General features: G+C 42.2%; 1 protein-coding gene across 1 annotated transcript; it reads left to right on the forward strand.

The window, feature by feature from the left end:
- Positions 1–24,717: 24,717 nt before the first annotated feature.
- On the forward strand, positions 24,718–102,951 carry LOC145391153 (lachesin-like). The gene is made up of 8 exons (XM_080265831.1): positions 24,718–24,853; positions 31,040–31,158; positions 32,417–32,494; positions 35,532–35,633; positions 45,769–45,877; positions 60,416–60,576; positions 66,218–66,341; positions 102,797–102,951. The coding sequence occupies exons 1-8, from the start codon at positions 24,718–24,720 to the stop codon at positions 102,949–102,951; spliced, it is 984 nt and encodes a 327-aa protein (XP_080121957.1).
- Positions 102,952–144,179: the final 41,228 nt, after the last annotated feature.

Consider the following 144,179-nt stretch of genomic DNA (forward strand, 5'->3'; position numbering starts at 1 on the left):
CATAGAGACATTATGAAAAGTAGTTTGCCAGTTTGTATGAAACGAAAAGTATAAAACGAATGTATAATTCCAGCTATGACGTATGGTTGTGAGACCTGGAAACTGACAAAATCGATGGAAAATAAATTAATTCTTTCTCAGAGAGCAATGGAAAGGTCAATATTGGGAATATCTTTAAGAGACAGGAAAAGATCAACTCGGGTGAGAGCAGACTAAAGTCAAAGATATTAAAGAAGTTATAAAAGAACAGAAATGGAGGTGGGCAGGCCATGTAGCAAGAATAAGGGATAATCGACGGATCAAGAGCTTGACTGACTGGACACAAGAGATTGTAAGCGTAGCAGAAAAAAGCCAGACAGGAGGTGGAGAGATGAGATAGAGAAATTTGCAGGGAAAACGTGGCAAATATTGGCTCAGTCAAGGAGAAGGTTGGGGGAGGCCTTTGTTCAGCAGTGGACATGTTATGGCTGATGATATATATATATATATATATATATATATATATATATATATATATATATATATATATTTTTTTTTTTTTTTTTTTCGTGCAATGAGTAAGGGAAAGTTTGGAAAATGAGTATTAATTTTGATAATGAAGAGGCTAGGAATAAAGCTGGCTAGACAGTCTCTTGATAATATGTAAGCAATGAATGTCGTGGTATACGTCGTAAAGGGAAATTCTCTACTACCACAAGTCTTCAGATCACCAGTTAGCTCTGCCTGTATTTTTTATCACATATAGCACTGGATCTAAACAGGAGGTCCATGGACCCCTAGGGGAGGAAGTAAGTGGGTAGGAAGAGCGAAAGTGGGCGGAGAGAGGTAAGGAAGGAGGAGGAAAGAGGTAGGAAGTTGACAGGATGGGTGAGAATGAGTGAAACGGAAATCGAGATGTAAGAGCAAGGGATGGAGGTACAAGGGAATACAACAATCTAACCAGAGCTACTTACTTTGATCGGTGTTAGCAGTAGTCTAGGATATTTATAAAATCTGCTTAATTTCATCACTTTGTGCTGTCCGTTTCCCCGACCACTGGACTGCAGAGGCTGAAAATCACTACGAGATTACCAAGGCTGACATTCACGTTTTCTCACAGTCTCATGGAATACTTGACCGTGCACATATTATTGTAAGTCTTCAGTATCACAGCCCAACCTTTCAGTGAATCATATTGAAATCATGACAATACTGGTTACTTATGATCCCATGAAGGACAGTGAATCCCTCCCTTTGGCCCCGTCTCCTGCCACCTCGGCACCTCGCATCCCCATCCTCCCGAAGCACCGTTGTTCGAACCTCAGTTGGTAGAGATTCATGTTGTGCCTGGGATTAGGACAGAACTTTTGACCGCCAGTGCACATATATACATAATTTCATATATAACTGTTTATACATTATATCTATCTATCTGTTATATATATATATATATATATATATATATATATATATATATATATATATATATATATATATATATATATAACTGTTTATACATTATATCTATCTATCTGTTATATATATATATATATATATATATATATATATATATATATATATATATATATATATATATATATATATATATATATATATATATATATATATATACATATATATATATATACGGTTTGTCTGTCTCACTCGATGCAGTGCTTATCTTGGGTGCCTGCCCTTTCTCCTCTTCCTTTCTTCTTTCCTTACTTCCTGTTCTGTCTATCTTTTTTTCATTTTTTCTTCTTTCTACGGTGACTGTACACTGAGTGACAAGCCAAATGGTTTCCTGTACACCAGGAAACCATCTACTTCTCTGGGTGGCAACCATATAACCAAATTTTGGCGCCTGATGGTTCTGCGGGTAATTAAGACGCTCCTTTCGGACTGAACTGGCGTAGGATTATATCGTAGGGGCGATTGGGGTTTATTGCTCACTTAATGCCAATCAGGGATGAGTTAGACTGGTCACTCTCATCTTATATGTCAGGACCAACTTGCCTAGCCCCTGGCTCCTACGCTTCTCATGGGGCAACATTGGGTTAGATTATGAATGAATTAATGAATGAACACACACACACACACACACACACACACACACACACATATATATATATATATGTGTGTGTGTGTGTGTGTGTGTGTGTGTGTGTTCTGAGCACTGGGCTTGTGTGAAATGGTTGATATAAACTGACAGGAACTAAATGGAAAGTTATTGAAATGGTTAATTGACATGTCAGGCCAAACATTCAGTGCACGGCTTTCAATACGGGAAACGCATTTACCGATATGAAAATGGTCATGCCAATGTGTAAATCTGTCTCTCTCTTTCTCTCTCTCTCTCTCTCTCTCTCTCTCTCTCTCTCTCTCTCTCTCAGGATTCATATTTCATAATAAGGATTGCTGTTCTGGATTATCAACACTCCTAGGCCACTTTCTTAAGCATTATGTAATCGGTGAACCATTTCAATGCAGATGATTAATGTACATTCAGCTCATCATAGCAAGTAGGGTAATTGACTTGTTGTTGGATCAAAATAGTTAATGGTTATATAACATCTTACTTTTGCTCGGATAACAAGAGCAACATATTTTTCGTCCTTAATGGATGTTGTGAACAATCGTTTCAAGTATCATGTGGCTTTTCACCTGCTTCACTAAACACTGTCATTCCTAAAATAAATAATAAATTAATGAATAAATAAATAAATAATCAAAATGCAATAAATGAATGAAATAACTTTAATGAATCGACGTAAAGTCTGGTATAATGAAGACATTTCTATCCTCATCAAAACTTTGTTTCACCTGTAAAAATCGTATCACGAGAGATTCCCATACTTTTCCAGATAAGTATTTTCATTTGCCAGAAAATCTTTATTAATTCTCCCTTACCCCCTCCCTCATAAAAAAACTTCTCTCCTCTTTGAGAGCTATTATAAATTTCCCCGGCTCCTAGAGCTTTTCTCTTCGATTTGGACTTTTTTTTTTTAATTGGCAAGAGCGGGAAATTTTGCGGTATTATGGAGGGTTTTACAAAGTTTTGGGAATATAATAGTGCTTTTGCACTTTTGTGTAGCACTATACTTATATGTGGGCCAAAATTTTCACATTTTTTAAAGCAAGCAAGACGGAACCAAAGGCCAGGAGCTCGCAAGACTGTTCTCTCCAAGAAGAAGAAAAAAAAGTTAACAGAGAACCAAATCCAAGATCCGTTCATTTAGAGATGCATGGACACACTACGTTTCAAAGACTGCAGGTCATAGGCAGTTGGAAATACAGACAGACTAAGACAGCTGCAAAACTGACCTGTTGCATACATGAAAGACTGAGAGAAAGAGTTAACTCTTGCATTAGAGAGTTGGACAGAAAAGGGAAGAGAGTTCGTTGTTAGACGGTGCTATGCGCCCGTCGTTGTGGTGGAAGGGTGCAAGCAAACAGTTCAAGGGAGCAGTGACCATTGAAGTAGCGACAGAAAAGAGATAAAGATGCAACAGTGCGGTGAAGTGACAGTGGTTCAAGGGAGTCAGAATGAGGAGGACAGTTATTTTGACGAAAAGCCTTTGACTTCACTTTGTTCGGAAAAGCAGTATGTGGGGAGTCACCCAGCATGTGAGAGTTGTATTTCACACAGGGGGGAATAAAACACGTGGATAAAGTCAACAAGTGTGAATGGGTAAAGAAGGCACTGAGTTGGCTTAGCACATGTAATCTCTTGGAAACAAATTTTTACAAGAGAAGATGATCTTTTCTAGATAAATCCTGAAAGAACGAACCCCCAAGCATAGTTAAAGATATGCATGATTCAGCCAGTTATTGCTAAAAATTAGAGGATACCCCTGTGGAAGATTTAGACGGGTTGAAAGATGTAAGAACTGAGTTTTTGAAGCTTTAAAAACAGCAAGATTATTTTATCCCAATCAGAGATACAAGTCAGACATTCGGCATGCCATAGTCCCATCCCTTGTTTGTTGAAGTAATTGCCCAAATGGACGCTGCGGGAAGCGAATGGAAAGGCGAAGGGCGGAGTCATCAGTGCATATGTGGATAGGGTTAGATGTGGCACTTAGTTCATTGATGAATACAAGGAAGAGTGTTGGTGATAGGACAGAGCCCTGAGGAACATCATTATTGATAGCTCTAGGGGAAGAACTGTGGCCGTCTACAAGAGCAGCCATAGAATGACCAGAAAGGAAACTAGAGCTGACGGCACAGACAGAAGGTTAGAAACCATAAGTGGGCAGATTGGAAATTAAACATTAATGCCAAACTTGATCAAAAGCCTCTGACATGTCAAGTGTAATGACAAAGCTTTCACCAATGTTCCGAAAAGAGGATGACAAGAAGCCTGGAAGGTAGGTGAGATCACCAGCGGTAGGCCCCTGGTGGAACCCATATTGGCAATCGGAAAAAAGGTTTTCATAGGAAAGTTGCTTCAAAAACTTCAGAAATACAAGATGGTAAAGCAGTTAGGCAGGTGTTAGGGGGCTGGGAATGTTCCCCGTTCTTTGAGACAGGCTAAGTGAGAGCAAACTTCCAGTGAGAATAAAAAGTACAAGTAGACAGACGAAATCAAAAAAGCTTATCTAGTCAGGGTGTATGCGGAGAAGTACAGTTCTTGAGGACAACAGGAGGGACCCCATCAGGTACATATGCTTTTTCAGCATTGAAGCCAGTGACGGCAGAAAATACATCAGATGAAGAAATTTTAATGTCCGCCATGAGGAAGTTAGAGACGGGTGGTGATGGTTGAGCTGCAACGACCTCGTCTGAGGTGGAATTGGAGGAGAAAGTCTGAGTGAATAGTTCTGCTTTATCAGCAGAAGAAACAGCTACAGAGCCATCAAAGTGGAAAAAAAGAAGGAAGGATATGGGGTAGAGTTGTTAGAAAGCTTTTTTGACAAGGTGCTAGAAGGGGAAGGAAGAATTTGAGATGGAGAATTCAGAGCATTTATTAAGAATAAAATTATTTTTAGCAGATAGAGGAACAGACTTAGCATGATTCCGGCAGAAACATAGATGAGATCCAGGAACGGGTTAGCTCTTGTAGCTTTTGTAGGCCCTCTGTTGTGGACAGCATATAATAAGTGTGATTAAATCATGGTATTTTGCAAAACTCACAGGATAAGAGAAAGGAGTGTACGCTTCGATATCCGAGAGAATAACTTCTATAGTGAGCAAGGCACACTCAGATGGTTCTCGACCATGAAAGCATTAATCATCCCAGGGAAAAATCAAAGAAGTACTGCCTTAGGACCTCCCTATCAGCAGCTCCAAAGTGCAACAGCCACTGCTTTTTTGGGAGGGTCCAAGGATCTTACTGGAGTGACAGGACTGGTTTAGGTGATAAGGTTGTGATCTATAGAACCGAATGTAGAGAAACGATTAACATTTTCCCGGGCCAGCCTTGTGTAACTTTTCTACCCTGATTCTGGGCCAGGGGATGAGTTTCCAAAGAAATGAAGCTGTGTTGCCTGTGTTCACCAAATTGTTGTGCCACGTATTTGAGCCATGACAAATTGCTCCAACAAATGATACACCGCTGCATCATCAGCCACGACAAATTGCTCCAACAAATGATACACTGCTGCATCATCAGCCTGGAATCGGTTGGCCAATAAATGATGCGTCGGTGTGCCATCGGTCCAGAACAGTGTTAACAGGTTAAGTAGAAGGATTAGGTATAAGGAATAGGCTAAGAATGTTGGAACTCTCTCCAAGGCAGTCAGGATATGGGTAGGGTGCTGCACAGGCTGCAATAGGTCATTAAGGATAGAAAAGACGCAGGCTTATTCACCAGATGGATCAGTGAAAAGAGAGGGGAGCCAAAGGTGGTTATGAATATAGAAATAACCTAGAATGGAAATCTCAGAGAAAGGAGAAATTGATAGGATGTTCCATCTTAGAAGTCAGATAGTCAGGGAATATTTCATAATCAGCAGAATTAGGGGATAAGTAAACAGCACAGACATATTTAGTCACAGAATGACAGGATAGCCAATGACAGAAGGTAGACACTTCAGAAGTTTCAAGTTCAGGAACACGAGAGCAACATATGTTGTTGTGTATATATGAACAACATCCAACCCTGGCTTTGAAATGAATATAGACAAAGTTAGAGAATACGAGCAGGGTTTGCCATCAGTAGTTGCCCCAGACAATTGAGTCTCTGTGAGGAAGAGAAGGTGAGGTCTGGAGGAGAGGTAGTGTTCAACAGATAGAAAGGTAGAGGAAAGGCCGTAAATAACGCAGAAATTAAGAACTGAGCCAGACAGTGGTTGAAGTCACTTCGCTAGGTCGCCACCAGGAGATGGGCGGATGGTGTCTGTTTCTATGGTCCCCCTCCTATCCCAGGACTTCGAGGCTTGCTGTGGGGATGCCATTTTTGACAACTTTCCAATAGGAAGTGTAGTGCATAATCTGCATGTAGTTTGGCACTGACAGTTAGAGGAACTTGTACTGGACTGGGCTACACTCTGTTTCTGAAACACTGAATAAGTTCTGTAAATTGGAATGGTCAGAAGCTAGTCCCGAGTTCTTATAAAATAGGAACTCCAGGTCTCCCTGAAATCAGCATTCCATCCACCTTAGGAGTACCGCCCTTTTCAACTGGTGCTACATTCTACTTCCTACCCAAAGGCACAAATTATAAGCAAAAAAACATGTTGCCATAAAATATATTAGATCTATAGCCAACAACCATCAGAAAGTTTACATTTGCCATTTCTGCCTAATCTGTTTTCCCCCCTCCCCCAAGTGAACCAAACCTAGTGCATATTTGTCATGGGAAAGTAATGCAACAGTTGACAAGAAAATGATGATTGTTAAGTCATTATGAAATGGGTAACCGGAAGAGAAACAGCGACCTTAGACTTTACAGGATGGGGTAGTAAAGTGATAAACAATTTCTTGCAGTATAAGGAACTAAGTAAACGGACTTTGAAATAACCGAAGAGTGAAACAGATACTGAAATACTCCCATCCTTTTTTGGCAAAGCACATGAAGCACAGTATAACAAATAATTTTACCGCACATAATGGTGGAAAATTGGGTAATACAAGCTCATACCAGAAAGATGGACAATATGATCCAAGCTAATAACCAAACCTTCTCACTGTGGGATGAAAGACAGCAGTTTAGTGGGTGGTACTGCTCCACTTAGTGCTGCTTCAGGTGTCTGCCCCTTCCTTTCTTCCTTCCTTTTCTGTCTTTCTTTCCTTCATTCTTTCCTCTTCCCTCTGTCTACGGAAAATTTTACACTCCCTCTTTTGTCTTTCTTCGTTTATTCTTTCCTCTTCCTGAGTGACAAGCCAAATGGTTTGCTATACACCAGAAAACTAGTTATTATGCTGGATGGTAACCATATAACCAAATTATGGCACCTGGTGGTTTAGTGAGTAATTAAGGTGCTCCAATAGGATTGAGCCGGTGAAGGTTTATATCCAAGGGAGGGGGGGGGGGCCTATTGCTCACGTAATGCCATTCACGGATGAGTGGGGCTGGTCACTCTCATCTTAAATGTTAGGACCAACTTGCCTAGCCCCGGGCTCCTACGCTTCTCATGGGGCAAAATAGGACTGAATGATGGATGGATTCTTGTAGCTATTGCAAGGCAAAACAGAGCATTAATCAATGATAACTTCACGCCAATAGCGAATTTACCAGTGCTAGAAGCCAGAAAAAATAAAAATACGAGACATAGGCCTATTTAGACAATTATAAAAGAACTTCTAACTAAAATCTGGAGCTTGACTGCAAGGGAATGAAGAGATGACATAGATCCAGCATAAACAAAGTAGATTACACATATATATATATATATATATATATATATATATATATATATATATATATATATATATATATATATATATATATATATAAGAAAATTTGACAAAATTAAGAAACTTATAGGAATAGAGAAAGCATACAAGCCACTAAACAAAGGCTTGAACATCATCATCATCATCATCAACCACCGCAATTCCAATTCTGAACCCCAGTCTTTTCCATGATTTTGTTTAACTACGGAAATCTCTGTCAAGTTTTGCCTGCAAACTTCTCTATCTCATCTCTCCACTTCCTCTCAGGCCTTTTTCTGCAACGCTTACAATCTTTTGAGTCCAGTCAGCCAGCCTCTTGCTCCATTGGTTATCCTTTATTCCTGCTACATGACCTGCCCACCTCCATTTCTGTTCGTTTACAACTTCCGTAATGCCTTTGACTTAAGTATGCTCTCTTACCCAAGTTGATCATTTCCTGTTTCTTAAAGATATTCCCAACATTTGCTTTTCCATTGCACTTGGAGCATGAATTAGCTGATTTTCCATCGTTTTGTCAGTTTCCAGGTCTCACAGTCGTACGTCATAGCTGTGATTAAACATTTGTTACATACGTTTCGTTTCATACATATTAGCAAGCTACTTTAAATGATTTTTTGTTTGTTTGCCGAAAGCTTTCCATCCAGTTTTAATGCGTCTTTTTGTTTCTCTATCATGGTCTTTCGTTAGTTTTAGTATTTGCCCCGAGTAATTACACTCCTCAACTTCTTAAAGAATTTATTTGCTTATTCTGTGTATTTGGATTAAACATTAGTTCTACTCAGGTTCATTTCCACCCCTACTTTAAGGCTTTCTCTGTTTAGATCATTTAACATTTCACGCAATGTCTCTGCTGTTTCTGAGATTAGGGCACTGTCATCTGCAGATCTTAAATGATTCATGTTTTCTCCATCTATGTTTTCTCCTTTGTTTTCTCAGTCTAGCTCTGAAGATGCTTTCTCAGCGTGTTGTAATGTTGGTGAAATAGTATCTCGCCCTTCTAAATCTAAATTTTTTCCGAGTCTTTATGTAATTTAACTGTAGCAATCCCCTTTTTATATAACTATGTTTTCGATCATTTACTCGTTCCCACAGTGAATTTATATTTGCTAAGTGATGTGAGTCATTGAGTTGAAAGCCTTTTCGTAATCAACAAAACCTTAGCATGGTAGTTAATACCTCGTCCGGGACTAAGTTCGGCTAAATATTGTTCTAGGTTGAGTTTGTTTGTTTGCTAACAAAATACAGAAAAAACGGCTAAATGAAATCATCCCTTCCTCTTAGCAAAGGGGAAGGGATGACTTGATCAAACAGTTCTCTGTGCAAAATCCATCTGCACCATATATGTATGGCTTGATTAAAACTCACAAACCAAACAACCCCATCAGGCCAATTGTAAGCTCTGTAGGCTCTACGACATACAAGCTCTCCAAGTGGCTTGTAACACTGTTGTCCCCTGTTGTAGGCACTATATCTGATTCATTTGTACAAAACAATGAGGATTTGGTATGATAGTTAAAATCTCTAAATGTCATTGTACCCCTACAAATTAGTCAGCTTTGATGTTAAATCATTATTCACAAATGTCCCTGTTGATGATGTTTTAACTTTCCTGCCAAGCATTCTGGGTAGTAACACTGATGGTATTCCCTCTGAAAACATTATCAAGCTAATTAAATTGTGCATTGTGAACTCTTCTTTTACCTTTGAAGGTAAATTTTACACACAAAAATTTGGTATGGCCATGGGTAATCCCCTCTCCCCAGTTCTGGCAAATATTTACATGGAATACTTTGAGAAACATTTACTGACCTCCATAAAGGAGCAAAACATAGTTTGGCTCCGATACGTTGATGGTATCCTGTGCTTCTGGCCTAACAGTCTTCCCATTGATTAATTTCTCCTGCAATTACATTCGTTACTTCCATCGATTAAGTTTACTCATGAGATGGAAATGGATAATGAATTGCCATTATTGGATGTAAAAGTTATCAGAGACCAAAATGTTTTGAAGACTAAGGTATACAGAAAACCTACAAATATTATGTCATATGTTCATTACTATTCAAACCATCATATTAATGTAAAAAGATCTGTGTTCATATCCATGTACCTAAGAGCATATAGAATTTCAGAACCAGAATTTTTAGATGATGAACTAAAAATGATTCAGAGTATTGGAAAGAAGCTAAAATATCCACAAAGCATACTAATTCAGTGCCACAATACAGCCAAGAAACGATTCCTTGAAGGGAAAACTAATAAGCCAGATCGCCAGAACATTCAAAGAACCCTTGTCCTCCCCTTCCATGAAAATTTTCTTGATGTTGTTCACATACTGAGGAAACTCAATGTACAAGTAGTATTCAAATATGAGAACACCATCAAAAAAAAAAAAAAAAAAAAAAAAAAAAAATCATCAAGAACAGCCCTTTCAGTAATTCAGGCGTTGTTTACAAAATCCCGTGTAAAAGCTGTAACAAAGTTTACATAGGACAATCTGGAAAAGATTTGGAAACTACAGTAGAATCTCGCAACATAAATACAGTGTAAGGACAGCCCAACAGAGTAGTGGTTTATTTCAGCACAAAGCATCCAGTGATCACCATATTGACTGGACAGGCTCCAAGATTCTAGCAAGATCAAAAAGCTTAGATGAAAGAAATGTAATAGAATCTTGTCTAATTTCTGGCACATATGAAAAGAATGTAAACATGAGCTATGGTCATTTTAAGTGTGATAAATTGTTAACTGAATTAATTTTAAAGCAGTATCCCCCAGACTAACACGTGATTGTTCCCTGTCATCTCCTGGTGGTGTAGTCACACCTGTGTGGGACATACCAAGCATTAATCCTCAAGGTCTTAAGTTAAGCAGCAGTATTTATCCCCTCCTCCCTCCCCCCTCTCCCCTTCCCCCTTCCCCTCCTCCCCTCCCCTTCCCCCTCCCTCCCACTCCCCTTTCCTCCCCCCCTACTCTCTCCACCTTTGTCACGTGCATTTTTAGATTCAGGTCATCCTTTGTTGTGTTCCACTCCCTGCTGCAGGTGACCATAAGTTAAGCCGCAGGTAAAAATTCAGGTCATCCATTGTTCTGTGTGCCACTCCCTGCTGCGGGTGTGCATAAAAGACCTCTACCCTTTACGTTTCTGTCTCACTCTGTCTGAAGATGTAATATACGATAGTACTCACTGTCGCTCCTTTCATTTCTCCTGTGGTTAGTTTGCATACATATCTTCACGGTGAAGTGAAGTCTCTGCATATATATATATATATATATATATATATATATATATATATATATATATATATATATATATATATATATATATATATATATATATATATATAAATGCTGTTGTATTCGCCGCGGCCTGCAAGGGAACAAAATTAAGTCAATCATATTAATTTTTCAACCATGAGTACATTTTAACTGAGGATTCAGTGCCAGATTCATATCCAATTGACTTTTAAACGTTACTGCATTACAGCCTGGCACACCTTTGGGCGATTTGTTTCATATGTTTATAACATGAGTGAAGGAAAAAAAATCCTTTGCTACATTAGCGTTGAAGCATTTGCCGATGATTTAAAACCATTACCTCTAATGTAAAATTACTGGTTTACCATCGCATCTTTCATGGTTGAGGAAACTCTAGCACTCTGTACTCATTAACTCTCCTCCTCTTACTGACTCCCTTCAACCTCTGTCTCTTCGCCGCACTGTTGCATCTTTATCTCTTTTCTATCGCTACTTTAATGGTCACTGCTCCTCTGAACTGTCTGCTTGCATTCCTCCACCTCTACGACGGGCGCGTAGCACCCGTCTGGCAGCAGACTCTCATCCTTTTTCTGTCCAACTCTCTAATGCAAGAATTAACCGTTACTCCTAGTCTTTCATTTATGCAACAGGTCAACTCTGGAACTGTCTCCCTCTGTCTGTATTTCCTGCTGCCTATGATCCCCAGTCTTTCAAACGCAGTGTGTCCAGGCATCTCAAAATGATCGGATCTTGAATTTGGCTCTATATTGTATTATGTTTTTCTCTTGGAGGGAACTGTTACTGCGGGCTCATGGCCTTTGGTTCCTTCTTCCTCGCATTAAAAAAAAAAAAAAAAAAAAGTATGGTCTCAGGTTTGATTCAGGTTAGTGCAGTGGTTTCCAACCTGTGGGGCGCGCCCCCCCTAAGGGGGGCACGAAGGGCTGCCTAGCGGGGCGCGAAGGCTTGATAAAGAGGGTAATTATATGTGAAAACTATGAATTATGATGGAATTCAGTAATTTCTAAACATGGAGATAATATTTCAGATATGAATAAGAAATCAAGTTATCTGAATATATAAACAGTTTCAAAGATTAAAAATCTATGATATTTATTGACATGTGCCGACTATGCCAGTAAAATACAGTATTTGAGGAAGGGGGTCGCAGGGAACGTGTCATTCAGTGAGGGGGGTGGGGGCAGAATTAGAAAAATTTAGAAACCACTGGGTCAGTGAGTCACAGGAGCACGATATTATGTTACTCATCTCCCAGTAACACACACACACTTCGCTGATACCTGATTGCTTGGGTGGCGGTGCACGAGTGTGCATAATTTAGTACACATATCCTGCGAGAGAGAGAGAGAGAGAGAGAAAGTTACACAGTTACTTACATACACAGGCCACACAGACCTTACAGTCCCTGCGAGGTGATCCGGCTTTAATGCTAAAACACAAGTATAGTCACAGTAGGAGACAAGGATAGTACAGCAGAGAGGTCTCTTCCCCACCATCCAAATCCTCTGGCATTTGCCGAACTGGTGAAATAAGTGATAAGATTAGCACTTTGCAGGACAGATAAAAACAAATGAAATTTCACAATAACTGTTGAAACTAGGATCAGAACGGAGATGCAAATGAATAAAATGAGTAGGTAGTCAGACTATAATTAATGAGCTACTGCATTTTTTTTTTTTTTTACTACGTCATAAGTTTTGAACGTGACGTTCAAATCACATTTCCAGCTTGACTACGTTAGATAAGTAATGTACATTCCAATACACATCCATATGCTTCAAGATTACGCATACAGATGCTATACATACACACGCATAAATAGTGCTATATTATGGCAAACTTTAAAAGCTGCTGGGAGGCCGATGTTATAATTAGTGTAGCTATATTGGTGGGATCAGCTGCACACACCTGGCAGATTATAAGTAAGGTCAGGTCAGGTCAGATATGGACAAGAGTCAAGACCTATCGCTATACCCCTGTACATCCCTACACAGACCTCGTGGTTCTAACGTTAACGGGATGGGTAACGCTTAACCCAAGTCACTCACAAGAGTACATGAACAACATATTATTATTAATATGAAACTGCTAAAAATACAACCTTGTTCTATGGATTCTTTTTTCTCTGTATATACTTTTGTAGGATACAGAAAACATGAACCCTCGTGGTTTCGTGCTCTTAGGGTATACTAAGTACTATGAATACTATGCACGGGGTGTTGACAATCAATTCTCCAGCTTTAGTTGGTAGCCCAGGATGGGATTCCTGTTTGATCCTCGAATTTTCCTCTGACAGATATGATCTAGCCTGTTCCTGAACGTACTTATGCTTGTGCTTCCCACAACACATTCTGGGAGCCTGTCCCATTTACTGACAACATCGCCAGTGAAGAAATATTTGGTAACGTCTAGGTTACCTATGTTTCCTGATGGTTCAATATTATACCCATGTAGGCCTATCCAGGCAAATCTGAAAAAAAAAAAATCTGTGCATTATCGAAGGCCTTAACTATCTTGAAGCACTGTATTAGATTCCCCGCCAATCGACGTTTGGATAAGAGTAAACATCAAGTTGCGTCAGTCTGTCCTCATAGGATTTAGTATGGACTGAAGGAATCAGTCAGTTGCCCTACACTGTAAAGATTCTAATTTAGCTATGTCTCTGGTTAGATGCAGGGCCGGATTACCAGATACAGGCAAAATGGGCAGCTCCCTACCAAGGCACGGCCGGTCACAGGCCATCCAGACTTTCTGAGCGGAATAAATATACGCTTTGGCCGTCCAAATAAGGGCCATCACCCATCAGGCCATCAAAAAAGGCCATTACAGGTCATGCCAAAGTTTCACTGGAAATAACGGAAAAAAGAGGTCTATATGTTGCAGGCCAACTGTCTGCGTTGCCTACCAGGCCACAGCAGGGTTATCTGGCCCTGGTTAGATGTGGGGCTTAAAACTTGAACTGTATATTTCATGTGAGGGCATACCGAACTTGGGTATAGTAGGATATCGGTGTCTCTGGTTTTGAGTGAAAATTATTTTTATGAATCCCAGCATTCTACTGGTCTTCTTGGCTGCTTCATTACATTCCTGGGAGAGTTTATATCTCTTGACACTGTCTCGCCAACATCATTAACGCTGTTTGATCTTCCCCCTTCCTCCTCTTTTTTGTCCTGTCATGTCATACTCATATTTTTTTATTGCGACTCCCGACATGTAATGTCTACAATTTATTTATATTAAAGGCCATCTGCCGGTCTGATGACCACTCAGCCATTTTGTTCAAAATTTGCTGCAGTAATGTTCTATCATTTTCTGCTAATGTAGTGTTACCTATTCTGGTGTCGTCCATAAGAGAGAGAGAGAGAGAGAGAGAGAGAGAGAGAGAGAGAGAGACGCGCCTTTGTCACTGGGTAATGGAAAACCAACTTGAATGTATACCAGCCAGGCTTCATCTTCGAACTCCAGGATTCACTGGCTCTCATGTGAATGTACTGTAATTCCTTTTAAAATAAGCCCTTTACAGACTTTCCAGAGATTCAGATATGTATCATTATAGTCTACACACACACACACACACACACACACACACACACACACACACACACACACACACACACACACACACACACACACACACACACACACACACACACACACACACACACATAGACAGATAGATAGATAGATAGGTAGATAGATAGATAAAGTTGGATAAACTAATACGATTAATGTCCGTGAAAGATAACTAAATCACTCTGCGACTCTTGCAACTTAACCACTAGCGACAGACTCAGGTCTGGCTCAGGCAGAGCCCTCAGCAGCGCCGCAGCGGCCACGGAGTCAATGGGCGAATGACGGTGATGATGGGTGGTTGTGTACCGCTTCTCGTCTTTCCTAGCTCTTCCCGCATCGCCTCATTATATGTGACATGTATGACAACTATATTTCTGTGTAGTTCACTCGTGTTTTACTGGGGGGCTGGCAGGAAATAGCGTCAGTGTTCTAGTTTTCTTTTTCTTTCATACTAACGAATTTTTCAGGCTTAAAAACAAGCATTTCATAGCGACCATCTTGTTTCAGGCCCTTTCCTGCTTCAGCGTTAGACAACTCGAAAAAGAAAGCCCACCACTCAAGCTAAAAAAGTGGCAGCCGGGTTGAAAAGTAACACTCGAGATGAAAAGTGGCACTAGAGATAAAGAAGTAGCACTCGGTGAAATGAAAGGCCAAGAGAGAGAGAGAGAGAGAGAGAGAGAGAGAGAGAGAGAGAGAGAGTCAAAAGAATTTATCGTATAAATCATAAACCTTTCTAGTCCTTTTTCTTTCTTTCTTTCTTTCTTTCTTTCTCTCTCTCTCTCTCTCTCTCTCTCTCTCTCTAAGAATCTGACGACCAGAGTGAACGATGCTGAACACTCGATAAGCCAAACAGTAAAGCGGGGTGTGGGTGACACGGTAGGAGTCAGGCGCTGAAGAATGAAAATAATGGAGGTGGAAGGGATTCAGGTAAAGAAGTAGATGAATGAAAGAAGCAGCAGATACTGAGCTGATGTGAATGTGCTAGAATGTAAGAAACTGGGAGTACCCTGATGTGTGTTTTTTTTTTTTTTTCCCAAATGGGATGCATGGAGAGTCAGATACGAAACTGGGAGTACCCTGATATATATATATTTTTTTTTACCAAATGGGATGCATGGAGAGTCAGATAATAAGCAAAATAGTGAGGTGAAGGGAGAAAGAGCGGGAGAGGAGAGCTATGATGAGGTGCAAAGATAGAGCGCAGAGATGTATTATACCCTATTTGACTGACCTGTTCACCTGAGATCTATGGGGCAAGTAGTGTGTGATTCGCTGCTGCTAATTGGCGGCTGATGTCGACGTAACAGACGCCAGATGATCGATAATGTATTTTAAAATACTTTCCCTTGTGCTCCTGGGAATAAAACACTCAGTTGTTCATCTAAAACACGAAGAATATATTTAATTTGTTCTTCTTTTAAAGATGATAACGGTCCGTACACTTTAATTACTTTAAATAAGCAAAAGAGTGCTTGCCGTGACTAATTAATGCTCACATTTTTAATGCTCACGTATATGTCGATGGCAACACTCGCCGAGGAGCCCTCAAAATGATGCTGTTTATCTACCATTATCACGAAATTTTCTTTTTAAGTTAGTTTTCTTTATTGAAGAATTATTAGTGAAAATTAAAATGCCGGGTATTGTCACCGAGGGCATCACGACACCCCCAGGAGGAGCCTACGGAGTGGCAGACAGAGCGCGGCCCAACTCCGGACGACAGGGACGTAAGTCCGTCCGGGCCACGCGCCCCTATAACCCGGAACCCACCCACCTTGACCATAGCAGGAAACGGAGACTACTTTGCGGGCAAGCTGACCCTTAACAGGATTGGGGTGGAGGTACTTCCTTAGCTCCTAGCAGCACCCCAGCAATGGCCAGCAGCCGCGCCTTTTGTGAGGTGGCCAGTAGCCCCTCAGACCTTCAAGAGACGGCCAGTAGCTGGTCGGCAGGCATCCCAGAGATGGCATGCAGCCACTCTGCCCTGCAGGAGAAGGCCAGTAGCCGTTCCCCCCTAATAGCCACGGCCTGTAGCCGGGCTCAGGTGACAGCCGGTAGCCGCACCCTTTGTGAGACAGCCAATAGCTGCTCAGACCTTCAGGAGATGGCCGGTAGCCGCTCAGAAGGCTTCCCAGAGATAGCCTGCAGCCACTCTGCCCTGCAGGAAACGGCAGGTAGCCGCTCCCACTTAAGAGCCACGACCTGTAGTCGGGCTCAGGCGACGGCCAGTAGCCGCACCCTTAAAAGGCCAAGGCCTGTAGCCAGGCCACATGGCAGGAGACAGCTGGTAGATGCTCCGCATCAGGTGCTGCTATACCCCCCTTCAGGAACCAGCTACGGCCGCTAGCCATGCTGGGGAGAGAAGGGTACATTCCCTATCCTCCTGTAGTTGCCTCAGAGGACAAGACACAGGCGACAGCCGGTAGTCATGCCCGTCGGCAGAAGACGGCCTGTAGCCACTCCTAGTCGGCACATCGTCCTCCACACGGGACTCAGGCGACGGCCAGTAGCCGCACCGACAGGCAAGTGACGGCCGGTAGCTGCATTTCGCCTGCATCCCCATCAGGGAGTCGGGCCCAGGCGATGGCCAGTAGCCGTACCTACGACGAAGGGACGGCCTGCAGCTGGCCTCATTTCATTGCCCACGGGAACCCAGCGACGGCCAGCAGCGGCGCCCGGGAGGAGCACCAAAGCCCCTCGCCCCCTGTGACTCCACTACGAAAGGGCACTCTGCCATCAGATCTGCCGACCAGTGGGAACGCAGACAACCCTGCTGTCCATCACCAGTGAGGCAACCTTCAGAAGGAAGGCCTCACCCTCGAGGATCCGTGGAGAGGCCCTATACTGTCCCCAGGGCTATTCTCTGCCCAGCCGGCTCCTGATAGACCCAACCTGACGGACTCATATGGAGGCTGACACCGCAGCCCACTCATGACGGCATCGCTGACTGCAGGAGACCACAGCCGATGGGCCCCTGAGGCCACCCCCAGGACCCCTGGGCGAGACTTCTCCCCACCCCATTGCAGACGACACTTGTCCTCCATCAGGCGCCTAAGTGAGCGCTTCAGGAAACTCTTTGGCCCCAGTTCCGAGGGCCGGAGCCCAGTTCCCAGCCCCGACAGTGTGAGGCCCTTTGCTGCATGCAGCCCCGGACAAGAAAGGATGCCCCTGTGAATGATCCCGTGGCCACAGGACACAGAGACCCCAGGAGCCGGGCTGTGAGCTCTCCCGCCGCCCTCTGCCAATGCCGCCACCCTACCCAGCCCCAACATAGTGAGTGACAGTGGAAGTGTAGTGACTGTAACAGCAACCTAGGCATTGGGGAGTGTGTTAAGATATTAGAGGGAAACTAAGCCCAGGTTCTATCAGTGCTATAGTGCTGGAAATATAGACCAACAGTGAAACAGTGACAGGACGAGAGTGGCCGAACAGTGATTACAGTAACCTGACCGGATCTGTTTTTCGGCTCTAGTAGTATAATTCTTCTGCGACGTAAGACCTAGAGACAAGCTGCCTATTCTAACCACAGTGTACATTTCCCTCAAAGTGATAGTGACCGATTCCCCCACCCAACACCTTAAGTGCTGTTCATTGTACTATCCTCTTTTACCCTGAAATATTGTCTACATAGTATCCTGCACGATACTACCACCCATGATCTCAGTACATGTCATATAATTGCCAAGATTCCTGTTTTGTGACGTCTTCCTGTTCCACATCCAGAATTTGTCAGTATATGTGTAAGGTTGTTGCCCTGAGTTTTTGTGCCCTGCCTCTCTTATTTGCCTAAGCTCTGGTCTAGAAAAGGAACCCAGCTGCACACTGGGCGTTCAAAGGACGGGAAGCTGACCCTTAACCCTTTAATCGCGGGCTTGTTTTACTTTTTCTTGCGGCACCTGCAGGGATATTCACCTCCGACAGACTCTCTAAAAATATTTGCCAAAAATCAGTTATTAGTCCTAGAATATTAAAATCAAATATGCTTATGGCACATACCTTCAGCTTTCTCCTGGGGTGTTTGTTGACCCTTCGTCGAGTACCGTAGGACTTGTGGAGACCTCTGAAGTTGGGTAACGAAGTCTCCACTTTACACTTCCCGACAACCCGTAATATGATTACCACAGCCTGATATTATCACTAGAAACACTATTCTATGATTCTCAAATAGTTTGAAATCCATACTCCAAAAAAAAAAAAAAACTGTGAAAGCAATGAAAATTACGAGGGCGTATGACCTTCCCACTTGCGCTAGTTCGCCGCTGGTGTTGTCATTTATTATTCATAAAAACACTCACAGTTTATATTTCTATTACTATATAACACTTATATATATCTACAGTCTTTTTCCATAAGTTTCCTTCAGTAACAGTAGTTTATTGTCACTGTAGGCATTCAATTTCTTTTAGTAAACTACGTAGCATTCACTTTCTCGTCCTGTATACTACCATTGAGAGTGAATGTCACTTTCACCTTCACTCTCATAACTCATAGTATTATACATGCTAGAGTATAACTTTCACTTTCATTACTCCTAGTATATATAATCGTATTCTTATATTACTACTCATTTACATTTCTATTTACGTTCTCTATTTTATATACATTATTTACATTTCTATCTTATTTACACTGTGTTATGCACTGTCACTTGAAGTAACTAATAAAACTATTTTCCATTGTTCACGTATATTTACATTCATTGCTTTCACTTGCTGTTTACACATTATTTACAATTCCACTTGCACTGTTTACTCAACAGAAAAATCATAGTCACTCTCTTTCAATTCTCAGCCCTTTACCTCTTTCCATACGAGGTTTAGTAGGGGGTAAAGGTCACAGGGCCCTTTGCATGGGGCTAAAAAGCGGCGGAAGTTAGCAGGAGCGAACAGACATACTTTCACTTTGGAAGATGACAGTGAACTGATGGGGGTGGGCCGGGGTGGCCTACCTAGGGAAATGCATTACTGCCAACGTCAGCCTCTTGACAGCTGCTAATATATAGCAGTTAAATGATTGGCAGGAAATCTAGACAATACATTATAAATTAGGTAGTTCCAGGTGAATGTAAATATCACTTAGGCTTCTCCCTTCCCTCCTTATATATATTTTTAGTATGAGAATAGATTATACGGCATATTTCAAGGGGAAATAAACAGCAAAAACTAGCGAACGAGTGCACGTGAGGTGTTGTCAGGTGATAATTAACCAATTCCAGGTGTATGACACTCTCACTTACCTTATTTCTTTTTGGCATATATTATTTGGTATAAGAATAGGGCATAGGGCTTATTTCAATGGATGAAATCAGTGGAAAATTCCAGGGAAGATTTACTTAGCGTAGCTCGGCCAGGCAGGCGAGAGGAGAGGGTAATGGAGGGAAGGTAGGGAGGGGAGTCAAGAACAGGGAGAAATGGCTAAATTGTCAACAATGGATGGGAGTACAGATGAGATTAGGAGTGCTGACTAGTGTTGGACATTGGCATTACTGATAGATGATACAAGCTACCACTTGAAAGCCCGGGTGAATTCAAAATAACACAGAATCGCAAAAGTGATGCCCCGTGGTATGATCTCTTGCTCTCAAGCGTCACGAAAGTGACGCCCCGCGGTTAAGGGGTTAAACACCTAGCTTAACACTGATGGACAGCAGTGGTTCTTGACCCGGGCATACGAGAGAGGCACTAAGGGAATACCGGCAAAATGGCAATCAAACCTCGCGTACACTTTGCTAAACTCGACCCAGAACAATACGATGTCCACATGTATCTAGCATTTATTAAACCATTACTAGATATCGGGTTCAAGGATGACAAACAGAAAGTAACAGTTACACTTCCACTACTGGGTAAAGCGACAGCAAATATCATGCCAAAAATTGTCCCGGGGCTCACATGGCAAAACTTCACGAAACTCTTAAGCCAGGCCATTACTCCCTCACTAGGAAAAGTAGTGGCACTATCTCAGTTCGATAGTTTGACCCACGATGGCAACCTGGACAACACCGTGACCCAGGCCAGGCGACTTGTCACCGCCGCATACCCTTAGGCAAATGATGAAACCTGGGAACAGCTTATATTTAACACACTCATCAGGATCCTCCCCAGTTTCATCAAAGAACATTTTATAATCCATGACCCGATGGGAGACCTGGATAAAGATATCTAACTGATGAGGCGTCTTCTAGCCATCCACTCCACCCCTCAACACATTGGTGAAATCAATCAGTTTCCCATGGACATCACTGATATTAACCCATGGGAATTTTCTACTTGCAGCCACGAATGCCCTATTCACGACATCTGCGAGCAGTTAAAAGCTGCCTGGGGCAGCAGAATGACCCAAAGGCGCCTTCAAGCCGCCCCACCATATGCTGATTGCCCCGAGGCTAAGGGAAACAAAACCCTATGATAAAGGCACAGAAGGCGCCCCCCACCGCCCCCGCACCCCCCTATACTAGCGGGGGCTACCTAACATCCCCCCCCAGTCTACGACAGGGGGAAACATCACATTTCATTTCGCTCTTCTCCCACTATCTCTTCTCTTTTACTCACCCCTTTTCTTAACATACTTCCTAAAACCATCTCCTCCTACTTACTACCTTCCACCCACCACACTTCACCACCACTTGCTTTCCCCACCAACACGACTAACCCTTACACCTGCTCCATCACACTCTCCTCCCCCTCACCCTCACCCACCTCCTTTTCCTCAGTCACCTCCCCTACCCCACCCTCAACCTCACCATCCCCACAGACCCCCAACTTATCCCCAGTGACCTCACCAGATGCCTCGCGCCCGCCACACCCATCACCTCAGCTCCCGCCACTCCACCACGAGCTCAGCCCCCTGCTGCCACCTACACCACTCCTTCACCAAACATCCAGACAACGCCACAAGGCCGCACTTCCCTACCACCACCGGCTCCTTCACTGTCCACACCTCAAGCTGCCTTACCTCGCCTCAGATGCCACACACCATCCTCCACATCCAGCACCTCAGCTCCTGCCACCTCACCACCACCGCTAGTATAACCACCCCCAACCAAGACACCATGGTTGCAGCACCGCACACCACCTGCCACTATCCCCACATCCACACAATCCTCTCGCTTAGCACCCACCGCCCACCCCACACCACGAGCACAGAACCCTGCCACCACCCAAACACCGGGATGGCACCACAAGCCCGCACTCCCTACTCAACACCCACACCTCATGTCACCACACCCGCCCCCTCATCTCCGCCACAAATTCTTTTCCACAGCCAGCCTCCCACCTCTTCACCTCCAGCCCCTTCACCCTCCACACCTAATGCCACCTCATCTGCCACTTCACCACCACTACCCATCTCCAGTACCAGACCACCCTCACACCCCCACACACCACCCACCTCAAGCCCCACCGCCTCGCTCACTCCCACCATTGGAGCACCGGCCGAAACTGCCCCACCCCGGTGCACCACCTCCACCTCCACGCCACATGCAGCCAAAGCACCAAAGTGCCACACACCCACCTCACCACCCACTCTCACCCTAAAACCTGCCATCACCCACTCTGGCTGCCTTTCACGCCCACCAGCAAAATACATCACCATCACCGCAACCCCAACCCAAAGTTCCCCACCACCAACCATCGCCGCCAACCCTCCCCCTGATTCCTATGACTGCTACATCTCACTCTCGCCTTCTCTACCTGCCTCCCCCTCCCTGTCTCCTCCCACCCACCCATTCGTCATGCCTTATCACACCTCACCTGAAGACTCACCAATGACGCAAATGCCAAACCCCTCCCCCACCCCTTCCCTGCCGCTCCCCCCATCCCCCACGCGCAGCACCACGTGTTCTACCCATGCACCAACCTCTCCTCCGCCCGCCCAATCTTCACCCCACCCAATGCCTATAACTACCCCTGGCCCCGTCGCCACCCCTCCACCCCCACACACCCTTCCAACCTTCCCACCACATCCAACTCGAACAGACCGACACTCCATGCCCAACTCACTGCCCACACCCTCCCTAGAAACCACCATCACATGCGCTGGCTGCCTTTCACACCCACCTGCAAGATGATGCCACCACCCCTACACCACCCACCTCACCGCAAAACCACACTCCTTCTCCTAACACAAGCCCCATCACACTCATGCTACACCAGGCACAAATCCCATCCACCACTACTACTCAGAGACACAACGCTGCAGTGCCCCATCATAAAACCCCACACTCCCCAGCAGTCTCCAGCATTCAGCACAGCTCTCTGCAGGAGACAAGACCTACCAGTATGAGAATACAACGAGCTACACGGGCGCCGCCCTTCGGACACAAACACTGCATCCGTGGCCCCCTCCACCTCCTGCGACTCCACACCACCACAGACCCATCCACCCTCTTCATCACCTGCGACACCCAAATGGATGGAACACCCTCCTCCAACACCTCCAGCCAGTGCACCACACCAACACCATCAAAGTCCATCATCTCCAATCACGGGGACATGACTTTTTCCCCGACGATGGTGGTAAAATGCTGGGTATAGTCACCGAGGTCATCACAACACCCACAGGAGGAGCCTACGGAGGGGCAGACAAAGCGTGGCCAGACTCAGGGCGACAGGGACGTAAGTCCGTCCAGGCCGCACTCCCCTATGACCCGGAACTCGCCCGCCACCACCATAGCAGCAAACGGAGACTACCTTGCGGGTGAGCTGACCCTCAACAGGATCGGGGCAGAGCTACTTCCTTGGCTCCAAGCAGCACCCCAGCGATGGTCAGCAGCCACGCACTTTGTGAGACAGCCAGTAGCTGCTCGGAAGGCTTCCCAGAGACAGCCTGCAGCTGCCCTGCCCTGAAGGAGATGGCTGGTAGCTGCTCTCCCCCAACAGCCACTGCATGTAGCCTGGCTCAGGCGACAGCCGGTAGCCGCGCCCTTTGTGAGACGGCCAGTAGCCGCTCAGACCTTCAGGAGATGGCCGGTAGCCACTCAGAAGGCTTCCCAGAGACAGCCTGCAGCCGCTCTGCCCTGCAGGAGACGGCCGGTAGCCGCTCCCACCTAAGAGCCACAGCCTGTATTCAGGCTCAGGTGACGGCCGGTAGCCGTGCCTTTAAAAGGCCACGGCCTGTAGTTGGGCTCAGGTGACGGCGGGTAGCTGTGCCCTTAAAAGGCCAAGGCCTGTAGCTGAGCCACATGGCAGGAGACGGCCAGTAGCCGCTCCCCTGTTAGGTGCTGCTATACCGCCCTACAGGAACCATCAACAGCCGGTAGCCGCACTGTGGAGAGAAGGGTATGTCCCCTCTCCTCCTGTAGTTGCCTCAGAGGACAAGACACTGGCGATGGCTGGTAGCTGCGCCCGTCAGCAGGAGACGGCCTGTAGCCGCTCCTCTTCGGCACGTCGTCCTCCACACGGGGCTTAAGCGACGGCTGCTAGATGCGCCGACAGGTAAGTGACGGCTGGTAGCTGCAATTCGCCTGCATCTCCATCAGTGAGTCGGGCCAGGCGATGGCTGGTAGCTGCGCCTACGACGATGGGACGGCCTGCAATCACCCTTGTTTCATTGCCCATGGGAACCCAGTGACGGCCAGCAGCCGCGCCAGGGAGGAGCACCAAAGCCCCCGCCCCCTGTGACTCCACTACAAGAGGGCACTCTGCCATCAGACCTGCCAGCCAACAGGGGCGCAGACAACCCTGCTGTCCACCACCAGCGAGGCAACCTTCAGGAGGAAGGCCTCAGCCTCGAGGATCCATGGAGAAGCCCTGTACTGTCCCCAGGGTTATTCTCCACCCAGCTGGATCCAGGGGGACCCTACCTGATGGACTCCTACGGAGGCTGACACCGTAGACCACTCCTGACGGCGTCCCCGATGGCCAGAGACCGCAGCTGATGGGCCCCTGAGGCCACCCCCAGGACCCCTGGGCGAGACCTTTCCCCACCCTAATGCAGACGACACTTGTCCTCCATCAGGTGCCTAAGTGAGCCCTTCAGGAAACTCTTAGGCCCCAGTCCCGAGGGCCAGAACCCAGTTCCCAGCCCTGACAGTGTGGGGCCCTTTTCCGCATGCAGCCCCGGACGAAAGAGGACTCCCCTATGAGTGATCCTGTGGCCGCAGGACTTGGAAGCCCCTGGTGGAACTTAGCCCCCATCAGGAGCTGGGCTGTGGGCTCTCCCGCCACCACCCTACCCAGCCCCGACAGTGAGTGACAGTGGAAGTGCAGTGACAGTGTAACAGCAACCTAGGCATCGGGCAGTGTGTTAAGATATTAGAGGGAAACTAAGCCCAAGTTCTTTCAGTGCTATAGTGCCGGAAGTATAGAACAACAGTGAAATAATGACAGGACGAGAGTAGCCAAGCAGTGATTACAGGAACCTGAGTGGATGTGTATCTTCGCTCTAGTAATATATTCTTCCGCGACATAAGACCTAGAGGCAAGCCGCCTATTCTTACCACAGTGTAAATTTCGCTCAAAGTGATAGTGACTGATTCCCCCGACCAACACTTTAAGTGCTGTTCATTGTACTATCCTCTTTTACCCTGAACTATTGTCCGCATAATATCCTGTGCGATACTACCACCCATGATCTCTGTACATGTCATGTAATTTCCTAGATTCCTGTTTTGTGACGTCTTCCTGTTCCACATCTGGAATTTGTCAGTATACATGTAAGATTGTTGCCCTGAGTTTTTGTGTCCTGCCTCTCTCTTATTTGTCTAAGCTCTGGTCTAGAAAGGGAACCCAGCTGCACACTGGGCGTTCAAGGGACGGGAAGCTGACCCTTAAACACCTAGCATAATAAAAATAAATAGCAGTGATGAAATAATGGTTCTGATAACTTCAACAGTGGGAAGACTGATAAAACCCTCTTGTATGTAGCCTACTCTTGTGATGCTTTCTGACAAGTTAAATAAAAATTTTCTTTTGTTATTTGACCTGCTCTCCTTTATACCTACTTGACTTTCCCTCGCTATAGTGATAATCTCATTCCATTTGTCTCCCACACCCTGGGGATATTCCTTTTTTATTATTTCCTTAACTCCTCCATGGCCGACCGTGTGTAGTACGTCGGGACCCACTGGCCGACCCCTGGACCAATTTTTGAAGTTTTGAAAACGATTTTTTCCCTTGCCAAACTGAAGAGGAACATTAGATGCACCCTGCAGTGCAATTGCTTCCTAGACCCTGAGCTATGCAATCGAACGCGGAAGCTGCGCAAATTTAGGCAGCTGATACCGGTTACAAGTTGGTATTGCAGATGCATCTTTCTTTTTTTTTTTTTAACCAAAACACATTGTCAATGTGCTGAAATGGTGTGAAATGGCTAGATACGTGTATTTTGAAGTTTTTCAGTACATAATACACGAGGTTTGAAATTTAAAAATATGTAAATTATTAACTGATTTTGCATTTTAAGATTTATTGTTTATGGTAAGAACGACTTTTTTTTTTTTTTTTTTTTTTTTACTCTGGATGGTGGAGTTTGTTGGAAAAGGGAGACGAGAGTTTTTATTTTCAGATTTATACAAGATAAACGTCATCCCTTCAGTGTACAGGCTGGACGGTGAGGGTTGACATGCAAAACGATCTTGCACCTCGCACTAACTTATTAATGGGAAGGGAAGAAAGGCCTTTCCAGTTTCCACCCACAAAAACATCACGTGAACACGGAAAACTTCCCTGTTATGCTTGTGAAAGGCAAAGAATATGTATAATGATCCAAAACAGTCCAACAAACCTGAGCAAATAGGTAGATATTCCAAACAAACGTATTCTTCTCTTATTTTCATTTCTTTTTTGTTTATGCCTGTATTTATTTATAATCGCATAAAGGGTGGTTGTGTGTTTCGCAAGGGAGGAGGAAGATGATATTTTCTGTCTGGGTCGAGATAATGGGTGTAACTGTTTTATAGGCATGACCGGGAGCGAAAAATGGAACACCCACTGGTCACGGCAGCAGGTGGTGAAGCGACAAATTTAATGAGTTGTGAGCCATGAAGTGAAGGTCAGTCTCATGTCCGAGATGTTCGTTCACTTCCCAAACGTTTTCACAGTTTTCTACAATTCGCACTGCATCGAATGATCCAAGCCAGTACAACAAACCTGAGCAAATAGGTAAAGATACCAAGACAAAATTGTATCTTTTTAATTTCATGTCCTTTTTGTTTATCCCTGTATTTATTCATCATCGTAAACAGGGTGGTTGTGTGTTACTGAAGGGAAGAGAAGATATTTTCATCTAGGTCGGGGTACTTAGTGTAATGTGTGTGTTTAGGCATGGCCGCGAGCGAAAAAATCGAAAATCTACTCATCACGGCACCAGGATCTGAACTGATTGTTGGGGTGTGTAGCAGTGTAGTGCACGTCAGTCTCAAGATATTCAAAACATATTTGTGGATGTGATAGGAAGCGTTAGGAGAAACACATTGAGGTGGTTTGGCCATGTGGAGAGGATGTACAGCAAGAGACTGGCGAGGAGAGTGTATGTGAGAGGTGGAGGAGGGAGGAGGCAAGGGAAGGCCAAGATGAGATGGAGGGATGGACTGGAGAGATACCGGTATATGAGAGAGGGGTGTGTGAGCTGGAAGCAGGGCAGGGAAATAGCGGGGGACAGGGCGACATGGAGGCGATTTGTTTGTGGCCACCCCTTACGGGATTAAGGCTTCAGGCAATAGATGGATAGACAGATAGAGAACACCTCATATATTGCTGAAATGCATGTGCAAAACTAGAAATATGTAAAATAAAAAAATTCAGTAAATAATATAAGTACTTATAAAAAATATATTTACCAATGTTTTCCCTCTTTTATGTTGATAATGTTTATTCCTGTATGGATTTTTCTTTTTTTTTTTTTACTATGGGTGTCTAATCCGTGTGGAAAGATGGTATTTTTAGTGTTTCAAGATAATGGGTGCTGATGCGTGTGTGTAGGCTGAACCAAGTCCTTGGACCTAGGGCTGACCCGTCTCGGCCGAGATTCGATACGACCCGATATTAGCACCTGGAATGAGGGAATTGGTGTGAAGGGAAGGGAAGGTTTTTTATCCACATATTCACCACGAGAACGCCTCATATGTTGCTGAAATGTTTGTGCAAACCAAGATGTGTGAAAATTAACCCGCGGCGTCCCATCGACGTTCTTTAACGTCCACACGTTTTGTCACTGCCAATCCCGTCGATGTACATAAACGTGAAAAAATTGCAAGGTCCCCAATTTGCACAATTTTCAATTTTCGCGAGTCATTTTTGGTACGTATACACGTGACACCTTCCTCAACAAGATGCCAGGCAGGGACAATGCCTTACCCAGCATGACCCCCTCCCCCCCCTGCATGCCACTGTCTCAGCAATTCACCTGTTATCAGTGACCTGGCCAGTATAGCCATGTCATGCCACGGTATGAAATTCAGGGCCAGAGTGATTCCCCAATCAATGACAATGTGGAGGTCAAACTTTACATAGCATTAGAGGAAGAAACAGTTAGAAATGATGATCAGGTAATGTGGCAAAAAAAGGTCAGGTATTAGTGAGTGAAACAATGCTCATAATGCTTATATTACTGCTTGAAAACCAATATACTCTCGTACTACATATAAATTCGTACCAAGTAAATAAATAAATACCGTTTATGAGTGGTGTGAAATAGTTATCCTCCCATAGAACTCGTTTTCTTTGGTGCCAGCCTGATAGAAAACCCAGTAAGGTAAGGAGGTACTCCTACCTGTAATGAGTATTTTAAACCTCAGGTGAGCGATTTCTCTATGAATTTTCGATGCTTCTCACCAAAAGCGAAGGTTTGAGCCAAAAAAAAAAAAAAAAATCCTAAAATGGTCGGGATTGGGGGGAGTCAGTTGTGGAAAAGTGGTCGGGATGGGGTGGGTTAACAGATTTAGCACGTAATATAATATGTACTTACGAACAGAAATATCAAAATTAATGAATGTTTTCCTCCCTCTTTTTATAATGTTTATTCGTTATTTTTTTTTCTCGGTGGTTCAGGAAAGAGTGGAGGAAAGGGAGGAGAAATAATGAGTGCAGCTGTGTAGCGTCAACTCTTGTGGTTAAAAAACAAAAAAATGATAAGGCCAGAGCACGGTGGGCTGGGAGGGGAGGGTTAAGAGGTTGGTGAGGCTGTAGGTGTAGCTGTAATAATAATAATATGAATAATTTACCTACACACACACACACACACACACACACACACACACACACACACACACACACACACATACACACACACACACACAAAATAGGAAAACAGTATTACAGAAAAAATAATTGCACAAGTGAATTAAAGAAAAATAATACAACTTACCTTTTACACTGTAGCGTTGGAGGTTGTAGAGTGGGGAGAGCGAGGGAGCGAGGGAGCCAGAGGGATGCATATCTCTCTCTCCCCTACCTTGCCAGGTCAAACGCAAACACTGATAAGTAGTCACTCTCTGGGAAACACACTTTCTTTCCTTTCTAGACTTTCTTGCTTTCATGTACTTACTTACACTAACACTTCAGGGGAGCAAAAGACTGACATCCATTCGTGAGTGATTCATGAAATGTACTGACTGACCGTTTGAGTGGTTTAGACTTTAGAGGCTAGAGTAGACCTGTGTCAATATCTCGCAGATCTTCATTCCCTTCCCAAAATCGTTCGCAGTTTTTTACAGGTCACGCTGCATCAACGCTGCCGTCCATGCTCTGATATAACATCGTTCGACACAGGCTGCCACGGGATCGTAAAAGGATGTAGGCGGAACACAAGGGACTGAAATAGAAGTTATCATTCGTGGTTGAACTCATATTTTTCACCTTCACCTTTTTTTGTCTGGAAGAAAGATAAACATACTGTTTAGTAGGAGTCTGACTATTAGCAAAGAAAAAAAAAAAAAAAAAAAAATACACAATAGCATCTCTAATTTACTTTTTTCATTGGCTTGCAGTCCGATCAGCCATATCAGCTGGGCCGTGCGGAGGACTAGCTCAGTGCAGGTGCTCAAAGTAATAAGAGGGCATTAGTTACTGTCATCATTGGTTAATGGCTGGCACAACAGGCACTTAAAACACATGGTCCGGCACTTCCAACACCCTCCTCTGCACATGTCTGTGTATCACCGGGCCAAGTTTCGTTAAATTCCACCCATTCACTAAGCGAGGAGTTCCATGAAAGACAGATGGCAAATGAAAGATATTATCCCAAATATAGCTCACAAACAACACTCGACTGGGGAACTGCATCAACTAGCAAAGCTTTTACTGCATCTTGTTATTGATAAGGACTTGAGAAGGACTGAAAAGAAAATGTCAGACCTGTCGTTTCAAAATTATTTTAGTGTTCCCCTTTTACCACTGGAAACAGAATCCAATGATGTTACGTGGGATCGAATATAAAAGTTGCATGACCACGAGAGAGTTAATGGTGACAGTATTTTCAGTCTCATGTTCCTATGAATCAGTCAGCTGAATAAAACTGTACCCTGAGAAGCTAAATGGGGACAGTAGAAACAGACTCAGGTTGCTCTTGAATTTGGCCCTCTTTTTTTTCTCTCTCTCTTGGAGGGAACAGTTATATTATGGGCTTCCTTTGGTTCCTTCATCTTTTCATTAAAAAATCTCTGCCTCATTATTATACCCTATTCACTCTAACTAAGAGTATAAATGTCATCTCTCCATCAGGAATACTAAACTGTAGCAAAACTTTAATAAGAGAATACAGCGCAAGTCACGAAGAAGTGCCATAGAAAAGCTGTAGAGCCATAGCAGTGTCTTATTCAGAAAAAAAAAAAAAAAAAAAAAAAGTCCTCGCTTAGTTTAAGTAATTGAACTTTAGTTAAGTAAAAATTTCTGATAATTGCTGGAATAATATGCTAAACAAGACCTGACTGCCAGCGTCTCCCTTCATCTTGGCCATGGTATTTATGGAAAAGACCTGCTATTTACCTACGAAATTTTGAGAATGTATATAACTGCACAGGAGATTCTGTCTCTCTATAAGGTCTTTTGTCAGACACCTTAATCCCGTGAGAGGTAGCTACAAACAAATCGCCTCCACGTCGTCCAGCCCTCCTCCATTTCACTGCCCTTCCCGCAGCCCACACACCCCTCTCGCATATACCTCTCCACTCCATCCCTCCATCTCATCCTCAAGACAGGAGATTGTCTTGTAAAATTAGCATTGTTTGCAATGAGTATTCTGGCCACGTTTAACTGAACCTGGATATCATAATTTAGTGTCACTTTATTCTCCACAGTATGTCGGGGCACTGTATGTATGGTGTATAGTTTTTGTCTACCAGCAGTCATAGAGTTATGCAGTAATGCACTAGGTACTGCATAATTTGTAACAAAAATAATACGATCATTAATAAATATTCTTGTATTCTTGACAGACCACATTCTCACCACTGTCAAAAGTGAGGACACATCTCTGTCTTCACCACCATGGTCGTCTTCCCCGTTGGTGTTTGGTGTCAAGAGTGAGGGACAACGGCACCATCTTCTGCCTGCGGTGGGAGAGGAGGACAACAGGAGGGACGCAGAGGAGAAGAATGAGAAGGAGCAGAAGGGGAAGAAGCAGGAGGATGTGTGGGCGGCAGCCATGACAGTCAAGAGGGCAGAGAGACAGGTTTCGAAATATCTTTCTTGAACTGCAGTTGTGGAAAAGGACATGGGCGCAGCCAGGGGGATGGTCCGTGTGTCTCAGCCCCCCTCCCCACATTCTGTAAGAACAAGCAGAAGGGGAAGGCAGTCATTGTGACATTTACAGTATTTATATATATATATATATATATATATATATATATATATATATATATATATATATATATTTACTCATTCCTTATTAGTGATTAATTCAAGTGCTTTTCCCCTTCCTGATTACCGCTAGAAACATTTATAATTACACTTTATACCATTATAATGCATCTCAAGCAGCTGTGTCTCAGGAATAATGACAATCAAAATTCAGGCTCTGCCCATGGCAAAATCCTGGCTGCGCCCCTGTATGAGGATGCTTGTCAATATTTCTGTCTTATATCATGCAGTTGCTCTACATTTCACCAATAAATTAGATTAAATATTATGTGGACTGTAACTGAAAATATACACGACATTTTCTGATACTAGCTTACAGTTCAAATTCAAAAAACAGTATGAGAAGGAGGTGGAAGAAAATACGTGTGAAGCAGAGCTGAACTTTATTCCCAACTAATTCGAATTCACCTGAAGAACCCGTAGTCGGGAGTAGTCGGCAGTTCAGCTTTACTCAAATTCTCCTGTGTCTTCTTCCACCTCCTTCCAATACTCGTCAAAACATTTCTATAAAAAATCCTCTCGTGTGATAATGGGAGTAAAACAGAAAAAAAAATCTATTATAATAATAATAATAAGAGTAAACAATTGTGAAGAGTTCTATCTAGAAAACTTGGTAACATTTTCAATGGAGAGAGAGAGAGAGAGAGAGAATCATAGAATTTGGTCACTCAGGCTTCCAGCTTATATTCAGTTACACTTATCTAACATATATATATATATATATATATATATATATATATATATATATATATATATATATATATATATATATATATATATATATATATATATATATATATAGGGATGTGGAGGACTTAAAGTATTTGTCTCATTCCTTCAGTCCGAAAAGTCCTTATTAAGGTGGGTGGGTAAAATCGTTCATAGGTAGGAAAAATAAAGGAAAAATTCGTCATTGTAGGTACCTGCTAAGAGCTTTTAATAATCTTCTGCAGAACAACACGGAAATTGTGGCGCAGGTCGGGGGCAAGGCCAGCTTCACCTGCTTCACACACCACCTCGCTGACCAGATGGTGAGACGCGGGCACTTGTATGCATAGGGTACACACGACTGGATAGACAGATGGATAGAGAGATAGATAGATACAGTAGATAGGTAAACAAATAACGACAGAGAGATAGATAGCTAAATACATAACGAGATGGAGAGAGAGGATTTGTGTGTGTGTGTGTGTGTGTGTGTGTGTGTGTGTGTGTGTGTGTGTGTGTGTGTGTGTGTGTGTACTTTCTAGCCTCCCAGATTATCTTATGCTTTTGTTTTTCAATAAAACAGAAATTATTCCTAATCTTGCTAGCTATTTTCGACATTTCCCTGCCTGATAAACATTATCTACTACATTACACACAACACACACACACACACACACACACACACACACACACACACACACACACACACACACCTGTCTATCTATCTATATCTATATCTATCTATCTATCTATCTATCTATATCTGTCTATCTATATCTGTCTATCTATATCTATCTATCTATCTATCTATATATATATATACCAGTACACTATATATATATATATATATATATATATATATATATAATGGTGTTTGAGAATGTTTGAAACCCATATCGGGCCTCGCCTGGAGGAATGGGTTTCAGTCATTCTGAAACACCCTGTATACCGTATATACTGCATATATATATATATCTATCTATCTATATATATATATACCAGTACATATATATATATATATATATATATATATATATATATATCCACCACTAGGTAGCGGGGGCAAAGTTTTCTGGCCGCATGCCCTTGCTGGCGCCAACCCCTGTAACGTAGTGGGATACGTTGTGTGAAATCTAAAGTGCATGTGGTGTAGTGCATAGATAGTTAGAGGAAATGTTTGGCAGAGTATGCTGGTCTACTCTCCATGTTACTGTCACACTGAAAAGGTCAGCAAAGGGGGATGGTTAGATAGCTAGTGAAACAGGAGCTCCAGCTCTCCCTATCACCAGCATTCCCATTCCCCTCGGGAGTACTACCCTGTTCGGCCCGTGCTACGGCCTCCTCCTCCTAACCAGCGCTTGCAACTGCGTGAGTACAGCAGCTTACCAAGTGAGCCATATATATATATATATATAGATAGATAGATAGATATAGATTATCTATCTATCTATCTATATATATATATATATAGATAGATAGATAGATATAGATTATCTATCTATCTATCTATCTATATATATATATATCTGTTTAATCTGTTTACATATTCTGTAAATAGATAGATAGGTAGATACAGAATTACAGAAAGAGATATCTAGTTCAATCAGTCAATCTGTTTATCTGCCTGTCTGTCTATCAGTCTATCTATCTATCTAGATAGACACATAGATATAATGTTCATAATTATTTTTCCGCAGTCCCAGTATTCTTCTTGCATATTCGCAGATTTTAAAATGTACACAATAACCATGTTCTCTTTTTTCTGATACTGTGTAAATGAATTATTATGGTGCCTAGGTAAAGCACTTATATCAGTTCAGGTAGTTCAGTTACGATGGTATAATTAGATATAATGATATTAAGTATAATAATACCCTGGTCAACAGTTGAGAAAAAAATAGACCTCCCTTTGTCATACTTAAACGACATGGAAGCCTTGTATGTTTTTTTTTTTTTTTTCATTTAATGCAAATTTTATGTTAAGATCATCCCTGGCATTGAAGTTGTACAACAAGCCTGAATATTAAAGCATCTAACAAACATCCCCAGACTATGACACTCAGCAGTCACTTTACGACTATTGGTCCCTGACCCAGTTGTATGGACAATTGGCTCCATTCCCGCCTGACCCAACCTGCACTGTAAATGTTGTCTCAGCAAGTGTACAGTAAGCCTTTACCTCATTATCCCTTGTCTCTTGCTCGACAGTAAGTTACCTATTGCCCACCTGTCATGGTTATGGGCTGGCACTCGGCATCGTTTTTGCGGTGCTAGGTGGGTCACGTGGGAGTGGAGCCAGATGTACAAATATACCAGTGTTACGAGATTTTTACCATGATGTTTCTTGGTCAGCGTGAGAATGAAACCCGTGACCTCACTATTCGGGTCACGTGTTCTGTTGATTACACTACTACCATTAGCTTTTAGTTTAGCATCAGAGAGAATTTCGTAGCATTGTTGTATGGCAATGCGGATGAGGATCGGAAGGCTGCCCTCATTCATTTGGAGGGAAAGAGAAATATGAAAGGCTGGGCACAATGATAGCAGAGGATTGCCGGCAAACTTTTGCTTATGGTTGTACCAACACTTGTCTTAATATTATTGGAAATGGTAATGAAACAGCTGTGTAAGAAATGTGCACACTATATTATTATTCTGTGAAAGAATCTTTGCAGAATAAGCGAGCTAATTAAAACCTTTCCACTTGACAGGTAAGTATGATTTAGTGGACAGGGATGTATAATATATTTTTGCTCCACGATTCTAAAGATAATTTATCATCCTTTTTCTGCAGATGTGTTGCTACAGTGGACATTAATCATGTCACTAACATGAATATTGGATAAGAGAGATGTGAACCAGTACTTGTAACCAGAACTGTCTGAAATATAGCCAAATACTTCCTGCTCAAGCAGTAGACAGGTACACATTTCATCCTTGGATACTAAATACATTATGGATCCTGGTTTAAACATCACTAAACATGGGTTATCTCGCCCCTGAGAACTTAATTAATACTACAGTACAACATCTCAAATTCTAAATGATTAGATTCAAAGGTTTTATGGAAAACGGAATATTTTGATACATAGAATAATCATGGTATTTAATGAGAAAAGTTGCATCTCTTTTTGCACATGGCTACATAATATTGTTCTTCATGTAAACAATTCTTTTGAAAGGACAGGGGGTATCATGACCACTTCAAGGCATGGAAAGATATTTTGGAAAATGGAGGTTTTTAGATTCTGGATGTTTGGATTTGGGAATTTCTACTGTATTAATTTTTGCCAAGTTTTCGCTGTGATAATTGATTTCCTTGTCATGTAAGTACTGTGTGTGAGTCTCTTGGTGGTGTAGGTGACGTGGCTGAGGCGGGAGGATGATCAGCTGCTGACGGTGGGGCAGCAGGTGTACGCCGCAGAGGACCGCTTCACTGCAACACACTCCACCCACAACAAGGTCAGTCCCTAACCTTACCTAACCTAGGCTAATTTAATTCATTGTAACTTGTAACATACTCTAACCTAATCTAATGCAGTTTGATCTGGGGAATCTAATCTAACCTTTCCTAAGCTGACATTCTGATGTAATCCATAATCAGACCCAACTAAACCTAATCTAACTTAAACAAATTTTACGCACAACCACTTCCTAAGCTAACCTAAATTAGTGCTGCTTAGCATAGCCCAATCTAATCTAATTTAGCTCGACCCAAAACACTCCACTGACAAGGTCAGATCCTAACCTCACCAAAGCTAATCTGACCTAATGCATCCTTTGCATATTTAATCAAATCAGGTCCAGCTTGACCTTCTTGAATCAAATCTAACCTACTCAAGTCTAAAAGAAGTTAATCAAAACAAAAATCAAACTAATCCTAATGTAACATAAACAGATGAGGTAGTATCCAAAAGTTCCCGAAATCTGACTAAACAAGGGAAAACATAAGCAATGCTATGCTGTTGTAACCCTCCATCTGACCAAGCACATACCTCACTTCCCTGCACACATAACCACACACATAACTGCCCTCCCCCCCCCCTCGTATAACAGAGACATCAAAACAAAAAAATCAGCAATTTATCCGTGGTAATAATGAAGTTACGAGCAGAATTGATAAAATTATGACTCATGCTTTTATTTCATTGGGGCCGTCATTTTTTATGATCATATAATAGGCACAGTCATGAAATTTCACACATAATCAGATATTCGTTAAATTATTTATCATATACAATTTCTCCCTCCTAGGTGTAATAATTGCAGAGTTTTATAGAAAACTATATTAAAATAATCAGTTTTTTGTATCTTGCAATTTCAAAACATATAACATCATGGCATTCTAACTACCAAAAGGCACCAGGAGGCATATTAACACATATTCCTGGATATTTTGGAGCCTGTACCGGTATTAGTTTCTGAGCCACAGCCCGGAAACGAAAAATTATTTAAATTAGTTTTTCATTAAAAAAAAAAAAAAACTACTTAAGACACAGCATTCTACCTATCAAAGGGCATCAGTTCACCATAAGACACATAACTATGTTAAAGTTCATGACTCTATAGTGGATACTTTCTGAGTTCTGGCCCAGAAAAGAAATCTCTAGGCCCGGCCAGCCGCCATGCCACCCATCTGCCATGCCGCTCAGCTGCCCTGCCACCCAACTCTTTCAACGGACACACACTGATCCCAGTGACAACAACACCCTCCTCTGACTCTGTCAGGTGGAGGGTAAAAATTTACATCAAGTCCTAATCACCACCATTCCCTTCATAGTAGTCTCAATGGACGCAAAGACATCGATCCCAGCGCCTCTTCCACGATCGGAATGTGTTCTGAAAGTCCTTCAGCATCAGTTCGTTCAGGATCTTATACGATCCCCCCTGAATCTCCTTACTGGTGTCAAATCTTAGTCCTTTCAGCTGAATTTTCATTATTGGAAAGAGGGAAAAAAACCACCGGGGACCAAATCTGGTGAATATGGGGGTGGGGGACAACTGACATTTTTTTTTTTAATGCAAAAAACTGATGAACAACAAGGACTGTGTGTGCAGGTGCATTGTTACGGTGAAGCACCCTTGTGTTTGTGTGCAACTTGTCTGGACAATTTAGCTTCACACCCTCCCAGAGTCATCTCAAACCCTCACAGTAGAACTTGCATTAACAGTCTGTTCTTGAGGAATGATTTCCTCACGAACAGTGCCCTCCTTGTTGAAGACAGCAATGAGCACTGACTTGACATTGTGCTTGACCTGAGGTGCCTTCTTTGGTCGGGGCAAAGCTGGGCTCTTCCTCTGCAATGATTGTTTGGTTTCCGGGTTGTACCCGTAAACCCAGCTTTCATCACCAATAATGACACTTGAAAGGATTTTAGGGTCATTTCTGGCTATTTCCTTGGGCTCCATGCAGACCTCCACGCAATGCTGCTTCTGCTTAACAGCCAGGTGCCTCAGGACAAACTTGGCAGCGATTCGTTTCATGCCAGGTCGCCAGACAAAATGCATTGTCGAGTTCCATGCAAGAGACTAACAATATCACAAACATCAATCTTCAAGGATGGTTGCACGAACTTTGGCCACATTGTCGGAAGGTGAACTGGTGGAAGAGCGACCAGAACGTGCATTGTCATGTGTTGACGTTAGTCCATTTATGAAATGCTTAAACCAGCCATAGATTTGTGTGATTCCCAAAGCATTTTCGCTATATGATTGTTTTAACATTTTATGAATTTCTGCCGCTTCTTCCCGAGTTTCATACAAAACGTTATGCACACATGTTGCTCTTCCACATCCTCCATTATTGAGATCACAAAATTTGCAAACTAACCCAAACACAACGGTAAAAAAACACACATGCAGCGAACGCATCCACCCTGCACAACGCCACTTGATGCACTAACAAAGTGTGCATGCGTTGCCGCCTAGCATCCACACACAGTATGACAAGCGGTTTCTGCCCTGCTTTCAAATTTCGGGAACTATTGGGTAACACCTCGGAATTTATCTAATGTAATTTTATCTACCTTTACCGAATCAAACTTAGCTTAACTTAGTCCAAGCTAAACCAACCTGTCCTCCTGTCATGAAATGTAATCTAATCAACTTAACCTAATCTCATCATATCTAATCTAATTATCCTAAACTGTTCTTATCATATGTAATCTAATCTAATCTAAGCGAACTGAACAACAGTCTAACTTCATCCATCCTAATCTAATGAGACGTAACCTAACCTAACTGAACATAGCATAACTTGACTTAATCTAACCTAACCTACCCTCTGCGCTCTTTTTGTAGTAACATGCTGATTTTCCACCTTCGATAGTTTACACAAATTCTTTTCCTTTGAGTTAGTAGCAAAGTCACTTCTCGTTCTCACTGTATTTCCCATCAGAATTTTCCATACATCCGATCTAATCCTTTTCATTTTTATCCAAGAACAGCCTTTAATATACAGGTATTGATGGTTACCCATTTCTCAAAAAAAAAAAAAAAAAAAAAAAAAAAAAACCTGCTACAGCTGCTCACTTCCCCTTTTCCCAGCAAGTTATTTCTTTATAACATCAGATACGCAAAATTCTACAACAAGCCCTTTTCTCAAAACAAGTGATTTTGCCGTAATGTTATTTATACCTGACACCGCAATGGACTTTACTTCAGAGCTTACAACACTAGATTTGGTGGAGGTGGCCTGCAGTCCCACTGGACCCAGGTTCGAATCCTGGCTGGGGAAGGAAACAGCTTAAGGATTTCAGTATCTTTAAAGCAGACTTTACTGATCTACCACAAGTCTCGCCAACATGTCGTAAAACACACACACACACACACACACACACACGCACGCACGCACGCATGCACGCACACACCGCTCGCTGGTGCAGTGGTAACTTTCCCGCTTGCCATCTGGTGGACGGGAGTTCGCGCCTCGTTCAGGTTGCGAAAAGTTTCACTGACGAAGTGGGTGGTTACTGTCCCCCTTGAGCAAGGGGACGGGTGTGTGGGTGTGTGAAGGTCACAGCCTTGCCCTTAGATCGGACTATATGAGCTCTCAGCTCCCTTCCGGGAGGGTAAAAGCTGACGATCACGACCATCAGGTGATCCTGACCGACCCGGTGAATTACACACACACACACACACACACACACACACACACACACACACACACACACGCGCGCGCGCAATATACCAGTGCTCCTATCCTGTACGAGACAGTTCTGGCGTGCATTCAATATGGGCAGTGCATGCCAGGGCCAAGGTAGTGGCACTTAGTAGGACTGCTGGGCCTCAGGGAACGGGATGTGAAATTTGTGCCCAGAGCTGGACACATAAATAAAAAAGCAATCATCCCTCGAGATAAGACTGCTGCAGCTCACTGAATAAACTAACCTACAGAAAAAAAAAAAAAAAAAAAAAACTCACTATCAGTCCACCCTCTGACCATCACCAACCATTTTCAGTCTGGTCAGCTCATCTGGCCTTTCATTCCAGGGTGGCCGGCTCAGCAAAAAAGCAATTGGGCAGGGACCCCTTATCCTTAACACAGACAGTTCCTTCCTGACATTCTCTCCTGGTCTGTAAAAGAAGAATCTTTAGGGTCGGTCTTTTTGTCACCATTTTGAGAGTTCAATTGCAAAGAGGACAGAAGTGTGGTTAATTCTTATATACTTTTTTCACCTTAACCTGGCCCAAATTTTCATCCTTTTGCAGCTAATTTAAAGTAGCACAGTGACAGGAAAATACAGCTCTGCATCCTGTCCATAGCACTTCTTAGTGATTAACATCACATTCCATTGTTAATATGTTGTTACAACCCAGCACTGAAGATGAAGTGATGGCAACTTTAGGCCAAGTTCGAGTAAAATGAGCATAATACCTCCCCTGGTAATTTCTTAAAACCTTGAGGTCGAGGACGTCCAACATATGTTTTCTTCTTCCTACAAATAGATCATATTATTCAGTTTGCAGGAAACCCCTCATAGTGAAGGGAAGTATGAATGTATTAAACTCTACTGATCCACCAAATCACACGTGTGCATTAGCAAGAATGTAAGGGATAAGTCTTTGAGCAAGCGAACCAAGCGAGAAGACTGCTTCAGCTGAATTTTGTTTTGTTCGATTCATGAGCTATATAGCTTGTAAAATGTTCCTGCTTGAAAAGCACCAAATTCTTCCTCACTCGGACACACCCCACACCTGCGTTGTGGACGCCTGTTTCTTGATATACAGGATGGTCCGTAAATAGTGCTCCACTACAGACTCATCTGATGGTATCTTACGTGTCGCGGGGACAGCTCAGTCTGTTGGTGTACGTGTAGGTGAAGCAGTGGGAGTAGGAAATGAATGCCAATTGCAGGACAAACATTGTTAATGATGAATCAGCCGTCTGCAAAACACACACACAATTGCCTGGCGCGGTGGGTGGGAGTTATATACTGGGTGTCCCTGGAGGAATAGGGAAAAACTTTGAGAATCAAGAAGTAAGAAAATTCTAAGCAAGAATTGTTATATCAGCATGTGTTTAAATCTCAACCATTTTCCGAGCTACAATAAATCACTAATGATCTTATGGACGAAAATGGTCTCCCTTACAATTCGCCCATAAGCTCATTAGTAACTGCAGATCCGTAATTGCTGATATTTGGCCATATGTATATATAATACTTATTTTGCTTAGAATTCCCACATCTATCATTTCCTGAAGTTATGTCCTTTCCTTCAGCGACACCCTCAGCATGGGCTACTCTATACTTGTGATGACTGTGACACCCTGCATGCTCTGGTGGATGCAACATGGAACCCGTGGCGTTATGGGTGACCTGCTGACATATAAGGTGGCAAGTAAATAGAGCCTCACTAGAAACTCACGTGGCTGTATCTTAAGTGTTGCTGGAACGGCCCAGTCTGCTGGTGTGGGCGTGGTTGTGGTATTAGGAATGGGAAGTAATTGAATGAAGAGTAAATACTGATAACATTGAGCATCCTCACAACACACGAGAAATCGCCAAGCGGAGTGGGAGTGGAGCATAATGTATGGGTCACACTGTATAATGCATTCCTGTATGATTCTTGATATAGATTAACCAACCTTTTTTTGTAAGGCCAAACTGTTGTGCTACATGACATAACTTCACATTTTATTATATTAGCGCTAAAACCCTCCAGTCATAATGACTATAAGCAAAGGCGTCTAAGACTGGTGTCTTGTTATTAGCAGGAGTATTTTTTATGATGGAGAATAAGAGCCTGACAACAAAAGTATATATAAGATAAGTGGAGGAGGAGGAGGAGGAGGAGGAGGAGGAGGAAACCAAGGATGAGATGGAGGGATGTAGTGGAGAGATATAGGCGAGAGGATGGTGTGCGTTGGACCGGGGGGCACCCAAATGGGAGAGGACAGGGCGACCTGGAGACGATTTGTTCTTGGTCTTCCCTGACTGGATTAAGGCGTCTGGCAAGAGACATACAAAAAAAATAGATAGATAAATAAACAGAATTTTTTTTTTATATATTGGAATGATTATTAAAGATCAGTAGTTTGTTTTAACGAAATTCAACTCGTCACACTGTTCCATGCCCCAGCCTGGGAACGAACTTATATCCACCCAGTCAGCAGGGAGTTTCTCTATCCACTGGGCCACCACTTGGATGCATGAGTAACCCAGAACACCCCTTCAGCCCGATGACGTGATTCTCATTTGATTCATGGTACCTTCAGACTGTTTTTTCATAGCTTTGAGGAAACACTTCAAACTGGAGGGACAACACTGCATTTACTCCAACTTGACCCAGATCGTCGTCCTTTTGTAGCTTATGTCACATAGCTCAGTGCCAGAAACAAGTCACTTCCACAGGCCTACTGTAGTGCCACACATTTGATATTCATGTATGTGTTTAGAGGTACTGTAATTTTTAAGTTAGATAGGGTGTAACCTGAATATTAGTTTATAAGTTCCTATCCTAAGTAGTAATTCATATGTTAATGATTAATGTAGGGCTAACTATTTTTATATGTATGTATCTCTGTATCTATGCATTGGGTGATGTAATTGTGGATGTTGAGCTATGGGAATTCCCCGTCTGGTCGAGTAATGAATAACAGATGCGCGCAGCTTTTCCTCTTCCTTTGTGCGTCGCTATTGGGCGCCGAGTTTAAACCTTAAACAGAATAATGATGAATATACAATTCTTTTCGTAACCTAGTTGTGAAATGTTTACTAATGAAGCTGCTAGAACCCAAATATGTAAGATTAACAGTCCAAAAGGCCTAAATAATGTCATTTGTGAGGATTTAAAGGTCCCGTTTGTCTTGGCCGTCACTAGATGGCATAAGCTGCCTTAAAATTCAAAGTGAGATAGTGATAGAATCAGTATCTAAATTAAGTAAGGAATAAATCCCAAATTTTCCCCAATTCAATCAAAAGTCCTGGCGTCATGGGTACACTGCTAAATAAATTGTAAGAAGAATTGAAACCCACCATATTTAAAAAACACCACCTCATTTGACTTAGCAGTGGCATCGCTAGCGAGCTCACTTGAGGCCCAGACGTCGTATATAATGGACGTTCGTTCTGGTGAGCCGTCCACGTTTCTCCTTCCCCCTCCTCTTTTTTTTTGTTTAATCCTTACTTGTCATGGACTATATGAAGTTATATTGTTGAAAGTTTAACGTAGACTCTCGAGGCCCAGACGTCGTATATAATGGACGTTCGTTCAGTCCCCAGACACCGGCGACGTCAGTGTGAGCATGACGCCTTCCCATAGTATTGTCCAAAGACTTGAGCATACACACATTACTCTATCCATGAATTATTATATAAACCAAATGTAATTGTAATAGTATTATTGATCTATCAAGTGAATTTTATTTTGTAAATAAGAAATGGAAATTTGGAAGTGATGTAATCTGGTAACGGAAGAGCGAAATTCAAAACCATTAACCGTTTTCTTTCTTGTAACTAAGGTTAGGAAGTTAGGAGCGTGGAAGGGAACTTAGTGACTGTGAGCAATGATGTAATTTTGAAATGAACCTCGAGGCTAGACAAGCCCGAGTGATTATGTATTCTTAGTGATTATACAATGTTTGAATAGTACCTCGAGGCTAAACAAGCCCGAGTGATTATGAATTCTTAGGGATTATGTTTTTTTGCTGAATTATTCCTCGAGGCTAAACAAGCCCGAGTGATTATGTTTTTTTAGTAATTATATAGCAATGATGATTATGAACTGTAAATAGTACTGAATTGATATTGGATTCTAGAGAATTACATGATGAGAGTATATTATATGGATGAAAATGAACACGAGTAATCATTCTTATTGGTTCGAGGCTATGCCAGCCCGAAAAGATAACCCATGCTCGTAAAAAGGTCCCTGTCTGGAGGCTATTGTCGAGCCCAAGAGTAACTGACAAAAAGAAAATATGGTACAATGACTTCATACATCGCTTGTATGTATCAAATTGTTTTCGCCTGGTAATAATGTTGGAGGAATGATCATCCAAACCATGGTCTTAATGTACAATCTCTCATACTACAAAGGGTCATGTAATTAAAAATGTTTTGTGGAAATTAGCATAAAATTATTAAAGTAAAGTATATATCTTTTTTATTTTCTTAGTGTACCTAATCAAGGGAATTAAGTCCTCAAGCCTAATTCACTCCCCTTCCAATTCAAGATTCCTTCGCTGAGGGAACGACGACCACCTGTGGTACTGACTAAATCTAAGCTCGGCCAAAAATTACAAACGCTACCACAATTCTTTTTTTTCTTAAATAATTATCATCTACTATACTAAGTCGAGTACCACCTGTATTATCCACGGGTGAGTTAACCAGTACCAACAACCGGTAAGATTATAAATATCCGTCCTTAAACTGATTGAAGAATACCGGTGGGATAAAATCACTAGCATTACACTGGATGAACAATAACGGTGGGGATAGTAAAAATTCTTACCATTACACTACATCCTTTCCACAACACTTTTGGGCTAACATCATATTCTAATGTTTATCAAGTTACATCTCTTCTTTCAAATTACAGAGACGGCAAATTTTAGGTCAGGTAAGAGTAAAAAAAGGGGACTGGATGCAGCCTTCCAAGACCCCATCATTATGAGAGCATATTTTTAAACTGAATATACTCGTTTGGTGGCAGTATGGATAAAAGGTACTTATGAATTATCGTAATGAAGGAGATAATGTACCATGTGACAAGAAGAATTAGGTAACAGCTCCAATAGTTGAGTTGGATTAACACACACACACACACACACACACACCATAACACGGCTATACCATGTTAAATACTGCTGATGTTCATTACTGTTCAATGCTGTTGACTCGGCATAACGGAGGCGCTCACTACCCACCCATTCGATGCAGTGGTGTCTTCTGGTGATTCTGCACTGAGTGAAAAGCCAAATGGTTCCTTGTAAACCTGGAAATCATTTACTACTCTGGGTGATAATCATATAACTAAGTGACGCCGGGTGAATTAGTGGGCTAAGATGCTGGAACAGGATTGTGCCTGTAGAGGTTCACATCTGATGGGTGGCTGTGGTTTATTGTTTATATAACGCAACATAGCGATGAGAGAGGCCGCACACCCTCACCTTAAATGTCTAGACTAATTAGCCTAGCCCTGGGCTCCTACGTTCCTGACAGGGAGAAATGAAATGGAATGATAGATGGATGTATGGAAATGTAGAAAAGTGGTTCAAACAGTCTTATTTTTAGTACAGTCTCTCTAAGGATGAGTTGTTTGTGGTCAGAATAGCTAGTGGTATAATGAAGCTAAGTCTGTATGTTTAAATTATAATCTGGCAAACGGGGATGGAAAGCCATTGCTGTTTACCGGACACTTACTAAACACCAGTGGTTATCAGATGAAACCAGCCTGCATCCCACATAACAACACAGAGCAACCAGACACGATCTTCCTTCGTTAAATGCTTTAAAAATAATTGTCAGGAATTAAGAACTTGGTTTCCCCTGTCCGATTTATGTTTTCGGCAGAATACGTAAGTAACATTTTGTTTTTGCTGTTTCTTAACCATATTACTTAGATGGGATAGATATGGTAGATTAAACAAACAAACAAACAAAAAAACTAGCTAGATATAAACTCTGATTGACCTCCTTCACTGTGATAGGTTTTCCTTAACTGGGATCAGATCGGTAGGTGGGAATATCATTAAGATGAATAATACAGCAAGTCTTGAGGTTGGAGGTCTTTAAGTGGCTAAGGTTTCATATAACCTTTTCCTTAGCGTTTTATCATGCACATTATATCTCAGTCGTGTTTTTAATTCAAATTATGTCGTTATTAATGAGATATAAATATCATACAAGACACAGTTCATGCAAAATGGAAAATAAATCGCTTTAAATGCGATGCATCTCATATGGATCTGAGTCAAAAACTTGGTCCATGTTTTCCCTCCCTCCTATTTTACCCCTGCATATGACGAGTATTGGAGAACTGAGATGAATACACAATAGACGTGACCTTCTCGGATTTAGAGGTTAATGGTCCAAGTGTCTTCGATATAGGAGAGATCTAAACATTCTTTTTCTTCTGGTAATGTGTTCAGGCGTGGCAACTGTGGATCAAGGACGTGCAGCTGAGCGATGCAGGCCAGTACGAGTGTCAGCTGACCACACACCCACCCCTCACCTTCCTCTTCACCCTCACAGTCACACGTAAGTACCTTCACCACACTCTCACCCCTCACCTTCCTCTTCACCCTCACAGTCACACGTAAGTACCTTCACCACACTCTCACCCCTCACCTTCCTCTTCACCCTCACAGTCACATGTAAGTACCCTCACCACATACCCACCTCTCAACTTCCTCTTCACCCTCGCAGTCTCACGTAAGTACCTTTACCACACACTCACCCCTCACTTTCCTCTCCACCCTCACAGTCACGCGTGTGTTTTTCATCCGTGTTCCAATAAAGGTAAAGTAATCGCGAAGGTGCAGGAAAGTCCCCAGCTACTGACAGTCATTTGTAAATCCCTTGAGGAATATTGAGCGTATTCGACTTTACCTCCTTATTGCATTTTATCATGCTTTAAAGTGGCTTGATACCGTGTTCCAATTATGACTTTCGGAAACTGATGTTTTCCATGAGTCTTCGTTGCTCCAGTTAAAAAAAAAAAAAAAAAAAGTTTCTCCATTTTCTTGAGCCTTGTTGACGATTTTTTCTTTCTAATGCCAAAAAGGCCTTGACTCTGCACAACCAGTCCTTTTAAAATATAATGGAATGAAAACCTAAGTTTTAGTTTCGCTAATTTCGAGATGCCTGGATATATTGTATTTAAACGTGAGGTATGGAGCCGTGGGTAAGATTACAGTTAATCAGTGGCATTAATGAAAGACTGAGAATACGGGTTGACTCTTGAATTATAAAGAATAAAGTCAGTGAAAGTAGGAGAGATTAGATTTTTTTTTTTTTTTTTGTAACTCCATCAGATTTATAAACACTTCACATGTGATGAACCTCCCACAAATGAGAAGAATCAGTTCATTATAGTTAACCATCAGTTCATTATGGGTAACCTCTGAGAAAATGTTTTTGCAAGAAAACCTATGTGATATTTAAAATACAGATCAGGGGAAAAAAAGAACACCAAGAATGATGAGAAATAATGGAAAGATTGTTATGTTCCTCAAGGTATGGGGATAGTCATGAGGAAGACTGAATTCAGATGAATGAATGAGGAATTAATTTTGTGCTTTTAAGGCTTGATTAAGTGGCTATTGAGTTTTGTGAAAAGCAGGTGAAGAAGTGACAGGTGCAGCCAGTAGCTTATGAGTGGACAGTTATAAAAGAACAACTCAGAAGCAACGTAAGAGAAGAAGGAAGCAAGCTTCCATAAGGATGAAATGTTGAGGATCTTCACTGATAACAGTTTAAGAAAAAAGAACAGTGACTATCCACAACCACAGGTACAGAACGATCGGACTGAATATTGAACAGAAGGCACAGCAAATGCAAATAGAAACTATCTGAGGGTCGTTTGGAAGTTAAAGATTAATCTCAGATATTTTCAAAACCTTCTGCAATGTCTAGTACAATATCAACGTTTCATCTTCAAAACGAATATTAGAATGATTTTTTTTTTCATTTTAGGCTACTTAGCTTTGTTTGAGCAGAAAGGATAATGTAAGGGGAATCTACAGTTTTCCTATCTTTTGTTTCTCCTGCTAACTCAATGCTGACTAGGAAGAGGAAACTAATCTAAAGTGTTTTTTGTGAATCTGGGTGCTGAGAACAGTCAATCATTGTTTTAAGTCAGAGATTTGTTCTAACTACTAAAACTTTATCCAAATATCTGGTACCTTAGGATGAGTTTTTCTAACTGGAAGAGCTAATTGCCTTTAGCAATTTCTTCAATACGAGAGCTCTTTTCAAAAATGAATAAAATCGTCATAATAGTAATTATCAAAGAATTTTCGGTAATTTACTAAGGATATAATACAAAAAGTGGCAACAATGGTGACGTAGTAGTAGTAGTAACAGTAGTAGTAGTAGTAATAGTAGTAGTAGCAATAGTAGTAGTTGTTGCTGCTGTTGTTGTTATTGTTTTAGCCTCAGGTTCATCTGACACGTAAACGTTTCCAGGCTTACGTTGCTGTTCTCCCGCAGTTCACCCTCGTCCTTTTAGGAAATATGGAAGTGCCTCGGTACATTATAATCAGACTGTTAAGCTGCGTACTTATATCGGTGCCAGCACACGCAGGCGTCCCACTCCAACACGACAAAGATGTCATAACGAGGATATATAGTATTCGCACCAGTAAGGTAAAGTCGTGTGCCTTATGTCACGCTGACCTTCTACCTTTGCCCTTAAGAAAAAGTACAGTAAGTCCTAGCAGGGATCGTGATATACTAGCACGCTTACGATCCATACACCTTGTCGTAACTCAGGTTTTGATTTGCAGGAAGGACATGGAGGCTGTCAAATCTTCCTCTGTCTCCTGTTCTAACTTCATTCATTCATTCATTGCCAGACGCCATGTATCCCAAACGGGGTGGACAAGGGCTTAGAGTTAATTGTTTTACAGGAAGGGGCACTAATCCTCCACCAACCCCACTTGACACGTAGGGATGCCAACAGCATCTGGTGTTCCCAGGCGGTCACCCATCCAGGTACTAACCAGACCCAATGTTCTAACTTCATATATATATATATATATATATATATATATATATATATATATATATATATAACTTAGTTATATGGCTGGGGAATGGCTGGGAGAAGGAGGGAGGTGAGAAGACAGGTAGAAATCAGTAGGATAGAAGTTGTGGAAGCAATGAAGAAAGTTAAATCGGGGAAAGCCCCAGGAATTGATGGAGTGTGTGGTGAAATGCTGAAGCATGGGGGAGAGATAGTAGTAGAATGGATGTGGAAGATGTGCAGATTGGCCTGGGAGGAAGGTAGAGTCCCGGAGGATTGGAAGTCAGGTATAATTATTCCCTTGTACAATGGAAAAAAGGGAAAAGGAAGTGTGTGGTAATCATAGGGGCATTTATCTTCTTAGTATAATAGGAAAAGTGTATGGTACGATACTTACTGACAGAGTTAGAGAGAGAACAGAGAAATTAGTTGGAGAAGAACAGGGAGGCTTTAGGAAGGGAAGAGGTTGTGTAGATCAGATATTCATTCTTAGATCTTTAGTGGAAAAGTTTCTAGAGAAGGGAAAGAAGTTGTATGCGGCTTTCATGGATTTGGAGAAAGCATATGACAGGGTGGATAGACAAGGATTGTGGAAAGTGATAAGAATATATGGAGTAGATGGGAAGTTGTTGAATGCTGTGAAGAGTATGTACGATGGTGCGAAGGCTGCAGTGCGTGTGGATGGTGAACTAAGTGAATTTTTCTCTTTGAAAGTTGGTTTGAAACAGGGATGTGTCATGTCTCCATGGTTGTTCAATCTGTACATGGATGGGGTAATAAAAGAGGTACAAGGTAGGGTAGTGGATGTTGGAGTGGCCCTGGTGAGAGAGGATAGTGTTTGGAAACTCTCTGTACTGTTGTTTGCAGATGATACTGTGTTGTTGAGTGAAGACGAAGGGAAGCTGCAAGGCTTGGTGGATGAGTTTGGGAGAGTGTGTAAGAAACGGAATGTAAAGGTGAATGTAGGGAAGAGTAAAGTGATGGTCTTTGAGAGAGGTGAAGTCAGTGAATGTACAGCGAGGTTGGATGGTGAGGAATTGGAAAATGTGAGTACGTTTAAGTACTTGGGTAGTGTGATGAGTAAGGATGGAGATTTGGAGGGTGAAGTGCTTGAAAGGGTACAGCAGGGAAGAAAGGTTGCTGGTTCTTTGAAAGCAGTGATAAGAAACAGGGAAGTGAGCATGGAAGTGAAAAAGTTACTACATGACAGTATTGTGATACCAACTCTAACGTACTGAAGTGAAGCTTGGACGTTGTTGGAAGGACACAAGTCAAGAGTGAGAGCAGTGGAAATGTGTTATTTAAGAGAAGCCTGTGGAGTCACATGGAGAGACAGGCTGACGAATGAGGATATAAAGGAGCGTTGTGGTGTTGATGTGGATGTGATAGGAAGCGTTATGAGGAACACACTGAGGTGGTTTGGCCATGTGGAGAGGATGGAGGGTGAAAGACTGACGAAGAGAGTGTATATGAGTGAGGTGGAGGGGGGAAGAGGGAGGGGGAGGCCGAGGATGAGATGGAGGGATGGGGTGGAGAGGTATATGAGAGAGGGGGGTGTGAGTTGGGAGCAGGGCAGTGAAATGGTGGGTGACAGGGCGACTTGGAGGCGATTTGTTTGTGGCCACCCCAAACAGGATTGAGGCGTCTGGCAATAGATAGATAGATAGATAGTTACGAGATGAAAATTACTGCAGGCTTATAACTGCTTTTTGCAGGAACATTGAGAAAAGGAGTGCAATATCATCTCCTGCTTAGTTCTTCCTGTAAAAACATATTTAAGTTGCGACAGGGAATTGATCGTAAATATGACTGAGAATCCCACCCCATGGTCTCACACGGAACAAAGACCTGTTGTTATAGTTTTTTCATCTTCACCTGTCCCAGATTCTCCTATTTTGCAGCTTGTTTTAAGCAGCTCAGTGTCAGAAACAAGCATAATACACAGCTCAACATCCTTTCCTTAGCACTTCTTGTCGAGTAGCATAGTATTCTAGTGTTAATTTATTGATAAAACTCATCATTCATAGTGTAGAGAGTAAAAGGTGTATAGTAGTTCAACGCTTTTCTAGACTGCACGAATAACAGTGTCAGTGTAAGTTGTTCTCTGTGTTTTCAGGTAATGCTTCGAATTAGCACCATAAGGGTGCAGCCACACTTGCTCGAAAAATGTGATCGACAGATGTACCGGGTTACAGCTGTAGCAATATCCGTGTCTGAACGTTGATAGGACCCTTGCACTTCTTATCAATCACATGTTTGGTGCAAGAACCCTAACAATGAAGAACAGGTTTTAGTTCTGTTAAATCTGTTGAAAGATGTAGCCGAGGTGTTAATTAGATAGAGACTGTAGATGTATCGTAGCTGTATTGTAGATCGCAGCAGCCACTAGTGTTGCTAGTGCTGCCCTTGTAGATAATCGTAGCTCAGGAAGTGGAGATTAACGTGGGCAGCTATTGATAAAATCGTGAGACGTTGGAAAGCCCTTTTTAGGGTAGGTACCACTCTGTCTCACTGGCCTCAGTGTCTATCTTGTACCGTCGGTGACGTGAGTTATAGGCATTATTGGGTTACGGAGTTGATTGTACACAGTTATATCGAAATCTGATGGACACCTGACGTAGCGTGACGGCAAACCTAGCTACGCTATCTCCTAGCTTCTGTCTTCGATCGTTCTCTTGAGCTCTCTGACTATGCCCTCCGAAATCTGAGAATATATGCGGTTCGGTGGGGATTTAGTGTCTGGTAGATTTCCATGGGTAGTTTCCATGACGTCAGATAACTGCCTCAAGTTGGTTAAACTGCTCGTATCATGAAATTCTTGTATCGTCTGAACTAAAAAGAGATTATTTGGGATACATTATGTGTCCTGACATTCTTGATGGTCCGGGGCAACGAGAATGCTGATATATATCATGTGAATTGACATTCCTAGTAAGAAGCTGTGTATGTCTCCAGCAAACACTACATACTGCACATCGTGATAATGAGAAACATACTGGTGCCTATAATCAATATATATCTCCAACCATTACATATGACATAGGAATGCCTATAAACCCTGGCTACACCTCACCGGCCAGGACAGACATGGGTATAGAGTATACAGCTGGGGTGAAAATTTGTGTCAGAGAGCCTGAGTTAAAGGATGTTCAGTACAACTGCAAAAAAATGAAAGTACTACACTTCCATTCTCAGGCTGATGTTATTGGACACTCCTGATGTAGAAAGATATTAGATTTATGAATGACCTGCTTATGAGGTGATGGCTCTGACCAGGTAATATATAAAAATATGTTAGAATTCAAGCCCAGATGCAAGATATGAACACAACCAGCCCAACAAAAGGGATATAGTACTGTACTGTACATTGAGCCGTCTGCGGTTAAACAGTGTGAGTCAGAAACTGTGTTGGAGAGTCAGTGTTGGCAGAAGATACATTCCTTCGTTACCACTGACTCTTGCGACACAACTTTTGACCCTGATTATTCCTTCATCTGACAGGGTTTTTCACCACGGCAGTACCTACTCGTACATGTGACACAGCCATTAACGCCGAGGGACCTAATCTTCGGTTGGCAAATGTACCTAACCCAAATATCCAAACATCCTTTCCCTCAACATTGGTTTCAATACAAACTTCGATTTCGGGGGTATTCAATAACAACTACAGCAACAACAACAACAACAACAACTACTACTACTACTGCTGCTACTACTACTACTACTACTACGACGTCATTTTTATCTCATTGTTGCCACCTTCGGGTTAGTCTATTCAGTTTAGGAGAATTTTCTTGCAATGACAGGGTATGTGAGTGAGGTGGAGGGGGGTAGAGGGAGGGGGAGGCCAAGGATGAGATGGAGGGATGGAGTGGAGAGGTATATGAGAGAGGGGTGTGTAAGCTGGAAGCAGGGCAATGAAATGGCGGGGGAGAGGGCGACATGGAGGCTATTTGTTTGTGGCCACCCCTTACGGGATTAAGGCGTCTAGCAAGAGAGAGAGAGAGAGAGAGAGATGGGGTATAACAAACTCTCTCTAGTCCTTACAGTTCTTTTAGTTGGAAGTCCTCCCCAGCAGAGTATTAATGTCTGAAAATGTGTGTGTGTGTGTGTGTGTGTGTGTGTGTGTGTGTGTGTGTGTGTGTGTGTGTGCAAGTATAACAGCGCTACGTGGGAAAGGAACACCAGGCAAGAGGCAAGGTGCGTAAAGATAAAAATAAAGATGATAATGGTAGCTGACACCTTTCCTACATGATGTTTTTATCTAGTAATAGTAGTAGTAGTAGTAGTAGTAGTAGTAGTAGTAGTAAGAGAATGGAGATTTGGTTTCTGAATAGACGCCCCATTTGCATATCTCCACCCAGTTAACAGAGGCACCATAATGGGCTCAACATTGCCTCGTTATATAATTGTATGTTATCATCCAGGTTTGTAATTGATTTTTTGAAGTGCTTCTCACTGAGTACAGAATCACCCAAGGAAAAGATAGGCAGCACTATAACAAGTGAGTGGATGATGGTCGTCACCAACCACCACCAGCAGTACAAATAACAATAAAACAGTTCTGGAAGAAACTGTGTTCCGGTGATGTCTTGCTCGTGACAGTACACACCAATACCTGTTTCATGATATATTCTGCGCTCTTTTATCCCTTAGGTCAAAATCAGTATTAAATTTCTAGGTAGCCTACATGGAAATAAACAGGCACGAAGCGATGATAGCCGGCAGACTGTCAGTTTGATTAACTATCACGAGAATAAGAACTGAAATGACCTGTTATCATGCGTGGATTATGTAAGGGAACAAGAGTAACAATTCAGGTCACATCAGAAACTGTTACCTTCATTATTATTGGACATACGTGCAATGTTCAGTCCCTGACAGAGAAGTCACCGTCCATTATTTTCCTTTCATGTTTAGTTAGGCCAAATTTTATCCACAAAGGTCAGTTCAAGGTCATTTAGAACCAGTTTGGTTTATTCATGTTTATTGATGGTGTATTAACTCTGTTCAGGTCCATCATGTGCATTTTGGACCATTCATGTTTGTTCAAGTTTGTTCCGGGTTGTTTGGGTCCATCTACAGTAGGTCCATACAGGGACCCTCACACTCACTCAGGCCTAGTCAAAAAAAAAAAAAAAAAAAAAAAAAAAAAAAATCGGGGCCAGTCTTATCCATTAAGGTCAGCTTTGCTCCATTACATTACCAGGTTCACTTGCACTGCATTCACACCGAGGCAGAACAGCTTTGGATTGCGAAGCACATACTTTGCATCAAAACAACTTCGGTGATCGGTATGTCCATTTCAAAATAATTACAATCAGTGATAGTCCTACGCTAAAACATTTTCAGTCAGCGATACACCCACACCAATACTTCAGTCAACGAAAAACCCACACCAATGCTTCAGCCAACGAAACACCCCACCAATACGTCAGTCAAGGATAAACGCATACGAAAATTTCAGTGATACATCTGCGTCCAAACAACGTCAGTCAGTGGTACACCTACTTTCATGTACGATCAAGAAATGATTCTCCCACACCAAAATAACCATAACAACTTTGGTCAACGTCACATCCACACAAAAATACCAACACAGTTTTTCATTCAAAGGAAGCTACATGCACAACGAAACACCCAAAAGAACTCCGGTCAGCGTTACAGTCACACCAAAACAATTCAGTTTATTCTGCACCAGCACCAAAACAACTTCAGGTGAAGACAAACTTAGGTAGTGTTTTGACCTACCAGCGTCCACCATCCATTGATTCTTAATCATCTACATCAGCAGGAACCACTTAACACAGAGGGGCCATTGTACCAGAGCCAACAGTGCTACTCCAACACACCCAGGCTAAAGCGGCGGCGATGTCAGGCTTGTCGATATCACATTGATTAAGGGCTGGTATAATGGTCTCCTCTTTCCTGTGCCAACACACACACACACACACACACACACACACACACACACACACACACACACACACACAATTTGTATGGGGCGGTAGTGCGAGTAAGGGCCAGTAGGTTAAAAAAAATAGAATACTTGTACATAACGAGACAGGACAACACAAACCTCACTCAAACCCTTCACTGTATACTACACACGAGGTTAATACAACTAATGAAGTACGCACAGTCACCTAATATTACAAAATGCCGAGACTGACGGAAAGACAGACACGTGCAGGGACCCATTTCATACACAGAGAAGTTTGAAGAGTCATAATGACATCGTAAACACAGGTTGATCGATATCGTCTGAACAACGTAGAAATGAATTATACCTAAGTGTAAGCTATTATTATTGTTGTTTTTATTATTATTATTATTATTATTATTATTATTATTATTACTTTGGTTGTTCAAAGCCCCCACCATCCACCCCCACTCAGTGTAGTGGTACTTTATTCCAGGGTACCTCTGCATTAAGTGGCAAGCCTAATGATTTCCTGTAAACCAGGAAATCAATTAATACGTGTTCCCTACGTGCCAACAAGTGCCACAGGTATACGTAGCGAGTGATGAGAAGGGTGGGTGGTGAACTGAATGAACAGAAGGCAATGATTGATTATGTGTGTGTATGGATGAGAGAATGAGAAGGTATGTGATGGATGCAAGAGCATACAGAGGTTGGGGGAGTGGACTTTCTGATCACCTTGTGATGGTGGTGAAAGTCCAGGTACAAATGCAATGGAGGAATAGAAGAAGGGAAGGACAGGAGGAAGTAGTCCATACAACAAAGGTAGAAAGGTTGGAAGAAGAAGAAAAAAAGGCAGAATATATATGAGAGGAGGAGGAGGGACTGGTTAAATATGATTTGGAGCAGATGGGTGAGGTGGAAGGTGTGTGCAAAATATTCACAGAATAAATCGTTGGAGCATGTGAGTTGGTGTGTGGGGTGATGAGAAGACGTAAGGGGGTGCAAGGAACAAAATGGTGGAATGGATAGGTGAGACAAGCTGTGGTGCAGGAGAAGAAAGCATACAGTCAGTGGATGGGAAACAGAGGCATGGAGGAAGTTGAGAGACAGAGGAGAGAGTTATATGCAGAGAAAAAGAGAGAGGTGAAAAGATTCGTGAGTGAGAGAAGAGAGTGGATGAGGAATTTGGACGAAATTTCAGTGTAAAGTGGAGGGAATGTAAGAGAATGATCTGTAAGGAGGTATGTATGTATGCATGTACAGTATGTATGTATGTAGAGAGAGAGAGAGAGGGAGGTTTCTACTGCATTCTTGATCTGCATACAAACTGCACTGAAACTACTGCAAAACATGACTGTCGGCCTTATTACCCTCATGTTGTCAATGAGCATTAGGACTCTATTATCACTGGCATAAGAGACCTTCTAATGCGCCTTCTTTTGCAATATATTTTCCAGTTTTTGTATGTTATGAAGTATCAGGCTAGTAGTTATTTTTGTAGTCCCAGGTCCATTCGAAATGTGAACCCGGTGGACTGCAGGCTTAAGCTGCTCCTTTCCCAAGGTCTACCGTCCGCATCTCTTGGGATAAGAGAGACGCTGATGGACGTTTGTATAACAGGCAGTTGCGTCTCCCACTTATATTGGTGCCACCAAAAGAAGGCGTCCCTTTATGACAGTATACTATCAGCACAGTTTGCATCAATCACATACAAAACGGCTCTTGAGGCTGAATATGCATAATAAATTGATAACGATCAGGCGCTGCGAATTCACTGAAGCCACAAAAATACTGCGTTTAACCAGTGACAAACAGTGTCCCCCAAAAGTACCCAAACACCTGGCACGGTAGATGGGAAATTGTGCAGAATTTGGTGTGTTATATCGGAATGGTTGACGTGACTGATTTTGGAGTGACGCGCTATGAAGCCATTACACAGGTGTATGGTGCAATGGTGGGTGATGCTGTGGTGTATGGTGCGCTGGTGTATGGTGTGATGGTGTACCCTATGGTGTGATGATATATGGCGTGATAGTGTATGGTGCGGTGGTGTATGGTGCGGTGGTGTATGGTGCGGTGGTGTAAGGTGTGGTGGTGTAAGGTGTGATGGTATATGGTGTGATGGTGTATGATGTGATGTTGTATGTTGCGGTGGTGAACGATGTGATGGTGTATGGTACGATGTGTATGGTGCAATGTTGAATGGTATCATGGTGTATGGTACGATGGTTTATGGTGCAATGATGTATGGTGCAATGGTGTATGATGCGATGGTGTATGATGCAAAGGTATGTGGTGCCATGGTGTATTGTGCAATGGTATACGGTGCAAAGGTATATGATGCAATGGTGTATGGTGTGATGGTATATTGTCCATTGGTGTATGGTGCAAAGTTATGTGGTGCAATGGTGTATAGTGTGATGGTGTATGGTTCGATGGTGTATGGGGCAGTAACCATTATTAATAGTGATAAACAAGAGGACAGCTTTCTCAGATTATTCAATCATAAATTACCAAATGCATGGTGCTTTCGGCGGTCAAATACCTTTTTTTTTTTTTTTTTTTGTCTTCGTTTGATATTCCTTAGTCTATCTATCTATCTATTGCCAGAAGCCTCAATCCCGTTTGGGGTGGCCACAAACAAATCGCCTCCAAGTCGCCCTGTCACCCGCCATTTCACTGCCCTGTTCCCAACTCACACCCCCCTCTCTCATATACCTCTCCACCCCATCCCTCCATATCATCCTCGGCCTCCCCTCCCTCTTCCCCCCTCCACCTCACTCACATACACTCTCTTCGTCAGTCTTTCACCCTCCATCCTCTCCACATGGCCAAACCACCTCAGTGTGTTCCTCATAACGCTTCCTATCACATCCACATCAACACAACAACGCTCCTTTATATCCTCATTCGTCAGCCTGTCTCTCCATGTGACTCCACAGGCTCCTCTTAAATACGTAACTCATTTCCACTGCTCTCACTCTTGACTTGTGTCCTTCCAACAACGTCCAAGCTTCACTTCCACACGTTAGAGTTGGTATCACAATACTGTCATGTAGTAACTTTTTCACTTCCATGCTCACTTCCCTGTTTCTTATCACTGCTTTCAAAGAACCAGCAACCTTTCTTCCCTGCTGTACCCTTTCAAGCACTTCACCCTCTAAACCTCCATCCTTACTCATCACACTACCCAAGTACTTAAACGTACTCATATTTTAATTCCTCACCATCCAACCTCGCTGTACATTCACTGACTTCACCTCTCTCAAAGACCATCACTTTACTCTTCCCTACATTCACCTTTACATTCCGTTTCTTACACACTCTCCCAAACTCATCCACCAAGTCTTGCAGCTCCCCTTCGTCTTCACTCAACAACACAGTATCATCTGCAAACAACAGTACAGGGAGTTTCCAAACACTATCCTCTCTCACCAGGGCCACTCGAACATCCATTACCCTACCTTGTACCTCTTTTATTACCCCATCCATGTACAGATTGAACAACCATGGAGACATGACACATCCCTGTTTCAATCCAACTTTCAAAGAGAAAAATTCACTTAGTTCACCATCCACACGCACTGCAGCCTTCGCACCATCGTACATACTTTTCACAGCATTCAACAACTTCCCATCTACTTCATATATTCTTAACACTTCCACAATCCTTCTCTATCCACCCTGTCATATGCTTTCTCCAAATCCATGAAAGCCGCATACAACTTCTTTCCCTTCTCTAGAAACTTTTCCACTAAAGATCTAAGAATGAATATCTGATCTACACAACCTCTTCTCTTCCTAAAGCCTCCCTGTTCTTCTCCAACTAATTTCTCTGTTCTTTCTCTAACTCTGTTAATAAGTATCCTACCATACACCTTTCCTATTATACTAAGAAGACAAATGCCCCTATGATTACCACACACTTCTTTTTCCCCTTTTCCTTTGTACAAGGGAATAATTATACCTGACTTCCAATCTTCCGGGACTCTACTTTCCTCCTAGGCCAATCTGCACATCTTCCACATCCATTCTACTACTATCTCTCCCCCATGCTTCAACATTTCACCACACACTCCATCAATTCCTGGGGCTTTCCCCGATTTAACTTTCTTCATTGCTTCCACAACTTCTATCCTGCTGATTTCTTCCTGTCTTCTCACCTCCCTCCTTCTCCCAGCCATTCCCCAGCCACTTATACTCTCATTACTTCCATCCTCTACGTTCAACAATTCCTTAAAGTGTTCTCTCCATCTGCTCACTTTTTCTCCCTTCTCCACTAGTAATCTACCATTTTTATCTTTCACTCCCCTGCTAACTTCACTTCCACTCTGTCTTACTCTTTTCACCTCTTTCCAGAACATTTTCTTACAGTCCCTCCACTTTACACTCAAATTCCTTCCAAATTCCTCATCCACTCTCTTCTTACTTTCTCTTACTAATCTTTTCACCTCTCTCTTTCTTTCTACATATAACTCTCTCTTCCGCCTCTCAACTTCTTCCACGCCCCTATTTCTCATCCATTCATTGTATGCTTTCTTCTTTTGTGCCACAGCCTGTTTCACCTCTTCAGTCCACCACGCTGTTCCTTGCACCCCCCTCCGTCTTCTCTTCCTTCCACACACCACATCACATGCTGCACATATTTCTTCTGTAAATATCCTACACACACCTTCCACGTCTCCCATCTGCTTCAATTCATATTTGCCCAATCGTTCCTCCACTTCTCTCTTATACTCTGCCTTTTTCTCATCCTCTTGTAACCTTTCCACTCTCCTTGCAACTACTCCTTCCTCTCGTCTTTCCTTTCTTCTATTCCTCCATCTTACTTGAATTCTAATTCTGGCCACCACCAAGCAATGGTCAGAAAGTCCACTCCCCCAACCTCTATAAACTCTTGCATCCATTACACATCTTCGCATCCTTTCATCCACACACACATAATCAATCATTGCCTTCCTTTCATTCAGTTCACCACCCACCCTTCTCATCACTCGCCATGTATACCTGTGGATCATTTTATGCCTGAAGAGGGTATTGGCTATCATCAACCCCCTCCCAGCACAAATGTCCACTAACGCACTCCCATTCTCATCTATCTCAGCAGGCACACCCCACTCACCAACTATTCCATCCACCTTCACATTCCCAACTTTACCATTCATATCACCAATCAAAAACACTCTCTCATTCCTTCCAAACTTTTCCATGCACACTTCTACATTTGTCCAGAACTCTTCTCTCACTCTTCTAGCACGATCTTGCGTTGGCGCATACTCACACACAATCGCCCACATTTGTATTCCAACTTTCAACTTTACCCACACAATCCTTGACCCAACTGATCCATACTGTCTTATGCTCCTCTTCCATCTTTTACTCACAACTATACATACTCCTTCCTTTGCCCTCTCATTCTCACCTACTCCTGCACATATACCTCATCCATACTCCCATTCTCTCACACTTTCTCCTCTCCATTTTGTTTCAGTTATTCCACATACTTCTAGATAATTTAGTACTTCTAGATAATTTTTATCGATATACTGTATTATTTTGCTCTGGTACCGAGTAGGTTGGTTAAGGCTGTAGGCAACGTCTGTCTCAATGTTTAGTCTAAGTAACATACCATCATCTGGGGAAGGTAATAAAGAAACAGGAAATGTCACTGGATTCAAGGAGTTACATTCTTCAGATCGATGGAGCATTATACCCTCTATTAGTGCGATCACCGGGCGCTGCATTTCAGTTTAGGAATACTTTACGACTGAAGGAATAGATAGAGCCTTCATTAACCACTTCACTTGTGTGCTTGTACCTTAACTTGACCTTGATTTATGTCCATTTACATCTAATTTCCAATACCTCCGTGACAAAAGACAGTACGATGACTTTACATGGCTTCTATGGCGCTTCTTCGTGACCAGCATCGTATTCTTGTATTAATCTCTTTTTACAGCTCATTAATTCAGTTAAGGAAATGTAAAATTTTAGCCAAGTTAGAGTAAAAAGTGCATAATACAAATCTCTTTGAAAGTTTAATCTGTCCAAAAAAACAAATATAGAATAGTATATCACTGGATTCAAAGAGATAATCCCAAGTCATCTTTCTTTCCCTTCCCAGAGGCAAAGGCAGTGTTGAGCGGGCCCAGTGAGGTGCACATAGAGGAAGGGTCAAGGCTGGCTCTGGAGTGTGAGGTTCGTCAGGCCCCCTCGCCCCCCGTCTACATCTTCTGGTACCACAATTCCACAATGGTCAACTACGGCCGCCAGAATTCACTGCAGGTGAGTTGCCGTTGTTTTTATTGTTGCTTTATCCCGGTCAGTCCGGCAGAGCAGACCCATTGACCACAAGTAAGCTGCCACCTTCCTATGACGGACAGAACCATGCCAGGACAGATATATTCATCAGAGTCCTTCCAGATGGCAAGGTGCAAAGAAAATGGAGACATATCCCTCAAGAGTATTAGCTGTGTATAAATGTGTATGAGTTGTAGTCTCAGGCCAAACTTTGACTACTTGGTTAATGTACTGTAGTTGATTGAATGGGAAGTAATGACTGGCTACATACAAGGCAACAATATCTTTGCCTCTGGAAATATTGCAACACCTCAGGTATTTCCTTTCTGTATTGCACTCCCATCAGCCAGAGGACGTCTTTTTAATTTTATTGGGGCTCATACCAGATATTTTTTTCTTAAGTTAAAAGAACACTAGTAGTAAATGGATTAATTATGGCTTATTTAACCTCTCGAATTTGAAAAAGAAGAACATAATAAACAGTATGTCAGCGAAATAGCCTACACTGATTTGACCTTGGAATGCGATGAGTAAGAAGAGCCGCAATGTTCAACGATAAATGCTGACGCACATAACAAAACAGAGCGTATCTAACCTCTACCTACTGTAGTCTTCTATGTGGGGTGCGGACTCATCAGTTGTGATTCATAAGCATAAGACAAAAATTTTGACCCTCCATTCCTCCTAGCAATTAGTTTCTACATATGGCCACTAACGAGCAGAGCTGTAGGCAAGCGTCTATTTTCCAACAGTGGCATTGTCAAACACACGTTATAATTAGAAATATAAGATTTAAACCCCTAACTGAAGTAACACAGTTAGGATAAGGTCCGAGTCATGTTACTCCCACGCCTTCAATGTAAAGCTGATGGCAACTGCGATTTTTGTAACACCTCACTCCCTCCATCTTGCCCTCTCCCTCACCCTCAGTGACATTGGTTGTCAGGGTCAGGACAAGTATAATAGCTCTGTTTTGATACAGCATCATCTACATCATATTAAACTCACTATTGTCGCTAACATAATATATGAAATTAGTTTGCTTTCATATAGAATCACTTTTAGGTTTTTGAGTGCCTTGTGACAACACTGAGGCCGTAGGATATTGGGGGAGGAAGGGGTTGTGGGGAGGAGTCAGGTTTTCCAGTGGAGGTTGCCAGACATAAGAAGATAAATCTACGTTATATCCGGTACACCTATTTTCAGCCAAGTTTAAAGACAAGAAGCTTTACTTATTTATAAAAGTTGATAAATTCACAGTCTACGATGAAAATATATTTTATGAAGAAAACACTTGAGTATATCTGTAATTGTTTTGAAGTGCATTTATAGTGCCTCCTTCAATGTGAAAACCTACCATGATGAACATCGGTCACTGAGTATAGATGTTGCCTGCTGCTGGGCCAGGTCATTAATCAAAGACCCTGGATGTTAAAGTGATGGTATATTTCCGTGAACTAAGGCTGCAGAATTTCATCTTTTATCATTTATCACTAGGTTCATTCTATTATAACTTATTCATTCATTCCTTCTTTACTCGATTGTTTTGTTTGTCCTCATCATCGTAACTATTTTTGTTTACCTGATGATGGGATGAGACAGGATCCATGAGAGAGAGAGAGAGAGAGAGAGAGAGAGAGAGAGAGAGAGAGAGAGAGAGAGAGAGAGAGAATGTCAAAACGTATGGGCAGTGAAATAAATCACTAAATTACTCACACAACATTCAAACCCTGGGAATCCTGGTTCTGCCTTACTGATGTATCCATCTGCACATTTTTTTTTTACTTTTTTGTATATGAGTTTACATACACATTTATGGTGATAGGTGGTAGCTACCACCATCCACTCACTTTAGGTAGTGCTTCCTACTTCCTTCCCCTTTCTCATTTTATTTCTGTGTCTGCCCTCCTCTCCTACTTCTTCCATTACTTCCTGTCATTTTTTATTATTTAACTTTCCACTTTAAGTGGCACTACACTGAGTGATAAGCCTAACGTTGTCCAGTAGCACAGGAAACCATATACAGCACTGAATGGTAATCACATACCGTAAGCAAATAACTGGGTGAAGTGAAGCCTGCTATGGTGCCCTTGTTAACTGTGTGGAGAGACGCAAACGAGACGTCCACCTCTACCTTTTTCCTCGTTTCTCGCTTTAGTAATGCGTTGTCAGCCTCAAGGGGACATCAGTTCACTGCACGGGACGGCCCTGCAGGGGCTGCTGTTTACATGCAGTTGCTGGGTCCCTTGGCCAGACATATTGGAGTTGATCAAGAACAACAACAATACACATAGTTTGTTATTCCACCTAGTGAGCAAAACGAGCGAGTGGGAGTATTATCAGACAAGGTGTGGGGTGTTAGAACACAGAACTATATTAGCTTGAGAACTGTTACAGCTATATTTGATTTATGTTCACTGTTGGAAATATTAAATTAAAGTTATTAAGTTTTAACCAACAACCTGACAAAGTCAGAGGAGGGTATAGTTATTTACCCTCCACCTGGCAGTCAGAGGAGGATATTGTTATCATGGCTGTCCATCTGTAGCTTTGGGCAGCTGGGCATAGAGATTTTCGTCGGAGCAAATCTCAGAAAGTATGAACCACAGAGTCATGAAATTTCATATAGCTATGTGTCTTATAGTGAACTGGTGCCTATTGATAGCATGCTGTGTCATAAGTACAGTAATCCCTTCACCATCTGATATAATAGAGCCAAAGGCATGTCCGGGAAGTGGTCTCGTCTGGAAAGTGGGCCCCTGCCTGCAGGACTGGTACTTACGGACCTTTACCCAGCCTAACTTTGAAAGCCACCTAAATAACTCCCTACCGGACATGCATAGCACCTATTTAAACCTATTTAACATCTTATTCACACCAATAATGGACATAAAGCATGAAATAAATGAAAAGGAACCAGAGAATGAGGAATTAGATGTGGTTATGGAAAATATTTAGCAGTGTACAGGGTACTTACCACACATCTGTGGCCACCTCCTCTAAGGCTCTGTTAGTGGTAAAAATGCTCTTGAAGCACATAAAATAATCCAGTGTTGTACTACACTTAATTCTTTGCACTGTGAGTTATAATTGTTTAACACTGCGCATTCTGTTCTTAATTGCGCCATGCCTGCCATGTCAGTTTCAACCGCCAGATTGCAACCGCCTCACTTAATCCTTTGCACTCTAAATTCTGATTTCTTAACACTGCACTACATTGTAAATTCCCATGTGGTCTAGTGGCGAGGTACTGCAGTTTATTCACTGTTTATTCACAAAAACAAGCACGTGAGGCATCCATTGTGATGAACATCTACCCTCGACTGTGGTTAGGTGGTAACTGGGGAGAAGGGGAGGAAGGAAGGGGTGAATGGGCCGTGCATAAACAACAGCTGTTCGGCGCTGCACAGCACTGCACGGCAATTTCAAGTTACAGGTGGGAGAAAATTCGGATTTTGGGGGGAGTTTTTCTTTTTTTTGGCCAGTTTTGGGTTCTGAAGGTCCAGGCCCACAATGTCCGGTAAGTGGGGAGTCTGGAAAGTGGCGTCCGGATAGTACAGGGATTACTGTAGTTTTGTTGAAAAAAATATCTGAGATTTCAATGTGACCTGAGCAAGTAATCTCAAGCCACAAATCAAAATTATTTGCTATAGAGTCATGAAATGTCACATAGTTATGTGCCTTATATTGGACCGGTGCCATATCATATGTAGAATTCTGTGTCTTAAGTTTTTTTTTTTTTTTCTTGATACTGAAAATGAAAAAAAGAAATTTTCTGAGATTGCAATGAAACCTATTATCTGTGTGTTATACACAGTGAGGGGTAAGGGTAAGGGACGTTATGCACTTGGTTAGATGTGTAGGGAGGTGGGAGGTATGTGCCTGGTCAGATGACACCCCCTATTTATTTGCATCGTACCACCAATGCTTACTAAAGCTACATCTGGGGAAATGCATGATAATCCATTAAGCCATACTGCATTAGTGACATAGATATACGTCCCCTCTAAAACGCCTGTGATGTAGATCTAGGTCATTCAGCATTGAGAAGTCATTGCAAGTTACCAAAGTAAAATGGAAGCTAATAAAATATCTTGCCAATTTCAGATATTTTTCCACTATGCTTCCAACACTGATTTAGGATCACTGGAGGTGAGCTTTGGTGGTTACTTTTATTAGTGCCGGGGATCTTATATTGACGTATAAAGCCCTTTTAGCCAGAAAAAAAATCCAAAATCGGCTGGTGCAGAGGGACATCATTTTTTTTTTTTTTTTGCCCAGTCCAATACAGGTTAAAAAAAAAGGAAAAAAGAAAAATGTCCGCTCATGGTTGTTGGTGTTACCTGGACAGTCGCGGTCAGTAGAAATTACTCATCATCCTCTCCTCCCCACAGTTCTGTTCGTCCCTTGTTGCCAACCATGTCACAGTGTGGTGCCCAACTAACAACAATACCTACCACTCCCCCAGGGACCCCACTATGTGAAAAGCTATAAGGAAATAAATTGGGGGCATGAATATAATTACCTTCAGTTGAACACTACAGTCAATCACTTCTATCTTCATTCTTTCAAGTTTCAAATTGGTGACAAACATCACTGAGGTTTCTGTTTCAAGGTGCCAAACTGTTGGTTTGACAAGTCACTCCATGCTATCAACTTTTACCTAATGCTGTATTAGCAACCAGGCTCTAATACAGTTCCTTTGCCATGAGAGGAAAAAATGGTTGAAGATTTTTGTTATTCCCTAGTAATATTGCTCCCCCACCCCCACCATACTCCATTCTACCTTCAATCCTAACCCTGTTGGCTGTCTTCCCCTTAATGTTATTCTTTCTCCCATACTCCATTACATTGTCTCCTTCAAGTAGATATAAACAGAGCAGAGTATGAAAGGAAGATGATGTTGGATGCTTAGTACTGACTGTTTTGCTGTAGATGCCTACTGAGCATAACTTTTGTGAAATGAAGTGGAATGGTTTTGAGATCAACTGCATGCAAGAGACTCATGGTCAAGACGTGGTCTGATATAAACATAATTAACATTCAATTTCCAAAGTTTATAAATAAATGAGTCAGGGTCATAATTATGTTCCTGAAGCCTCCAAATGTTGTTTTATACTATATTAAGAATAAAGACCTTAGCCATTAGTAAAGGTCAATATTAAATTCAGTTCATCAACAATCCTTCAGTTATTTTTGTCTCACTGTTATGACCCATTAGACTAGTATTTTAAAAATGTTTATGTCTCATGCCTTTTCAGGGAATAAGCAGAACCTGTGGTCACTTATGACCTTATGATGCTCATAAAAATGACTAGGGCTAAATATAACGATAATGTTGACACCAAGGCCAGTCATCCTGGCCTCAAGCTATTTATTTTATTGTAGTTTTTTAATCAGACATTAATACTCCATCTGACTTCGACCTAATATATTTTGCCATTTAAATGAATAACAAAGTTTCACTTCCATAATGTATTTTCTTTCAGTTTACAGCATTTTCTCGTTTAAAAGCTACAGTAAAATTCAAAACTTCCCAAGACCTTTCCTGCCCTCACAGGCTGGGTAAAAGAACAATTTTTTCAAGCAACTAATAAATGAAATGCCCTCTACTGCTGTCCGTCAGGTGCATCACAAGACATACAGCAGCAGTCTGGTGGTGGCGAGGGTGACACCATCTGATGCCGGCACCTACACCTGCGAGCCTCACCTGGCCACACCTGCCAATGCTACCGTGCACGTGGTTACAGGTGAGAGAGAAAGAGAGAGAGAGAGAGAGAGAGTGGGGGGCTGAGTGTCACAGGACACGGTATCATAAATAAAAATGAACACAAAAACAGTATAGGGTGTATTGTGCTTACCCAGCCCTCCCGCCTCACATTATACAGACCTATCTTCCTCATTACTATTCTTCCAGGCCATATATACTCAACTGCCTAAACTGATCTACAGGATAAATCTGTGGTAGTTCTTCCCAACGATTTCGCTGCTTCACAGACAGCACTTCTTCATGTGTATAATACTACTTCCACCCTCCTCCATCACAAACCACCATTTAACTTTTCTTTTAACTCCTCTCTACTAGCGCCACTTTATTTATCAAATGGATGGCATCATTTTCGCACTTTACCGTACAGTGTCGTTGCGCGAGATACATCATGTATGTACGAGTATATATATATATATATATATATATATATATATATATATATATATATACGGTAGAATAGGGGTTAGAATTTTTATTACGAATTTCTCTGCTTCATGGGTCTTATTTGAGACCTTTACTTGAGAAAGTTTTGTGAGTGAAATTTCAGCCAGATCAAAGAATATTTAGAGGTGGCTCAAGGAGTCTGAAGTTCCGACACTGATGGCCTCTGGGTCCCCCCCAAGACAAGAAGAACCCCTCTGGGTATTAGCCGCTCAAAGGTGGGGGTCTCGTGTTTGCCAGGCACTCATTCACTCCCAGTTGTCAGGGCGACTTTTGAGGAGGTAGGGAACTGCTTTCGGTGCTCCGCCACCACCCCCAGGAGGTACTTGAGCTGGTCCTTCTTGGTGGTGTGCCTTCTATTGTACTCCTGTATCAGAGCCACACCCCACTCAGTGTGGTCGTTCACCACCGTGATGTTGTGATGCGCTGCTTGGCAGTGCCATAGCCCTCGCAGTTGCTCCAGGCATGCTGATCCTCATCCACGAAGTCCATCTCAATTCCCAGCTTCTGGAACAGCCTCCTGGAGTGATGCATTGTCAGGGACTCCAGCGTCAGAAGATTCCCCTTCCCGGCATTGATCCACTTCGGGATGTCGTCATCATCATTGTCCTCCTTTTCCCTCATTGCTTGAACCATTGCCCTCTTTGTCTCAGGTAGAACCTCCTCATCGAAGAAGGCTCCTCCGATAGGTACCACAGGTGGTTCTTCAGCTTGCCCGAAGACACCTTCGTGACCTGGGAGTCGGGGTAGGTCTGCAGCTTCTGCAGAAGATCCAGGTCAGTTCTAGGAGCAGCAGCAGCGAGTGGAGCGGTGAACCATGGCTTCATGTACACCGTGACGGCGAAAATGGCAACATCCTTGATGCATTTCTCCTCCCGCTTCGTCAAGTCGTGGAGTTGGCCCTGAAACATCCATATCTTCAAGCTGTACAGGATCTTGGCCATCCATCGGGCCTGGTGGACTTGGTGGACAGTTAGGAAGAGACAAAGTCCAGGAGAGCCTCCCTTTCCTCCTTGATGAATGGGCAAGTCTCTTCTGAGTCCCATCCTGTTTGGAACTGCTTCTTGTCGAGGAGGTTCCACTGCCTTCGAAAGTGGTGGAACACTTGAATGTCTTGTTCAGAGGAGGGCCCCGCAAATGCTCCGAAGACGGCTCCCATGATCACCTCCAGAATGTGGTGCCGGCAGGTTAAGTAAAGCATCACCCTACCCAGCTTCTGCTCCAGGAGGACACAGGCCCTGGAATGGCACCCAGTGTTTGCAGCCATTGTGTCGAATGCCATTCCCATGACCTTGTCCTTTAGATCCCATTCCTGAAGGAGGGTGTAGATGGCATTCGCCTGCTGGTCCCTCATGCCAGAATGCAGCTTGGGAACTCCGAGGAGCTGTGTTTCACTGCTGGTAATGGACGTGACTAGCACGGAGAGTCTGTCCACACTCTCTCCGGAATCCCCAATCTCCTTGAATCCTTCCTTGAGGTCGGCCCACTTCTCAGCACGATACCACTCACGGTAATGCTTCACAGAGGATCGGCTGATGTTCAACTCCGTTGGATCATGATCAAAGCTCTTGGCCACCTTTGTCAGGATGTAGGGAGCCATCCTGTTGCTCCTCTTGGTGCGGTCTAGGGCTGCTATAAGTCCAGGACTCCATACGTTCTGCACCTGAGTCTGTTTCCTCTTCGGGGGACTCACATCACCCCTGACTGCTCCCTCCTCCTCCGCCATGGACCCCTCAGAGTCGGAAGAGACAGAAGATGACGCCAACTCCATCTGGCTGCATGAAGCTTCCTGCTCTATCTGCGTCCTCTCAATTCTCCTTGCTTCTGCCTCCTTCTTCTTCTGGGCCACATCCTCCTTCTGCGCCAGCACAAGGTCCACCGACCCCATTGACCCTAATGCCCCAGCTCCTGCTGGGTGAGGAGGAAGTCTCGGTTCTCTGGGTCCTGAGGCATTTCAAGGCGTCTGCGTGAGCCACATCGAACAGGTTGCCCATGTCCGTTTTGAACCTCTCCTCCTTGGTCCTCTGCATCTCTGTCTGCCATCCCTGATTCTTCTTCAGGCCTTTCCAGCTGTCATGAATGGCCAGGACCTTAGCCAGTATCTTGTCCTATTTTTGTGTGGGAATCCTCGCCTTGTCTCAGAACACAAGGACCTTCCCCACCACCACTTTGGTGCTCTCAGCCTTCTCCTTCTTGAGGTTGAGGTGGTGGTTGAGGAAAGTGCTGAGCACTTGGCTAGAGGAGGGAGTTTGTTCCCCCAGATGGTGTCCTCCGAGCGAAATAAATAAAAGCCACAGTTTTTCAACATCTGTGGAAGAGAATGAGAATGCTCGACAACAGGACTCTGCTCTCCTCAACATCCCAGAACCAAGGCATATAGTATGACACTCAGAAACAGGCTAGCAGAAACTTCAGACACATTGAGCCACCACTAAATATTGCACAATCATGCTGAAAAAAGTATCCAAATTTTTTCTCAGGAGGAGGAAAAGAAAGAAAGGCGGGGAGCAAATGAATTCAAAAGTTCATCTTTTTGGACCACCCTAATATATATATATATATATATATATATATATATATATATATATATATATATATATATAGTATACTTCCTCTAAAATAACCTATTAAGATAACTAAGTCGGACAAAAATCTGTGGGCATCTTTCGAAGACTTTTGAGAAGCATTCCATGCTGATGCTCCAATGTGCCTCTCAGAAGTTACCTTTCAGTCAAATTTGATGTCAAGAATTTGGATGTCACTACATTGCACCATGGCAACACTACACGGATAAGGAGTATCGTACAAAAAAGAACTGGTGCGCAAGTGAATGATGATCATATTTTTGGTCTGTGTTGTATTAAGCTGCAAGCAGGTATCTTAAATTCCCTGCTCAAGGAGTCACAGACAGAAAGTCGTAAATGACACGAGGCAAAATCTGAGAGTAGAGTTGCATCATCTTCATATGAGTAGCTGTTATTTTTCACTACATCGAAGAGACCGCATGTATACACAGTGAACAACAATGGACACAGTACAGTGCCTTGTGAGATGTCAGAGTGAATGCCATACCAGCTACAATAACTTCTATCTACGCAGTATGTAGATGTGTTACACTCTATCTATCTATCTATTGCCAGACGCCTCAATCCCGTTTGGGGTGGCCACAAACAAATCGCCTCCAAGTCGCCCTGTCACCCGCCATTTCACTGCCCTGCTCCCAACTCACACACCCCTCTCTCATATACCTCTCCACCCCATCCCTCCACCTCATCCTCGGCCTCCCCCTCCCTCTTCCCCCCTCCATCTCACTCACATACACTCTCTTCGTCAGTCTTTCACCCTCCATCGTCTCCACATGGCCAAACCACCTCAGTGTGTTCCTCATAACGCTTCCTATCACATCCACATCAACACCACAACGCTCCTTTATATCCTCATTCGTCAGCCTGTCTCTCCATGTGACTCCACAGGCTCCTCTTAAATAACTCATTTCCACTGCTCTCACTCTTGACTTGTGTCCTTCCAACAACGTCCAAGCTTCACTTCCATACGTTAGAGTTGGTATCACAATACTGTCATGTAGTAACTTTTTCACTTCCATGTTCACTTCCCTGTTTCTTATCACTGCTTTCAAAGAACCAGCAACCTTTCTTCCCTGCTGTACCCTTTCAAGCACTTCACCCTCCAAACCTCCACCCTTACTCATCACACTACCCAAGTACTTAAACGTACTCACATTTTCCAATTCCTCACCATCCAACCTCGCTGTACATTCACTGACTTCACCTCTCTCAAAGACCATCACTTTACTCTTCCCTACATTCACCTTTACATTCCGTTTCTTACACACTCTCCCAAACTCATCCACCAAGCCTTGCAGCTCCCCTTCGTCTTCACTCAACAACACAGTATCATCTAGTTTCCAAACACTATCCTCTCTCACCAGGGCCACTCCAACATCCACTACCCTACCTTGTACCTCTTTTATTATCCCATCCATGTACAGATTGAACAACCATGGAGACATGACACATCCCTGTTTCAAACCAACTTTCAAAGAGAAAAATTCACTTAGTTCACCATCCACACGCACTGCAGCCTTCGCACCATTGTACATACTCTTCAAAGCATTCAACAACTTCCCATCTACTCCATATATTCTTAACACTTTCCACAATCCTTGTCTATCCACCCTGTCATATGCTTTCTCCAAATCCATGAAAGCCGCATACAACTTCTTTCCCTTCTCTAGAAACTTTTCCACTAAAGATCTAAGAATGAATATCTGATCTACACAACCTCTTCTCTTCCTAAAGCCTCCCTGTTCTTCTCCAACTAATTTCTCTGTTCTCTCTCTAACTCTGTCAATAAGTATCGTACCATACACTTTTCCTATTATACTAAGAAGATAAATGCCCCTATGATTACCACACACTTCCTTTTCCCTTTTTTCCTTTGTACAAGGGAATAATTATACCTGACTTCCAATCCTCCGGGACTCTACCTTCCTCCCAGGCCAATCTGCACATCTTCCACATCCATTCTACTACTATCTCTCCCCCATGCTTCGGCATTTCACCACACACTCCATCAATTCCTGGGGTTTTCCCCGATTTAACTTTCTTCATTGCTTCCACAACTTCTATCCTACTGATTTCTACCTGTCTTCTCACCTCCCTCCTTCTCTCAGCCATTCCCCAGCCACTTATACTCGCATTACTTCCATCCTCTATGTTCAACAATTCCTTAAAGTGTTCTCTCCATCTGCTCACTTTTTCTCCCTTCTCCACTAGGAATTTACCATTTTTATCTTTCACTCCCCTGCTAACTTCATTTCCACCCTGTCTTACTCTTTTCACCTCTTTCCAGAACATTTTCTTACAGTCCCTCCACTTTACACTCAAATTCCTTCCAAATTCCTCATCCACTCTCTTCCTACTCTCTCTTACTAATCTTTTCACCTCTCTCTTTCTTTCTACATATAACTCTCTTTTCCGCCTCTCAACTTCTTCCACGCCCCTATTTCTCATCCATTCATTGTATGCTTTCTTCTTTTGTGCCACAGCCTGTTTCACCTCTTCAGTCCACCACGCTGTTCCTTGCACCCCCCCCTCCGTCTTCTCTTCCTTCCACACACCACATCACATGCTGCACATATTTCTTCTGTAAATATCCTAAATACACCTTCCACGTCTCCCATCTGCTCCAATTCATATTTGCCCAATCGTTCCTCCACTTCTCTCTTATACTCTGTCTTTTTCTCATCCTCTTGTAACCTTTCCACTCTCCTTGCAACTACTCCTTCCTCTCGTCTTTCCCTTCTTCTATTCCTCCATCTTACTTGAATTCTAATTCTGGCCACCACCAAGTAGTGGTCAGAAACTCCACTCCCCCAACCTCTATAAACTCTTGCATCCATTACACATCTTCGCATCCTTTCATCCACACACACATAATCAGTCATTGCCTTCCTTTCATTCAGTTCACCACCCATCCTTCTCATCACTCGCCATGTATACCTGTGGATCATTTTATGCCTGAAGAGGGTATTGGCTATCACCAACCCCCTCCCAGCACAAATGTCCACTAACGCACTCCCATTCTCATCTATCTCAGCAGGCACACTCGATGTACGAAATCTCTGAGGGACTGAACTATGACAAAATTAATCAATCCACATACACCACTGAATCAATTTCATTGTGTGTGTCTCATATAGTTTCTTCAGCTTTCTAGACCTGCTGTTTTGAAAGACATGGATTCAGAAAACCCCTGGTATGAACGGATAACTTGTATTTGTTGTGTTTTCAGACAGAGTAGGGTTTCAAACATTCAGCCTTCTCCTTGGAATTACAGCTAAGGGAACCTACCTATCTGTCTATTTATAGCCAGACTCCATGAACTCGTAATGGGTGGCCGTTTGTCTAAGTTGGTTGTTTTATGGGGAGAGGCACTAACTCTCCACCAGCCCACTTGTTGACACGTAGAGAACGAGTATAGGTTGGTTACTTGGTTACCATCCACCGTTGTTGATGGTTTCCTGGCTTACAGGAAACCATTAGGCACGTCACTCGATGTAAAGCCACGTGAAAAGGAAAGAAGAGTAATAAAAAGTGACAGGTAAGATGGGAGAAAACGCAAGAGAGCAGGGTAGACACAGCAAAAGAATGATAAAGGTGAAGGATGAAATAGGAAGCACTACATCAAGTGAGTGAATGATGATCACCTCCACCTACCTATTAATAAGAGAACCACAAGGAGACATCAAGGGAGACAGCGAAGGATAACTGCAAAAATAGGCTGGTATTAAAGTCAACCAAGTGTGTGACTAAGAGGCATTGCAAACTGAATTATGAGCAAAGCCAAAGATTTCGCTTTCAGCAGTATTATATTTCTGCTGTGCAGTGGAATGCACTTAAACATAGTCATTTCAATACTCTTGGAGTGTTAGCGAGACCATTGGTGATAAACCTCTTGCTTACTCCTATGAGCAGCACGACATTCATTTGTGAACTAGGCCTTGTCACTTGTGTGGAATGTGGGAGTTATTAAAGGTACTCTGGGAAGAATAATGGCATTCATAGCACCGCTGAATAAACCAACGAAGTTGACGGAAGCAGGGCTCGTACTGACTGTTTCCAAGATTATTGCCAATATCAGGACTCGCTAAGTCCCAGCTGACGCTGCCATTCAAAGAACACACGTTTTATATTAGTTGTGTTTGGCAAGGACTTATGAGGGTGACAGTAAAGCAAACAGTAGTGTTCAGATGCATCAACTGGAACTTTGATAGAAGAGTGAGTGAAGTAAGTAGTATCAGTTAACCCGAAACGTCCCGTTGACATATGGGTATGTTGCAACATTTTGCATTTGCCAGTCCCGTCGATGTACTGGTAAGTTGCGCAATTGCAAGGTCTTAATTTGCACAATTTTCAATTTTCGTGCGTGATTTTTCGTACGTATATACGGGACACCTTCCTCTATTCCTCTACAAGATGCCAAGCAGGGACAATGCCTTACACTGCATAACCTCCCCCCCCCCTGCACGCCATTGTCTCGGCAATTCACCTGTTACCAGTGACCTGGCCAATAAAGACATTCAGGGCCAGAGTGATTCCCCAATCGATGACAATGTGGAGGACAAAGTTTACATAGCATTAGAGGAAGAAACAGTCAGAAATGATGATCAGGTAATGTGGCAAAAGAAGGTCAGGAATGGTGATGAGTTTGTGAGTGAAACAATGCTTATAATGCCTATATTACTGTTTGAAAACCAATATACTCTCATACTACATATAAATTTGTACCAAATAAATAAATAAATACCATTTAGGAGTGGTGTGGAATAGTTATCCTCCCATAGAACTCGTTTTCTTTGCAGCCAGCCTGATAGAAAACCCTGTAAGGTAAGGAGGTACTCCTACCTGTATCGAGTATTTTAAACCTCAGGTGAGCGATTTCTCTATGAATTTTCGATGTTTCTCACCAAAAGTGGAGGTTTTAGCCAAAAAAAAAAAAAAAAAAAAAAAAAAAAGGTCGGGACTGGGGGGTGTCGGAGGTGCGAAAGTGGTCGGGACGAGATGGGTTAAGAAAAGATCTAACCAATTTCCACTGCAGTCGAATGGTATTAGGATGCCCAAGAACTTTCGTCGGTGGGATATGGAAAAGTAACCTCTGTAGTGTACAGTCAGGTATGTTCAATGCGAAGCGAACGTTAGCTGGGCAATGTGGGCGGGTCCTTGCTGTTCGCCCCTCCCCTATCTAGTGTTGCCATATCACAATCCCATTACAAGAGTTGGAATGATGAGCAAGAATGAGCCATATGGCAGGGAAATATAGAGGAAGTGCTTGCGTTACCCTGAGCGCCTGCCGGGGATTAATAATGAAACTCGGCACATTTATTATTTTCCTATTATTCAACACTTTTTATCTGTAGAATACAACAAATAAATTATTTTGAAGCGTATTAGATCTATAGGCATCGACTGTTATATATATATATATATATATATATATATATATATATATATATATATATATATATATATATATATATACTGTAGCAGGGGTACACGAGTTCATTTGTCTGCTTTAGATGGGTGGTTAAATGCTTCAGATCGATGCTTCAGTTAGTGATATCCATGCGTCGACGTCTAGTGGCTGTTTTGGAAGCAGGGGGTGGGTATACAAAATATTAAAGCAATGAGACTGAACACGTATTATTTTCCTTCTACTCAACGTTTATTATATGTAGAAAGCAATACATATCATTATTACATTGAAATTTACTAACTTGGCTTGTATCGGTTGAATTACTCTCATACGTCTGGCATGGGTGCACGTACTCATTGCCCGTCTGCAAGTGTGGTGCCGACTCTACGCCATTGTTATATTTTTATTTAATGAATTCGGTGCTGGATAATAAAACGTATTGTCTCTATGCACAAAGGCCAAACGATCTATTATTACATCTAGCACAAATTCTAATATCTGTGTCTCACATAACCGACATTGACGGGTTTGCGGTACAAACTTTCCTGTCCCATCATTCCACAACACTTCGTCATTTTATCATACTGGATAACTCTGAAGGGTAACGATAGTTTTTCTTATGACTGTACGTAAGTACGAAGAAGGGAAGCAAACATGCAAGCATTACGGTAACTAATTCTCAAGTCCTGTTGTTTGAGATTAAGAAAATAATAGTCTGTATTTAAATGATGGGGTTTGGTTGTGTATGTCAGTGATGCACCATTTTTGAAAAAATGCGGACGAACGCACTAGAAAATACACGAGTATCACAAGGATTGGCTGGAGACAGAAAAACAGACGGCGCAAAAAAGAAGGGGAGTTGTAAAAGAGCTGATGGAAGGAAAACATTTCTCTGATAGGGGAAAGCACAAAAAGTCTGAACGGGGTAACTTCTGTACGCGAAATGTTTCATTTTGTTGTTGTTGTTGTTGAATTACCTATTTATTTCACGGTTTTACTATGAGGTAACTATCATGTTTAATAAAATCCCATGGAGGCAATAAGTTTTTTTTTTTTTTTTTTACGTTATCGAGATGATGAGGTTGCTGTAGACTGTTTTATACTTCACCTTAGAATGCCTCCCCTCAAAATGACAAATCGTTTAGAATTGACAAGAAGGCCATTGTACTGAAAGGGTTAAGGAAGACTGCTTCCAATTTCTTCACAACTACAAATATCCCTAAATTGAAACAGGTTGTCTGAGGGCAGAAAATCAAAACAGCCATTTCAATGCAGTGGTTATAAATAAATATCGCAGCCTATACCACATCGCAAACTGCATTAAAATTTTTTCCTCAGCACCGAAAAGAATCAGTATCTAATTATAGTACGCAGGGAATTAGGGCAGGATACATCCAGGAACGTTTAATTACTTGCCTCACAGCCGCAGGTTAATTAAACGCAACTCTGATTTTAGTTTTTGTAATCAAAACGAACGCTGTATTTCTCTCTCTCTCTCTCTCTCTCTCTCTCTCTCTCTTTCCACCGAAACTGCCGGTTGCACTTTGCCTTTTCTGTTTACAGTATTTCGGACACAGTTTCTGTTGTGTTTATTTTTCTGTAGAACTCGTTTGTTGTATTCTGTAGTACGAGCAAATTCTTGCACGTTTTATACCACTGGCAGGAGAGAGAGAGAGAGAGAGAGAGAGAGAGCGACTTTGGGCTCAGCTAAAAACAGGCTCCCAACCAATAACAAATGTATCGTTGGTGGAACATTTGTGGCTTGCCAATAGTAAAGGGTTATTTGAAACGGGTATCTATTTCTCAGTGTCAGGAGTTTAAACAGTCATATGAATTTGTTGACCACATTACATGCGTCGAGCCATGAAACTATCAATCAAAGGGTACAGAAATGAGCCAAGGAATGAGTGGCATGGTTTGGAATGTTGGTGGGCGGTGGGGCTGGGGCCAGAAAGTATACCCTGTGTATATGTAAACCAGAAGGTGTTAATACTGGAAATATTAATCTTCTCAGCGTCAGTACACCTCATGTATTATGTTCCAGATAACGCCAGATAAATTTATTTCTTTACCCGACAGTGAGGCATAGAGGCCTGTATGTTAGTGGCGTTAGGCTTGATCAGTATGTTTCTGTTCCAAAACTTCTTCACTGAGTTCTATATACTTAATGCACACACACACACACACACACACACACACACACACACACACACATTCTTATTACCTCCGCCAAGGAGGTATGATTTTGCCGGGGTTCGTTTGTTTGTCTGTTAGCAGGATTACTCAAAAATTTATGAACGGATTTTGCTAAGTTTATTAGAGAAGTAAGGAATGGTCCAAGGAACAATCCAATCGATTCTGATGGACCATCATCTAGATCCAGGAATTTTTAAAATTATTCTTTTCCATTGTGGGATAGTGTCAATTTCAAAATTTTTGCTTCTAACTCCATAAATAATGCCTTGGCGGAGGTTTGCAATCTCGGATTGCTCTTGTTATATTTATTAAACACACACACACACACACACACACACACACACACACACACACAACTCCACATTTTTTCCAAAGTAAATGAAGAAATCGTGCAATATTAACAGTTCATTATCCTCAGCAAAAAAATCCTTTTGTCGACAAACACAAACATTCCAGCACACAATTCTTCTCTTCCGAAATATATCCATGTATTTTTCGCAGCCACAGACTCAAGACATACTTCCTTGTTAATGACATATATCTTATACCTTCTGCAACATGTATAATTTTCAGTAAAACCTTATAGCCATGACAAAGGTTATCCTACTATTCCACTGTGTCTACTGCACACTGAGGGTATGACTGTCCCATTCTTCCTAGTTGCATCATGTTAGACAGTCATGCAGAGGACCAAACCAAGCTTCTTTCAGCTAGAGAATAATAGTCAGTAGAGGGAAATAAGTGTAAGAGGTGAAAAAGTATAGAACTTTGTCCCTGAATGGTAGTTGCTAATCACCTTTATACTCTTCTAACAACATACGCTATGCCAGTCAAAATGGCATTGTTTCCAAGCACACTCACTAGTGCAGTTTTATGCATGCTTTCAAATAAAAATTTCGATGCACGCAAAACAAAAATCTGCTGCATCGTAGACGATAATACCAACCTATTCAGCACACGGCCCAAGAACACAATCCTGTACCTAACATCTGTCTTATCAGTCTATTCCCAAACGCCTTAATCCCGTAAGGGGTGGCCATAAACAAATCTCCTCCATGTCGCTCTGTGCCCCACCATTTCACTGCACTGCTCCCAGCTCACACACCCCTCCCTCTCATATACCTCTCCACTCCATCCCTCCATCTCATCCTTGGCCTCCCTCTCCCTCTCCCCCCCTCCACCTCACTCACAAACACTTTCCTTTCAGTCTCTCACTCTCCAATTTCTCTACATGGTCAAACCACCTTAATGTGTTTCTCCTAACACTTTCTATCACATCCACACCACAACACTCCTTCGCTTCCTCATTTGTCAGTCTGTCTCTCCATGTGTCTCCACATGCTCCTCTCAAATAACTCATTTCCACTGTTCTCACTCTTGACTTGTGTCCCTCCAACAAGGTCCAAGCTTCATTTCCATACGTTAGAGTTGGTATCACAATACTGTCTTGCAGTAGCTTTTTCATTTTCATGCTCACTTCCCCGTTTCCCGTTTCTTATCACTGCTTTCAAGGAACCAGCAAGCTTTCTTCCCTGCTGCACCCTTTCAAGCACTTCACCCTCTAAACTTCCATCCTTGCTCATCACACTACCCAAGTACTTAACCCGTACCCTCCCGGTTTTTTTGTGCCCCCCCCACCCCCTAAAAACCCGGTTAATTTTCGATTTTTTTTTTTTTTTTTTTTTGCTCAAACTTTCCCCTTTGGTGAGAAACTAACGAAAATTCACCAAGAAAGTTGCTCCAGTCATCCCTAACTGCTCCTAAGGTGAGTCCCCCCCCCCTCACCTCAGCCAGGTGTTCTGTGGCCGGGCCGGTGCGGCTGCTCCGTTTTCTACAGTGGGAAGGAGGAGGGTAACTAATCAAAACCAACCTAAATACATTTATTTACATTTCTTTGCTATAAAAGTACATATACCGCAACAATATTGTGGTATATATATATATATATATATATATATATATATATATGGGTGAAAATAATGTAGGTTCATAATGGTACCACCCATAAATCGCCAATTTCTGCCACACTTGACTAGCTGACTGTTGTTTCGTTGACTGGCGAATCACTGTGTAGTGCTAGTATGTTAGGTTAAGATGTAATATAAGTGTAAGTTAGATGTAAGATAGTTGTAATTAGTTATTTAGAACAATTTAATGTAAGTGTGAATGATTATAATCTTGTATAAGTGTGCTATACGTATCATATAAGAGTGAGTTTTGCATCGTAGAGATAAGTTAGAAGTGAACATCTATGTATTAGGTAGTTCGTATTATTACATCAGCCGACCTCACTCCCTCTTCCCCTCCATACACACTCTTTCCTCCCCTCCATAAAACACGCGGATAGCGAAGTTTGACGAACATTTAAATTGGCTTAATTTTGAGTAAATTCAAAGATATCTTTCGGTCTCAATTCATTTTAGTGTTAGAAAAGCTAATTGAGAAAGTGTCAGAAGGGGTTAACATTCCATAATATTCTATATATTTAGTTACTTCGAAATATCGATCGTTGTACGTTCCCACGCTTGGTTAACTGATGAAATAGCATCGGAACATCATTACAAAGGCTTGATATTAAGTGATGTGATCATACTCGATACTAATCAAATTTTCTCCATCAATGTGTAATCTTTGTGAGATACGATAAGCTCTAAAGAAGTTAGTTCCCAAATGAGTGTTGGGGGACATACTTGTAAACGTGAAAGATGTAACCGGAAGATAACATTCTTGAATGCAATTGGACTGAGGTATTCGAGGTTATATCAGGCGTGGGCGACCATATGACTGCGTGACTCATTCCACCGCCTTTTTCTGATTCGTGGGTTAGTATTAAGCCTCATAATCTCCCCCTTCCGTTGTTTTCACATTGAGAGTTATAGAGAATAGAGGAATTAATAGTGTGTTCAATAGCAAAGTTCTTGTGTGACTCATTCCACCACCTTTGATTCGCATATGTTAACACCAAATCAAGTCGTAATCTGCCAAACGCGTCACCGCAGTTACATACCATACACTTCCCCCTCCCCCATTCATTGCGTTAGGTAAAGATCTAAATCACTGTACCTTAACCCTGGAATAGTAGCGTTGTCAGCATCACGTGCCTACTAGCTATGTCCAGAATCCCGGACAAACTTGGGGGCAGAAATATACATATAGGAATGGTACAGTTTATTTCAAAAAAATTTCACCTAAATTAGATGCTAATCTTAACTCTAGGAACTATGAACTAAATGTATTTAACTAAACATTATAAAAAATTATAACAAAAAATGTGTAAAAATGACAAACAATGCTACTTCCTTGTAATCTTTTCACCACTGCCAGCCAGTGTTGCCTGATGACTTGTGCCACACATGAAGTCCAGACGTTCCCCGATATGCTCCAGCCTCCCTAGACAAAATTCGACATTTTACAGTATATGTTTCGTAGGCACACTCACAAGGTCCTATTTTAATAGCGTTGTACGGAATACCGGACAACTGGCTACAGCAGATGAGAAAAAAACGGGAGCAACACGGACACACCTCACGCACACAGGACAGAGTACAAACTGAAATGTCATGGCAGCTGAGCGCCGTAGGCCTTGGAGCGTCGCCTCCCGACGCAAAGTAGGCCTAAATTCGGAATCCCGGACGACGCTACTGAACTAGGGTTAAACTAAGTCGGGGACTTCTCTGTATTATAAGTCACAAAGGAAATAATGAAATTGAAGTGTATTTCATTAGTCAGAAATGATAAACTAATTCTCGGAAGTTGTGTAAGTATTAAGTTAGGCCATTTTGGGTCTTACCATTAATTGTACAGAGTGTTATGGTTAAATCTCACCACTGAAGGGAAAGTGTTATTGTTGGAGAGGGGTGCAAGATGTATTATTGTCAGTGGTCTTTATATCGTTTTAGTATCGTCCCTCCTCAAGTCCTTCAGTGACCAAGGAGAACAACATCCACTCATAACTCGTATGGTCTGTCTGTTCCAAGTCTTATTAGAACAATGGCAACAAGGGAAGTGAGTTATGGATTTAAGCATTTATCTAATTTTGTGTATGATTAAAATCAATGTTATACTCTTTAAATTCGGGTTTCCAACTACCCTTCTTTGATGGCTATGAACGTGGTGGCCAGCAAGGTGTACTAGGGGGAATAACAACTCGAGAACCTAAGCCTACCTAAATTCATGCTGACCCATCCAGTATGAAATCTTATCCTACAGTTGGACATAAGTCGGGTAAGTCATTGGTATCTATTTCAGAGTGAAAAGGGGCATAAAACATCCAGCTGGTTTGGGTTACACTAAACAGGCTCGGTAACTTAATGGCAGCCACGTTGGTAAGTCAAAAGTGTTATGCTCAAGGTCAGTATAGTGACAGCTAGCTATAAAAAATGTCACGCTACCACACCTACCATCCTCCATAAATTCTAATACAATCTTGAATTGAACTAAGACAACTAGAACCGGCATAGAAACTTCACCGGTTACTAAATTCCCATTACCAACTGACACCATTATAATCCCAACTTTAAATGCAGTGCGCATCCTGGTGATTTACACTCCAACGCTAAGCGGTGATATAAGAAATTGTTGTAAGAGGAGAGATTGTAGTGACATCAAAGTTTTTGTGGGATCAGAATCATCGTAACAATACTCTGGTGTCATAACAGTGAGATATACATAAAAATTCTTACCAATACACTGGTGGTCAGCAGTGGCATACATAAAAATCCTCGGCTTTACAACTGTTGCCATTGAAATCATCTGGGTAGGTGTCCAGGATGGCTTGTATTTCGTCCTCCAAGAGACCGTGGTGTGCCATGTCTGGTCTGAGTGACTGCAGTCAGGTAAGTGGACGAGTCACAGGTGAGCGCGGGTCACGTGAGGTCAGGGAGTGTCCCCACCTGGCGGCAGCTAGAGGAAGGTCTCACCCATCTGCCTGCCATGAATCTCCAGCGAATTTTTAAAAATGTGCACGCAGTGTGCCTTGCAGTTGCAAATCATACGGCGTATGACGGTGGGTCCATTGCAGCAACCATCTACTGTCGTACGACGTACGATGTTGGGAGGGTACGGGTTAAACGCATTCACATTCCCCATTTCCTCCCCATCTAATCTCACTGTACATTCATTGACTTCACTTCTCTCAAAGGCCATCACTTTACTCTTCCCTACACTCGCCTTCAGAGTCCGTTTCTTACACACACTCTCAAACTCATCCACCAAACCTTGCAGCTCCCCTTCTTCTTCACTTAACAACACGGTATCATCAACAAACAACAGTACAGGGAATTTCCACACCCTGCCCTCTCTCACTAGCGCCACTCCAACATCCACTGCCCTACCTTGTATCTCCTTTATAACTCTAACCATATACACATTGAACAACCATGGAGACATGACAAATCTCTGTTTCAATCCAACCTTCAAATAGAAAAATTCACTCAGTTCACTATCCATACACACTGCAGCCTTAGCAACCTCATACATACTTTTCATGGCCTTCAACAACTTCCCATCAATTCCATAATATATTCTTGATGCTTTCCACAGTCCTTGTCTATCAACCCTGTCATATGCTTGCTCCAAATTAGTGAAGGCTGCATACTTCTTTTCCTTCTCTAGAAACTTTTCCACTAAAAATCTAAGAATGAATATCTGATTTACACAACCTCTTCCCTCCCTAAAACCTCCATGTTCTTCTCCAACTAATTCCCCTGTTATTTCCCTAACTCTGTCAGTAAGTATCCTGCCATATACATTTCCCATTACACTAAGAAGGCAAATGCCCCTGTGATTACCAAATGCTTCTTTTTCCCCTTTACCTTTGTACAGGGGAATAATTTTACGTGACTTCCAATCCTCCGGGACTCTACCTTCCTCCCAGGCCAATCTGCACATCTTCCATATCCGTTCTGTTACTATCTTTCCCCCATGCTTTGGCATCTCACCACACACTCCATTAATTCCTGGGGTTTTCTCCATTTTACCTTTCTTCGTTGCTTCCACAACTTCCATCCTACTGATTTCTTCCTCTTTTCTCATATCCCTCTTTCTCCCAGCCATTCCCCAGCCACTTATATTTGCATTATTTTCATGCTCTATGTTGAACAACTTATTAAAGTGCTCTCTCCATCTGCTCACTTGTTCTCCTTTCTCTCCTAGTAATCTACCATTTTTATCTTTCACTCCCCAGCTAACTTCTTTGGCACCCTGTCTAACTCTCTTTACCTCTTTCCAGAATATTTTCTTACATTTCCTGGGGGTAGGGGGGGTTTCAAGAATACTCCCCCAGTATCCCTGCTTGTCGTACGAGGCGACTAAAAGGGTTGGTGGTGGGTTAGTGCCCCACCCAGTAAAAAGAACTAACTAAAAAAGCAAATAAAGCGCCTCGGACCCGGACGGACCATACGTTGACGACTAAGGAACGGACAAAGGACATTCTGAGGGTAGGAACGTAGGTGAGGTGGAGGGAGGGAGAGGGAGGGGTAGACCGAGGATGAGGTGGAGGGATGGAGTTGAGAGGTATATGAGGGAGGGGGGGGTGAGTTGGGGGGAGGGGAGTCAAATGGTGGGTGACAGAGTGACTTGGAGGCGTTTTGTCTGCGGCCACCCTTTGCGGGATTAGGGCGTCGGGCTATAGATAGATAGATAGATCCTCCACTTTTCACTCAAATTCCTTCCAAATTCCTCATCCACACTCTTCTTTCTCTTACTAATCTCTCTCTTCCTCTCTACATATAAGTCTCTCTTCTGTCTCTCAACTTCTTTGACGCTCTTGTTTCTCATCCACTCACCATATGCTTTCTTCTTTTGTGCCACAGCCTCTCTCACCTCTTCCGTCCACCATGCTGTTCCCTGCATCCCCTTATGTATTCTCTTCACCCCACACACCACCTCACATGCTGCACAGATTTCTTCTGTGAATATCTTACACACACTTTCCACATCCCCCTTCTTCAATCTATATTTACCCAATCGCTCATCCATGTCCCTCTCATATTCTGCCTTTTTTCCATCCTCTTGTAACTTTTCTACCCTCCTTGTAAGAACTACTCCTCCTGTCCTTCCCTTCTCCTATTTCTCCATTTTGTTTGGACTTTGATTCTGACCACCACCAAGTGGTGGTCCAAAAGTCCACTCCCCCAACCTCTATATACTCTTGCATCCATTACACACCTTCTCATCATTTCATTCACACACACACATAATCAATCTTGCCTTCTGTTCATTCAGTTCACCATCCACCCTTCTCATCACTTGCCTCATATACCCATGGATCAGTTTATGCCAGAAGAGAGTATTAGCGCCATGTATATCTATGGATCAATTTGCGACAGCAGAGGGTATTAGCTATCACCAACCCCATCCTGGCATAAATGTCCACTAAAGCCCTGCCATTCTCATCCATTTCTGCAGGCACATCCCACTCACCAACTGTTCCATCCACCTTCACATTCCCTTCTTTTCCATTCATATTTCCAATCAAAAACACTCTCTCAAACTTTTCCAAGCATGCATTCACATATGTCCAGAACTCTTCTCTCACTCTGCTTGCACGATCTTGTATTGGTGCATACATGCACACAGTTGTCCACATTTGTAGTCCAACTTTCACTCTTACCCACACAATCCTTGAGCCAACTGATCCATACTGTCTTATATTCTCCTTCCATCTGTTACTCACAACAATACACATTCCTTCTTTTGCCCTATCATTCTCACCTACTCCCATGCATATACCCCATCCATACTCCCATTCTCTCACACTCTCACCTCACCATTTAGTTTCAGTTAATCCACATACATCCACTTTCGCACCCTCAAGCACCTGGACAATCTCTCTTTCACCTCATCATTTGCACCCCTTACATTCCACGTAGCTATCCGTACCACGTCCTTAGTTCGGTCCTTTGTCGTCGCCTTTTGGTCAATCCTGGTCCGAGGCTTCTTGTTCGTAATTTTAGTTAGTTGTTTTCAGGGGAGGGGCACTAACCCTCCGGCAACCCACTAGTTGTCAAGTAGGCAACACTTGTTGGTTGGTTATAAGGTTACCACCCAGCGTTGTAAATGTTTTCCTGCTTTACACGAAATCATTTTGCTTGCCACTCCATGTAGAGGTACCCCCCAAACAGGGTATCACTACACCTAACTTATATAAATATATATTAGGTGTATGTTGCCTAACAGGAGTACAGAAAACGAGGTATTGTATGATCCTTGTTGTCTGCAGCGGATTCTTTGTTATATGCTACTCTCGAGTGTTGCAACCACTCTGTTAGACTATGTGATTCTTCATAGGGAGGGGATAAGGTTCTCGCTAATCCTAACCAACCTCTCGCCTACACCAACACGCAAACCCTTTCCCTCACACTCACACCCACACACTCCCACAGCTCGACCCACGTCCACACCCTCACTCAAAAACAAGCACTTATCCATACATACGAGTATACCCACACCCCTTCACTCTCCAACTCCCTCACCAACGCTCTAACCGTCACCCACGCTCTAATACTCACACACGCTCTCACCCATCCTCACCCTCACCCATGCTCTGGCCCACACCCTCGCTCTGACGCTGTCACCCTCACCCACGCTGTCACCCTCACCCATTCTGTAACACTCACCCATGCTCTGGCCCACACCCACGTTCTCACCCTTACCCTTTCTGTGACCCATATCCAAGCTCTTACCCTTACCCACCACTAACACTCACCTACGCTCACACCCTCACCCATGCTCTGGCTCACACCCACTCTCATGCTCTCACCCTCACCCATGCTCTCACCCTCACCCACGCTGTCATTCACGGTCACAACCTCACCCATCGTTTTTCCACACCACCTGATGAGGTAACGACACTGACATGTTTTATTTTTTTTCTATTTCCTTTTTAGGTTTATCAGCTTCTAGTGATTTGTATCAAAATCGTGATGAGAGCATAAATTATTGCAATGATACCAATTTTGTGCTTACACATGTGGAGGTGTATGGTATGTAGGAGGACTACAGGGCCTTGGAAGCTGGCTGTGAAGCTTATCCCCAGAGTTGGACACATAGAAATAAATAAAAAAAAAAAAAAGACATGATCTGTGGCCTTGACTTATTATTGGGGGATGGGGCTCCTGCGACCTTGAAGGTTGACCTGAGTGTGCAACCACTATGACAAGAGCAAACATTGGTTTGAGAGAACTTTTTTGATACCTCAGTTGTCAAAATCGGTCCACAACTGCGGCATTTATAGCACGAACCGACGGACAGACGAAAAACTCATTCTCGTCCTGTTGCCCAAGGCCCTCAGCTTCGTCTCCTGGAATTACATTTTTTTTTTTCTTAAGTTTATGGCGTGGCCATTGCTTACATAACAATAGACATTTTATTGTATCTGTTTCGTCCTCGCGAGCAGAAAATTCCGTTTCACCTTATCTCTCTTCCTTCTCGCTCTCTACTCCTGTCGTAGGCTGGTTGTGTGTGTGTGTGTGTGTGTGTGTGTGTGTGTGTGTGTGTGTGTGTGTGTGTGTGTGTGTGTGTGTCTGTGTGTGTGTGTGTGTGTGTGTGTTTTATTCATTTATCTTAAATTTTATGTGTCCAACTTTGGGCACAGGATTTACCATCTCTTTCGCTGAGGCCCAGCATTCATCCTGTGTACCGTACACTTCCACATGTCACCATTTCGGGGCTAACACCCACCACGCGTATCAAATACATGCAGGGGCTGCCTCATACGGGACTGTTGTATTCGTACTAGTGAGTGCGTTTTTACAAGATGAACCAAATACATGCTAGGGCTGCCTCATACAGGACTGTTGTATTCGTATTAGTGGGTGCGTTTTACAAGTCGGCGGGTTACTCACGTATGGTAGGTCAGCAAAGTCTGTTATAACGAAATTCACATCTTTTACCCCAGCCGGGATACGAACCAGTGTTCATTGGGACAGCTGACCACCTCTCTACCAACTCGGATGACGATACAAGTAGACACTTGAGGTAGAGACAGTGTAAGAAGAAATTATAGAAAGAAAATGCAACCGTACTGGTATGCACTTGCTCGGGTGTAAGTGGTAGGACAAAAACTCAGAAAGGGCCTCTAGTTACAATTTCTCCAGAGAATAGGATGTGAAATTTTATGTCTAGCCCCAAAACTAATAAATATTATCAGTATCTCTCTGCCCACAGTGGCAGGGACAAGTCTGGAGTTGCAACTGTTTTTATCTCGTGTTTATCAAGGAAATGCTGTATAGAGTTCATGGATGATGAGTACAAAAAAATATTATGTGCATATACGAGGCTAACTTACGCTGTGGGTGGCATGTTTAAAAATAAAGGATGTGTGTGAGTGTGTGTGTGAGAGAGAGATAGAGAGTGAGAGAGAGTTCAGGGTATAAATATAGAACAGCAGTGGATAAACCTTAGCTTATAACTGTACTGTAGTGATGAAAGGTGTGTGTCATTATCTGTCTGATCGTGATTAGGGTATTCGACCTTAGAAACTGGCGGCCTAACTAATATCCACCGTCAGATGTTGAAGGTTATGAAGGCAAACAATATTATTTCCTAAGCGCGATCTTTTGATAGAATACAATTTGCGTAAGTCGGTTTACAGACAGGCACCCAGTCCTACTTCTGGGAGGACAGGTACAGGGGGGAAACGAAAAGAGGATGAAGAATTAAAGAAGGAGACATAATAATGAAAAGCAAAATTAGCTCGAGACACTTCCGTTGACTGCAACGATGTAGGCAATAATCGTTGACTGAACGTTAATGTGTGTTGGCGGTGGGTGTGGGGGTGAGGGTTAGTAGGGGGCCAGAGGTGAGGGTCGGGGATTATGAGATTGTAGGAGGCAAGGCAGTTGGTGGAGTTAGGGGTTGGTGGGAGGGTGAGGGTGGGGGCAAGGCTGGGAGGTGGCGGTGGGAGCCAGGGATGAGAGGGCGATGGCTGTGTCAGGCGGTAATACGTTAAAGCATTAATCACACAACTTACCCCTGGCATCGGATATTATAGTGCTCAGTGTTAATATCACAGCGGCGAGGTAATCGGATTATTGCACACAACTCTTACCTAATGAGTGGACTGCTTCATTATTAAACGAATTAAAATGATCATTTACAGTCAGGGAACAAATTTTAATTAACTCACCTCTTTCTGCAGCCCACTTTTGTCAGATGGCTAATAATTATTAACTAAGCGAGGCTTGTATTTATCTGAGCTCATACATTATGCTATTAAAATATGATACTCTAGGGAGCAAAGTGGCGGACATGCCCTAAGTGTGAAATGGGCATTGTAGAAAAGTTGGAGAATTTTTGTATCCGACAGTAATATTGAGCCAGGTAGACGAAGTCGATGGTCATTATTTTTGTATGAAATGTATCTGTGTGTATCTGTGCCGAAAACGCAAATATCGGAAAGTACTGATTGTAGAAGGAAAAGTTATTAATAAAAGTTGATTAGAGTCACAACTTGAGTTCACATGTCACTCAACCAACACTGGGAGTCATCCGGGATGGATACATAATAGTCAGGTTTTCATCTAAGGTATTATTACAGTCTACCTGGCTCACAGATGACGGGTAGTCTTGTTAGTATTTACATTTGCACAAGAAAAGCCATCTGGAGAAACCGGACAAAAGAAAACCAAAACACAGAACCGTTCAATAAATGCCTGGACACACTGCTTTAAGAGACTGGCGGTCATACCCGGAGAGATATAAAGATTCAAGAAGGCAGTTTCATAGTTGACCAATTGCATACATGAAATATCGACAACATCAGTTAACAGTTGCATTATACAGCTTTTTCTTTATGCTAAGAAGAAGGAACCAAAGGCCACGGGCCCGATAAGGGATGACATTGCGTTACTAGACGGGTGCAGTGCGACCTTTTTATGAGGAAGAGATCAACTGGTCAGCTTAGAATATGAGAGAACACTGAAAAAAAAAAAAACCGAGGCAGAAATAAAAAGATGCAACATTGCGGCGAATGAAGAGAATATGCAGGGAGTCAGTAAGCGGAGGGGAGATGAGACGCAAAGCCTGTGCCTCCATATTAGCCCCACCGGGTATGGGAACAGCATTCCACACAGGAACGAATAAGGTCCCTGTATTGTACACTTGCACAGGGGTAAAGAAAATACCGGTACAGGTTTTATTTAAAACACAAATATCTGAAAGGGATTTTGCAAAGGAAGTACTTTGAAGAATACTGTTTGATGATGGAGAACTGGACTGTGTATTGTTTATTGTAGAGGGATATTCTTGTGGATGATTTTTAAATGGTTGAAAGTGGAGGACGTGTATTTCTGAACTTATGACGCATAAATAATGAGACAGATTCATTTCCCTCAGTCAAAATTAATAGCTAAGTTAGAAGCAGGTGCGTCATAGCTTCCTTTTGTTTATGTTGTAGTAACTGTCATGATGGACGTTGTGAGAATCGAGGTGAAATGTTTAGGGTAAAGTCACGAACATATGAGTGGATAAGGCTAGATGTGTCCTGTATGCGGATTGTGGGTAATGACAGCAACGAGAAAGTACAAGTCATCAGGGTTGGTTATCCCTATGTGTACTAAAAAAACACGTTCTCAGCAGAACCCGATTTATTCCAGGTGATGCCGGTCGATTTAAGTCACTTGCAAGTGGGTCATAGGAACCTGTAAGTGTTAATGTTGTCACCATTAATTGTCATGGTAGGTACAACTCTAATATTCTATTCTAGCTAACAGCAGACGATTTTAATCAGTTGACGATGAAAATGGTGAAGGAACAAGTTGGCAGCTCCACACCATGTGAGTGGATGATGATCACCACCGCCTACCACCAGAAGCCTGAGTGTTAAGGCGGAACCCCTAACCGCTTCAACTGGCAATATCTTTGTCGTTTTATTTTTTTATATTTTCTGACCATTTTCTTCAGCTCTTGGAAATCTTCTAAAGAAAGGTGTTTCATACAGCCATATTTAGTACTTCCAGCACCAGAAGGCGAGTGTAAATTAAATAAAATCATCTGGAACCAACAAGAATAAACTGGAAAGGAAGATACCTGGAATGAAGGCATTAACCAGTAATACACGATAACTCAATATAATTCAATGATGATGTAGGTGTCTCCACTTGAACGTTGGCTTAGCAGACGTACTAAGGGCAATATTTACTAAACTAAGAGAGCGAAGTTGTAGTCCAGGCATCCGTTACTGACGATGATTTCTTGCTTAAGAAAAGGTAAATGTCAAAAGGATCGATAGGCCGTGCTTTAGCAGTCCGTATTCGTACTGAAAATCAAAATTAAGCCAGCTTTTGCACTTTTACTCTACGAGAAGTTTCTGTGCACGCTGAGCTGGCCTTAGAACAGATGTACCGCCCTGTCAAACTCCCCACCTGATTCTGTCCTCGGAGCGGATCGCAGAGGGCCTTCGTGTATCATCTTTGACTGCACTCTATAAAGCGTGATGGAAACTGATTACATTTACTACTTACAGATATGTCATAGCCGACCGTCAGTTATTTGGGGCTTATTTATATCTTCCCTCACCAGTGTTCTACATACGACCGAAAGAGGCAGAACTGACTTGTTACCATATCTCCAACATGGATGCTCAAACATTCTCTCTCTCTCTCTCTCTCTCTCTCTCTCTCTCTCTCTCATAACTGTAAAAGATGCACGAGGGGATGCGACCAACAGCAAAAGTATCGATCAGGCGTGTGTCAACAGGGGAGAGAGAGAGAGAGAGAGAGAGAGAGAGAGAGACTGTTTTATTTAACCCTGTATCAGGCTATTTCGTCTTTTCGCCCAGTAACCTGCGTGTCACGTAATTAACCTAAAAACAAATTCGTCGTGTCCTAATTCTGACTGTCATTAGGGCCGGATAAGCACGGGTTCTGACGGTCAGCTTAGGGTCGGGCGGGGCTATTATGGGTTGTTTGTGGCCGCAGTTATAAGGGATAAGGCCAATTAACTCAGCTGGTTTGCAATTACCATCGGCACGCCAGGGAGAATGGTGTCAGTAGGTCAAGGGTATACGATATACTATAGTCGATTGGTTTTAACATGAGGGAACTGGGCAGCTCTCAGAAGATAAATATTGACTCCTGGGTGTATGGCATTCAGTGAGCCAAGTTTTATCTATCTAGCTGTCTATCTATCTATCTATATACCGTATATATCTATCTGTCTGTCTGTCTGTCTGTCTGTCTGTCTCTCTCTCTCTCTCTCTCTCTCTCTCTCTCTCTCTATATATATATATATATATATATATATATATATATATATATAAATATATATCATCATCATCATCATCATCATCATCATCATCATCATCAGCCATTACAAGTCCACTGCTGAACAAAGGCCTCCCCCAACCTTCTCCACGAATTCCTTGACTGAGCCAATCTTTGCCACGTTTTCCCTGCAAATTTCTCTATCTCATCTCTCCACCTCCTGTCTGGCCTTTTTCTGCTACTCTTACCATCTCTTGGTGTCCAGTCAGTCAACCTCTTGCTCCATCGATTATCCCTTGTTCTTGTTACATGGCCTGCCCACCTCCATTTCTGTTCCTTTATAACTTCTATAATATCTTTGACTTTAGTCTGCTGTCTCACCCAAGTTAATCTTTTCCTGTCTCTTAAAGATATTCCCAACATTGACCTTTCCATTGCTCTCTGAGAACGAATTAATTTATTTTCCGTCGATTTTGTCAGTTTCCAAGTCTCACAACCATACGTCATAGCTGGAATTATACATTCGTTATATACTTTTCGTTTCATACAAACTGATAAGCTATTTTTCATAATGTCTCTATGTTTACCGAAAGCTTTCCATCCAATTGGAATGCGTCTTTTTATTTCGCTATCATTATCTTTCGTTAATTTTAGTATTTGTCCCAGGTAATTGTACTCCTCAACTTCTTCAAGAATTTCTCCACTTATTCTTATGATACTCTTTGGTGTTTGAGGATTAAACATTACTTTAGTTTTACTCCGGTTCATCTTTAGCCCTACTTTGAGACTTTCTCTGCTCAGGTCATTTAACATTTCTTGCAATGTCTCTGCTGTTTCTGAGATTAGGACAATGTCATCTGTAAATCTTAAATGGTTTAGCTTTTCTCCATCAATGTTTACTCTTTTGTTTTCCCAGTCTAGCTTTCTGAATATACTTTCTAGGCATGCTGTAAATAACTTTGGTGAAATTGTATCTCCCTGACGCACGCCCTTCTCAATCTTAATTTTCTCTTAGTCCTTATGTAATTTAACTGTAGCAGTTCCCTCTTTATATATGTTTTCGAGCAGTTTTACAATATTCTCATTCACTCCTTGTTCTCGCAATGAATTTATAATTGCTATGTGCTCCACTGAGTCGAAAGCCTTTTCGTAATCAACAAAACCTAAGCACAGTGGTTTATTATATTCTGTAGTTCTCTCAATTAGCTGATTCAGTGTGTGCAGATGATCAGTAGTCGAGTACCCGCTTCGGAATCCTGCCTGTTCACGAGGTTGGTTTTCCTCCAAAAAATGTGGCTATTCTGTTTGTAAGGACTTTAGTGAAAAGTTTGTAAATGACTGATAGCAAGCTAATGGGTCGATAGTTACTAAGGTCTTTTGAGTCGCCTTTTTTATAAAGTAGAATAACAGTTCCATTACACCATGGGTTGGGAATTTTCTTCTGTTTTATACATTGGGTAAATAAATGAGCAAGCCTATTTTGTACTTCTGCTCCTGCATCCAACAGTAAATCTGCTACTATTCCATCTTCTCCCGGAGCCTTCCCTCTTTTCATATATTTAAGAGAAATATTTACTTCGTCTGGTGTTATCTCAAGCATTTCACTTGTATCAACAGAAAAGTTAGCTATTGGTACTACTGTCTTTGATGCATACAGTTCTTTGTAAAATTCTTCAACTCGCTTCAGCATCATATCTCTGCATTTAATGGCTTCACCGTTTTTGTCTTTTAGTGATGTAATTTGTTGCTTTCCAAGTGCCATTTTATTTTGGACCTGTTTCAGACTTTTTCCTTTTTTGATGGTTTCTTTGATTTGATCCATGTTTCTCTTTCTTTTTTCTTTTCTTTCTCTTTTATTGATAAGCTTGTTTAATTCCGCTCGTTCTATTTCATCTTTCTTTGTTTTTACTTTCATTACCTTTCTTTTTTTCATAAGATCAAGTGTCTTCTCTGAATACTTCCCGGCTTTGGTTGTATTAGGTTTTCCTACTACCTCCGCTGATTCTTTTAGCACTTTTGTTAGTTTGTCATTCAGCTCATCAATGTCACATTCAGCATTACTGAGAGCCTGAAATCTGTTCCTTATTTCCAACTGAAAAGCTGCTTTGTTTTCGTTGACTTTTATTGGGCATATCTTTTTGTGTTTAATCATCTTCTTTCATTCACTTTTGAAATTGAATCTTGCTGTGCAACTCACCATTCTATGGTCACTTCCGATATTTACTTTGTTGATAACTGTGACATTTGTGATTGTGTTATTCTTATGTGCTATAATGAAGTCGATTTCATTCTTTGTTTCTCCATCTGGGCTTCTCCAGGTCCACTTTCTCCCTGTTCTTTTGTGAAAGACTGTGTTCATTATTCTCATGTTAAACATTTCTGCAAAGTTTACCAACATTTCTCCTCTTTCGTTCCTTTCTACCACTCCAAATTTTCCCATACATGCTTCTCCATTTTTTGATTTTCCAACTTTTGCATTGAAGTCTCCCATGAGTATAGTATAGGTGGTCTTTTCTTCTTCCATAATCTGGGAGATGTCATCATAGAATGTTTCAAAATCTTCATCTGAGCTCTGAGAATTTGGTGCATATACTTGTATCACTTTCAGGGTATATTTTTTGCACAGTCTAATTACAACCACTGCTGCTCTGTCAGATGCACTGCTGAATTTAACAATGTTGTCTGCAAGATTTCTGTTAATTAGAAATCGTACACCACTAGCTCTTTCATTTTCCCTTCCTCTGTGGTAAAATAGGTGGCCACTGTCATTTAGCTGAATTACTTTTTCTTCTTTTCTGTGGGTCTCACTCAAAGGTACAATATCCCAACTAATGTTTTCCAGTTCTGCCATTAAGTTATCAAGTTTGTAATCTTCAGCGAGGCTTGTTACATTGTATGCATAGATCTTCACGGATTTAAGAGTGTTTAATATCCCAGTCTCTATCTTGTCATATATATACATACACACACACACACACACACACACACACACACACACATATATATATATATATATATATATATATATATATATATATATATATATATATATATATATATATCTGTGTGTCTGTCTCTATACAGTATCTTTTTTTTTTCTTTATGCGAGGAAGAAGAAACCAAAGGCCATGGCCCGCAGTAACAGTTCCCTCCAAGAGAAAAACAAAATACAATAGAAAACCAAATTCAAGATCCGATCATTTTGAGATGCCTGGACACACTGCGTTTGAAAGACTGGAGATCATAGGCAGCAGGAAATACAGACAGAGGGAGACAGTTCCAGAGCTGACCTGTTGCATAAATGAAGGACTGGGAGTAACTGTTAACTCTTGCATTAGAGAGTTGGACAGAAAAGGGATGAGAGTTTGCTGCCAGACGGGTGCTACGCGCCCGTCGTAGAGGTGGAGGAATGCAAGCAGACAGTTCAGAGGAGCAGTGACCATTAAAGTAGTATCTATTTATATATACATATATATTTTTCTGTCTATCTATCTATCTATCTATATAAATTCCTTCCTTACAGATTTTCACACATGACCTGTCAGATAGTATTAATCATCTACTATGAAGTTAAGAAAGGGATGCGAAACCTTGTTAAGTGTCCCTCTCTTGATTCATCCAATCATTTTTTTTTTTATTATTTTTACGTGTCTGACTCCGTTCATAGGCTTCATAACTCGTTATCAAGGTCTAGTTGTCCTACTACGTCCATGTACCTCCGCTTGTCACCACTTCGGTGCTAACACCCACCGTGTTTTTTTAATACTGTACATGCTAGGGCTGTCTCGTACAGGACGGGTGTATTGATCTTAGCTGGGGTATGTTTACTATATGTCAGCGGGTCGTCTGGTAGGTCATTAAAGTCTGCTTTGATAAGTTAAATCGTTAAATTGTTCCCTGCCCCAGAGGGAATTCGAACCTGGGTCCATTAGTACTGTAGGCCACCTCTTTACTGATTCGGCCACCGGCTTTCTCTGCCAGTTATCTTTCTTCACCCACTTGCATACATTGCTCTCTTATACACACATTTTCAATACTGATACCCCTTCCTGGTTTACCATGCCCACTACTTTCACACTATACTCACATAAACCCTTTTCACCACTTTACCTTCGCTTGTTCTTATTATATCTTCATTCCATACAGGAATATTGTCTTCAACCGTAATTTCAACAACATATCCTGTTGCATATTTTTCACTAATTAAATAATTTCTTGTTTAGCCGTTATATAATAGCCATTATAGCATACCGATATACAGATAGAGGATAATATAATGTACAAATAGGTAACTAGAGCAGATGGAAGGGGTGGAAGACGTATGTAAGATATTCACGGAAGAGATAGGCGCAGCGTGTGAGGCGGTTTGTGGAGTGAGGAGGAGATGCAAGGGTGTGCAAGGGACAGCATGGTGGAATGATGAGGTGAAACGAGCTGTGGAACAAAAGAAGAAGGCATATAGTGAATGGTTAGCGAGTAGAGGTAGGGGAGAAGATGAGAGAGAGAAGAGAGAGGTATATGTGAGCAGGAGAAGGGAGGTGAAGAGACTGGTGAAGGAGAGTAAGAAGAAAGTGGATGAAGAGTTTGGGAGGAATCTGAGTGTGAAATGGAGGGAGAGTAAGAAATTGTTTTGGAAGGAGGTAAAGAAAGTAAGTCAGTGTGAAAGGGGAAATAGTAGGGGAATGAAAAATAGGAATAATAGATTGTTGGTGGAGAAGAGAGAGAAATTGAGGAGATGGAAGGAGCACTTTGAGGATTTGTTGAATGTAGAGAGTGAGAGCAGTGCGAGTATAAGTGGTTGGGGAATGGCTGAGAGAAGAAGAGATGAGAGGAGGGAGGAAGAGATCAGTAGGGCGGAAGTAGTGGAAGCGATGAAGAAGATTAAATTGGGAAAGGCCCCAGGAATTGATGGAGTGTGTGGTGAAATGCTTAGGTATGGGGGTGAGGTTGTTGTGGAGTGGATATGGAAGTTGTATAGATTGGCTTGGGAAGAGAGAAAGGTTCCAGAGGACTGGAAATCAGGCATAATTGTTCCTTTATACAAAGGAAAAGGAGAGAGAGAAATATGTGGTTACCATAGGGGTATTTGCCTTCTTAGTGTGACTGGTAAAATATATAGCAGAATACTCATTGATAGGGTTAGGCATATGCCAGAGGAGCTAGTTGGAGTAGAACAAGGGGGATTTAGGAAGGGAAAAGGGTGTGTTGATCAGATATTTGTCCTAAGATGTTTAGTGGAGAAGTATCTAAAGAAGGGAAGGAAAGTCTGTGCTGCCTTTATGGACTTGGAGAAAGCTTATGACAGAATAGATAGGCAAGGTATGTGGAAGGTATTAAGAATATATGGAGTGAAGGGGAAATTGTTGAGTGCTGTGAAGTGTATGCACGAGGGATCTAGGGCTACGGTGCGAGTGGATGGTGAGCTGAGTGAGTTCTTTGATCTCAATGTGGGACTGAAACAGGGTTGTGTGATGTCTCCATGGCTGTTTAATATATACATGGTGGGGTTGTAAAGGAGGTGCAAGGTAAGGCAGTGGATGTGGGGGTGGCTCTAATGAATGAGGGTGAGATTTGGAAGCTTCCGGTGTTGCTGTTTGCTGATGATACAGTATTGTTGAGTGAAGATGAATGGGAGTTGCAAGGTTTGGTGAATGAATTTGGGACAGTGTGTAGGAGGAGGAATCTGAAAGTTAATGTAAACAAAAGTAAAGTTATGGTGTTTGAGAGGAATGAAGTCACAGAGTGTGCAGTGAGGTTGGATGGTGAGGATATGGAGAATGTGAGTGCATTCAAGTACTTGGGTAGTGTGATGAGTAAGGATGGAACTTTGGGGGATGAAGTGCGTGAAAGGGTACAGCAGGGAAGGAAAGTTGTTGGTACACTGAAAGCAGTGATGAGAAATAGGGAGGTGAGTATGGAAGTTAAGAAGTCACTGCATGATAGTATTGTGATCCCTACCCTGACGTATGGAAGCGAGGCGTGGACCTTGCAAGAGGGGAACAAGTCTAGAGTGAGAGCAGTGGAAATGAGTTACTTGAGAGGAGCATGTGGAGTGACGTGGAGGGACAGGTTGACGAATGAAGAAGTGAAGGAACGTTGTGGGGTGGATGTGGTTGAGAAGATTAGGAGAATACACTGAGGTGGTTTGGACATGTGAAGAGAATGGAGAATGAAAGACTGACTAAGAGGGTGTATGTAGGTGAGGTTGAGGGAGGGAGAGGGAGGGGTAGACCGAGGATGAGGTGAAGGGATGGAGTTGAGAGGTATATGATGGAGGGGGGGGTGAGTTGGGGGGAGGATAGTCAAATGGTGGGTGACAGAGCGACTTGGAGGCGTTTTGACTGCGGCCACCCTTTGCGGGATTAGGGCGTTGGGCTATAGATAGATAGATAGATAGACAAATAGGTAATGTAATAATGGTGTTGCCACTTATGGAAGGCAGGATGCAGAGCAGACACTAGAATAAATGCTTGCTAGAGACTCAGTATTTTGTTCACTCAGTCTGAGCTGCTATTTTAGTTTGCATGGTGTATCAAACTAGTGACTAGGAAATATGAGACAAACTTGCAGTGCCAAAGGTAGTATGAGTGCCAATGCCGCAGTGAAAAGGCACTTCAACTTTACAGTCAGTAAAGGCTTTATAACCCCTCTTTTGTCATTAATCCAAAAAGACTGAGTTCAAAGCAATTCGCAAGAGCTGAAGATGAAAAAGAATGAGGAAAGATGGAAGCGAGAAGCGGAAGGCAGGAGAAGCAAAAGCAGAATAATTGGCTGACTCACAAATGGGGGATTTTGCCACAAAATCGACACTAAAAAAGTCACGGTAGATCCATTACATTCATTATCTACGCACTTCACACACGTTCCTCTGCAATCCCATTTCATCTTATGTTACTCATGCTTTATCACTCTCATGCTGTATCAAAGTTTTGCAATTATGATTTTTTTTTTAAATAACAGAACAGAGGAATATATATATATATATATATATATATATATATATATATATATATATATATATATATATATATATATATATACACCAGATTACTGGCGTCCTCCATTCATAAAAAATCTGTAACAGTTGGACTTGAACGGCCGTAGGATGAAGTTTGAGGGAACCAACTCTGGGGAGTGAGTTCCAGAGAAATGCAGTTTGGGGAATAAAAGAATTCTGATAGGCAGAAGTTCTGCAATATGGCTGTGTGACATTCCAGTCATGAGCGCTACCAGATGTCCGCGTAGCACGAAGGAAGGTATGGAGAGGTGGCACAATGGACACAACATTGTCTGGGCATTTGCCATAAAAGTAACTGCAGAACAATGCAAGGGAGGCAACATTCCCTCCTACTTGTAGAGGAGGTAGCTTATTTGTAATAGCAGGGTTTTTAATAATTCCAACAGCTTTGTTTTGAATTTTATCTAGTTGGTTTAGTGCAAACTCTCCACATCCATTCCATAAGGGGGTGCAATATTCTAGCTGAGAGCGCACGTGACTCTTAAATTATAGCTAACTGCTCATCAGTGAAAAAATTACAAACATTGTACAATTATCCATATTTCTTTGAGGCGGCTTTAGCAAGTTATCTGATATGAGAGGTCCAGCTGAGGGCATTGTTAAGTGAAACACCGAGAACTATATTTCAATACTTTTGGAGATGGGAATATTAGTAGCACTGAAGGTAGCAAATGAATCTGGCAATATCTGTATATCAGTAAGTTGTATTTCTTTGTTTTTAATAGCATTAAATGAGACAAGGTTATTTTTTCCTCATTCAGTGACCTTAGATAAGTCTTGAGTTATGGAGATGGCTGCACTGAGCTGTGAGTTAGAGATATATTAATTTTGTGAATTGGTGTTGGTGAATGAACTCTGAAGTGTTGAGTCATCTGCATATGAATGACTGGGATTATGGGTGACAGATAAGGTATCACTAATATGAAGAAGGAATAGGGTGGTGCCCGAAATTATCCTCGTGGCACGCGCATGAATTGAGTGGAAATTGGAATATACATCATCTACTTTTACTCTTATTTTTGTCCAGTCTAACCAAACATGTTCTAGCTGTTTTGGCAATAAACTTACACTTTGGGACACACATTTCCAGGAAAATTGCAAATTTTTCCTGTTAGATTCGACCACTGCAGCAAAAATTTCGATTTCCTGCAAAGGATAAAAAGAATATGGTCAAAAGTTGCTTTTGTAGCTGACTGAGAGAGAATGGATTATTACATTAAAATTATGCTGTTGTATTTGCTAGATTCTTTCAGAAATGTAGGCTTATGCATTTACAGTTAATATTTCTAAGTGTGGATGTAGATGTGATAGGAAACGTTAGGAGAAACACACTGAGGAGGTTTGGCCATGTGGAGAGGATGTAGAGTGGGAGACTGACGAGGAGAGTGTATGTGAGTGAGGTAGAGGGGGGGAGTGGGAGGGGGAGGCCAAGGATGAGATGGAGGGATGGAGTGGAGAGGTATATGAGAGAGGGAGGTGTGAGCTGGGAGCAGGACAGTGAAATGGCGGGGGACAGGGCGACATGTTGGTGACTTGTTTGTGGCCACCCCTTACGGGATTAAGGCGTCTGACAATAGATAGATAGATTGATTTGTAAGTTCTTTCAAATCTTTCTTCTTGGCGTCACCATAATTATGAAGGGATGGAATAGGAACTGAGGTGGAACCTTTCTTTTTCCTTTCCTCTGCTTACACATTGCTTGATTCTTGACTATACTTTGTTAAACATCTAAGCATCATCTAGTCATTTGTCTCATGATAACCGTAGGAGCCCAGGGTTGGGCTACTCAGTCTTGACATTTAAGGTGAGGATGGTCGCCTTACTTGCCCCTGAGTGACATTATGTGTGAAGTAGACCTCAGCCACAGCTCGGATATAAATCCCTTATAGGCTCTGCCTGGTTGGAATGCCTTAACCCACTAAAGCACCAGGCATCATTTGACTATAGGTTTACCACCAAATGTAGTAATAACTATCTTGAGTTACAGGAAATCATTTGCCTTGTCAACCGTAGGCAGCACTTCATCCAGTGCTTGGATGGTGGGCATCCCCACCTCTCACAGCAGAGAACCTTTGCATAATCCATAAGTCCTTATATTGTCTGATTTTCCATTGTTGTCTTCTTTCATTGCACTACATTTTAATATAATCTGCAATCTTCTCAAGCAGGGAGGCTGCCAGAGATCGACCACCTTGGAAAGCCGCCATTAGGTGACCAAGATCGATGAATGCAAGCATGCTGGAGCCTTTATAAACGATACAGACAATATGAATTTTACAACGTTTCTGCCACAAACCATTATTGCGTTAATAACACAGGAATAAAATCGTGTTCCAAGGATAAAAATACCTGAACTTTATAGTATTTATTGTGCTGAATCGAAATATGTTTGTAAAATATTTCTATCGGGAAAGGTTTTTGAGTGGCATTCAGTTTATTTTTTTAAATCCCATATACTTACATACTTATTAAAAACTACAAACTTGTTGTTTTAAAAGCAGCTATGTTTATTTGTGGTACTTTGCCACAAGAATGTCTCTCTTAAGAGTCCAGCAGTAGTCAGCCACCATTCTGGGGCTCCAGTTGCCATGTGAGAAACGTCCTTGTGAAAACACTCACCGTGTTCATCGCTCAGCACACCCAGGTTCCCTGGAAAAAGTCTGAGTGAGAGTCCAAAAAATGAACCAATAATGACATATTGCACCCTACTGCTTGGTAAAACTGAAGGTCACCCAGTATTTCAGGATAGTTTCAGCCTTGCGAATTCGCCAAAAGTTTGTACAGTTACTTTTGAAATTCTGCCATACAGCTTCATCAACTTCATTCAACTCTCCTTCAGATCTCACTCCTAACAATTTTCTGATCTGAGAGTCTACAGTAGAAAAAATACCTTCTTTAGTCTTGGCAACACTGATCTGGGGAAACTTATTACTCAAGAGTGTGAATCCGGCTTGCACTTTATCCATTGCTATAACACTGTTTTCCATAAGTCCAAGCTTGATGTGTAAAGAAGGAAGGTACACTTTCTCAGCATCGACAAGTAAACTGTTCACAGCATTTTTCTTGCCTGGAACAAGTGAGGTACACTTTGGCTAATTCTTCTGAATGTAGTATTTTTCCTTGTCCTTCCTGTCCCACTCACATAAGAGACAACAGTACTTTCTGTAACCTAGCAGCAACCCTAGCAAAGGGGCATTGCCCTTTAGATCTCCACAGGTATTCCACCCATATCTCTGATACTGCACTTTTTTCTAAAAGCAATTTCATGTTGTCATAAGCCTCTTTCATGTTTGCAGCATGTGCAATAGGTAAAGAAGGAAATTTATTTCCTTTATGAAGAAGGACCTCTTTGAAGATGACTTGTAAGAGTCAATGAACAAGTGCCACTAGTCCACATTGTGTTATGACCGAAGAGCCCCTATGACTGAATTTAACATCTTTTCAAAGCAAGAATGTTGGATCAGAAATTTCTTTCATCTTTTTCCTTGTGATATGTTCCAGCTTCATTTGATTTCTTATCGCTTAAAGTTACAAACTCTGGAGAATTTCGTACTGGATGTTCAGCTATGTGGGGAACAGGTCTCATTGCAGGTGGTAGATTAAGATATTTCGCTAAGCTCTTTGTTTTTGAAGTGATCCCTTTTTTACTTACAAGCAGAAATAGCAGTGTGCCGTGTGATCTTCGAGTTTCCTTCAAATCATTAAAACAACAAATGGCGTGTAACGTGAACGGTGCCATCCTGTGATTCAGTCTTGTACATGTCACACAGCCAATGTGAGGGGCCGAACTCTTGTCCTGATCACCCACTTTACATCCGAAATAAAGTTCATTGCATTTTTAAAAGTATGGTGTAAATTTCCGTTTCTGGGCTTTGAAAGTTAGCTCACCACATGCATAACAGAAGGAAGTAGGACGACTGAGACAGTTCCGCGTCATGACAAAGTATCTAGATGAACACAACATTGTTTTAAAATGAAAAGAAATAATACTTAAGAAAGGAAAAACACACAGTAGCTGTTAACACTGTGGCACCTACAAGTGGACTGACTTGGGGCTGCACTACACACGGAAACTAGGCTGATGTCTGAACAGGTCTAAACATGTTTCACCCTGCAGTGGCTGCTGCTCTGACCAAATTTATCCTGCCAGCATCATCATATCTTTCTCTCTAAAGGAATAAATTGTTTTAATTTTACCTAATTTTTTCTGCTTTATATTGAAAAAAAAAAATATATATATTTTTTTATCTCGTGATCATGTTAAATGACAAACGTATGAACATGGCGTCACGAGAAAACTAAGCCTGACAGGAAAAATCTGATTTCATATATGGATTCATTTTGAAAAAGTATGCTTAAAGCACTCATCAGTTCCTCTGGGACAAAACTGCTTTTGACAAGTGTAATGTGTTAATTTATTTCCTCTTCCTCTAACAGGCAATGTGTTATATTTTAGCATCTCTGTTTTAGCAGTCTATTATATATTCCTTTATCATCTCTGTAGTTTGCTGCAATGTACTGTATATTTTGCTTTCAGTTATAAGGCAACATACTAACCTGTGTTTATGGTCTCCCCTGCAGGTAAGACCCCAGCGGCTATGCAACATGGCAGGAGCCAAGATGGCGGAGGGGGCACGACAAAACCCTCATTATTCACCGTGGTGGCAGTGGAGCTCCTCGTCAGCTTCATGGTTCCGCTATTGCCTCACTACTCTCGCCACCACCACCTCCAGTAACCAAGAGCAATCTTCTTCCTTTTCGGTACTGCATCCCATTTTCACTGCCACCATGTCCTATGACCAAGGCAGACTGTCCTCTTCACCCATGTCCCTGTATCACTTAACGTCACCATCTAACCTATATAACCTTCATCCTGACTTCGTGAAGTGGCCGTGCCATCTGCCTTCTTAATACCTTTTACATTGGACCAATAAAATTCTCGACCGTTTCACACATACCCTTTAAGGTGTATTTAGTCGTTTCAGCATCAGCATCTAATTAGTATCTATAATAAATTTTCCTTAACCAGAAAGAAAGTAGCTATCACCCATCAAACGCTGGAACTAGTAGATGTAATATATATTTACTTTCTTCTTCATATACCATATACCACATATTTCTATGAAGTTTAATAAAAATGTACTTAATAAAATCCTTTTATGAGCTACTGTCTCCATTGTTCAGCAATAAAAAATATTTAGGACATACTAAAGGGCATTACCATTTTGCCAAGTTAGGGTGAACAGAATATGCTGAACGAGCCAAAAGTCTCTTCCCTCATTCTTCATCCATAATTCATCTCTAATCCATCTGATCCTCCCTATTTTATCCTCAGAAATAATTGTTAGTAGGAGTGAGAAAATAATAAGGTTTTGCCATCCTCAAAATGTTTTCTCTTCCCTCAGTTGAATAAGCTTATGTGACGGTGAGAACATTAAATCTTTGTGACAGCCCGATGAAAATTCAAAGAGTAAAGAGCATGTTTGCCGAATTTTTAAGAATAGTGAGTCGGTACTTAATATCATATGAACACAGATGCTTATTTTTGGCAGTTTAAGAATTGGTATGATTTTGGTAATTTAATAATTTGCATGCAATGACCAACTCTGTTTTATTTTATGGGACTATGAAAATTTAAATAACCTTTATATTTTTGTAAAGCTGTGTAGATGGACTGAGTCACTATACAGGATGTGCACCAGACTGTAAAGCATCGTCTGAGGGGAAAAAAATCATGAAAGCATCTGTATGGCCTTCAAATACGAAGGCAATTCTATAAACTTGTAGTGGAAGTGACTCTTGTCATATTTTTAATAAAAAAAAAAAAACACTGACTTCAGTTTTAACCTTCAATTTTGGCAACACATACATCCTGTTGTCAAAACTCCACATCCTAAATAGCAGGCAGCTACAAAAGCTTCAGTAACAACAGTTACTGGATGAAGCTCGATATGATACACGACCATAATATCATTTCAAGTAGGACACATTACTCCTCCATTGATACAGTTTTCGGTTAAATACTGTAAACTTATGGACATATGTATGAATGTAACATTAGATAAACTAAACTCACGCTACAAGCCTGGAGCATTCTGGTAGAATTTCAAAGGTGTTTTATACGACAAATTTATGTGCACAGAACACTAAATGTATTAAGGGTTCTTTTTTAGATGCCGGCTGTGGACATGAGAGTACCAAATAGTAGATATCTTCCAGATTTTTTTTTCTTATACCACAATAAAACTGATTAGTAAAATGATTAATACGAATACACAAAAAAATCCAGCCATCTTAACCAGCAGCCATTTACCTTACGTCTAAAAATTCAGACAACGAAAATTACACATGATCAAGTCCATGTTTACATACCTTCCAGCTCCTGTGATCATCAGTCATCAGTATCTTGAGGGTTGTAGATACCAATGTGATGCTACAAACACTGGAAAAAAAAAATGTTTTGACGAACCCCGAAGATAATGTGCATTCATGTCAATATCTGTGTTACTGATGGATCTGTTTGCTTGAATTCAGAATGTCATGTCAGGCACTGCTTGCAGTTCTGTGGTAAGATACCAGAAAATGTTGGCATGCATTTTGGTGGGAGTACAACAGCAGCACTCCGAAACTCCATCGCGACCAGCAAGCTTTACCAACGCCATCTGTGGGTAAGACGTCAGCCACCCTTCACATTTATACGACTTGCTATAAACCAGTACACAGCAGAACTTGTGTATTCATTGTCTCTGAAATAATTGTGATCATCCAGCGCACATGTGTCAATTTTGTGCAATGTAATGCAAAAATGCTACAAGAAAATGTGTTTTGATGCAGAAATGTCAGTTACAACCGTTAAACCCGACTATTTGCGGTCATGACGAAAAAAGTAGATGTTAAGGTTTAATATATGTAAATGTTCCGTGAAATGCGTATAATTATTTATACATTATTGTTGATAAGGAGAGAACGAATATAATAGAATTATTCGTGTATGAGGAGTGGCTAGGAGATGAAGAGAGGTGAGGAGTAAGGAAGAAATCAGGAACATGGATTCATCAGAAAAAAAAAAATGAAGACAGTCAAAATAGGAAATGCTCCAGGAATTTATGGAGTGTGGGGCAAAACGCTGAAATACGGGCTAAAGGTACTGCTCGAATTTATATGGAAGATATGCAGCTTGCCCAAGGAGGAAGGTAAGGTTCCAGAAGACTGGACGTCAGCATAACAGTATCGTATGCAAAGGAAATGAGGAAAGGGAAGGGAAGTGTGTGGCATTCCTAGAGGTATCTGTCTTCCCAGTGCAACAGGAATATCATACAGTACGACACTGTCGAATGATTCAAGGAAAGATCATGATATTAGTTGAAGAACAAGAAGGTTTTAGAAAGGAAAGGAGTTGCACACATCTCATGTTTGTTCCAAAGTATTTAGTGAAAAAGTATTTTAAGAAAGGAAAGAATTTGTATGCTGCCTTTCTGGATCCGAAGAAAGCATCATGACAGAGTGATAGAGAAGGAATGTACAGTAGAACGTATTGAAAATATCTTCAGTAGATGTTTGACATTGTCAAGAGTCTGTATGAGGACCCAAGGGATGCAGTGCATGAGGAGAGTAAACATTTGATTGTTAGACTGATACAGGGAAACGTTTATATATATATATATATATATATATATATATATATATATATATATATATATATATATATATATATATATATATATATATATATATATATATATATATATATATATATATATATATATATATATATATATATATATATATATATATATATATAAAATGTTCATTTTTATTTGACGTTTCGTCTACACTCTACAGAGAGGCATCATCAGGAATGGAAAGACTACATCCACATCAGGGAATGAAATATGTTTACATAGATAAGTGAGGAGGAACGTAAAAATTTTAGCAAATGAATGCATAATTTAAAGATACTGCTCATCAAAAATAATTTAAATATGACTAAGTAACAATTTTCTATATTTCTTATACAAGAGGAAGGCTCAAGCTATAGATACATTGTTGGAGACTCCTAGGTAAGATATCTAAACAGAGCAATGTATACTCCACTCACTAAACATGTGTGTCTTCTGAGGGCCAGGGTGGGTAATGTGATAGAAAAATTTGCAGATATCGTGGAGGATAGCGGAGACAAACCCACTGTATGCCTCAGTGAAGGAGGCAACGATATTGGTAGGGTAAGAGTGAGGTACTGTGACAGCAGTACAAGGTGATGTTAGAGAAGGTTAGGGAGAGGGGAGGGACTCCAGTAGTAGTAGACGGTGTTTTGCCTAGGAGGGGGGTTGGGAGGGAATGTTTTTTTTTTATGCGAGGAAGAAGGAACCAAAGGCTGAGCCCGCAAAACAGTTCCTACCAAGGAATAAAAAAAAATACAAAAGAGAGCCAAATTTGAAATCCATTCATTTTGAGATGCTGCACACACTGCGTTTGAAAGACTGGAGAACATAAGAAGTAGGAAATACAGACAGAGGGAGACAGTTCCAGAGTTGACCTGTTGCATAAATGAAGGACTGGGAGTAATGGTTAACTCTTGCACTAGAGAGTTAGACAGAAAAGGGGGGGGGGAGTTTGTTGCTAGACGGGTGCTCATAGACGTGGAGGGATGCAAGCAGACAGTTCAGAGGAGCAGTGACCATTGAAGCAGCGATATAAAAGAGATAAAGAGGCAACAGTGCGGAGAGGAGACAGAGGTTGAAAGGAGCCAGTAAGAGGAGGAGAGCTGATGAGACGAAAAGCCTTTGACTCACCCTGTTGAGATGAGCTGTATGTGGGAAGCCTTCCCACACACGAGAGTTGTACTCTAAACAGGGGCGAATAAAACCCATGTATAAAGTCAACAACTGTGCAAGGGTAAAGAAGGCACGGAGTTGGCTTAGCACACCTAATCTCTTGGAAGCAGATATTACAAGAGATGCAATATGATCTTTCCAAGATAAATCCCAAGTGAATGAAACCCCAGGCATGTTCAAAGATGATGCAAGATTGAGCTGAATATTACTAAACATTAGTGGGTAATCCTGTGGAAGATTTTAACGGGTTGATAGGTGTAAAAATTGAGTCTTTGATGCATTAAAAAGAAGATTATTTTTACCCCAGTCAGAGATACGAGCCAAGTCAGACATTAGGTTAGCCATAGCCTCATCCCTTGTTTTTTTAAAGTAACTGGTGAGATGGACGTTGCAGTACACGAATTGAAAGGTGAAGGGTGGAACCATCACCATATGAGTGGATAGGGTTAGATGTACAGCTAAGAAGATCAATAATGAATAAAAGAATGAGAGTTGGTGATAGGACAGAGCCCTAAAGAACACCACTGTTGATAGATCTAGGAGAAGAACGATGGCCATCTACAACAGCGGCTATAGAACGTCCAGAAAGGAAGCTATAGATGAAGTCACAGATAGAAGGATAGAAACAGTAAAAGGGCAGTTTGGAAATTAAAGATTTATGCCAGACTCGATCAAAAGCCTTTGAGATGTCAAGTGCAATAGCAAAGCTTTCGCCAAAGTCCCGAAAGGAGGATGACCAGGAGTCTGAAAGGTAGCTGAGAAGATCGCCAGTGGAGCGTCCCTGATGGAACCCATACTGACGATCAGAAAGAAGGTTGTGATAGGAAAGATGCTTTAAAATTTTCTCTTAAGAATAGACTCGATAACTTTTGAGACACTGGATGTTAAAGCAGTTGGACGACAGGGGGTTGGGAATGGTCACCCTTCGTCGGGACTGGCTGAATAAGAGCAAACTTCCAGCAAGAAGGAAAGGTACAAGTTGAAAGAAAAAGGCAAAAGAGTTTACGTAGGCAGGGTGTAAGCAAAGAAGCACAGTTCTTGAGGACAACAGGAGGGACTCCATCAGGCCCATATGCCTTATTAGTAGTGAGGCCAGTGATGGCAGAAAATACATCAGTTGAAGAAATTTTAATGTCAGCCATGATGAAGTCACAGGGAGGAAGTGATGGAGGAACAGCACCAGAATTGTCTGAGGTGGAACTGGAGGAGAAAGTTTGATTGAAGAGATCTGCTTTATCAGTAGAAGAAATAGCTACAGAGCCATCAGAGTAGAAAAGAGGAGGGAAGGATGATGAGGTAAAGTTGCTAGAAAGGTTTTTGGCAAGGTGCCAGAATTAGGAGGAAAAAATCGAGTTGGAGAGTTGAGAACATTTCGTACGGATGAAATTATTTTTAGCATAACGAAGAACAGACTTAACATGATTCCGGTCAGAAACATAAAAAAGATGTGATTCAGGGGTGGGTTGGCTCCGGTACCTTTTATAAGCCCTCTCCTTGTTGTAGACAGCATTCGAACAAGCATGATTAAACCAAGGCTTTCTTGCATTAGTCAAAGGATATGAGACAGGAATGTATGCCTCCATGCCCGAGAGAATAACCTCTGGAATACACAAGGCACACTCAGATGGCTCCCGGCCATGGAACCAATAATCATTCCATGGAAAATCAAAGGAGTACTGACTGAGGGCCTCCCAACGAGCAGCTCCAAAGTGCATCAGACAACGTTTCTTTGGAGGGTCCACAGGCCGTGCCAGAGTGATAGGATAGATTAAGATAATAAAGTTGTGATTGGAGGAGCCCAATGGAGAGAAAAGGTTAACAGTGTAAGCAGAATATTAGTTGTAAGGAAAAGGTCAAGCATGTTGGAGCTCTCGCCAAGGCGGTGAGGGATATGGGTAGGGCGCTGTACAAGCTGCTCTAGGTCATTAAGGATAGAAAAGATGTAGGCTTGTTCACCAGGTGGATCAATGAAAGGAGAGGAGAGCCAAAGATGGTGGTGAACATTGAAATCTCCTATAATGGAGATTTCAGAGAAAGGAGAAATGGACAGAATGTGTTCCATCGTAGAAGTAAGACAGTCGAAGAATTTTTTATAGTCAGTAGAATTAGGAGATAAGTAATCAGTGCAGATATATTTAGTCAGAGAATGACATGAAAGCCGAAGGCAGAGAGTAAACAATAGGAGCGCCCACAAACTGGAAAAAGATGCCACCCCTCGCCAGCTAACTTAATGTAAAATGCAAAAGTGGGGTCAACTTGAATTACCCTCTGTAATACAATTTTTATGTTACTTTACTGAAAATAGGATATTTTTTCATTTATCTACATATAATACAGGAGAAAAAATGGCCACTTTATCAAAATATAATAGAAATGGAAGGTTGCGTCCATCTCAGTGTAGGGACAGTTTACATGTGAGTTTTATGTTGCCTGAGTATTGATCACAGTCATTTTTTTAGGTGGTGAATGTACATTTGTAAGGAAAAACTGTAATTTTGGGGGAGGCGTGGCTGAATCGGTAGAGAGGCGGCTTGCAGTCCTAATGGACCCAGGATCGAATCCCGGCTAGAGCAGGGAACAGTTTAAGGATTTGAATTTCCTAAAAGCAGACTTTCCTGATCTACCAGATGACCCGCCGACATGTCATAAAAGTACCCCCGCTAATACCAGTACACTAGTCCTGTATGAGACAGCCCTAGCATGTATTCAATATGGACGGTGGGTGTTAGCGCCAAAGTGGTGACATGTGGAGGTGTAGGAGGACTACTGGGCCTTGGGATAGGCCACTGCCCCCAAGAAATAGGCCCTGAGCCTTTGCCCAGAGTCGGACACGTAAAAAAAAAAAAAAAAAAAAACTATAAAGAAATTGTATCTTACATACGAAATGAAGGAAATATGGTACTTAAACGATAAGAGATCATATGAACCCACTGAGCTCATATGGAGGCGCTTTCTTATGGGTAGCGTGGCATAGTTTGTGCGCCCGCCGCCAGGGGCCCAGGGCGGCGCTGATGGTGTGTATACACCACACCTGACTCCCGCGCCTTTTGAAATTACCCGATGATTCCGGAAAATATAGAGTCATGGTCCACTGCACAGGTAAAATATATGTGGAAAAATAGACTAGCAGAACTAAGATGTTTTCTCAAACCAAGAGGAATATCATACCTTTTAAAAATTCGGGTCGGCTGATCTCGGCCCCATAAGATTTCGGCCGTACAGTTCTTACTATTATTAAGTGTATAATGGATAGAATCACGTCGGGATTTGCCAGATGAAAGATTACGATCTCTGGAAACTGTATGATATATTTTTTCAACAAATGAGGTTCATAACACTTGGTAAAAATGTGCTCAATGCTAAAACACACAGTAAGCTTTCATGCTTTTTAGTAAACTCCATGGAGGGCTTTTCATTGTAAATCTCTTCTAGAGCATCAGTAAAATATCTACGATGAATATAATACTGGTATAATGCTTTATGCATGAGTAATAATCCCGAAAGAAATTTTTTTAAAGGAAGGTATACCAGCTTTGAGTGGGTAGTGACCCCACGCAGTTTAGTGATCCGGCGAACACTGGCAACTTTCAGGAGTTTGTGGGGGCTCCAGTTCAGAAGAATCAAGTTCAGGAACACGAGAGTAAGATCGGTCGTTGCGTACACATACACTGCAGCCACCTTTGGATTTGAAATGAGTATAGAGAAAGTTGGAGGATACAGAAAAGGGTTTGCTGTCAGTTGCCTCAGACAGCTGAGTCTCTGTTAAGAAGAGAAGGTGAGAGTTAGAGGAGGAAAGGTGGTGTTCAACAGAGAGAAAGTTAGAGGAAAGGCCGCAATTGTTGCAGAAATGAAGAAGAAGTGAGTCAGATGGTGGTTCCAGGCATGTTGAGTCATCACCGGGAGAGGGGCAGATGGTGGGGGCATTTATGGTCCCCGCCCCCCCAGGGACTCCGAGGCATGGTTATAGTATGCCATTTTTCTTTAATTTTGAAAAGGTGGTGTATTGTGTACTGTGCATGTACATTGATGTTGACAGTTAGAGAAACTTGTACTGGGGAGCATGCTGGCCTATCTCTGAGTTACTGAAACACTGAAAAAGTTCAGCAAAGGGGGATGGTCAGGAACTAGTCCCGAGGGCTGAAGAAATGGGAGCTCCAGCTCTCCCTGTCATCAGCTTTCCATCCACCTCGGGAGTACTGCCCTGCTCGACTGGTCTACTCCTAAAAGAGGAGCAAGGCTATAGGTTTTAATTGCCTCCTTGAAAGGTGTAGCAAAGTTGATGCAATACCTTTCATAGACAGGTGGGACCGGTTTTATGGATGGAATGCCATGTTTCGTTAGGATGGGACTCATCTCAGTAGGCAGGGAGTTACTGTTTTAGCTAGAATGATAGATAGGGAGTTAGTTTTTTTTTTTTTTTTTTTTTTTCGTGGTTAAGAATTACAGTAGATGTGCAGGAAGTTGCAGCAACTACACTTAGCAATCATTATCATCAGGTCTGGATAGATGCAGCGAGACTTGCAAAAGAGAGCAACAGTTTACCCAATACTGTAGATACTGTACATCAACTCAAAATGAGCAGGCGATGATAGAGGACAGAACAAGCAATGATAGAGGGGCGATATGTGATAGTACAAAAATTATATTGGTAAAGAGTTTTCCAGTTATTAACACACACAAAAAAAAAAGTAAGTCCCAAGGTTGAGGTATAACTATTCCTAATAGCCTGAAAGTGTACAAAACAAACATCAAGAGTTTACGCAATAAAACGAATGAACTGAGGACTTTAATTTGTACAGAGAAAACAGACATTGCCTTTATTAGTGAAACTTGGATGAATACAGACACTAGACAATTTTTAGCAGAATATCAGACAATGGGCTATAACATATTTGTCAAACCGTCTGGGAAAAAAGGGGGACGGGGTAGCTATTTATGTAAAGGATTCATTAAACTGTTTCAAAAAAGCCGACATTTTGTAGACATTACATGGGCACTATTATATATCTCATAACACAATGTACAGGATGTAGTGTCTGCTGGAGACACACAGATTCTCACTAGGAATGTCAATCTACATAACGTATATCCACGATCTTGTTTTCCCAGACCATCAAGAATTCTTAACATATGATGTATCTCAAACAATCTCTTTTTAGTTCAGATGACCAAGAATTTCATGACGTATTCAAACACGTGGAGTAACCAACCATAGTCGGTTAGTTCACGTGAATGGAAATCTACTAGATACTACATCACACACACACATCCTCTCCAAGCTGTATATAATGTCGGAGAGATTCCCTTCAGATCAGAAGGGGTTGGAGAGAAGGCTCGATAACATGAGGGTCAGCTAGGAGGATTTGCCGTCACGCTACATTATGCTGTAAATCACAATTCAGTATAACTGTCTCACAATAAACTCCATCGACCCCAATCTGCCTATTTCATCATCCCACTTAAAATACGAAGAGGATAACGGAACAGAGAATGCCTACACTGACTTGTCCTACAATGCCTCACCATTACTCTCTCCTCGTGCCACTCCCATCGATGGTACAACCAGATAACCTTCTCTATCTAATTAAACCCTTCAGGTACGTCATTGAGATTGGTGGCAAGTGGTAACAACGAATCAACCACACTAAGCGAGATTAGTAACAGTGGCAAAAACGAACTACAATCAAACCACGCCTAACGAGTTTATACGCAGCAGACTACTCTCCTGAACCGTTACAACGGTAAACAACAACAGTAAACGAACTTACTACCCACAATTTGGTGACTTCACGCAGTTACAAAAAAAAAAAAAAAAAAAAAAAAAAAAAAGCAGAGAGCAAGAGCTGGAGGAGCATTAACGCAACTTAACTTCGCCCCTAATCGCTCCTAACCACCTCAACCAAACTCCACGATTTACGAGAAACAATAGCAGCGATTTCTATGACATGAGCACTAGTTTCACAGTCCTTTCAGTTATCATATTAACATCCTGCATTTATAATGCACGAAAGCATCCAGAAATAACTAATTTCATGAACGATCATTCAAGAGTCTACCTTTTTCGGGAAAGGTTGTTTCGTTCAAACTGTTAACTCCCTCTGCCTCCATGCCCGATAGTTATACACGACTAATTAAGCTAAAATATTATTATATGTAACATACTGAATATCTATTTTCTTTTTTGTTCTCTGCACATTTGCTTTAACTTGCTGGCATAACAATAACACTTCTGATCTGAGTTGCTTTATTGCACCCATGTTTCACTTAGCCTAAACCAAATCTGACATTTTTCCAGTGAATAATACTCATCTAAAAATATACATTATGAGTGGTCGAACTATATTTCGTATGGATACAAAAAGCAGACTTATTTTATATACCAACTACTTCAGCCCTTATGGAGAGGGAAACATGAACGACGTGATCTGACAGAAATAATGGTTTTGCCAGTCTGTTCATACTCTGTAGCTACGATGTAATCAAACACAGTGATGCCCCATCTACCAAAACGTGCCAGCCACTGTACTAGTTATCGGTGCTTGCGATTGTATATTCAGTTACTTCATTTCTCTGGAAGGCCATAATTTACTCTCTCCCTACATTCACCTTTACATTCCGTTTCTTACACACTCTCCCAAACCCATTCACCAACCCCTGCCGTTCCCCTTCGTTTTCACTTAACAAAACAGTATCATCTGCAAACAACAATATAGAAAGTTTCCAGTTGCCCCCCTCTCTCTTTAGGGCAGCTCCAACATCCACTGCTCTTCCTTGTATCTCATATAAGGTCATCAATATACAGACTGAGCAACCATGGAGGCATGATGCATCCTTGTTTCAGTCCAACATTCATACTGAAGAAGTCACTCAGTTCACTTCCCAAAACCACTGCAGCCTTAGCACCCTCATACATACTCTTCACGGCATTCAACAACTTCCTATTTACTCCATATATTCTTAACATTTTCCACATTCCTCGTCTATCCACTCTGTCATACACTTTCTCCAAATCTGTGAAGGTTGCATTCAATCTCATTCCCTTTTCTAGAAACTTTTCACTAAAGCCATAAGGATGAATATCTGATCTACACAAACACTTCCTTTCCTAAAACTTCCCTGTACTTCTCCAACTAATTCCTCTGGTATTTCCCTAACTCTGTCAACAAGTATCCTACCACACACTTTACCTGTTACACTTAAAAGACAAATGTCCTTATGATTACCACACATTCTTTTTCCCATTTTCCTCTGTACAAGGGAATAATTATACCTGACTTCCACTTTTCTGGAACTTTACCTTCCTCCCAGGCCAATCTGCACATCTTCCATATCCATTCTACTACTATCTCTCCCCCATGCTTCAGCATATCACCACACACTCCATCAATTCCTGGGGCTTTCCACATATTGACTTCCTCCATTGATTCTGCTACTTCCATGCTACCGATCTCCTCTTCCCTTCTCACCACCATCCTTCTCTCAGGCATTTTCCAGCCATTTGTACTCACATTACTTTCATTTTCTTTGTTTAACATTTCCTTAAAGTGTTCTCTCCATCTTCCCACTTTCTCTCTCTTCTCCACCCTCAATCTGTCATTTTTATTTTTTGCTCCCTTGGTAACTTCATTTTCACCCTGTCTAACTCTTTTACTTCCTTCCAGAACATTTTCTTACATACCACCCACTCTATTGTACCTTCAAATTCCTTCCAATTTCCTCATCCACTCTCTTCTTACTCTCTCTTGCAAATCTTTTCACCTCTTTCCTCGCCTCTACGTATAGCTCTCACTCCATTCTCTCATCTTCCTTCATGCCTCTGTTTCCCATCCAGAGTGACCGTGAGTGCTGACCTGCAAACGTGCCACTCTTGGCAGAACCTGGATTATTTGGTATGCACCTATTTTCACCCTTCCTCTTATCATGATGTCTTGGATGAAAGTCGATTATAGCACTGTATGTATGGTCGAAATCCCTACAAGAGTAACTGTCACATCTTATCAGCACAAGCTCAGGTAGCTGAGCTGGAGTTGGCAAGTCTAAACCTACCAACATCCCATACGGCTTGTCGCTCAGTAGGGTGGGGAGGACATTCTTCGCGTGAACACGCGTGAGAGGAAGTAAACCAGGCATTCTGACTGGTTGCCCCTGGTGGTGCACGGAGCAAACTGGTGCAAAGGGGGGAGTTATAGAGAAAAGTGGACCCTCACTAAAGTTTCTTGTTCCTCAGCTGCCGCTGTGCCAGCCAATAAGAATGTGGGATGGAGTTTACCGCTCATTCTGATTGGGCTGTGAGGGTAAGTGTGGGTAATAATACTATTATTTTGTGTTATTATTAATGATATTATTACTTTATGCTCCGTGTATTAAATGTTTCTCTTATGTTTTAAAAAAGCATTTATTTCATTTTGTGCCACGAGGCGCGGCCAAACTTCATTTGGGTAGATAAAGGGTAATCGGAGTAATATTATTATTATTCTGTGTTATTATTATCACTATTCTTTTTATTATTACACTATTGTTTATGGTGTGTGTCTACAATGCTACTTTTATATTTTAAAAAGCATTTTGTGCCACAAGACGCAAGCAAAGTTCATATAGGTTGAGAGAGGGTTGTGGGGGTAATAATGTTATTTAATTATTTATCTATTATTATTTTTATTATTTATTATTATTATTATTATTATCACCACTACAACTACTACTACTTCTACTATTATTATAATTATTATTATTATTATTATTATTATTATTATTATTATTGTTATTATTATTATTATTATTATTATTACTATTATTATTACATTATTGTTCATGCCTTGTTTCTACAGTGTTACTTTTATGTTTTAAAAAACGTTTATTTCATTGTGTGCCATGAGATACATACACAGTTGATCAAGAACTGCTTTCAAAACTAAAACAAAACAAACAAACAAACAATATGACCAAAAATGGATTTATCTCGTCATCTGCACATTACACACATAAAAATAACAAAATATGAACAGTCTAGCAAATATACAAAAAAGTTAAGGTTGCGACAACACTGGGTAGGTTGCAAGAACTTTGGTGAAGTCTGACTGTGTGTTGTGGCGGTTATTACTTCTGGCCCATAGGTAGGTTAGGAGGCGCAGTTATGCTTTCTTCTTTTGTACCACAGCTTGCCTCACCTCTTCATCCCATCACGCTGTTCCTTGCACCCACTTTCATCTTCTCCCCACCCCACACACCACCTCACATTCTCTTTATTTTTATTTATTTTTATTTTTTTTTGTCAGGAAGAAGGAACCAAAGGCAACGAGCCAGCAAAACTGTTCCTTCCAAGAGAAAAACAAAATACAAGAGAGAGCCAAATTCAAGATCCAATCATTTCGAGATGCCTGGACACACTGCGTTTGAAAGACTGGAGATCATAGGAAGCAGGAAATACAGACAGAGGGAGACAGTTCCAGAGATGACCTGTTGCATAAATGAAGGACTGGGAGTAACGGTTAACTCTTGCATTAGACAGTTGAACAGAAAAGGGATGAGAGTTTGCTGCTAGACGGGTGCTATGCGCCCATCATAGAGGTGGAGGAATGCATGCAGACAGTTCAGAGGAGCAGTGACCATTGAAGTTGCGATAGAAAAAAGATAAAGATGGAACGGTGCGACGAAGAGAGAGGTTGAAGGCAGTCAGTAAGAGGAGGAGAGTTAATGAGGCGAAAAGCCTTTGACTCCACCCTATTGAGAAGAGCTGTATGTGGGGAGCCTCCCCACACATGAGAGCTGTACTCCACACAGAGGCAGATAAAACTCGTGTATAGAGTCAACAATTGTGCAGGGGTAAAGAAGGAACGGAGTCGGCTTAGCACACCCAATCTCTTGGAAGCAGATTTTACAAGAGATGTAATATGATTTTTCCAAGATAAGTCTCGAGTAAATGAAACCCCAAGCATGTTCAAGGATGATGCAGGATTAAGCTGAGTATTATTAAACATTAGTGGGTATACCTGTGGAAGATTTTGTCGGGTTGATAGATGTAAAAACTGAATCTTTGATGCACTAAAAACAACCAAATTATTTTTTCCCCAGTTAGAGATACGAGCCAAGTCAGACATTAGGTGTGTCATAGTCTCATCCCTTTTTTATTGAAGTAACTGCTGTGATGGACGTTGCGGGAATCGAATGGAAAGGTGAAGGGTGGAGTCATCAGCGTATGAGTGGATAGGGTTGGATGTACAGCTTAGAAGGTCATTGATGAATAAAAGGAAGAGAGTTGGTGATAGGACAGAGCCCTGAAGAACACCACTGTTAATAGATCAAGGAGAAGAATGATGGCCGTCTACAACAGCGGCTATAGAACGAGCAGAAAGGAAGCTAGAGATGAAGGCTCAGATAGAAGGATAGAAACCGTAAGAGGGCAGTTTGGAAATTAAAGATTTATGCCAGACTCGATCGAAAGCCTTTGAGATGTCAAGTGCAATGGCAAAGCTTTCGCCAAAGTCCTGAAAAGAGGATGACCAGGAGTGAATACCTTGCATGCACCTTCCACCTTCCCCATCTTCTTTAAACCTCACCTTCTTTTTCTAACTGAGACTCAGCTGTCTGAGGCAACCGACAGCAGACCCTTTTCTGTATCCTTCTACTTTCTCTATACTCATTTCAAACCCAAAGGTGGCTGTTGTGTTTCTATACACAACGACTTATCTTGCTCTCGTGTTCCTGAACTCGATTTACTTGAATTCTCTAAACTCTGGCTTCGGCTTTCCTGTCATTCTCTGACTTAATATATCTGTGCTGTTTACTTATCTCCTAAGTCTACTGACTATCAAAAATTCTTTGACTATCTTACTTATACGATGGAACACATTCTGTCCATTTCTCCTTTCTCTGAAATCCCCATTCTAGGAGATTTCAATGTTCACCACCACCTTTGGCTCTCCTCTCCTTTCACTGATCCACCTGGTAAACAAGCCTACACCTTTCCTATCCTTAATGACCTAGAGCAGTTTGTACAGCACCCTACCAGTATCATTGATCGCCTTGGAGAGAGTTCCAACATACTTAACCTTTTCCTTACAACTAATACTTCTGCTTACACTGTTAATCTTTTCTCTCCGTTGGGCTCCTTCTATCACAACCTTATCACCTTAACCTGTCCTATCTCTCCGATACGGCCTGAGGACCCTCCAAAGAAACATTGTCTGTGGCACTTTGGAGCTGTGGATTGTGAGGCCCTCAGGCAGTACTTCTTTGATTTCCCTGGAATGATTATTGCTTCCATGTCTGGGAGCCATCTGGGTGTGCCTTGTGCATTACAAAGGTTATTCTCTCGGGCATGGAAGCATACATTCCCCTCTCATTTCCTTTGACTAATGCAAGAAAGCCTTGGTTTAATCACGCTTGTTCTAATGCTGTTCACAACAAGGAGAGGGCATATAAAAGGCACTGGAGCCAACCCACCCCTGAATCACATATTTTATACGTTTCTACCCGGAACAGTGCAAAGTCTGTTCTTCGCTCTGCTAAAAATAATTTCATCCATACTAAATGCTCTCAATTCTCCAACTCGATTTCTTCCTGCTCCTTCTGGCACCTTGCCAAAAACCTTTCTAACAACTTTACCTCATCATCCCTCCCTCCTCTTTTCTACTCTGATGGCTCTTTCTTTTACTGATAAAGCTGATCTCTTCGCTCAGACTTTCTCCTTTAATTCCATCTTAGACGATTCCAGTGCTGTTCCTCAATCACTTCCCCCCTCTGACTCTCTCATGGGTGACATTGAAATTTCTTCAGCTGATGTATTTTCTGCCATCACAGGCCTCAATACTAACAAGGCATATGGGCCTGATGGAGTCCCTCCTGTTGTCCTCAAGAACTGTGCTTCTGTGCCTACATCCTCCCTAGGCAAACTTTTTCGCCTTTATCTATCAACTTGCACCTTACCTTCTTGCTAGAAGTTTGCTCTCATTCAGCCAGTTCCAAAGAAGGGTGACCATTCCCAACCCTCTAGCTATCGTCCAATTGCTTTAACATCCTGTATCTCAAAAGTTTTCGAGTCAATTCTTAATAGAATAATTTTAAACATCTTTCCTGTCATAACCTTCTTTCTGATCGTCAGTATGGATTCCGTCAGGGATGCTTCACTGGGATCTTCTCACCTACCTTTCAGACTCCTGATCATCCTCATTTCGGGACTTTGGTGAAAGCTTTGCCATTGCACTTGACATCTCTGGGGCTTTCGATCGAGTCTGGCACAAATCTTTAATTTCCAAACTGCCCTCTCACGGTTTCTATCCTTCTATCTGTCCCCTCATCTCTGGCTTCCTTTCCGGTCGTTCTATAGCCGCTGTTGTAGACGGCAATCGTTCTTCTCCTCGATCTATCAACAGTGGTATTCCTCAGGGCTCTGTCATATCACCATCTCTCTTCCTTTCATTCATCAATGACCTTCTAAGCTGTACATCTAACCCTATCCACTCGTACACTGATGACTCCACCCTTCACCTTTCCATGCAGTTTCTGCAACGTCCCTCTCTGCAGTTACTTCAACAAACAAAGGATGAGGCTATGGCACACCTAATGGCTGACTTGGCTCATATCCCTGAGTGGGGTAAAAATAATGCATCAAAGACTCAGTTTTTAAGCCTATCAACCCGACAAAATCTTCCACAGGTATACCCACTAACGTTTAATAATATTCAGCTTAATCCTGCATCATCCTTGAACATGGCTGGGGTTTCATTTACTCGGGATTTATCTTGGAAAGATCATATTACATCTCTTGTAAAATCTGCTTCCAAGAGATTGGTTGTGCTAAGCCGACTCCGTTCCTTCTTTACCCCTACACAATTTTTGACTCTATGCAGGGGTTTTATCCGCCCCTGCATGGCGTACGACTCTCATGTGTGGGTAGACTCCCCACATACAGCTTTTCTCAATAGGGTGGAGTCAAAGGCTTTTCGTCTCATTAACTCTCCTCTTCTTACTGACCCCCTTCAACCTCTGTGTCTTCGCCGCACTGTTGCATCTTTATTTCTTTTCTATCGCTCCTTCAATGGTCACTGCTTCTCTGAACTGTCTCCATGCATTCCTCCACCACTACGATGGGCGCATAGCACCCGTCTAGCAACAAACTCTCATCCCTTTTCTGTCCAACTCTCTAATGCAAGAGTTACCCGTTACTCCAAGTCCTTCATTTATGCAACAGGACAACTCAGGAACTGTCCCCCTCTGTCTGTATTTCTTGCTTCCTATGATCTCCAGTCTTGCAAACGCAGTGTGTCCAGGCATCTTGAAATGATCGGATCTTGAATTTGGCTCTCTTTTATATTGTTTTTGTTTTTCTCTTAGAAGGAACAATAATTGTGGGCTCACTGCCTTTGGTTCTTTCTTCCTTGCATTAAACAAAACTGCTTCATATCATATTTACCAGATTGCTCCTCCACTTCTCTCTTATATTATCCCTTTTTTCCATTCTCTTACAAACTTTTTACCCTCCCTCTATGAAATATTTCCTCCTCTCCTTCCCTCCTTCTATTCATCCATTGCACTTAAACCTTGACTTTCACCACCACCAAGTGGTGGTAAGAAAGTCCAATCCCTATCTTCTCATTCTGTCATCCACACACACATAATCAGTCATTTCCTTCCGCTCATTCAGTTCACCACCCACCTTTCCCATCACTTGCCATGTATACCTGTGGATCATTTTGAGTCTGAAGAGGGTACTGGCTGTCACCAACCCCCTCCCCTCACAAATGTCCACCTGAGTCGTCACAGTGTAAAAACAACACAGTGAATATTGTGTGTATTTTGTGGTGATTGTGTGCAGGGATGGCTGGTGTTAACAGATAAAAGGTGTAGGCTATCCACTCAATGTCTGCTGCACCAGCTTGTGGTGCTTGTGACGGTTCACAAGTCCTAGAGCCACCGTCAACAATAATACCAGTCAGCTTCAACAGTATACATCAGAAATACTAAATTTATATCAGTCACCCATTCTAGTATACACCACAAACATCAACAGTAATACTATTCAGCTTCTACAGTTTACCCCAGGAATAGCAATAATAATACCAGTCAGCCTCTACAGAGAGAGAGAGAGAGAGAGAGAGAGAGAGAGAGAAGGGGGAGCCAGAAGAATAATGCTGGTGTTGGGTTGGACCTGGTGAAGCGTGTGATTGTGGCTTTGACGGAGACAGTTTCATTAGAGAGAGAGAGAGAGAGAGAGAGAGTGTGTGTGTGTGTGTGTGTGTGTGTGTGTGTGTGTGTGTGTGTGTGTGTGTGAGTTGTAGTTACAAGGACATGTAGTAACATAAAAGGTTGTACGACACATATCTTGGAGATTCAGTGAATGACTTATCTAATATTATGTTGCTACTCTGATAGTGAGAGAAAATTATAGTGAATTGAATGCTTTCCCCATCCGCCTCTTTCACAAGTGCACAAAGGGAAATGCAGCTGTCAACCACCTTTTCAGGTAGCCGATTCGTGGCACTACAGCTCTTGTGCGTAAGAGCAGCACCTAGTGTATAGGGTGGAAATGTTTCAAGTCATGCTTTCATCTGTTTCCTTGTCGAATTATTGTTGAATCCAAATATGAGTTGATATTGATAATTCTTAATCCATGAATGATTCCGAGAACCTGTAACGAAAGCATTACCAGTGCCTGCTGCCTTCTTCGGTATCCCACGTGCCTGCTGTATGGGATCAATTTAATATCACCAGCCTGGACCCTGCCATGTCTCTCTGCATCTCTTTCTTCGGAGGAATCCAGAACTGCACAGCATATTCCAGATGCAACCCTACAAGTGAGCTGGACAGAGAAGATTATCTCGATTCTTTACCTAAACTGCCTCTTTATTTAAGTGTACTGTTTGGAAGCTTAAGGTCTTGTTGTTTAGTATACTTAATTCCTTCTCTAAATCAGTACTGTTGATTGCACAACCATAAGAGAGAGAGAGAGAGAGAGAGAGAACAATTAAAGGTAGGTAACCCACCCACCCCACAGACAGGAGTTATGACACAAAACCTGCACTTCTTAGGGATTTGGAATCGATGCGCCCAACACAACCTTCATGCTGAACATCACTTTACATCACTACACCGCCTGATGCTTTGTTCTTATACTTTCCTGGACTAATGATTGCATGACCTATCTTTTCATGGACGGATTTTCGTACTCTCTCTCTCTCTCTCTCTCTCTCTCTCTCGGGCGCGCGCGCGCGCGCGATTCCCTTGGACGGAACAATCTTCCGGTCCTCCAACCTTTCGGTTCATCCATTTTGCATTAAAAATTAAAATAATACTAGTTATGTATTCTAACTCCATAGGCACAGTAAGGAATCTTCGCCATATATATTTTTTTACGGCTTTATGGCCATCGCCCACTATATGGGGCATTAGGCCAAAGAGGATTTGGAAATCAAGTCATCGCCAAGCATAAGCAGAGCACATAACGGCTAATCTAGGGGGCCAAGTAAGGTGGGAGCATGAAGTAAAATGCTCGTAGATCAACTAGACGTACCTCCTACCCCCTGACAATCAGAGTGGGTGGAATCCTCTCACCCAGGTCATGACTCCGAGCTGATACGACTGGGTATGGACATCGAGTGTCAGGAGGTGATGGTAGGAAGATATGTCTAGCCGATCCATGTAGTCCACAGTAGGAGGGCGAGATGGGCTGCCCTCCTCCACCTGAGGAAGGGAGGACTCATCGACCTCCTCCCCGGCCGAGGAGAAGGTCGATGCATCCTTGTCCATGGATTCTGTGGCAGAGAGTCCCGTCTCTCCTCAGTCACTGATGGTGGTTGGTGGACCTCAACAACAGCCTGGATCATGTTCAAGTCCAGAGCCAGGTCGGTGTTCTGTGTGGCAGTCTTCTGGTTGAGGAGAACATCCAGCCTTAGTCTCTTCTGCAGTGTTGTTGGGGGGGGTGGCAGCAGGCCGGGTCCGATGCTCCCTATGGCAAGGGACAGCATGCACATCTCGGGCGAAGAACTCGGGGATGATAATGCGAGGCAACCCATTCTCCTCAGTGATATTGGGGAGAAGAATGTGCAAAGCCCCATTGTCACCCCTCGTAAAGCCCTCACCATAGCGATGCACATTTCAACAATGGTGGTGATCTCCCTAGGCCTCATTTGACACCTGGCCTGGCGTCCCTAGGCCGTGAGACGTCGCCGTGCATGGCCAGAACCCTGCACGGCCATGCCTTCAGGCCCACTAACAGCCCGAGCCTCGGGACCCTTGGGAATCCCAAAGAGGCAAAAAGGAGCACTGGAGATGCCATGGGTTTGGTGCAACAACAGCCTGGCGATGCAAGAAAACATCAGTGCCAGTATCCTGGCGCTTGATGAGCCCGCCCTGACACTGAACCCAAAACAAAGGTTCCCCTGATCTTCTTCTGGGCCGCCAGAGGATGGGATCTGCTTTTTGCCCCCCTCAACGGGTTACAGGCAGTAGCAGGAGATGTGGCGTTCATTCTCTCTCTCTCTCTCTTTGTTCATGGTGTATAAGGTATTTATAATATATATAAGCTCTGAAGACCCTATGGTAATCTCTTGTGTAACATCAACAAGATCTGAAGACAAATATGTTGAAGAACACATGTGTAAATTTTACGTTTGTCTCAATAACTGGCTGTGTCTTTCACTGTCACCATATTCCTTTCAGATCATAAGGGGGACCACAGCTCTAAGTCTGGAACGTTACAGATTTAAAGCTATTATGGTTTTCTCTAAAACATGTTGCAAAGAAAAAAGCTGAGCAGATTTGAACTTGGTACTTTCCACTAGGCTAAATGACAAAATGTTAAGCCTAAATTATTCAGCAAACATTTTTATAATAGAGTTTTTAACCAAACAGTTGTATCTCAATTGGTTTCTGAGACATTTTAATTTCAACAATGCAAATTTTTAAAATAAAATGAGAATATGACCTTCAAAAATAAGTCAAGGTCATTTACATTTGGCACAAGGACTTGGGTTTCCCCTCAGGTACCTTCATGTATAATATCTTTAAGGTCGAAGTAAAAAGGTGGAAAGAAGAAAAATATTTTTAATAGTATTGACGAAAACAAAAAACTTCACCATTTATATGGTGATGCTTAATAAAATGCCTTACTATAATTTCACTTTACCTCATACAACCATCAAACACATTACAGCTAAATTAGACTAAATTGGAACTTTTTAATTATCCTGCGGAGAGTCAATAGTCTGCACTTACTGTTTCATACAATGACCTTAACCCTATTGGAGAAATTTAGATATTTTTTTTTCTATCAGCAATGGCCTATACCAGGACACATTAAGTGGGCAATTCAGATTCCTTGCGCAGGTCCCACTAAAATCTCTAGTAGACACGACAAAATTATCTCATTCACAATATAATACTGATATGACACTCTCTCACATGTCTTTCCACTGTGACTAAAGGAAGTGGATTTTTTTTTCTTCCAGCAATGGCCCATGTCAGGACACAAAACCTGGGCCCTTCATTTTCCTCACGCGATCTCCGGTTCTCCTGGAATCGTCGAGAGACTCTGAGTCTGGAATCATAATAATACCAGCAAAAACAACAGTCTCCACCTATGTAATAGGTGGAGACAAACGAAGTGAAAAACACATACCCTAACAATTTCATTTTAGAAGGTAGTATAGTAGTAGTTGTTGTCGCTGTTGTTGTTGTTGCTGTTGTTGTTAGTTTATTATTGTTGTTGCTATTATTGTTGTCATTGTTGCAACTGTTGTTTTTTGTTGTTGATATTTTTGCATTAGCAGTAGTAGTAGTAGAAGTAGTAGTAGCAGCAGTTACAACCGTAGGCTCATCTGAACGTGAGTCTAATGGACTTCACGCTGTAACTACCCTTCTCCTGCAACTCACCATCCTTGTTTCTGGGGACTGGGACAGGAGTATGTAAAATCAGGTAGTAGAGATGCTGGGTTATATTGTCCAAGAGCTCAGACACTTTTACTTAACTGTTCCTGGGCCACAGGCTTGATGATGGAATCTAAGGTAAAAGTACCTGCAAAATCTAAATCTGGCCGTCTTACACCTGGGTCTAGCACTGTTTTCAAAGAGTTTGCCAGTGACCATGGTTACCGTATCAAAAATACTGATCTGTGATTTCACTTGTTGTGGGCCATAACTCCAAAAATAATCACGATAGGGATTTGTAAGTGGGCTCAAATAAAAGCCTACCAAATTCTATTTCAGATAAATGTAAATTTCATTATGATTTGAGAAGTGTACATGCTGAAAAGTGGGGACAATATTGCAATAAACAGGGAAAAATGAAAAAAAAAAATGGTTAATCACAGTTTCCAGAAAATGCTACCAGGCCCTTTTAATACATTCCACAGCATTCCGCAAGTGATTCTGGAGATAATGAAACGTCCTTGAGGTTCATGAGTGAAAATATGTGACATTTTTCTCAATTCAAATAAATGGAATTTGTTTTCACGATTATCTATACAGGAAATGGCTGTACACGGTGTAGGTTCTTTTATTATTCAACTAATCTCACTCTGTTTGCAGTGTTGTTATTCTGTCATTTATGAATCTTACCCTGTTCTATTTTGTTTCTTTTCTGGATGTCAAAACTAGTCTGTTTTTTTAAGTCAGCAGCATCTAATGTCATCTGAAAATGTCTGTGGTCGTGATGTTTGTGGTAGTGGAAGCCTAGATGAGAAGATGTACCGTTTACAGATTCCTCATGGCAGAAGGTGTAGACCATTGCAGAGAGTCGTATGAATTATGGAGGCACTTAAAAGTATTGTGTAGTAGCTGCAGGTCTGCCTCCGGAACTGAACAGTTCTCTATATGGGTACCATAAACATTGTTACAGTGGTTTCACAGTTATTCCTAAGTTAAAACAGTTTCATGAGTCCAAGACTCCAGCCAAGCCATCCTCCCTTCTCCGGTCCCTCAACGACTAGTACAACTAGTGTGTTTGAAGCAGCCTGTTTGTGTGACTGCAAGTGTGTCACAAAATATGTCAAAGGCAGGCAAGGGGCAGTTTCTTCATATATGATATATCAAGCACAAAGCTGTAAGAAGAAGTACACCAACAGAGCTGACAGGCAGTGTAACAGTAGTTCAAAAACAGATTCAGAGTATGTCCATGCCAGAGAAGCACACAGGTGTGCATATGATCAATTTCGCAAGTATATCCATAATATCTTGATCAAAACAGAAGGTGTGGAATTGCTAACATCACTTCACAACAATAATATGTCGGCAGTGGGCAAGCAGTCATTTACCATAGATTCAACTTCATACACTGAACAAAAGCTTAATGACAAAATTATTAATGACTATGATGGAATCTTAGACTCGAGCAGCAACAGCAGCAAGAAAAATGGTAATGTGATGCATCATAACAAACTTAGAAAGAAAGAAGCTGTTCAGAGAGCTTGTACAGACATAACATATGTAACAGATGAAGCTTTACACATGAGTTTCCAAGTATTACACATCCTTAATACAATTCATAATCTTAACTTTATTTGATTTTCTATAAACTTTATAAAGTTACATTATTACTATTCGTAAACATGAAAAGATTCGAATGCAAATGCGAATGCGAATATCGAAAATTATGCAAATACTTTCGGATGCAAATGTGAAGGCGAATATTCGGACCATCATAATGTGTGCTTCCAGAGTGTTCAAGAGGAGAAACCTTGATCGGCCGGAAAAGCTGATGTAACATATATGAGATCCATGTTCTGACACTTCATGCTGGTGATTATAACTAATATTTTTTATCAAATCTTGCAGTACGGGAATGATTATTATGAACTGTACATCGAAACGAAAGAGGCAGGAGCCTCCATACGTGTTGGAGCGATGGCAGGGTAAGCTGCTTGGTGCTAAACTGCCATCAAATGAAGAAGTTCTCTCTGCTTTCCTCCATCTGCACCTGAATCAAAAGATACCTGTGGCAGAAGCTGTCCTGCAAGTCATGAGGTAAGCAAAAGAATTTTCGAATGTGCCCATATCCCCACAAAGAGGATAGACCATTCAATGGAGAAGTTAAAGTGTTCTACACAATGTGGGAAAACCAAAAGAAGAGCTCCAAGAGTCATGGCAGACAACAGCTGAAAAATGAAGAGGACTTCAGATTGTCAATGAAGAACCTGTTCAGCATCGTCTATGAAAGTGCTCTCAACCTCATGAGCATTCCTAAGGACAAGGAATTCTTAAACGTCCCACGTGAACCATAATGCAGAGGGTCAATGGCAGGTGTCAACCTCGCTTTGGTGCAGTGGGAGCAGGGTGCCATGCAGAGGAGACTGAAGTGTGAAAAGCAGAAAAAATGCGTTGCTCATTGGGCAACTGAGGCAACTACTACAGGCCATCTGGAGTTCTCTTCCTCCAGTACTGAAGACACTAGCAAAGCTGAGGGCACTGACGGTGGTGAACTCAGTACAAGCACATCGCCTTTCAAACGACTGCATGTGTCAAAGTCAGTCATGAGCCGTGGTGTCATTACTGATCTTGACAGAACGAATGTCAGTGATCGCAACGCCCCATACATCCTTGCAGAGATAGTCAAAAGCCTCGGCCACTGCGTGTTAGAGTACGCCAGCAGCCAGTCCAGCATCAAGAGGTTCAGAGAGAGACATCGGTCAACAGCTGCTCTCACGATCAAAGAGAGTTTTTCCCTTAAAGGCCCGTTTGTCGTTCACTGGGATGGTAAGCTGCTTATTGACCTCACAGGCCATGAAACCATGGACTGACTACCCTTTCTCATCTCAAATAAGAACACTATCCAGCTACTCGGTGTTCCCAAAATTCCAGGTGGGACTGGGGAGGTCCAGACTGCAGCTATCATAGCTGTGATGGGGAATCACACTTCAAGTGGTCGGAATGTGTTTCGACAATGCAGCTTATAACACCGGACATTGAAATGAGGCATATGTGCTTCTCGAGCAGAAACTCAAGAAAGATTTGTTTTAATTTCCATGTAGGCACCACATCATGGAACTGGTATCTGAAACCACCTTTCAAGCATACTTCATTGCCACTTCTGGGACTAAAGCTCTGCTGTTCAAGCAGATCCGTAATTTTTGGTTATGCGTTGATCGTGCCAAATATGAACCAGCTGGTAGTGTAAACATCCCAGAGGAAGAAAGAGATCAGCTGGTAGACTGTACTTTTGGCATACTTAGGAAAGAAATAGTCTGGGATGGTTATAGGGAGTTTTTAGAACTTGCCTTCCCGTTTCTTGGCATCCAAGAGATTGAGGGGAAGAAAATCAGCTTTAAAATGACAGGTCCCATGCATCATGCGCAATGGATGTCGAAAGTCATCTGTTCCATCAAAGTCTGACTCTTTCATCCACGGTTCAAGCCCGCCAAGAAGAGAAGGAAGCCTTGAGGGAGTTGACTCTTTTTGGCATCAGGGTCTACATGCAGGCATGGTTTACTGCAATGAACGCCATGGCATGTGCCCGTGGAGACCTCCATCTTCTTGAAATGGCTCGTGCATTGTCACGAATCAAATTCGCGACATTTCCCTTTTGTGAGAAACCACGAACTATTAGTGGAAAACTCACTGTGTATTGCTCAGTTAACCGTTTCTCTCTCCATTTTGGTGGTATACTTTTCAAAATATTCGTCACTGTTTCAAAAGTGACCGATCTAATGCACGTCACTAAGTGCCCTACTGAGCGATATTATTGTTTCTTTATTGTTCGCCCCTGCTTGCCTCAACCGTTAGCCACGCCTTTTTCCGCTGTGCGTCCTACCCATACATTGTATTTGAATTCAGTCCAGTGTTTGCCGTGATGGAGTGAGGGTCTGTGCTCCAGCAGTAGAGGTCAGCTAGCACCCAGGCTCCACTAGACTACAGTTCTCCAGGCTCCCACCCTTCGTTGGTGATACACCGCATTCATTGACCAGTATTTCTTTTCGTTTTCTTAGACTTAAGAGTTTAGTTAAGGTGTTTTTTCCTAGGTGTAAGAATTTAGCTTTTGAGTGAGTGAGTGAGTGCGATCTCATTAATTTGATTTTGAAATGTAACGTTAAATTTATTTTGTAATCAATAAATTTAACAGTTCTTTTTCTTGAGCTAAATGTAATGTAAACTCGTGTTTCATTTCTCCATAATTGAGCTTATTTCTCTTATAGCTCCTAGCTTGCATAAACGTTTGCCATTCATAACTGGTACTTAGGCTAGTCTTGTTGTGTTAAGCATAAAATCCATTGTGCCTTCTAGGAGTTAAGCATCAGCAAGAACCTGATATCGTTAATAGTATTAGTTATTTATTGTCAGGGGTGAAGTAACTTTCTCCAGAGGCTAAAAGTACTAATAAACAGTAATTGAGTAATTAGTCTCTGCTGTGTACTGTTGAGAAAGTTTATAAATTCTCGTTCTTAGAGAATCGTGCGAAGCAAACCAGCGTGAAGTAATCATTGCTTGATTTAGCAAGACAATTCTTGTTTCTGCTGTTCAGTATTATTTAACATTATCCCTTAATAATTGCGTTTATTTTAAAAACCCCGTGACAATTGGCGACCTCATTCCAGGATATTAACTCCTAGCTCTAAAGCTATTCACGAGATAATACTCACTCGTTCATATTTAGGTATTTATCATTAAAGTTTATAGGCACAAGTTTACTGGTGTTTACCGTTAATTTAGCAAGTGAATTTTTGCTTTATTAATCTATAGAGTACTTAATTATATTTAGTACTTTATTTTTGGTAACGCCAGATGATTTTATTCGCTCCTGGGTAGCCGCCGTACCCATTGTGTTAATTATTGAGTCTTCACAGTTATTTGCATTTTTGCTTTATTCTTTTCCAGTTAACTAGATAAGACTGGTCACCACTAGCTTGTGTCTGTATTCTTTACTTGTGTTATTAACATTCGTTTGCGAAGCAGTCAGTACTCAGTTTCAGCTTGCTTAGTAAATTAGCGACATGGCTACCACTGTATTTTTACAGGAAGCCAAAGAAATGGGTCTTACAGACCCAACTGAAATTAAAGAGTACATACCCTCACGGCATAATATGGACCAGCAGCGCGAGAATGATGCCCGTGAAGAGCGTAAGATTCAGCGCGAATACGAGCGAGAACAGAGTGAGGAATGCGAAAAGGAGCGCGAATACAAGCGAGAACAACGCGAATACGAGCGTGAACAACAAGACAGAGAACGAGAACACGAACGTGCCGAGCGTGAACAACAAGACAGAGAACGAGAACACGAACGTGCCGAGCGAGAAGCACGCGAAAAACATGAACTCGAAGTGCTGAAGCTCAAGCGAGATTCCTTGGCTTCAGACACATCTGGTGCAGTTAACCCAAGCTCCACTAGCGCTCTTCCTGCACATGTCCTGGCGACCCCATGCATCAAGCTTCCTTCATACAAGGAAGGTGAGTGAATCGAGCCATACACAGCTCGTTTTGAGGACATGGCAGACATGTATCAATTGGATGAGGCAGCTAAGCGGCTCCAATTTCTTAGTTTATTTGAGGGCCCTGCCCTCGATATTCTCCACAGAATTCGTGGAGACAATCTCACGTATGAGATGATAAAAGCTGCACTCATTAAGGTGTATGGTCTCACAGTAGACGAAGCCAAAGTTCAGTTCATGCGAGCTCGTCTCCAAGACAAGGAGACAGCTGTTCAGTTCCTCGACCGTCTCACTGCCTACTTAAATGAGTGGATGGAGAAAGATGAAACTCCTTCCATGCGTGAGGGGATAATTGACCTTATGCTGCATACAAAGCTGGAGAGGTCGTGGCCTGCTGAGCTCATAGCACAGCTTAAGATCTGCCAGGTGAAAGATGCCAACCAAATGGCAGAAAAGGCTGACGCGTATTTTACCTCATACGGGTATCAAACTCGTAAGCAAAACACCTGGAACAGAAAACCTGATAAATCTGGGAAACCATCTCAGACTGAACCCCAGCAACAAGGCCATTCTCAGGATAATGAGCAAGGTCCAAAACCGCAGTGGAAGGACCAGGGGCAAAACACTCAGAAACCTGAGTGGAAGAGGTACAACAAGTACCCTAACCAGCAGCACTATCAGCCACACAACCGACCGTCGGGACAAACTTTTTCACCATCAGCTCAAAAGAGGCAGGAAGTGAATGCAGCCTTAAGCAGCACGGTGGTCACGTCCCTACCAGTATGGGTACTCCCCCACAGTTCACTAGTCCCACAGTGACAGTGAACCCCCATCCACAGATGGCCAATGTTCCATCTTCCCAGGCAGTGAGTACAACCCCTCAAGTATATAATCCTCAAGGCACAATGTTTGCCGCATCAATTCAGCAGCCTCATGAGTGGCTAGCTGCTTCCTCCACAGGCCCTCCCACAGGTGACAGTACCTTCCTTGTTCAGCCGGGGTTTGTGGGAGACATTCCTGTGAAGGTCCTGAGAGATAATGGATCCTCAGGTTGCTCTGTCAAGCAGAGTCTAGTTCGGCCTGAACAGTATACAGGTCGACAGATCCATGCAAACCTTATTGATGGATCAGTGAGATTGTTCCCTGAGGCATGTATCCAGGTGGCATCTCCATTTTATACTGGTACGACACTCGCAGTTGTCATACCAGAACCTTTATTTGAACTCATCATCAGCAATATTTCCGGTGTCAAGGATAGTTGCTCCGATGATGATGCTACTCAGACTTCGGCTGCAGTAACACGAGCCATGGCTGAGGCTCCAGACTGTGTCACCCCAGTGATCGTTGAATCGCCGCAAGATCTGATGTGTAGCCAACTTGTTGTACAAGAACAACATTCTGACCCGACACTTGCTGCCGTGCGGAACAAACAAAAGGGTCGAGTGATTAAGTATTCACGGGGAGGTCGAGCCAAGTTCCTTCACAAACAAGGACAGCTCTACCGTGAGTCACGAACACCCGAGGGCGAGGTTCGACTGCAGTTTGTCGTTCCCGCCAAGTACCGCCTAGCAGTGTTACAATGGGGTCATTGTTTAGCCTCAGGAGGTCACATGGGCAAAAGGAAGACCCAGGGCCGTATCCAAGCTGACTTTTTCTGGCCAGGGATGGGACGAGACATAGATAGTTTTGTGCGTTCCTGCAGTGTGTGTCAAAGTATCACTAATCAGGGACATGTCCTTCCTGTGCCATTTGTAACCACACCCGTAATCTCTGAGACAGTTGAGAGACAGGGTAGTGGTGAAGTGGGTGCAGACCTGACGTCTCGCCCATTGGCCCCACAGGACACATCATGTCCAGGGCCTGTACATACATATTATGTACTGTAGGTTAAGGGGGAAGTTCGAGAGAGAACTCCACAGAGGCGACTCGAGGCAACGGAAGCCCGAGTTTGCACAAGGATTCTCAGCTCCCCGATATTAATATAAGTACTGTAGGTTAAGGGGGAAGTTCGAGAGAAAACTCCGCAGAGGCGACTCAAGGCTACGGAAGCCCGAGTTTGCACAAGGATTCTCAGCTCCCCGATATTAATATAAGTACTGTAGGTTAAGGGGGAAGTTCGAGAGAGGACTCTGCAGAGGCGACTCGAGGCTATGGAAGCCTGAGTTTGCACAAGGATTCTCAGCTCCCTGATATTAATATAGGCACTAGGTTAAGACACAGGTTGAGGACCCGTGTGCAAGTTGAGGCTACGTGAGCCCGAGTTCGCATAAGGATTCTCAACTTGCCGACACTAATCGTGTGCTGTAATTAATGGCGACCTCGAATGTACGAAGCTTAAGCTGTCACTCGTATTTTTCAGCTAGAGTGTATATTTCGTAGCATGTCTTGATTGCTAGGCAGAGAGAGTAATTATAACATAATAAGAATTTTTGTCTCATTGACACTTTGATGCTCCACCTTAATTGATTTTGCAGGTACAGCAATGGGTGTAGCAGTTTTGCTGTGCGGGCCAGTTGATCGTCTGCCGCACGCTGCCGCCTCTTCTCCTCTGCCTTCGTCGTCGCCATATTATTTAATATTACTGTGTCATTTTACACGTAGGTACAGTTACACCACAACTGTCACACCTACACCATGTATTACATACATTACACTACATAACAATTAGTTGTTAATGTAAATGTAGCGAATTTTCGCTCAGTTTGACCTGAGTACAGGATTTTCACTGTCGTCACGGAGTTTTTCCCTCAAGCTTGCCTCTATTAACGTAAATACGAGGCTTTTTTTTTTCGCTCACTGGCGACTGCGATTCTCCTGTAGCAGGATAGCACACACACATCAGTGTGAATCTTGCGTGACTGAGTTAGGATTTATATGTATGCATATTGAAATCTTTTTTCTGAAGAAAGAAAGATTTGATTTTCATGGGGCGTAATGTCACGAATCAAATTCGCGACAGTTCCCTTTTGTGAGAAACCACGAACTATTAGTGGAAAACTCACTGTGTATCGCTCAGTTAACCGTTTCTCTCTCTATTTTGGTGGTATACTTTTCAAAACATTCGTCACTGTTTCAAAAGTGACCGATCTAATGCACATCACTAAGTGCCCTACTGAGCGATATTATTGTTTCTTTATTGTTCGCCCCTGCTTGCCTCAACCGTTAGCCACGCCTTTTTCCGCTGTGTGTCCTACCCATACATTGTATTTGAATTCAGTCCAGTGTTTGCCGTGACGGAGTGAGGTTCTGTGCTCCAGCAGTGAGAGGTCAGCTAGCACCCAGGCTCCACTAGATTACAGTTCTCCAGGCTCCCACCCTTCGTTGGTGATACACCGCATTCATTGACCAGTATTTCTTTTCGTTTTCTTAGCAGAGTTTAGTTAAGGTGTTTTTTCCTAGGCGTAAGAATTTAGCTTTTGAGTGAGTGAGTGAGTGCGATCTCATTAATTTGATTTTGAAATGTAACGTTAAATTTATTTTGTAATCAATAAATTTAACAGTTCTTTTTCTTGAGCTTAATGTAATGTAAACTCGTGTTTCATTTCTCCATAATTAAGCTTATTTCTCTTATAGCTCCTAGCTTGCATAAACGTTTGCCATTCATAACTGGTACTTAGGCCAGTCTTGTTGTATTAAGCATAAAATCCGTTGTGCCTCCTAGGAGTTAAGCATCAGCAACAACCTGATATTGTTAATAGTATTAGTTATTTATTGTCAGGGGTGAAGTAACTTTCTCCAGAGGCTAACAGTACTAATAAACAGTAATTGAGTAATTAGTCTCTGCTGTGAACTGTTGAGAAAGTTTATAAATTCTCTTTCTTAGAGAATCGTGCGAAGCAAGCCAGCGTGAAGTAATCATTGCTTGATTTGGCAAGACAATTCTTGTTCCTGCTGTTCAGTGTTATTTAACATTATCCCTTAATAATTGCGTTTATTTAAAAAAAAAAACCGTGACATGCATACCCAAACAAGATCATCAGATAAGCTATGGAGTTCAAACTGGGGGCTCATCTTTGGCAACTGACTGAAGAGCTGATCCCTCTGGCGCCTTTCCACCTTGAATTATCCCTGGAAGAAAAGTATTGGATTCTAACAGGCATGAAGATCAAACAAGGCAGCGATGACCCTCTCAAACGCATTCCAGCTCCACAGGGAAAAGGTAATCTTGGAGGTCTTGCAACTCAAGCATCCCACAAAATCTTAGATAAGATGCAGATCAGGACAATTCATTCCTAAAAGAAGATCCAGAGTCGTGGCGCAGCATTCACGAATACGTTGTGGCGCAGAAGATTGCTGCAGGAATTTGTGTGACAAACAACAATGCAGATCGGTCTAAAGCCCTAGTCGAGGAGTACAATGGCTAGATTACGCACAACGAGCAACAACTATAGTTCCTATTGCAAATTGTTTTTGAGCATTGGTTACGATTTACTGATTCAAAGAAGACGACTCTTACCTGAACCGAGCTGATCTGCATATCCAATAAATTTTATTTGGTATGTGAACTTTTTTCTAGTAGAGTGATTCACACAAAGCCATGGCAGTATCCAGTGATAGCTTTAGATAAGAAACCAATTACGCTATATTGTCTACAATAGTTGCATTATTTTAAAACCAAAGAAGAAGGAACCAAAGGCAATGGACATGCAAATTGCTCCCTTCAAGAAAAACAAAACAAAACAAAAACGAGATAACAGAGAGCCAAATTCAAGAGCCATTCATTTCGAGATGCCTAGACACACTGCGTTTGAAAGGCTGGAGATTGTAGGCAGTAGGAAAAACAGGCAGAGGGAAACAGTTCCAGAGTTTACCTGTTGCATACATGAAGGACTGGGAGTAGCAGTCAAATCTTGTAGTAGACAGTTGGGCAGAAAAGGGATGAGAGTTTGTTGCTACACGAGTGCTACGTGCCCGCCTTAGTGGTGGAGGGATGCAAGCAGACAGTTCAGAGGAGCAATGACCATTGAAGTAACAATAGAAAAGAGATAAAGATCCAACAATGCAGTGAAGAGACAGAGGTTGAAGGGAGCAAGTAAGAGGAGAGTTAATGAGATGAAGAGCCTTTGACTCCTCCCTGCTGAGAAGAGCTATGTGTAGGATATATATATATATATATATATATATATATATGTTTGTGTGTGTGTGTGTGTTTTATGCTCCTGACCGAGAATCGAACCCGAGACTTCTAGATAAAAGTCAGGCACTGTTACCACTACGCTCAGGAGCGTAAAAAACATCTGTGTACACACGTGTAATGTGTGTCCCTCCAAAATATTGTTACGTCCCCGTCCCACACTGCCACAATGCTCCAGCAGTAGTATTTCAGTATAGGAAGGACGTTGTCCAGTGAGTTGTTTTTCCTAGAGGCAGCCTTTCGGTGTACAGTACACGGGATCAGCTCAGGTGTCATAAATAAACACTGGATTCTCAAGTTCACTGTCATCATTCTCCAGATCTGTCTATCTATTACCAGACGCTCTAATCCCGTAAGGGGTAGCCACAAACAAATCGCCTTCATGTCGCCCTGTCTTCTTCCATTTCATTGCTCTGCTCCCAGCTCACACCACCTTCTCACATATACCTCTCCACTTCATTCCTCCATCTTATCCTTGGCCTCTCTCTCCCTCTCCCCCCTTCCGCCTCACTCACATACACTCTCCTCGTTAGTCTCTCACTATCCATCCTCTCCACATGGCCAAACCATCTCAATCCGTTTCATGGGTGGATCCAGGAATTTTCGGTGGGGGGGTCTGGTTCGCTGATTCAACCAAAGACTTGACGCGACATACTGATATTTTAATGTTGAAATTGCCTCTTTATTCAATGATGCATGGCCGGTGGGGGGGGGATGCATCCCCCCATCCCCCTCACTGGATCCATCCCTGATCTGTTTCTCCTAACGCTTCCTATCACATCCGCATCCACACAACAACGATCCGTCACTTCCTCATTCGTCAGTCTGTCTCTCCATGGGACTCCACATGCTCCTCTCAAATAACTCATTTTCACAGCTCTCACTCTTGACTTCTGTCCCTCCAACAAGGTCCAAGCTTCACGTCCATATGTTAGAGTTCGTATCACAGTACTGTCATATAGTAACTTTTTCACTTCCATGCTCACTTACCTGTTTCTTATCACTGCTTTCAAGGAACCAGCAACCTTTCTTTCTTGTTCAAGCACTTCAACCTCTAAACTTCCATCCATACTCATCACACTACCCAAGGACTTAAACGCATTCTCATATTTTCCATTTCATCCTCATCCAACCTCACTGTATATTCACTGACTTCACCTCTCTCGAAGACCATAACTTTACTGTTCCCTACAATCACCTTTAGATTCTGTTTCTTACTCTCCCAAACTCATCCAACAAGTCTTGCAGCTCCCCTTCGTCTTCACTTAACATCACAGTATCATCTGCAAACAACAGTACAGGGAGTTTCCAAACACTGCCCTTCCTCATTAGGGCCGGTGCAACATCCACTGCCCTACCTTATATCTCTCTTATAACCCCATCCATATATAGACTGAACAGCCATGGAGACATGACACATACCTGTTTCAATCCAACCTTCAAAAAGAAAAACTCACACAGTTCACTATCCACACGCACTGCAGCCTTAGCACCCTCATATATACACTTCACGGCATTCAGCAACTTCCCATCAACTCCATATATTCTTAATACTTTCCACAGTCCTTGTCTATCCACCCTGTCATATGCTTTCTTCAAATCCATGAAGACCACATACAACTTCTTTCCCTTCTCCATAAACTTTTCCACTAAGGATCTAAGAATGAATATCTGATCTACACAACCTCTTCCCTTCCTAATACCTGCCTGTTCTTCTCCAACTAATTCCTCTGTTATTTCCCTAACTCTGTCAACAAGTATCCTACCATATACTTTTCCTATTAGGCTACACTAAGAAGACAAATGACCCTATGATTACCACATACGTATTTTTCTCCTTTTCCTTTGTACAGGGGAATAATTATACCCGACTTCCATCCTCCGGTACTCTACCTACCTCCCAGGCCAATCTGCACATCTTCCACATCCATTCTACTACTGTCTCTTCCCCATGCTTCAGCATCTCACAACACGCTCCATCAATTTTTCCTGGGGCTTTCCCCATTTTAACTTTCTTCTTTGCTTCCAGAACTTCCATCATACTGATTTCTTCCTCTTTTCTCACATCCCTCCGTCTCCCAGTCATTCCTCAACGACTTATACTCGTATTACTATCATTCTCTATGTTCAGCAATACCTTAAAGTGTTCTCTCCATCTACTTACTTTTTCTCCCTTCTCCACTAGTAATCTACCATTTTTATCTTTCACTTCCCAACTAACTTCTTTGGCACCCTGTCTAACTCTCTTTACCTCTTTCCAAAACATTTTCTGACATTCCATACATTTCACACCCAAATTCCTCCCAATTTCCTCATCCACTCTCTTCTTACTTTCTCTTGCTAACCTTTTCACCTCTCTCTTCCCTTCTACATATAACTCTCTTTTCCTTCTCTCAACTTCTTCCATGCGCTTGTTTCTCATCCGCTCATTATATGCTTTTCTACTTTTGTGCCACAGCCTCTCTCACCTCTTCATTCCACCATGCTGTTCCCTGCACCTCCTTTCTTCTTCTCTTCACCTCACACACCATCTCACATGCTGCACAGATTTCCTCTGTGAAAATCTTGCACACACCTTCCACGTCCCCCATGTGCTCCATATCCATGTTTTCCCAATCGCTCCTCCACTTCCCTCTTATATTCTACCCTTTTTTCATTCTCTTGTAACCATTCCACCCTCCTTATAAGAGCTACTTCCTCCTGTCCTTCCCTTCTTCTATTTTTCCATTTCATTTGGACACTGATTCTGACCACCACCATCTGGTGGTCAGAAAGTTGACTCCCCCAACCTTTATATACTCTTGCATCCATTTTACACCTTCTCATCCTGTTATCCACACACACATAATCAATCATTGCCTTCCGTTCATTCAGTTCACCATCCACCCTTCTCATCACTCGCCACGTACACCTGTGGATCATTTTGTGCCTGAAGAGAATATTGGCTATGACCAACCCCCTCCCGGCACAAATGTCCACTAAAGCACTGCCATTCTCATCCATCTCTGCAGGCAAACCTCACTCCCCAACTACTCCATCCAAATAATTTCTCTTAATGCATTCCAACTTCACTTCACACTTCTCACAAGCACTGGAGCTATACAAACTTCACTAACTGCAATTACACTTAATACTTGACAATACTTCACTATTTTTCACAAGTTCCGATGATATACAAACTTCACTGACACTGCAGTGAACACTGCACTAGATTCAAACTGAACTGAAAATCGACTGACTTCTCTAGTCTCTTCCCCATCCTTCCAATATTCTAGAGTAATTCTCGTGTATTCCCGAAAGAGCGACGATTACAACAGTTACTAACTCGGACACATACAAAGCATGCCGGAATTTTCTTGCATTACATAGTACTGTAAGTTATTTAGCATAAAAACTTAAATTAAATTACATGATTTAACAATCACATAAATAAAACATTATAAAGTAAAAGCACAAAAATAAATGCATAACTTACGAAACAACTACACTCACAAACAGCAGGCAAACTGGCAACTCTGACTTGTACTAAAACTATGGTAAACATCAGGAATCAGTGAGAAACTTTGAGTCTACCAAACTACCAAATCCCGCTTCTTAACACTACTCCCTACTAGTTCTCTGTCGTCCCGACAAAACTACACAATACATACATACATAAACCTTAATCCTATTGAAACACATAACTATACACAAAATAATACTTTGATTTATCAGGTCTTCTGCTATGCCGCTTCCGATGACGTCATTGTTCCTCCATACAGTCCACTCTTCCAGGAAGGTTTTGGTCCTCTTCCTGATTAACTTCTTCTCTTGGGAAACTGTCACCATCATCTTGCACTTCAACTCCTTGGTCCTCCTCAACATCCTCGGCTGCAGAAGAGCACGATTCCTCAGAGACATCCCAGCTGTACTGTCCTGGCCCATGGTACTGCCACAGACGATTCATGTGTACCACCTTTGGGCAAGACATCCTGCCTCCCAGAATCTGATACGTTATGATTGATAGGCGGTCCAGCACAGTGTAATGCCCGTCCCATGGGCTCTGCAGCTTCGGTGACTGTCCCTTCTTTCGCTGAGGATTGTATAACTAAACTTGGTCACCATCCTTGAAGCTCACCTTAGTTGCCCTGGCATCACACTAGCACTTCATCACCTCTTCTGAAAACTTTAGGGTCCTTCGCACTTGGTGATGTACCTCAGTTAGCTTTTCCTGAAGATGCTTTGCATGGCTGGAGTTGTCTGCAGGCTCCTCTTCACCAGGTGGTCTTCCCATTAACAAGTCAACCAGCAAGCGTAACTCATGGCCCAACATCAGTTTTGCGGGAATGTAGCTGGTAGACTCATGGAATGCAGACCGATATGCCATCAACATTGCAGATAATTTCTGGTCCCATTCTGTCTCTCCCTCTATGCAGTACTTGGCCAGTTCTTGCCCTAGGGTCCAGTTGAATTTCTTCACCATCCCATCTGACTGTGGCCTTAAAGGGGTTGTCCTGGTCTTCTTGATCCCAATAACTTGCAGCACACATGGAGCACACCAGACTTGAAGTTTCTACCCTGGTCTGAATGTAGCTCCTGTGGCACCCCAAAACAACGGAAAAACAAAGTCAATCAACACCTGAGCAACAGTTGCAGCCTCAAGATCAGGGATGGCATAGGCTTCAAGGCACTTTTTGAAGTAGTCCATGGCAACACATATATACCGGTTTCCTCTTTGAGTGAGTAGCAAAGGTCCAGCAATGTCCTCCGTGACTTTTTCCATCGCTGAACCCACCTGGTGCAGCTGAAGAGGGGCACAACCACTTGGTCTCTTCTTGGCACAGCATACATCACAGGTCCAACACACTCTTCAACATTCTGGCACATGCCAATCCAGTAAAACCTCTGTTGCAGCCAGCTTAGAGTTTTCTTCACTCTCAGGTGCCAACTAGTGATCTGGTTATGGGACTCATCCAAGATCTCAGACCTCATCTTCTTCAGAACCACCAGTTTGCCAATACTTGCTTAAGCCATGTGGTGTCTCCCACTGACCCTCCAGTGGTCCGTTATTCAAACGAAGGTTCCACTGACTCCAATAGCTCTTGGTCGTAGGGCTTAACCCCTAAACTGCGGGGTTGTTTTGGCGCTCCTTTTGTGTCCCATGAGGATAATCACGCTCCGACAGACGTTGTAAAAATATTTGCCAAAAATCAGTTATTAGTCCTAGAATATTATAATTAAATGTGCATATGGCACATACCTTCAGCTTTCTCTGGGATGTTTGTAGAGCCTTCGTCGAGTACCGTAGGACTTGTGGAGACTTCTGAATTTGGGTAACGAAGTCTCCACTTTATACTTCCCGACACCCCATAATATGATTACCACAGCCTGATATTATCACTAGAAACACTATTCTATGATTTCCAAATAGTTTGGAATCCATATTCCAAAAAAAAAAAACACTGTGAAAGCAATGAAAATTACGAGCACGTACGAGCTTCGCACTTGCGTTCGTTCCTCACTGGTATTCTGTCATTTATTATTCACAAAAACACTCACACTTTATTTTCCTATTACTATATAACACTTACTGTATATATATCTGCAGTCTTTATCCATAAATTTCCTTCAGTAATAGTAGTTTATTGTCACTGTAGGCATTCAATTTCTCTTTCAGTAAAATACATAGCATTCACTTTCTCGTCCTGTATACTAGCGTGGAGAATGAATCTGTCACTTTCACTTTCATAACTCCCAGTATTCATACATGCTAGAGTGAAACTTTCACTTTCGTTACTCCTAGTATATATACTTGTATTCTTATATTACTACTTATTTACATTTCTGTTTACATTCTCTGTTTTATTTACATTATTTACATTTCTATTTTATTTACACTGTGTTATGCAGTGTCACTTGCAGTAACTTATAAAACTATTTTCCACTGTTCAGTTATATTTACATTCATTGCTTTCACTTGCTGTTTACACACTATTTACACATTATTTACATTTCCACTTGCACTGTTTTAGAGTCACCAGAAAGATCGTAGTCACTGTCCATCATTATCATTGATTAATTAGCCAGTTCACGTTCCACAGCAGTCACTTATCCCTTTACCCCTTTCCACATGAGGTTTAGTAGGGGTAGAGGTCACAGGGCCCTTTGCATGGGGCTAAAAAGCGGCGAAATTGGACAGGCGCGAATCCGACGTGGTTTCATGTTGAAATACGACAGTAAACTAAATGCTGTTGCCTTGGGGCAGTGAAGGGCTGCCAATGTCAGCATGGTGACAACTGCTAATATATATGCTATGAAATGATTGGCAGGAAATCTAGACAATACATGATAAATTAGGTAGTTCCAGGTGAATGTAAATATCACTTAGGCTTCTCCCTTCCTTTCTTATATATATTTTTATTATGAGAACAGGTCATACAGCATATTTCAAGGGGAAATAAACAGGGAAAATTAGTGAACGAGTGCACGTGAGGTGTTGCCAGGTGATAATTAACCCATTCCAGATGTATGGCAGTATTAATTACCTTCTCTCTTTCTTTTGTATATTATTTTGTATAAGAATAGGGCAAAGGGCACATTTCAATGGATAAAATGAGTGCAAAAATCCATCCAGCATTTGTGTAGCACAGTGCAGCTGGTCAGGTGGAAGGAGAGGATAATGGAGGGAAGGTAAGGAGGAGAGGAGTCAAGGACAGGAGAAAAATGGCTAAATTGTCAATAGTGGATGGGAGTACAGGTGACATTAGCAGAACTGAGTACAGCTGGACACTGATAGTACTGATAGATGATGCAAGCCACCACTTGAAAGCCCAGGCGAATTCAGAATAACACAGAATCACAAATGTGACGCGCTACGGTATGATCCCTTGCTCCCGAGCGTCATGAAAGTGACGCCCCGCGGTTAAGGGGTTAACCTGGAAAATTATTCCCAAGATGGCTGCACTGTACTCCGCTGCAGCTACTCTAGCACTGGTTGTAAATCTGCATCCTCCATCTGCATCCTCTTCAGGTCTTCTTCAGCTGAAACTGGCCCTGTCACTACAGTACGACTGAATTTCTTAGTATGATTTTCTTTTTTTACACTGCTGGAACTCGGATCACAAGGCCGACAACTTAGGCTGTCAGCATTGCCATGTAGCCTACCCACCCAGGACGGAGCTCCATCTCTTAATTGTGCTGGTCTAGCTTCCCGAGCTAGGGTGCCAGTTGTCCTTCTGGATTCTTTAGCATTTTCAGCCACTTGAGTGCTGCATGGTCCGTCCCGATGATGAAGTAGGACCCATACAAATAGGGATGGAAGAAATCAAGGCTCTTCATCACTGCCAAGAGCTCCTTATGGGTCACACAGTAGTTCTGCTCCAGTGGGCTGTGCTTCTTGCTGTAATATGTCACCGCATCTATTTCATTCTTCTGTGACAGGACTCCACCAATACCATGGTCACTAGCATCACAGTCCAAGATAAATGGCTGACTCTGATCAGGGTATGGTAATACTGGAGAACTTGCCAGTGCATGCTTGAGTTCGTTGAAGGCTTACTGAGTCTTTGCTGCCCACGCAAACTTCTGCCTCTTCCCCAATAGCTTGTGCAGAGGTGCAGCTATCATTGTGAAGTCCTTGACAAAACACTGAGTAGGTACACAAGCCAAGGAAACTCCATTGTTGCTTCACACAAGTTAGAACTGGCCAGTTTTCCATAGCTGCCACCTTCTCCAGGTCAGTGTGTATGCTGCTCTCACCCACAATGTGTCCTAGGTACTTTACTTTCTTCTGCAACAAGTAGCACTTCTTGGGGTTAAGCTTGAGGTGAGCTGCATGGATCCTGTTCAACACCTCCGACAGCCTCTCCAATTCCTGGTTGAAAGTCTGTCCAAACACAATTACATCGTCCAGATAGTTGAAAGCTGTCTGCCAGTGCAGGCCTTCAAGTATGCAGTCCACGAGACGCTCAAAAGTAGCTGGGCATTGCATAGGCCAAATGCCATCATTTTAGACTGCCATAAACCCCGCCCATATGAAAAAGCTGTCTTCCCTTTGTCCTTCTCTGCAATCTTGACCTGATGATATCCTGCCTTCATGTCTAGAGTGGAGAACCACTTAGCACCTGACAGAACATCCAGGGTGTCATCAGTGCTTGGCATGGAGTATGCATCCTTCACTGTCACATTATTCAGGGCTCAGTAATCCACACAGCACCTTACTGAGCCATCTTTCTTCCTTACCAGAGCCATTGCTGATGCCCAAGGACTTCTGGATTTTTCTGTCACTCATTGACTTTGGAGATTTTCCATCACATTCTCCATTTCCTGCCATTGGGCTGCCGCCATTCTCCACATTGGCTGTTTAATCAGTTAATGATCCCCAGTGTCTTTACAATTCTCCACCAGATCAGTGCATCTCAGGTCTAGGTTTCCAGTGGAAAAGACATCAGCAAACTTCATCAGCAGCTGTCTCAGCTTCAGCACTTGTGAGCCGTCCAGGCAATGGCGCCTCAGCTTCAGCACTTGTGAGCCATACAGGCAATGGCAACTTCTTGAAAATAGCTCTTGTAAATGGTCTAGCAGATACCCATCTTCTTTGACTGGGCTCCTTTTACAGGTCTCCCTCTGGTGCCACTCAGGGTCCACCACCTAGCACAGTCCCACAA

Source organism: Coenobita brevimanus, chromosome 17, assembly GCF_032717465.1.
Source record: "Coenobita brevimanus isolate Jiangsu-jjx chromosome 17, ASM3271746v2, whole genome shotgun sequence".
In the NCBI taxonomy this organism is placed as follows: domain Eukaryota; kingdom Metazoa; phylum Arthropoda; class Malacostraca; order Decapoda; family Coenobitidae; genus Coenobita; species Coenobita brevimanus.

Excerpts from the sequence above, each read along its gene's own strand:
- LOC145391153 (XM_080265831.1), top strand. The coding sequence starts at position 24,718 with ATGCAGCCCCGGACGAAAGAGGACTCCCCTATGAGTGATCCTGTGGCC. Across the intron at positions 31,159-32,416 it reads GGCACCATCTTCTGCCTGCG|AACAACACGGAAATTGTGGC; the intron begins GTGGGAGAGGAG and ends AATCTTCTGCAG. Across the intron at positions 35,634-45,768 it reads CACACTCCACCCACAACAAG|GCGTGGCAACTGTGGATCAA; the intron begins GTCAGTCCCTAA and ends TAATGTGTTCAG.